Raw genomic sequence first — 116,581 nt, 5'->3', positions numbered from 1 at the left:
CCGAAGCTTTGAAGCAGTACTTGGCATCTCCTTCCTTGGAGGTCTCACTGTTTAAACATAACAGATTTTATAGCTTGTTGGTATGGTGAGGTCCAGCTTGTCTCCACTAGGTCATCTTCATGTGAATCCGGTGGTTATATGGTTTTGTTCTAGGGATATTTCATTTTTTTAATAACAGTTTTAGCTGACATTCATGGAGAGAATGAATCCTTAGAACTGTGCCACTAGTGAAAGGAAATCCTGTCTAGAGTATGTTTCTTTACAAAGCTGTGTCACACCATCCTTTGGGCCCTCTGCTGGAAAAGTAGAATCAAGTCTCAAATAATGCCTTTTAAATTGTATCCTCTAGTATTATAGATGTAGGACAGTACTGTATCATACCTCTGTGGATGTAAAATAGCTTGTACCTGCTTTATGATACGTAGTAGTGACCGTGCTTTATCAGAGCTGTTTTTAATGATGTTGCTCAGAATGTTTTCTTTCCAGATGATGACTGAGAAGCTAATTTAAAAAAAATGGTGCCAGGTACCACAAGAGTAACAGAACTGTGCTGTTTTCTCGGGTTTTGTTTTTTTACTTTTTTTTTTTAATGGAGTGTGCTGGATGTCTCTACAGTTTTGTTCAGATGACTGCAGAACCTGGAAAAGCTGTTGCTGCTGTTGCTGCATAACACACTGCTATTATTGGTCTTTTTATATAAATATAAATATATATATACAGAAAAAAAAACAAAAAAAAACCCAAAACTTTTCTCTCAAATACAACCTGAACACAACTATTAACGTTTTATAATTAAAAGCATAAAGTAAATCTAACATCCAGTCCAACACTGTCAGATAAGCAGAACATTCAGTTATCCATTCCAAGTTTAGAAAGTCTTAACATCCATATTGTATCTTGGCTAGCTTGTATACTATCTCATAAATATCAATGATATACATATATATATGTATTTATCTATACGTTTGTATATATGTATATATATATATATGTTGTGTATATATATATTCAGAATTAAACATCCTCACAAGCTGTGAGTCTATAATCACTCTTCAACCCCGTCAGAAATTTGTGGCCAAATATTTACACACATAGGAAGCCTAAAACACCTTCCTGAACTGAGAGGGTATAGAGTCCACTCTCCACCAGCACAGTCCCCTGTTAGCAACACGTGAGGGAAGACTTCTGCCTTCTGGCCCAAAATCAACTGACAGACTGTGGAAATGCAGATGAGGAAGGGCTGTTCACCCTGTCCTGGTTGGGCTTATCAGTCAACTATTCTGCATGACTTTTCCTTTTCTGGACAGTATTAGTGTGCAGATGAGACAGGCAGCTTTTTGCAGTGGCTGCCTATCCACAAAGTATGGCATCACCTGGAGGTTGAGATGTTCAAATTCTTCATTAATCCAGGGAAAGGGAACGGTTAGGAGCAGATATGTCTCAACAAAGGATAAATAATTTTAAATCTCAAATTTTGTGGATTTCTGACGTTTTTGAAGAACATCGATCTATATAAAGTAATCTGGACTGTTGTCTCCAAATCCTAAATATTATCTTGTAAGTATTCTGTCAAACTCAGAGCCATGAATTTGTTATTTGGCCCTTAAATCACAGGTGTAATCATCTGAGATCTTTGTGATGACATCAATAGAAGGACTAGCTCTAAAACTTGTACTTTTGCAATTTTTTGTCAAATAATTGTATACCAAATCACAGATATAATGGCAGCTTAGTTACCACCTGAGATTATGACTGTATAACTTAATCTATCTACTTCCTCCCAGTTAAATAACAACCATTTCTAAATTCCTCATAAAAACAACTTCAGAATAACCCCTTTCAGCCCCCCAATAGTCCAGGGAACTGGGACGCGGACTCTTCCATAACTTCTTCAAGCTGTACATGGGCGTTGAGATATCCTTGTGGGTAGGGGGTAGGAAGAATAAAGCACATGCTGTAGCATGTGTGTCCTGACTGGACCTGCCTGAAAGTCTTTGAGACCAGGAGTCCACGTAGGCACACTTCGCATCATACAACTCTCAAGACAATAGTTTACGATTCAGATAACGTTGTTTGATTCTCCTGAATCATTTTTTCAGGAGGTCTACCTCTATCAAATCAGATCAGTAGGACTCTGTGAGATTTCCAGAGCCTAAACCACACTTTGTAAAAGCACAAAGACAAAACATTTGTCCCAAAATACTGTGTTACTCAGTCTGTATCCAAAAAGCTTGAATCTTGTACTCTTTCCAGGACTAATGATATAACCATAAACCTCAAAGGCATACCCATTATGAAGATTAAACAATTTTTAACAAAGGAAGTAAGCTAAACAATGAGCCTGGTAGACTTTTGTACTCTATGATATCAGGAAATGAACCGAATAATCCGGTGGAGCCCACGTTAAGAGAATCTGAGCTTCCTCTTCTGGAATATATCAAAAGTAACCACACACCCTCGCTGGCGGTCATCACCCAGAGATATGGTCTTTAGCGGGGTAACTCATAAAACAGATTTAAAAATTTCTATCAGTTATAATACCAATAAGCCATGTATCAAACCATGACTTTGACTCAGGTTAGAGAGCTTAAGAGATGGACATATTTTAGGCCACAGATTTTTGTTTAACCTTAATGCAATGAATATATATCCATCTGTTCAGCTCTCTACCCAGAGCCACAGATTTTATTGAACCTTAATTACTGGTAAGTAACACAGTCCTCTAAGTGGATTCAGTGAGTAATTTTTCCCGATCTAAGGTTCGATCCATGCATGGAAAGCCCCATGTGATTCGCATGATCTCTGTACTCTCCTTTCAACAACCTTAAACATCTTTTATCAATTCCAATACCAAAATCCAATTTAAAATTCAGGACATTAGCCAAAATGTATCCATCTGTTCAGCTCTCTACCCAGAGCCACCGATGTTTAATTAACCTTCATATCTTCCACAATATATGTCTGTATCCACTCTGACCAGAGTTAAAGGTGTTTATCACAACTCTCTACTTAGATAGGGCAAAATTGTTCACTAACTCCAAGTACCAAACTATGGTGAAAATCCCCACGTGTTTCGGGCAATGTCTTTACTCTCTTCTTTGTAAAAATGAACCTATTCACCTGTTAATAAAATGGTCCTTACCAAGCAGCTTGTCTAACTAGGATTTCAACCCAGAATTCCTGTGGAGTCCACGTTAAAAGAAATATGAGCATCATGAAAGAATTTAGAAACAATGCTCTTTAAAGAGCAGCTTTACATCTCTAACTCTATGACTTGCCATTACTTATCACACAGCAGGGAATCTACAATGTCCCAGCGCAGGGTGCTTCTCTGTTTCTTTGTTTAAATTCCTAATATTGAGATATCACATGGCTTAATATGGCACTGCCCTCCTCTTCTTTTTTTTTTTTTGTTTTTTTCTTCTTTTTTTTTTTTTCAGAGCTGGGGATGGAACCCAGGGCCTTGAGTTTGCTAGGCAAGCGCTCTACCACTGAGCTAAATCCACAACCTGCCCTCCACTTCTTTAGAAATGAAAACTTTCAACTCTTTAGATTATTAGTGGACTGTTGCTCATTGGGTCCGTTCACAGTCTGTTCATGTAAAAGTATAAAATCTAAAAGACTGCGGTTTTCCTGATCAAGGTTCTGCACCTCAGTGCCCCAAGATATCTGATGGAAATCTTAATTATCAGCCAGGGAAACATCTTACCTGCTCTGCGCCATCCCATACAACACAGCCAAAGGCTTCTCTCTGAGCCTGGCAGCAATCTCTCTACCTATCAGTTGCCCAAGTCGGTTTCCCTGCCAGACACACACATCCCAACTCTGTGGCCACAGAGACCATGTGCCCCACACTTTCTTACACTTAAATCGCTACATGAAAGGACACACTGCACAACAACCTTTGGCCCAATTGATAAGATATAATTGACCCTCTAAACCTATAAAGCCCAATTTACATCCATCCCTTAAAAGTATTTGTCACAACCTGTAAATGTGCAGCAGGGAATCTTAAGGTTACCTACCATATAGTCCTGCACCGGCTTCTCTCCCTCTCACCCCCATCTCTTCCCCCTTTCCCTTCTGGTCTCCTCCTCTCCCTCCAAAGTTTTTCCCTGCCCATCCTTCCTTCTCATTCAATGACAAGCCTCCTTTTGCCTTGTAAATGTCTCACCTGTTACAACATCCCACATTTCACCATTTGGATCTAATTACAAATACATTTCTCTCAAATAAAACCTGAAGACAACTATTAACGTTTTGTAATTAAAAGCACAAAGTAAATGTAACCTCCAGTCCAACAGTGTCAGATAAGCAGAACATTCAGTTTTATCCATTCCAAGTTTAGAAAGTCTTAACATCCATATTGTATCTTGGCTAGCTTGTATACTATCTCATAAATCTCCAATGATATATAATATATATATATTCATATATATGTATATATATATGTTCAGAGTTAAACATCCTCATAAGCTATGAGCCTATAATCAGTCTTCAACCCTGTCAGAAATCTGAGAGTGACCAAATATCTACACACATTGGAATCCTACAACACCTTCCAATACTGAGAGGTTGTAGAGACCACTCTCCACCAGCACAATCCCTGTCAGCAACATGTGAGGGAAGACTTCAGCCTTCTGGCCCATAATCAACTGACAGACTGTTGAAATGCAGATGAGGAAGGGCTGTTCACCCTGTCTTGGTTGGGCTTATCAGTCAACTATTCTGCATGACTTGTCCTTTTCTGGACAGTATTAGTTTGCAGATGAAACAGGCAGCTTTGTCCAGTGGCTGCCTAGCCACAAACTATGACATCACCTGGAGGTCGAGATGTTCAAATTCTTCATTAAATCCAGGGAAAGGGAACGGTTAGGAGCAGATATGTCTCAACAAAGGATAAATAATTTTAAATCTCAAATTTTGTGGATTTCTGACGTTTTTGAAGAACATCGATCTATATAAAGTAATCTGGACTGTTGTCTCCAAATCCTAAATATTATCTTGAAAGTATTCTGTCAAACTCAGAGCCATGAATTTTTTATTTGGCCCTTAAATCACAGGTGTAATCATCTCAGATGTTTGTAATGACATCACTAGAAGGACTGGCTCTAAAACTTGTACCCTTCCATTTTTTTGTCAAATAAATTCTATACCAAAGCACAGGTATGATGTTAGCTTAATTAACAAATGAGATTATAACTGCATAACTCAATCTATATACTTCCTCCCAGTTAAATAACAACCATTTCTAAATTCCTCATAAAAACCACTTGAGAATAACCCCTTTCAGCCCCCCAAAAGTCCAGGGAATTGGGCCGCCGACTCCTCTGAAACTTCTTCAAGCTGTACATGTGCGTTGAGATATCCTTGTGGGTAGGGAGTAGGAAGAATGTAGCACATACTGTATCGTGTGTGTCCTGACTGGACCCGCCTGAAAGTCTTCGAGACCAGGGGTCCAAGTTGACACACTTCGCATTATTCAACTCTTAAGACAAATGTTTAGGATTCAGATAACTTTTTTGTTTGATTCTCCTGAATCATTTTTTCAGGAGGTCTACCTCTATCAAATCATATCTGTAGGACTCAGTGTGGTTTCAGAGTCTAACCACACTTTGTTAAAGCACAAAGACAAAACATTTCTCCCAAAATACTGTGTTCCTTAGTCTGTAACCAAAAAGCTTGTATCTTTTATCTCTCCCGGACTAATAATATAACCATAAAACTCAAAGGCACACCCATTATGATGATTAAACGACTTTTAACACACGACGTAAGCTAAACAATGAGCCTGATACACTTTTGTACTCTATGATATCAGGAAATGAACCGAATAATCTGGTGGAGCCCACGTTAAGAGAATCTGAGCTTCCTGTTCTGGAATATATCAAAAGTAACCACACACCCTCGCTGGCCGTCATCAACAAGAGATATGGTCTTTAGCGGGGTTACTCATAAAACAAATTTAAAAACTTCTATTAATTCTAATACTCAGAAGCAATGTATCAAACCAGGACATTGGCTCAGGGTTAACAGCTTAACACACGGATATATTTTTGGCTACAGATTGTTGTTTAAGCTTATTACCCTAAATATATATCCATCTGTAAAAGTCTCTTCACAGAACCACTGATTTTACTGAACCTTAAATCCTTGTAAGCAACATAATCCTCTACTTGGAGTCAGTGATTAATTTTTCTCTTTCTAAATTCAGATCCATGGATGAAAATCCCTTTGTGATTCGAATAATGTCTGTACTGTCTTTAAACAAACTTAAACACCTTCTATCTATTCTAATACCAAAAATCAACTTAAAATACAGGACTTGGGCCAACATGTATCCATCCATCTGTTCGGTCCTCTACCCAGTACCACAGATTTTTATTTAACCTTCATATCTTCAATTATATATACCTGTATTTACTCACCCTGGTCTTATTGTCATTAATCATAACTCTCTACTAGGAGTTAGTGAGCAATTTTTCCTCTCTAATTACAAAGCGATGAATGAAAATCCCCTCATGATTCGGGTAATGTCTTTACTCTCTTCTTTGTAAAAATGCACTTATTTAACTTTTAATAAAATTTTCATTAAGAAGCAGCTTGTCTAACTAGGATTTCAACCCGAACTTCCCATGGAGCCCATGTTAAAATGAATATGAGTATCCTGAAATACTTTCTAAACAACATTCTTTAAAAAGCAGCCTCTTATCTCTAACTCTATGACCTGCCATTACTTATCACACAGCAGGGAACCTACAGCCTGCCAGCCCAGGCTGCTTCTCTGTTTCTTTGTTTAGATTCCTAATCTTGAGATATCACATGGCTTAACATGGTGCTGGCCTCCTCTTCCATAGAAATTAAAACTATCTCTCAACTCTTTGGATTACTAGAGGACTCTTGCCCATCATGTTGGGTTGATGTCTGTTCTTGTAAACTTCACTTGCTCTAGGTCTGACACCACAGTGTCCCCAAGATATCTGCTGGAAATCTAAATTCTCATTCAGGGAAGCGTCTTACGCCTCTGCTCCATTCCATATACCACTGCCAAAGGCCTCCCTCTGAGCCTGGCAGCAATATCTCTACCTATCTATCCCAAGGCAGGTTTCCATGCCAGAAGCACACATCCCAACTCTCTGGCCATCCAGACCAGCTGCCACACACTTTCTTACACTTAAATTGCTACATGAAAGAACACAGAGCACAACAACCTTTGGCCCAATTTATAAGATATAATTGACCACCTAACAGTATAAAGCCAAATACACATCCATCCCTTAAAAAGATTTGTAACAACCTGTAAAGTTCCATCGTGGAATCTTAACCTCACCCACCATATTGTCCTGCTATGGCTTCTCTCCCTCTCACTCCTGTCTCTTCCCCCTTTCTTTTCCTGTCTCCTCCTCTCCCTTCAAACTTTCCCCCCCACCCTTCCTTTCTTCTTGTTCAATGACAGGCTTCCTTCTATCTTGTACCTGCGTCACCTGTGACAACATCCCACATTTCACCCTTTTGTCTAATTAAAAAAAAATGGTTCTCTCCAATATAAGCTGAGCAGAACTATTATCATTTTCTAACTAAAAGCATAAAATATATCTAACACCCAGTCCAACACTATCAGTTAAAGACAACATTCAGTTATCCATTCCAGATTAAGATAGGCTTAAAATCTATGTCATATCTTGGCTAGCTTGTATAATATCTTATAAGTATCCAATGAAAGATGCATATTCAGAGTTAAACTGCCTGATAAGCTATGAGACCATAATCAGTCTTCAACCCTGTCAGATGTATGAGAATGACCAAATATCTACACACATAGGAAGCCTAACATGCCTTCCAGAACTGAGAGGTTGTAAAGACCACTCTCCGCTAGCACAGTCACCTGTTAGCAACATGTGAGGGCAGGTCTCCAGCCTTCTGGCCCATAATCAACTGACAGACTGTTGAAATGCAGATGAGGAAGGGCTGTTCACCCTGTCTAGACAGGGCTTATCAGTCAACTATTCTGCATGATTTGCCCTTTTCTTGACAGTATTAGTCTGCAAATGAAACAGTGAGTTTTGTCTCGTTGCTGCCTAGCCACAAAATGTCGCCTCACCTGGAGGTAGGTAGACATGTTCAAATTCTTCATTAAATCTGCCACAGGGGAACTGTTAAGAGCAGATATGTCTTAACAAAGGATAAATAACTTTACATCTCAAATTTTGTGGATTTCTGACGTTTTTGCAAAACATCGATCTACATAAACTAATCTGACTTGTTGTCTTCAAATCTTAAATATTATCTTGAAAGTATTCTGACATACTCAGAGCCATGAATTTGTTATTTGGCCCTTAACTCACAGGTTTAATCAGCTCAGAAGTTTGTAATGACATCAATAGAAGACTGTCTCTATACCTTGTACTTTTAAACTTTTTCTGTCAAATAAATTCTGTACCAAAGCACAGATATGATTTTACCTTATACAGTGAATGAGATTATGCCTGTATAACTCAATCTAGCTACTTCCTTCCAGTTAAATTACAACCATTTCTAAATCCCTCATATAATCAACTTCAGAATAACCACTTTCAGCCCCCCCCAAAGTCCAGGGAATTGGGGCAATGACTCCTCCATAACTTCTTCAAGCTGTACATGGGCATTGAGATATCCTTGGGGGTAGAAGATAGGAAGATTGAAGCAATTGCTGGAGCAGATGGGTCCTGACTGGACCCAGCTGAAAGTCCTTGAGACCAGGAATCCAAGTAGGCTCACTCCTCAAAATACAACTCTCAAGACTCCCCACATTGTTCACCCCACTGCTCACCTTTTACAGATTTCCAAAGAGGTGACACATTTCATAAAGAATCATATTAACCAAGGCAAGTGTCCCTACAACAATACAGAAAAAAATTCAAAGAAGGCATTCTTAACTCTCATTCTTAACTCTTGAACTTGGGTAAAATAAAAAGCAAGTGGAAATGTTTATTGAAGACAAATATTTGGCAATTTTGCAAATAATTGATTGGTAATGCCTAAAGGTTGAATATGGAATTTAGTAAAATTGCTTCTTTTGATACTACATATAATAGCAGAAATCAATTGGCAATAGTATGAGATTAACAAGCAGGTAAATTTTAGCAGTGTTTGTTGAGGATGCTTCTAAAACTTGTCATACTTGCCAGTGGCACAATCTTGGTGGAAACCACTTAGGCAGGACATGTGTGAGCATCAAATCTCAAGGGCCATTTGAATACTCAGATGGATTTTATACGGTTGTTCTTTCAACTCTACATGTTCTGCACAAGACCAAGGCAACAAATTACTAAAAATATTTAATAGCCTCCTCTCCTCTCTTTTTCAGGCCCTTCTTGTTAGGTTGCACCTCTGTGTGCAAACTCTAAATTTACTATAAGGCGTATTGTCTGGAGACATTGAAGATTTGTGCCTCTGTAACAAAGTTGATTTTCAAATGGAGGTTTCCCAAAGAGCACAGAATAAGACAAAGACATTAAATAATCACTGCAAGACTTAGTTTAAAAAATAGAATGATGGCAAAGCAATCCTGATGGATTCTGGTGTAAGTGTGGGAGATGTAAGCATAGAGTGAGCAGGCAGAGAGCAAGAGAAGCCCACGGTGTTTGAGATGACTGAAGGAATACGCCATGGAACGTCTACAGAGTTCTTAGTTCTTGGAGTTTTTGTTCTGTTATGACGCTAAAAATATACAAGTATTGTGCTGGGTATTTTGGCACCTAATCCTTCTAAATTCCTTATAGACTAATAATATTCTGGCACAGGAGCACATTAAATGACATTACTCAATTGGTTCAAATAACGAGCACATTTTAAATGCTGACCAGCAAAAATCTTTTGCTAAGTATCCAAACATGTTGATCATAGCCCAAATATAGAGGTTGAAATTCTGTTGAGTTTGTGGCCTGGTAAAACTCTTTTTCAATATTGCCATGGAGCTTCAGTAGACTTACTTGATAAGCTGACACACTGGGTAATTACATGTGACAAATCAGCTCCCATCTGAAGTTCCACTTCCTTGGCAATGGCATCAGGCACCCCAGATTTATTGAGTACAACCATTGTTTCTATGACCATTGGAATCCTTAAAGCAGAGCCACATTTTAGGACGGAACTTCTCCAGAATGCCTTCTTTCTGCACAAGAGCAGTGTTGTAAGTTGCTTCACATACTCTTCCTATTGGGGTAACTGCATAACTCTTAACTTCCTCTATACAGTTGTTTAAGGTCGCACTGGTTGGATTGTGTGTAAGAAGAAATCTCATGTTCTTGTTTGTGACTTCTACAGGAGCAAGGCATTTCACTCAAGCCATATGAATGTAGTTTTTTAAAGAAACATGGAATAGGGATATGAAAGAATTAAAAAAATTGAATAAAAAATGATTCCAAACAAAAACCAAAACCAGAGAGAGAGAGAGAGAGAGAGAGAGAGAGAGAGAGAGAGAGAGAGAGAGAGAGAGAGAGAACAGGAAATCAAAGTAATTGTCCATTGGCACAAAAGACGTGGTATAGTGAGTGGTAGACAGAATGCATTCTATGACTAAATATTGGGTTAAAATGATTTTGTGAACTGTGTTGTAACATGTGTACTTTTCCATCTCACAAATAAGGTTTTGTCATTTGTCTTAGTGAAAATAACTGCTGCACAAAGAGAACTTAAAAAAAACACATTCCCCCAAACTTCAGTTTTTTTTTCCCCCCACTGTGGCATTTCAGGACAGGGCCTGCTGGGGGTATAGCTAGCCTAGGAGCTCTGTCTGTAGCTCCTGAAATTAAGCTCTACCTCTCTTTTCATCTTTTCAAATGTGTGTCCAGAGAAACATGCAACTTTCTAGGGGTAGGAATGGAATGCTGAAGTTGAATTTATAAAGGAGAGCGAGCAAGAGGGGGAGAGAGGGCGATTTTATTTGAATATCTGTCTTTCTGGGGGGAAAGCACAGGTTTGCAAAGTCAGTTTTTTTTTTATTAACTTGAGTATTTCTTTTTTTTTTAAAGATTTATTTATTTATTATATATAAGTACACTGTAGCTGTCTTCAGACACACCAGAAGAGGGCATCGGATTCCATTACAGATGGTTGTGAGCCACCATGTGGTTGCTGGGATTTGAACTCAGGACCTCTGGAAGAGCAGTCAGTGCTCTCAACCGCTGAGCCATATCTCCAGCCCTCTTTTTTTTCAAAATCATTTAATTTTATTTAAACTATTTATTTTTATTTTTAGTTTTTTGTATTAACTTGAGTATTTCTTATATACATTTCGGGTGTTATTCCCTTTCCCGGTTTCCGGGCAAACATCCCCCTCCCTCCTCCCATTCCTTATGGGTGTTCCCCTCCCCACCCTTCCCCCATTGCCACCCTCCCCCCAACAGTCTAGTTCACTGGGGGTTCAGTCTTAGCAGGACCCAGGGCTTCCCCTTCCACTGGTGCTCTTACTAGGATATTCATTGCTACCTATGAGGTCAGAGTCCAGGGTCAGTCCATGTATAGTCTTTAGGTAATGACTTAGTCCCTGGAAGCTCTGGTTGCTTGGCATAGTTGTTCATAAGGGGTCTCGAGCTCCTTCAAGCTCTTCGAGTTCTTTCTCTGATTCCTTCAACAGGGGTCCCGTTCTCAGTTCAGTGGTTTGCTGCTGGCATTCGCCTATGTATTTGCTGTATTCTGGCTGTGTTTCTCAGGAGAGATCTACATCCGGCTCCTGTCGGCCTGCACTTTTTTGCTTCATCCATCTTGTCTAATTGGATGGCTGTATATGTATGGGCCACATGAGGGGCAGGCTCTGAATGGGTGTTCCTTCAGTCTCTGTTTTAATCTTTGCCTCTCTATTCCCTGCCAAGGGTATTCTTGTTCCCCTTTTAAAGAAGGAGTGAAGCATTCACATTTTGATCATCAGTCTTGAGTTTCATTTGTTCTAGGCGTCTAGGGTAATTCAAGCATTTGGGCTAATAGCCACTTATCAATGAGTGCATACCATGTATGTCTTTCTGTGATTGGGTTAGCTCACTCAGGATGATATTTTCCAGTTCCAACCATTTGCCTACGAATTTCATAAAGTCATTGTTTTTGATAGCTGAGTAATATTCCATTGTGTAGATGTACCACATTTCTGTATCCATTCCTCTGTTGAAGGGCATCTGGGTTCTTTCCAGCTTCTGGCTATTATAAATAAGGCTGCGATGAACATAGTGGGGCACGTGTCTTTTTTTATATGTTGGGGCATCTTTTGGGTATATGCCCAAGAGAGGTATAGCTGGATCCTCAGGCAGTTCAATGTCCAATTTTCTGAGGAACCTCCAGACTGATTTCCAGAATGGTTGTACCAGTCTGGAACCCCACCAACAATAGAGGAGTGTTCCTCTTTCTCCACATCCTCTCCAGCATCTGCTGTCACCTGAGTTTTTGATCTTAGCCATTCTCACTGGTGTGAGGTGAAATCTCAGGGTTGTTTTGATTTGCATTTCCCTTATGACTAAAGATGTTGAACATTTCTTTAGGTGTTTCTGAGCCATTTGGCATTCCTCAGCTGTGAATTCTTTGTTTAGCTCTGAACCCCATTTTTTAATAGGGTTATTTGTCTCCCTTCGGTCTAACTTCTTGAGTTCTTTGTATATTTTGGATATAAGGCCAACTTGAGTATTTCTTATTTACATTTTGAGTGTTATTCCCTTTCCCGGTTTCCGGGCAAACATCCCCCTAATCCCTCCCCCTCCCCTTCTTTATGGGTGTTCCCCTCCTCATCCTCCCCTCATTGCCGCCCTCCCCCCAACAATCAGGTTCACTGGGGGTTCAGTCTTAGCAGGACCAAGGGCTTCCCCTTCCACTGGTGATCTTACTAGAATATTCATTGCTACCTATGAGGTCAGAGTCCAGGGTCAGTCCATGTATAGTCTTTAGGTAATGGCTTAGTCCCTGGAAGCTCTGGTTGCTTGGCATAGTTGTTCATAAGGGGTCTCGAGCTCCTTCAAGCTCTTCGAGTTCTTTCTCTGATTCCTTCAACAGGGGTCCCGTTCTCAGTTCAGTGGTTTGCTGCTGGCATTCGCCTATGTATTTGCTGTATTCTGGCTGTGTTTCTCAGGAGAGATCTACATCCGGCTCCTGTCGGCCTGCACTTTTTTGCTTCATCCATCTTGTCTAATTGGATGGCTGTATATGTATGGGCCACATGAGGGGCAGGCGCTGAATGGGTGTTCCTTCAGTCTCTGTTTTAATCTTTGCCTCTCTATTCCCTGCCAAGGGTATTCTTGTTCCCCTTTTAAAGAAGGAGTGAAGCATTCACATTTTGATCATCAGTCTTGAGTTTCATTTGTTCTAGGCGTCTAGGGTAATTCAAGCATTTGGGCTAATAGCCACTTATCAATGAGTGCACACCATGTGTGTTCTTCTGTGATTGGGTTACCTCACTCAGGATAATATTTTCCAGTTCCAACCATTTGCCTACGAATTTCATAAAGTCATTGTTTTTGATAGCTGAGTAATATTCCATTGTGTAGATGTACCACATTTTCTGTATCCATTCCTCTGTTGAAGGGCATCTGGGTTCTTTCCAGCTTCTGGCTATTATAAATAAGGCTGCTATGAACATAGTGGAGTACGTGTCTTTTTTATATGTTGGGGCATCTTTGGGGTATATGCCCAAGAGAGGTATAGCTGGATCCTCAGACAGTTCAATGTCCAATTTTCTGAGGAACCTCCAGACTGATTTCCAGAATGGTTGTACCAGTCTGGAACCCCACCAACAATGGAGGAGTGTTCCTCTTTCTCCACATCCTCTCCAGCATTTGCTGTCACCTGAGTTTTTGATCTTAGCCATTCTCACTGGTGTGAGGTGAAATCTCAGGGTTGTTTTGATTTGCATTTCCCTTATGACTAAAGATGTTGAACATTTCTTTAGGTGTTTCTGAGCCATTTGGCATTCCTCAGCTGTGAATTCTTTGTTTAGCTCTGAACCCCATTTTTTAATAGAGTTATTTGTCTCCCTTCGGTCTAACTTCTTGAGTTCTTTGTATATTTTGGATATAAGGCCTCTATCTGTTGTAGGATTGGTAAAGATCGTTTCCCAATCTGTTGGTTGCCGTTTTGTCCTAACCACAGTGTCCTTTGCCTTACAGAAGCTTTGCAGTTTTATGAGATCCCATTTGTTGATTCTTGATCTTAGAGCATAAGCCATTGGTGTTTTGTTCAGGAAATTTTTTCCAGTGCCCATGTGTTCCAGATGCTTCCCTAGTTTTTCTTCTATTAGTTTGAGTGTATCTGGGTTGATGTGGAGGTCCTTGATCCACTTGGACTTAAGCTTTGTACAGGGTGATACGCATGGATCGATCTGCATTCTTCTACATGTTGCCCTCCAGTTGAACCAGCACCATTTGCTGAAAATGCTATCTTTTTTCCATTGGATGGTTTTGGCTCCTTTGTCAAAAATCAAGTGCCCATAGGTGTGTGGGTTCATTTCTGGGTCTTCAATTCTGTTCCATTCGTCTATCTGTCTGTCTCTGTACCAATACCATGCAGTTTTTATCACTATTGCTCTGTAATACTGCTTGAGTTCAGGGATAGTGATTCCCCCTGAAGTCCTTTTATTGTTGAGGATAGCTTTAGCTATCCTGGGTTTTTTGTTATTCCAGATGAATTTGCAAATTGTTCTGTCTAACTCTTTGAAGAATTGGATTGGTATTTTGATGGGGATTGCATTGAATCTGTAGATCGCTTTTGGTAAAATGGCCATTTTTACTATATTAATCCTACCAATCCATGAGCATGGGAGATCTTTCCATCTTCTGAGGTCTTCTTCAATTTCTTTCTTCAGAGTCTTGAAGTTCTTATTGTACAGATCTTTTACTTGCTTGGTTAAAGTCACACCGAGGTACTTTATATTACTTGGGTCTACTATGAAGGGTGTCGTTTCCCTAATTTCTTTCTCGGCTTGTTTCTCTTTTGTGTAGAGGAAGGCTACTGATTTATTTGAGTTAATTTTATACCCAGACACTTTACTGAAGTTGTTTATCAGCTTTAGTAGTTCTCTGGTGGAACTTTTGGGATCACTTAAATATACTATCATGTAATCAGCAAATAGTGGTATTTTGACCTCTTCTTTTCCAATCTGTATCCCCTTGACCTCCTTTTGTTGTCTGATTGTTCTGGCTAGAACTTCAAGAACTATATTGAATAAGTAGGGAGAGAGTGGGCAGCCTTGTCTACTCCCTGATTTTAGTGGGATTGCTTCAAGTTTCTCTCCATTTAATGTTAGCAACTGGTTTGCTGTATATGGCTTTTACTATGTTTAGGTATGGGCCTTGAATTCCTATTCTTTCCAGGACTTTTATCATGAAGGGTTGTTGAATTTTGTCAAATGCTTTCTCAGCATCTAATGAAATGATCATGTGGTTTAGTTCTTTCAGTTTGTTTATATAATGGATCACGTTGATGGTTTTCCGTATATTAAACCATCCCTGCATGCCTGGGATGAAGCCTACTTGATCATGGTGGATGATTGTTTTGATGTGCTCTTGGATTCGGTTTGCAAGAATTTTTTTTTTTTATTATTAACTTGAGTATTTCTTATATACATTTCGAGTGTTATTCCCTTTCCCAGTTTCCGGGCAAACATCCCCCTCCCCCCTCCCCCTCCCCTTTCTTATCAGTGTTCCCCTCCCCACCCTCCCCCCATTGTCGCCCTCCCCCCAACAGTCTAGTTCACTGGGGGTTCAGTCTTAGCAGGACCCAGGGCTTCCCCTTCCACTGGGGTTTGCAAGAATTTTATTGAGTATTTTTGCGTCGATATTCATAAGGGAAATTGGTCTGAAGTTCTCTTTCTTTGTTGGGTCTTTGTGTGGTTTAGGTATAAGAGTAATTGTGGCTTCATAGAAGGAATTCGGTAGTGCTCCATCTGTTTCAATTTTGTGGAATAGTTTGGATAGTATTGGTATGAGGTCTTCTATGAAGGTCTGATAGAATTCTGCACTAAACCCGTCTGGACCTGGGCTCTTTTTGGTTGGGAGACCTTTAATGACTGCTTCTATTTCCTTAGGAGTTATGGGGTTGTTTAACTGGTTTATCTGTTCCTGATTTAACTTCGGTACCTGGTATCTGTCTAGGAAATTGTCCATTTCCTGCAGATTTTCAAGTTTTGTTGAATATAGGCTTTTATAGTAAGATCTGATGATTTTTTGAATTTCCTCTGAATCTGTAGTTATGTCTCCCTTTTCATTTCTGATTTTGTTAATTTGGACACACACTCTGTGTCCTCTCGTTAGTTTGGCTAAGGGTTTACGTATCTTGTTGATTTTCTCAAAGAACCAACTTTTGGTTCTGTTGATTCTTTCTATGGTCCTTTTTGTTTCTACTTGGTTGATTTCAGCTCTGAGTTTGATTATTTCCTGCCTTCTACTCCTCCTTGGTGTATTTGCTTCTTTTTGTTCTAGAGCTTTTTGGTGACATATGCTCTTTCCTGTTTCTTTCTACAGGCACTCAGCACTATGAGTTTGGGTATGTTGTATCTTCATTTTCATTAAATTCTAAGAAGTCTTTAATTTCTTTCTTTATTTCTTCCTTGACCAGGTTATTGTTGAGTAGAGCATTATTCAACTTCCATGTACATGTGGGCGTTCTTCCCTTATTGTTATTGAAGACCAGCTTTAGGTCATGGTGGTCTGATAGCACGCATGGGATTATTTCTATCTTTCTGTACCCGTTTTTTGACCAATTATATGGTCAATTTTGGAGAAAGTACCATGAGGAGCTGAGAAGAAGATATATCCTTTTGCTTTAGGATAGAATGTACTATAAATATCTGTTAAGTCCATTTGGCTCATGACTTGTCTTAGTCTGTCTACGTCTCTGTTTAATTTCTGTTTCCATGATCTGTCCATTGATAAGAGTGGGGTGTTGAAATCTCCTACTATTACTATGTGAGGTACAATGTGTGTTTTGAGCTTTAGTAAGGTTTCTTTTTCGTATGTAGGTGCCCTTGTATTTGGGGCATAGATATTTAGGATTGAGAGTTCATCTTGGTGGATTTTTCCTTTGATGAATATGAAGTGTCCTTCCTTATCTTTTTTGATGACTTTTAGTTGAAAATTGATTTTATTTGATATTAGAATGGCTACTCCAGCTGCTTCTTCCGACCATTTGCTTGGAAAGTTGTTTTCCAGCCTTTCACTCTGAGGTAGTGTCTGTCTTTGTCTCTGAGGTGTGTTTCCTGTAGGCAGCAGAATGCAGGGTCCTCATTGCGTATCCAGTTTGTTAATCTATGTCTTTTTATTGGGGAGTTGAGGCCATTGATGTTGAGAGATATTAAGGAATAGTGATTATTGCTTCCTCTTCTATTCATATTTGGATATGAGGATATGTTTGTGTGCTTTTCTTCTCTTTGTTTTGTTGCCATGACAATTAGTTTCTTGCTTCTTCTATGGTATAGCTTGCCTCCTTATGTTGGGCTTTACCATTTATTAGCCTTTGTAGTGCTGGATTTGTCGAAAGATATTGTGTAAATTTGGTTTTGTCATGGAATATCTTGGTTTCTCCATTTATGTTAATTGAGAGTTTTGCTGGATACAGTAACCTGGGCTGGCATTTGTGTTCTCTTAGGGTCTGTATGACATCTGTCCAGGATCTTCTGGCTTTTATAGTTTCTGGCAAAAAGTCTGGTGTGATTCTGATAGGTCTGCCTTTATATGTTACTTGACCATTTTCCCTTACTGTTTTTAATATTCTTTCTTTATTTTGTGCGTTTGGTGTTTTGACTATTATGTGACGGGAGGAGTTTCTTTTCTGGTCCAATCTATTTGGAGTTCTGTAGGCTTCTTGTATGCTTTTTGGTATCTCTTTCTTTAGGTTAGGGAAGTTTTCTTCTATGATTTTGTTGAAGATAATTACTGGTCCTTTGAGCTGGGAGTCTTCACTCTCTTCTATACCTATTAACCTTAGGTTTGATCTTTTCATTGAGTCCTGGATTTCCTGTATGTTTTGGACCAGTGTCTTTTTCCGCTGTACATTATCTTTGACAGTTGAGTCGATGATTTCTATGGAATCTTCTGCTCCTGAGATTCTCTCTTCCATCTCTTGTATTCTGTTGTTGAAGCTCGTATCTACAGCTCCTTGTCTCTTCTTTTGGTTTTCTATATCCAGAGTTGTTTCCATGTGTTCTTTCTTCATTGCTTCTATTTCCATTTTTAATTCCTTCAACTGTTTGATTGTGTTTTCCTGGAATTCTTTCAGGGATTTTTGTGACTCCTCTCTATGGGCTTCTACTTGTTTATTTATGTTTTCCTGGAATTCTTTTAGGGATTTTTGCGATTCCTCTCTGTAGGCTTCTACTTGTTCTCTAAGGGAGTTCTTCACGTCTTTCTTGAAGTCCTCCAGAATCATGATCAAATATGATTTTGACACTAGATCTTGCTTTTCTGGCGTGTTTGGATATTCCGTGTTTGCTTTGGTGGGAGAATTGGGCTCCGATGATGCCATGTAGTCTTGGTTTCTGTTGCTTGGGTTCCTGCGCTTGCCTCTTGCCATCAGATTATCTCTAGTGTTACTTTGTTCTGCTATTTCTGACAGTGGCTAGACTGTCCTATAAGCCTGTGTTTCAGGCGTGCTGTAGACCTGTTTTCCTGTTTTCTTTCAGCCAGTTATGGGGACAGAGTGTTCTGCTTTTGGGCGTGTAGTTTTTCCTATCTACAGGTCTTCAGCTGTTCCTGTGGGCCTGTGTCTTGAGTTCACCAGGCAGGTCGCTTGCAGCAGAAAAGTTGGTCTTACCTGTGGTCCCGAGGCTCAAGTTTGGTTGTGGGGGTGTTGCTCATGAGCTCTCCGCGGCGGTAGCAACCCGGAAGATCTGCACCGCCCTTTGCAGGAGCTTCCGTGCACCAGGGTTCCAGATGACATTTGGTGTTTTCCTCTGAATCAGTAATGTGTGCAGAGTGCAGTCTCTTCTGGTTTCCCAGGCGTGTCTACTTCTCTGAAGGTTTAGCTCTCCCTCCCACGGGATTTGGGTGCAGAGAACTGTTTATCTGGTCGGTCCCTTCAGGTTCTGGTGGTTTCTCAGACGCAGTGGACCTGCAAAGTCAGTTTTAAAAAAAGTACTGATTGTTTCTTGTGTTTGCCAACTCTTTTCAAATGTCTAAGGTGGGGGAACGAAGTGTTGAACTTTGGGAGAGGAGTTGTTTAGCTTCGTGTTTGAGTGTTCCAACAATAAGGACTAATGTAATAGTTTGTAATGGTCATCCAGTTTGCCAGATCACAGGTAGGATGGAGGCTGGGGAATGGTGTTGAGTTGAGCTTAGTGGTGCATCCACTCCTCCCTCTTTTGCAGATCATGGCAGGAGCACCCAGGGCCCACACCAAGGTTCTCCAGCTTCCTCTCGATGCTCTCCCCAATATAACCGCCTCTCCCTCCATCTTGCTCTTAAGCATCCTGGAGTCAGTTTCTGGAGGCAATGTTTAACAAACTCCCTTTTCCTTCTTACTTACCTTTCCTATGCAGGGCACCTATTCCCTGTGATGCTACAGACACTCTATTCACACTTGTGTGTGCTGTTAAAATAGTCAGTCTGGGGAGACTGTGAGCAGCAATTGTACCTGTCTGGAAGTGCATTCTTCTTGTGTCTGGTTTGGAAAGCCGAGCATCCTGTAGGAAGTTCCTTCATTGTTTACAAATCAGTACAGGTGATGCAGTCTAGGACTTTGCTTTTTTGTGTGTGTGTGAGGTGTAACCTAAAATTACCATTCATTAAGTCTTCTTTCTCATACTGACAGGGCTTTGTCCTGGGAAATGCTGCTAGAACACCCTTTATTCCCTTCCAGTGCTGCAGTGTGGACACTTGGAAACTTACCTGAAGCTCTCCATCCAGAAATTCAGTCTACCTGAGTGCACTCAGCTTACTTATTACCCTAGGTATTGGACATTTTTCCTGAATTTCTCTGTTTTCTCATTTGTGTCTTGTTTGTGTCAGTATGTACAACTTAGAGTACATTGTTGTAAAACTTTACTTCTTTTTATGATAAGAATCTGTTCATTTTTTAAAAGTTGGAATTCACTTTGAGTTAATTGCTATGTTGTCTCAGGTAGAAAAATACTAATTTTCAAAGATAATGTGTTCAAATATATACCTCCATTCCCTTAACCCCAATTGACAACTAATAAGCTATATAGGAAAGCAACCTCTTCTCCACAACCAATCAGTGTTAATAAGGGCTAATGACTACATATACCTATAAAGTCAAACACACAGTCTTCCATGGCTTTTGAAGTAGAAAGATAGGAGCTTTAGATATGGGTTTGAATCTGGCTGTATGACCTTCCCAAAGTTTTTCTTCATAGTTTGAATACATCATTTTCTATTAGTCCTTAAAAAGGCATTTACTAGGGCTAAGAATTTCCAGGTACTAGGTAAGTGTTTCCCATTGAATGATCTTATAGCAATGTACTAAATACGACCAGATATGCTAGAGAGAATGCCATGAGAAGAAAACTAATCACAAGAGACCTTAGGTAGTACCTACTTTCTACGAGTGAGCAGACACTGAATGTTATTATGATTCTTCTTTTCATTAGATTTTAAGGGATTGTAAATCGTATGGGCTTGGTTACTCTCAGCACTAGGTAGGCAGGGACAGGGGGTTCTCTGGTAGTTTGAAGCCAGCCTGATCTACATAGTGAGATACAGACCGATTACGGCCTGCATAATTAGACACCATCATAAATAAAGACCAAAATAAATCATAGGGTAAGTTAAACAGAATTTTGAATCACAAACAACCAATGTCAACTGAAACATTAGTGTGGATATTAATAGATATTTTAAAAATGTAATTTTCTCATACTTCAGAGTATGAGAAAAGTGATCAGTGGAAGGTTTTTTTTGTATCTCATCTCCTTGTAAACCACGCACAGATGCAAGTTTTAATTTCTAGTGTTATTTTCCATTGATTGTTGGATTAGTGCCCTCCCTGGTGTCATTATTTTGCTTGCTGTTCCTCACATTACAATCAGAATAATCTTTTGAAAAGAATATGGATTGAAACTCTTGTGTTCAAAATTCTCAAATAGCTTTGGGTTACATAAAGAATTGTATCTAAGCTCCTCCCTACCATCAGGGCAGCTGCCAACTTAACCTTACCCTCACCCATGACTCTTACTATTGGACTTCAGGGTGCTACCCAGGCAGATAGACTGGACACCTCTTCTGGCTGGTGGCAGTTGTTCTTGTCTTCTATTGCTGTTCTTTACTTGAGGGAGCTTCTCCTCTTTCCTGAAATAGGAGCAAATCTGTCTCTCACTGTTGTTTGACTCTTCTTTTTGGTATTAACTATTTTTTCTTTTACTCTTTTGTATTTGTTATCAGATACACTTCCCACTTGTTAATTATTCCCATTGCACTCTTTGACTCTCTCTTTCTAACTACAGGGTAGAGATCACTTTTGATTTGTTCATAAATTTATCCTTGGTACTTAGAACTGTGCCTGGTACCTAATAGGCTCTTTGTAAAAAATTCTAAGGGAATGCTATAGCTGATTTGACCTTTTGACATCTCAAGTCTAGATCCTGCCTGCTACCATTTACTGATTGCATGACCCTGGGCAGTTTAATGACTTCTGGTCTTCATTTTATTCAGCTGTCTAAGATGACTACAGTATTACCTACACCACAGCATTACAGTGAGTACTTGAGTCAATACATGTTAAAGATCTAAAGGTCTGAGTTTTCTATGCTTTGTGCAGAGGCCAGAGTCTATGTCAGTGTCTTCCAATTGCTCTCTACCTAATTTTTGAGTCAAAATTTCTCCCTGAACCTGGAGCTTCCCATTTTGGCTGGAATGGCTGCCTCCAAACATCTGTCTCTTGTCAGATAAAGTGTTGGGGTTAGAAAGAAATGTGCAGCACTGTACCAGAGTGAATGTAGATAAGGATCTGAACCTAGGTCCTCATGCTTGCAGAGCAGGGACTTATTGAGCATCTCCCTCCCCCTTAAAAATGAACAAAGAAACATATAAACAAATAATCCAAACTTTTAAAATAAAATTGTTTCTTCTCTCTCTTTCTTTCTTTCTTTCTTTCTTTCTTTCATTCTTTCTTTCTTTCTTTCTTTCTTTTTCTTTCTCTCTCCCTTCCTTCCTTCCTTCCTCTCTCTTTCTCTCTCTCTTTCTCTCTCTCTCCCTCCCTCCCTTCCTTCCTTCCTCTCTCTCTCTCTCTCTCTCTCTCTCTCTCTCTCTCTCTCTCTCTCCATTGGTGGCTGGGTTTTTCCTGAGCAGCCTATAGATCAGGCTGGTTTCAAAGTCAAGTGATCTGCCTACTTACCTCTGTCTCCACAGTCCTGGGGTTAAAGGTGTGTTACCATTGCTTGTCTTCTGACACCATTTTTTATTGTTGTCCAAAGATAAAATAGAATTCATTTTTATATTTTTAAGTGAAATTTTGTTGCCTAGCAAAATTTGTTTGACTTTCTAAGTAGTTTCTCGGTACATCTAGAATAAAATAAAAATGATTTGCTGAGAACGAGAAAGCTACAGATGCCTTTCCTAGGTTTTGCTTTGATGTTCAACTGGAAATACGACTGTGGTGATGACCGGGCTTCCTTTGCCCAGACAGGAAAATCCTAGAAGATCTCAGAGTAGTTTGTTTCTTGTAGAGTTCAGGAAGGAGAGGTGTCCTATTATCTTTACTGTGATGTTTTGTGCCATTTTGTACACGGAGTTTTTCGTACATGTTGTATTTTGGTTCTCAAGTTGGAGTGTATTTTTACTGAGCATTTGTCCTTGGCAAATGGCATTTTGTAATTCCTTTTATATATCAGTCTCAACCTTAAGTCATAGGATTGTAAGCCTTGTGCCTGACACTTAAAAATGAACATGAAACACTACTTGTTTTTTTAACATTTGTTCCAAAATTTAATAATAATTGGTAAATTCCTGTGTATGGCCTATGCTCCAGGACTCTTTGCTAAGTCATTTCCCATTTAATATTCCAAAGCACTATTTAAATCTGGTGAACTGAGAAAGGAGCAGGTTTGCAGAGATAACAGTACTTGGTTGGCTCACATGGTATAAAAGGAACCAGGATTTTTACTTCCCTTTGATTCATGGCCCAGGTCCTAACTCTTTTGTGAGCTACATTTTAAAAGGACAAAGTTTTGCATTTTTGCCATATATTTGTAAGTGTGTGTTCCCCCAAATTACTGGCAGTATTACATTATTTCTGCCTAAGAGGATGTTGTCTGATTCCTGGCAGCTGCATGACTGGTGTTTGCAGGATGCTGGGATTTGGACTCCAGGCCTCATGATCACACAGCAAGTTCTTTTACCCAGGAAACCATGTGTCTAGTCACCAGAGCTGTAGTTTATAAAGAGGTGAATATAGATTTAAACATCAACACTAAGAGAGGAGAAACACACATGCAAGCATGACAGGCATGAGAGGCAAGGCAGATGTGGGGAAGCGAGCTGTGTAAGCCAAAGACAGAAGTGAGCTGGGGCCAAGAACAGATGATTTGAAAAAGCTTTAATTAATTAATTAATTAATACATTAGTGTATTCTGTGTGCATATGTCTATATGTGTCAATGCACATATATGGAGGTCAGAGGACAATGAATGGGGAGGTCTTCCTCTGACCACATGGGATAGAACTTGGATCCTCATGGCTGATGACAAGTTGCTTAACCTCCTTTTGAAAATTACATTTTTTGACCCGCGGATCCCGGCCCGCAGCAGCTCTCTGCTCCCAGACCCGGTGAGAGAGAGACCCAACCGCCTGGTCAGGTGGGCACTCCTGAGGCTGCAGAGCAGAAGAGACCACCAACACTGCTCACCCCTGCCCACATCCCTGGCCCAAGAGGAAACTGTATAAGGCCTCTGGGCTCCCGTGGGGGAGGGCCCAGGAGCGGCAGGACACCTGCCTGAGACACCGCCGGAACCTGAAAGAAACAGACCGGATAAACAGTTCTCTGCACCCAAATCCCGTGGGAGGGAGAGCTAAACCTTCAGAGAGGCAGACAAGCCTGGGAAACCAGAAGAGACTGCTCCCTGCACACACATCTCGGACGCCAGAGGAAAAAGCCAAAGACCATCTGGAACCCTGGTGCACTGAAGCTCCCGGAAGGGGCGGCACAGGTCTTCCTGGTTGCTGCCGCTGCAGAGAGCCCCTGGGCAGCACCCCACGAGCGAACCTGAGCCTCGGGACCACAGGTAAGACCAAATTTTCTGCTGCAAGAAAGCTGCCTGGTGAGCTTGGGACACACGGAAGCAGAATTTCTCTAGGACCGGGCACATTCTGTGTTTACCGGAAGTCCCACACCCGCGGATCCTGGCCCGCAGCAGCTCTCTGCTCCCAGACCCGGTGAGAGAGAGACCCAACCGCCTGGTCAGGTGGGCACTCCTGAGGCTGCAGAGTGGAGGAGACCACCAACACTGCTCACCCCTGCCCACATCCCTGGCCCAAGAGGAAACTGTATAGGGCCTCTGGGCTCCCGTGGGGGAGGGCCCAGGAGCGGCAGGACACCTGCCTGAGACACCGCTGGCCCCTGAAGGAAACAGACCGGATAAACTGTTCTCTGCACCCAAATCCCGTGGGAGGGAGAGCTAAACCTTCAGAGAGGCAGACAAGCCTGGGAAACCAGAAGAGACTGCTCCCTGCACACACATCTCTGACGCCAGAGGAAAAAGCCAAAGACCATCTGGAACCCTGGTGCACTGAAGCTCCCGGAAGGGGCGGCACAGGTCTTCCTGGTTGCTGCCGCTGCAGAGAGCCTCTGGGCAGCACCCCACGAGCGAACTTGAGCCTCGGGACCACAGGTAAGACCAAATTTTCTGCTGCAAGAAAGCTGCCTGGTGAACTCAAGACACAGGCCCACAGGAACAGCTGAAGACCTGTACAGAGGAAAAACTACACGCCCGAAAGCAGAACACTCTGTCCCCATAACTGACTGAAAGAGAGGAAAACAGGTCTACAGCACTCCTGGCACACAGGCTTATAGGACAGTCTAGCCACTGTCAGAAATAGCAGAACAAAGTAACACTAGAGATAATCTGATGGCGAGAGGCAAGCGCAGGAACCCAAGCAACAGAAACCAAGACTACTTGGAATCATCGGAGCCCAATTCCCCCACCAAAACAAACATGGAATTTCCAAACACACCAGAAAAGCAAGATCTAGTTTCAAAATCATATTTGATCATGATGCTGGAGGAATTCAAGAAAGACATGAACACACTTAGGGAAACACAGGAAAACATTAATAAACAAGTAGAAGCCTACAGAGAGGAATCGCAAAAATCCCTGAAAGAATTCCAGGAAAACACAATCAAACAGTTGAAGGAATTAAAAATGGAAATAGAAGCAATCAAGAAAGAACACATGGAAACAACCCTGGATATAGAAAACCAAAAGAAGAGACAAGGAGCTGTAGATACAAGCTTCACCAACAGAATACAAGAGATGGAAGAGAGAATCTCAGGAGCAGAAGATTCCATAGAAATCATTGACTCAACTGTCAAAGATAATGTAAAGCGGAAAAAGCTACTGGTCCAAAACATACAGGAAATCCAGGACTCAATGAGAAGATCAAACCTAAGGATAATAGGTATAGAAGAGAGTGAAGACTCCCAGCTCAAAGGACCAGTAAATATCTTCAACAAAATCAGAGAAGAAAACTTCCCTAACCTAAAAAAAGAGATACCCATAGACATACAAGAAGCCTACAGAACTCCAAATAGATTGGACCAGAAAAGAAACACCTCCCGTCACATAATTGTCAAAACACCAAACGCACAAAATAAAGAAAGAATATTAAAAGCAGTAAGGGAAAAAAGTCAAGTAACATATAAAGGGAGACCTATCAGAATCACACCAGACTTCTCGCCAGAAACTATGAAGGCCAGAAGATCCTGGACTGATGTCATACAGACCCTAAGAGAACACAAATGCCAGCCCAGGTTACTGTATCCAGCAAAACTCTCAATTAACATTGATGGAGAAACCAAGATATTCCATGACAAAACCAAATTTACACAATATGTTTCTACAAATCCAGCACTACAAAGGATAATAAATGGTAAAGCCCAACATAAGGAGGCAAGCTATACCCTAGAAGAAGCAAGAAACTAATCGTCTTGGCAACAAAACAAAGAGAATGAAAGCACACAAACATAACCTCACATCCAAATATGAATATAAAGGGAAACAATAATCACTATTCCTTAATATCTCTCAATATCAATGGCCTCAACTCCCCAATAAAAAGACATAGATTAACAAACTGGATACGCAACGAGGACCCTGCATTCTGCTGCCTACAGGAAACACACCTCAGAGACAAAGACAGACACTACCTCAGAGTGAAAGGCTGGAAAACAACTTTCCAAGCAAATGGTCAGAAGAAGCAAGCTGGAGTAGCCATTCTAATATCAAATAAAATCAATTTCCAATTAAAAGTCATCAAAAAAGATAAGGAAGGACACTTCATATTCATCAAAGGAAAAATCCACCAAGATGAACTCTCAATCCTAAATATCTATGCCCCAAATACAAGGGCACCTACATACGAAAAAGAAACCTTACTAAAGCTCAAAACACACATTGCACCTCACACAATAATAGTGGGAGATTTCAACACCCCACTCTCATCAATGGACAGATCATGGAAACAGAAATTAAACAGTGATGTCGACAGACTAAGAGAAGTCATGAGCCAAATGGACTTAACGGATATTTATAGAACATTCTATCCTAAAGCAAAAGGATATACCTTCTTCTCAGCTCCTCATGGTACTTTCTCCAAAATTGACCATATAATTGGTCAAAAAACGGGCCTCAACAGGTACAGAAAGATAGAAATAATCCCATGCGTGCTATCGGACCACCACGGCCTAAAACTGGTCTTCAATAACAATAAGGGAAGAATGCCCACATATACGTGGAAATTGAACAATGCTCTACTCAATGATAACCTGGTCAAGGAAGAAATAAAGAAAGAAATTAAAAACTTTTTAGAATTTAATGAAAATGAAGATACAACATACTCAAACTTATGGGACACAATGAAAGCTGTGCTAAGAGGAAAACTCATAGCGCTGAGTGCCTGCAGAAAGAAACAGGAAAGAGCATATGTCAGCAGCTTGACAGCACACCTAAAAGCTCTAGAACAAAAAGAAGCAAATACACCCAGGAGGAGCAGAAGGCAGGAAATAATCAAACTCAGAGCTGAAATCAACCAAGTAGAAACAAAAAGGACCATAGAAAGAATCAACAGAACCAAAAGTTGGTTCTTTGAGAAAATCAACAAGATAGATAAACCCTTAGCCAGACTAACGAGAGGACACAGAGAGTACATCCAAATTAAGAAAATCAGAAATGAAAAGGGAGACATAACTACAGATTCAGAGGAAATTCAAAAAATCATCAGATCTTACTATAAAAACCTATATTCAACAAAATTTGAAAATCTTCAGGAAATGGACAATTTCCTAGACAGATACCAGGTATCGAAGTTAAATCAGGAACAGATAAACCAGTTAAACAACCCCATAACTCCTAAGGAAATAGAAGCAGTCATTAAAGGTCTCCCAACCAAAAAGAGTCCAGGTCCAGACGGGTTTAGTGCAGAATTCTATCAAACCTTCATAGAAGACCTCATACCAATATTATCCAAACTATTCCACAAAATTGAAACAGATGGAGCCCTACCGAATTCCTTCTATGAAGCCACAATTACTCTTATACCTAAACCACACAAAGACACAACAAAGAAAGAGAACTTCAGACCAATTTCCCTTATGAATATCGACGCAAAAATACTCAATAAAATTATGGCAAACCGAATTCAAGAGCACATCAAAACAATCATCCACCATGATCAAGTAGGCTTCATCCCAGGCATGCAGGGATGGTTTAATATACGGAAAACCATCAACGTGATCCATTATATAAACAAACTGAAAGAACAGAACCACATGATCATTTCATTAGATGCTGAGAAAGCATTTGACAAAATTCAACACCCCTTCATGATAAAAGTCCTGGAAAGAATAGGAATTCAAGGCCCATACCTAAACATAGTAAAAGCCATATACAGCAAACCAGTTGCTAACATTAAACTAAATGGAGAGAAACTTGAAGCAATCCCACTAAAATCAGGGAGTAGACAAGGCTGCCCACTCTCTCCCTACTTATTCAATATAGTTCTTGAAGTTCTAGCCAGAGCAATCAGACAACAAAAGGAGATCAAAGGGATACAGATCGGAAAAGAAGAGGTCAAAATATCACTATTTGCAGATGACATGATAGTATATTTAAGCGATCCCAAAAGTTCCACCAGAGAACTACTAAAGCTGATAAACAACTTCAGCAAAGTGGCTGGGTATAAAATTAACTCAAATAAATCAGTTGCCTTCCTCTATACAAAAGAGAAACAAGCTGAGAAAGAAATTAGGGAAACGACACCCTTCATAATAGACCCAAATAATATAAAGTACCTCGGTGTGACTTTAACCAAGCAAGTAAAAGATCTGTACAATAAGAACTTCAAGACACTGAGGAAAGAAATTGAAGAAGACCTCAGAAGATGGAAAGATCTCCCATGCTCATGGATTGGCAGGATTAATATGGTAAAAATGGCCATTTTACCAAAAGCAATCTACAGATTCAATGCAATCCCCATCAAAATACCAATCCAATTCTTCAAAGAGTTAGACAGAACAATTTGCAAATTCATCTGGAATAACAAAAAACCCAGGATAGCTAAAGCTATCCTCAACAATAAAAGGACTTCAGGGGGAATCACTATCCCTGAACTCAAGCAGTATTACAGAGCAATAGTGATAAAAACTGCATGGTATTGGTACAGAGACAGACAGATAGACCAATGGAATAGAATTGAAGACCCAGAAATGAACCCACACACCTATGGTCACTTGATTTTTGACAAAGGAGCCAAAACCATCCAATGGAAAAAAGATAGCATTTTCAGCAAATGGTGCTGGTTCAACTGGAGGGCAACATGTAGAAGAATGCAGATCGATCCATGCTTATCACCCTGTACAAAGCTTAAGTCCAAGTGGATAAAGGACCTTCACATCAAACCAGACACACTCAAACTAATAGAAGAAAAACTAGGGAAGCATCTGGAACACATGGGCACTGGAAAAAATTTCCTGAACAAAACACCAATGGCTTATGCTCTAAGATCAAGAATCGACAAATGGGATCTCATAAAACTGCAAAGCTTCTGTAAGGCAAAGGACACTGTGGTTAGGACAAAACGGCAACCAACAGATTGGGAAAAGATCTTTACCAATCCTACAACAGATAGAGGCCTTATATCCAAAATATACAAAGAACTCAAGAAGTTAGACCGCAGGGAAACAAATAACCCTATTAAAAATGGGGTTCAGAGCTAAACAAAGAATTCACAGCTGAGGAATGCCAAATGGCTGAGAAACACCTAAAGAAATGTTCAACATCTTTAGTCATAAGGGAAATGCAAATCAAAACAACCCTGAGATTTCACCTCACACCAGTGAGAATGGCTAAGATCAAAAACTCAGGTGACAGCAGATGCTGGCGAGGATGTGGAGAAAGAGGAACACTCCTCCATTGTTGGTGGGATTGCAGACTGGTAAAACCATTCTGGAAATCAGTCTGGAGGTTCCTCAGAAAATTGGACATTGAACTGCCTGAGGATCCAGCTATACCTCTCTTGGGCATATACCCAAAAGATGCCCCAACATATAAAAAAGACACGTGCTCCACTATGTTCATTGCAGCCTTATTTATAATAGCCAGAAGCTGGAAAGAACCCAGATGCCCTTCAACAGAGGAATGGATACAGAAAATGTGGTACATCTACACAATGGAATATTACTCAGCTATCAAAAACAACGAGTTTATGAAATTCGTAGGCAAATGGTTGGAACTGGAAAATATCATCCTGAGTGAGCTAACCCAATCACAGAAAGACATACATGGTATGCACTCATTGATAAGTGTCTATTAGCCCAAATGCTTGAATTACCCTAGATCCCTAGAACAAACGAAACTCAAGACGGATGATCAAAATGTGAATGCTTCACTCCTTCTTTAAATGAGGAAAAAGAATACCCTTGGTAGGGAACGGAGAGGCAAAGATTAAAACAGAGACTGAAGGAACACCCATTCAGAACCTGCCCCACATGTGGCCCATACATATATAGCCACCCAATTAGACAAGATGGATGAAGCAAAGAAGTGCAGACCGACAGGAGCCGGATGTAGATCGCTCCTGAGAGACACAGCCAGAATACAGCAAATACAGAGGCGAATGCCAGCAGCAAACCACTGAACTGAGAATAGGTCCCCCGTTGAAGGAATCAGAGAAAGAACTGGAAGAGCTTGAAGGGGCTTGAGACCCCATATGTACAACAATGTCAAGCAACCAGAGCTTCCAGGGACTAAGCCACTACCTAAGGACTATACATGGACTGACTCTGGACTCTGACCCCATAGGTAGCAATGAATATCCTAGTAAGAGCACCAGTGGATAGGGAAGCCCTGGGTCCTGCTAAGACTGAACCCCCAGTGAACTAGACTGGTGGGGGGAGGGCGGCAATGGGGGGAGGGTTGGGAGGGGAACACCCATAAGGAAGGAGAGGGGGGAGGGGGATGTTTGCCCGGAAACCGGGAAAGGGAATAACACTCGAAATGTATATAAGAAATACTCAAGTTAATAAAAAAAAACAAAAAAAAGAAAATTACATTTTTCCTAATTTTTTATTAGATATATTTCTTTACTTACATTTCAAATGTTACCTCCTTTCCGGGTTTCCTGTCCATAAGCCCTCCCATCCCCTCCCCCTCCCCCATACAGGTATTCTCCCGTGCATTCCCCTTACTGCCCCCCATATTCCTCTGCACTGAGGGTCCAACCCTGGCAGGACCGAGGGCTTCCCCTTCTACTGGTGCCCCAACAAAGCTATTCTCTGCTACACATGCAGTTGGAGACCTGAGTCAGTCCATGTATAGTGTTTCTGTAGTGGTTTTAGTCCCTGGAAGCTCTGGTTGGTTGGCATTGTTGTTCTTATGGGCTCGCAAGCACCTTCAACTCTTTCAATACTTCCTCTAATTCCCCCAAAGGGGGTCCTGTTCTCAGTTCAGTGGTTTGCTGCTAGCGTTAACCTCTGTACTGAACATGCTCTGGATGTGTATCTCAGGAGAGATCTATATCTGGTCCCTTTCAGCATGTATTTTCATTTTGCTTCATCAATCTTATTTAGTTTTGGTGGCTTTATATATATATATGGACCACATGTGGGGTGGGCTCTGAATGGCCGTTCCTTCAGTTGCTGCTCTAAACTTTGCTTCCATATCCCCTCCTATGGATATTTTTTCTCCTTTTAAGAAGGAGTGGGAACAGCTGCATTTTGGTCATCCTTCTACTTGAGCTTCCTGTGGTCTGTGGATTGCATCTTGGGTAGTTTGAGCTTTGGGGGTAATATCCACTTATCAATGAGTGCATACCAAGTGTGTTTTTCTATGATTGGGTTACCTCACTCAGGATGATATTTTCTAGTTCATTCCATTTGCCTATGAATTTCATGAAGTCATTGTTTTTGAAAGCTGAGTAGTACTCCACTGTGTAGATGTACCACATTTTTTTTTAATCCATTGCTCTGTTGAAGGTCATCTGGGTTCTTTCCAACTTCTGGCTATTATAAACAAGGTTGCAATGAACATAGTGGATCAGGTATCTTTGCTGTATTTTGGTGGAAAAATACATTTATTATTTGTGTGTGGGGGGCAGGAGTTGTGTGTGTGGATGTTGTAGAAATTATTTAATCCCAACCCAGGGTTTCTCCCCGCCCTCTGACCATTTTGTTCCCAGGTAAAAGACACCCACAAGCTTTATATTTACATTAAGCCTTAATCAGCACAGGAGTTGGGCATATAAGGATCCTCTGGCTGTTATGTCTGTTTCCCAGTCAAAAATCCCACTATATAATTTGCTGTGTTTCATCTCGGTTGCTCTTAACTCCAATTAACCAACTCACCTGATCCGTGGTGGCTTCCTACTCCCTTCACCTTCTTTCCCACTCGTGGTTCTTGTCTGATGCCAGAAGTCCTGGGATGCTGAACCCTACCTGTGTGTCTTCTGCCCAGCTGTTGACTGTTGGCATCTTTATTCACCTTTCAGAAATAATTTGGAGACAAGGTCACATAGCATCACTTGGGTCTACATGTGGACTCTATTGCCTCTGGCACAATCAGGCCTTGGGGGCCTGCAGGTACCATTACAATACAGAGCAACAGACCAAACCTCAAAACATGGAGGTCAGGGCCATCTGGTAAGAGTCAGGTTTCTGTATAGGTCCCAGGTATTGAACTGATTACATCAAACTTGGCCACACAAGAACCTTTACCCATTGAGCTATCTTCCTGGCTCATGAAAAACCTTTTACAGGCTAGTTTGGTCCTGTGGCTCTGCATATATGAGCTTGCATGTGTGGAGGCCAGAGGACAACCTTGGGTGTTACTCTTCAGGTGCCATCCGCCATTTTTATAAAATAGGACTTTTCATTGGCTTAGAATGGGACAGGTCACCTCGGTTTGCTAGCTACTGAGGACATGAAGACTCTGTCTCCCCAACACAAGTGTGTACCACCAAACCAGGTTTCTTTAACGTTGTTGTTCTTTTAATTGCCTTCTTTTGTTTGGACTAAAGTTTATCATCTGAGTTTCTGGTTCCCTGGCTTTCCCTGTGAGCAGGAGAAGACAAAAAATTGTCTGTGATTGATGTGTGTATTGTATATGATTGTACTTGAGTCTAGTGTAAAAGTGAACCAGAATGTTGCTTTCTGGCTTAGTCTTGCTTGGTCACACTCAAGGTTTAAGTGGAACTTGACACTATTTTACTTCACTGTAGAGAAGTGGCATGAGGGGACGGCTCCTAGTTTGCCAGCTGCAGGGCATCCTAGGATGGTCACTCTCAGCATACTGAGATACCAAGGAGGAGGCACACTTCCTGATGCAGAGGATCCTGGTGCTCTGTCTGCCAAGTAAGCTGTAAACCTGAGGACGTGGCCTTCATGATCATTGTCTCATGAGAAAGTAACTTTTTTTATAGCTTTTTAATTACACAGCAACACCTCTAACACATCTAAGAGTTGGACTGCTGACAGATTTCTCAGTCTGCAAGGAGTTTTGGGTCTCTTTGACCCAAGATATGCTATTGCTAGGAAAACAGCTTCTGGTGAGAACTAGAAACAGTGGGAAACTTTTATCCTGATTTGACTTTAAGAGAAGTTGAAACTGAATAAACTGTGCATTGGTGGACTGGACTGTGTACCCCCAGTGTCCAGGTTAATGCAACCCTCACTTGGGACCTCAATGTATCGGACTGCAGTGGTGAATTAATTAAACAGCTTTGGCTCCATAGTGTAGCCTTGGCACCTGCCAAAGAGTTCTATGAAAGACACATAGACGCACACACACAAACTGAATGTCTGGACATTTCTAATCCTCCTGACAGCTACCATACATCTCCATTCCATCCAGTATCCCAGGTTTAACACCTTTTAAATCCATGTTTTATCTTTGCTGCCCTGTTACTTTTGGGAAACACCCCACTCCCCAAATAGGGTCCTATTCCCTTCCACCTACATTGTAGGCTGCTATCTCTCCTGTAGCTCTTAGATCTGATCCTTCTAACTGGATCATATTGATTCTCTTCATCCTCCCCTCATTCCCAATCCCTTGCCTTGTCTTTCTGTCTTTCTGCCCAGCCATTGTCTACATGGAAATGCTTTATTATCAGTTGAAGCCTCAGGGATCCTTAGGTCTGGTAGGACAGTTTTTTTGGGAGCCAAAATAAAACAATTCCCAACACCAGATGTTGACACTTTACACATATATTCTTGATGATGAACTAAGCAACTATCTTTAAGAATATAGGAATTTTATCCTCAGTACCAGGGAGGGAAAACATAAAGAAGAATATTGTAGACATTTTGCCCATGGTCTCTGTTCATATGTTGGTGGCTAGAACTTAGTCACATGCATACTCTTGATTTGAGAGGCACCTAGGAACTGGAATTCATAGTTTCCAACTCTGTACTCTATTAAAGATGTAGGAAATGTGAAGGAGAGATAGAAAATAACAGTACAGACTCTCTCAAAATTCTCTTAGGCCTGTGGGTTTGTACTCCAGGTGCTCTGGAGGCCTGCTGTAACCAGAGACACATGAGAACCACCCTAAATAGAGACAGTACTACCTGACTCCCAGGAGACCAGCTGTCACCCAGCTCACAGACCTCTACATTCCTCCAATGAGGCCGATCCAGTCAGAGACACTCATGACAGTTAACACCAGAGATAAACAGTTGGGGAGAGGGAAACTCAAGACCATAAACAACAGAACCCAAGTCAAAATCTGCTGCTCACTCAGAGGACCTATCTGGTGCTTCACAATCATCTATAACAGGGTATCTGGTGTCCTCATCTGGCCAGAGAGAACTGCATGCAGAGGGACCGCAGACAAAAGTCAGCCAAAGAACAATTCACCACAATAAATAAAAGTGAATACATTTTTCTTTCAAAAAGGCATACAAATGTATGGTCGAGGCAAACAACACCCAAGAAAACACAAGAAATGAAATATTTCATAACAACCCTGCACGTTTACCCCCTAAAGTATATGAAGCCAACTGCACTCACAAATCTAAAGGAAACGCTCCCTTAGTCATTAGTAAAGAAAGTGAAGAAGGCACGACCAGCGTGCTGTGATTGTGTAGCGTCTCTGTGAACCCACTTTTCTTTCAGCTATTACGCATTTACTGTGTAAGGTCAAATATTTCAGTGAAAATTCCAGAAAGTAATGACAAACTGAACCTGCTACACAAATCTCAGTAAAAGTGCATGCCTGTTATGACTCTCTGTGCTAAAACCAGGAAAGTGAATCCCCTAGTGTAACCATGGACATTTAGCTTTAAATATCTTATGCTTTATTGCCTGTTTATAGGAAGACAAAAAGCAATAATATCAACTGCCCAAAGCAGTAAATTTTGCTTTAACGAACGAATTGTTCTGCATTCTCTGAATTGTTGCTGTGATAATATAGTAAAATAATGACTGTGTTACCCTAACAAAATAAACCAATTACAAAGCAAAATGTACTGTGGACTTAACTTCCCGCTTTCTGTACTTGCTTGCTTGAGTATATTCTGTGGGAGGCTTGTGACACCTGGGCCCTGTGCCTCATTTGCATGTCAGCCATTCTGCTTTCTCCATGGTCATTGTCACCTGTGTGGGTAGAATGATGAGGCTATGGGATGAGGAGAGTATCTACTTTGTGCTGGTGTTTCCCAGTGTTCCTCCAAGACAAACTCCATTTTTGTTGCCGTTTTGTTTTTTTGCTTTATATTTTCTCTTGGAGCATCCAAAACTCCAGGGGTCTGTGATTCCTGTATCCATGTCTTTCTTTCTGCCATGTGCTTCCCAGTGTAGTACTTTGCCCTCCTTACAGCATGGCCTTTGGAGGGTAAGCAGCTAAGGATTTTGTTGGTGGTTTTTTCCTGTTTTCTTTTGTGGCAGTTTGTCTGTCCTTCTCCATTGTGTTCTGGTTGGTCACTTGCTCTGCTCACTTTTGTACTCCAGCTTGCTGGTTTTGCCCACAAGAGATCCCTGTAGTTCCCGATGGCGTGTACTCCTAATACTTTCAGGGCTCTTGTGCTCTGCTCCGGCCAGTGTCTAAACCACACCAGGAAAGGGATGGACATTCATGGGGAAGGGCCACTCATTGTTACCAATGGCAGCTCTTCTTGATTTTGCTGTCTCTCCTCCCCATCAGCACGGGTGGAGTGTGGAAGACAGGAGTGCAGTTTAAGTGTTAAAGCATGTCTCTCCAGTGGCTATTTTTCTACCTGAAAATAGACATGATATCCGTGTGAATGTTTTACAATTCACTGTCCTTTCAGGTCATTTTATTATGACCCACACACCCTTCATATTGCTCTCACTCAGGATAGCCCTGCCTTGTGGCAATAACTAAATAAAATGATACACTCATACCTAGATCTTTGGAAATGTTAATGGAGTTGGTAACACCCCCTAACAGAATGAGGAATCCACTCATTCACTCTCACCCAGCCTCCTGCCAGCACAGCCATTTCCAGGCTGATCTGATACTATTTACATGATTTGGTATTTTTAATTTATGTTGAATGTTTAGGTAAGTAAAACTGCCACAGAAATGATGTATCTTAAAATCCTAGGCAGTTCTGTTCCTTCATATATATATATATATATATGTGTGTGTGTGTGTGTGTGTGTGTGTGTGTGTGTGTGTGTCTGTGTGTGTGTGTGTGTATCTCCATCCTAGCACTGATGATAGATTTTCAGTTAAACAGAACATTTAGTTATCTATTCCAGTTTAAGAAAGGATTAAAATATATGTTATATCCTGGCTAGCTTGTATACTCTCTGAAAACTATCCAATTTAATATGTATTTTCAAAGTATAACAGCCTGAGTCGGCTATGAGACTATAATCAGTCTTCAACCCCATCATAAATCTGTGAATGACTGACCAAATATCTATAAACAGAAGAAGCCTAACACGGCTTCCAGACCTGAGACAGGTTGTAGAGACAAATCTCCCCTAGCATAGTCTTCTGCTAGATACATGTGAGTGCAAGTCTTCAGCCTTCTGGCCTAGGATCAACTGACAGACCCTTGAGATGTAGAAATCTTGAAGGGCTGATAATTCTGGCTGGGCAAAGATTATCAGTCAACTCTTATGCATGTGTCCCATTTTGGACAGTGTTAGTCTGTAGATGAAATAGTCAGTTTCTGCCCAATGGCTACCTAGTCACAAAGTACTACCTCACCTAAAGGTAGTAATACTCAATTTCTTCATGAAATCCACCAAAGTGGAACTGTTAGGGGCAGATGTGTCTCAACAAAAGATAAATAACTTTAAATGTCATATTTTGTGGATTTCTGATGTTTTTGAAAGCCATCTATCTATATAAGATAATCTGGACTAGTGTCCATTGACTATTCTAATATATTATCTTGAAAGCACTCTATCAATAAACATGAGTTTGCTATTTAGCCCTTGACTCATATGTTTAATCAACTCAGAAGTTTATAATGACATCAATAGAAGGAATGGGTCCAAACCTCATACTTTTAAAATTTGGTAAAGAATAATTTCTATACTAAAGTAAAGATATGATTGTAGCTTAGTTATCAAATGAAATTGTGGCTTTACAAATCAATCTAGCTAATACCTCCCTGTTAAATTATGACCATTGTTAAATTCATCATAAAAACACCTCAGAATAACCACTTTCAGGTCCCCCAAAATCCAGGGGATCAGGGCAATGACACTTCAATAACTTCTTCAAGTTGTACATGGGCATTGAGACATCCTTGGCGGGGGGTGGTAGGGAAAAATGGAACAAATGCTGTAGCCTGAGGTGTCTGTCTTGATTGGACCCAGCTGAAAGTCCTAGAGAGGAGGAATCCAAGTAGGAATGTTCTCCAAAATATAATTCTCAAGACAAATGTTTAGAATTCAGACATATTTTTGCTCGATTCTCTCAAATTTAGTTCTTCAAGCAGTCTCCCTCTATCAAATCTAATCCTTATGACTCTGGAAGGTGTCCAGAGCCTAATCACCATTTTGAAAAAAAAAAAACAACCAAAACCTTTCTCGTAAAATACTGTGTTCCTTAGTCTGTAACCAGAAAAGTTTGTATCTTGCAGTTTCTCAGAGAGCAATAATATAACCAAAAAATTCAAAATCATGCCCATTATGAAGATTAAACTGTTTTAAAACAAGAAGTAAGCTAAACAATAGTGTGTGAGCCTGTTTAGGCTTCTCTAGTCTGTCAGATCAGGAAATGAACCCAAAGTTCCCATGGAGCCCACTTTAAGAGAATCCAAGCTTCCTGTTGCGGTAAATATCAAAAACAATCACGAACCCTCACCAGCTGTCATCATTGAGCCATATAGTCTTTAGCGGGATAATTTATAAAACCAATTAAACACCTTCTATCAATTCCAATACCAATAAGAAATAAGCAACTTGGGGCTGGAGAGAAGGCTCAGTGGTTAAGATCACTGGCTGCTCTTCCAGAGGTCCTGAGTTCAATTCCCAGCAACCACATGGTGGCTCACAACCATCTGTAATGGGATCCAATGCCTTCTTCTGGTGTGTCTGAAGACAGCTACAGTGTATTCATATAAAGAGAAAAGCAATAAATCTTAAAAGAAAAGAAATAAGCAACTTATCAAACCAGAACTTTAACCAAAATACATTGATCTGTCAACCTCTCTACCTGGAGCCTCAGATTTTTATTTTTTATTTTTTTATTTATTAATAATTTCCATAATACATGTTTGTATTCACTGTGCCTGGGGTTCAGACTTCTATTTTTTAATAACCATATTAACTTATAAATATCACAAGTCTCTACTTGGATTCAGTGAGTAGTTTTCCCTTTCTAAGTTTTGACTATGGCTGAAAATCTCTGGTGATTCAGTTACACTCTACTCTCTTCTTCTAAAAACAAACTTAATCTCTTTCCAATGACACCTGGAATTAGGAAGCAGTCAGCTTGTCTAACTAGGATTTTAACCCAAAATTCCTGTGGATCTCACATTAGAAAGAAAATGAGTATCTTGTAAGACTTATCAGTGTCCGTAATCAACACCTGCTAAGGAAGCAGGCAGCTTTCATTTTCTAGTTCTTATAGGAGCATCCCAGGTGACCTAGAGTCTGTGAGCAGACCCCCTTCTAGTCCTTTGTTTAAGGTTCCTGTGTTTGGGTTATCACGTGATTCAACATGGCACCGGCACGCTCTTACATAGAAAATAAAACTTTCTTTCAACTCTTTGGATTACAATTTTAATTTACAAGTGGATTCTTGCCCAACATGTCATTTTACCACCTGTTGCAGTATATATAATAAAGGCATTTCTTTTATCCTGCACTAGTGCTGGCACCATAGGGCCACATGGCATCTGTGGGATATTTTCATCTCTGTCAACAAAGCCTCTCACTTGCTAGGCTCCATCCCATATCACACTGTCAATTAAAGGTGAATAAAAATGTATAGATGAAAACCTTCATTGTGCATGCAGACTTCAAAGTTCTGGTCATGTACAAATAAAGAAAAGAACATTATAGGACAGTACAAAACTCTCATTGGTGTCCAAGAAAGGGTGGATAGGCCTCCTACTTACCTTGGGCCTATTTTACTCCATACATGGAGGGATACATCCATATTATTTTATGTTTGATATACCCCCTTCACTGTTTCTCAGGCTCAGAAATCAGTAGTTGGCTAAAATATCTAACCAATTCTTTTTCATTATCCAGGCCCTCTAGTTCTCCATAAAGGCTATTCATTGAACTACATCAGAGATCCATTGGACTTCTGACTCCCCCATCATCCCCCCAATTTCCATTTTCAGCCTTGTCATTGTGATACTACCTGCTTAAGGGGGTAGCCAAGGGTAATAAAATCAATTTGGAAAGGATTCACAGGATTTTCCCACTCTTACACCTGTGTGGTTAGGCAGCATTTTACCATGGCTTCTGCAGACCCTTGTCAAGAAGGCAGAAGCCCCAGATGACAGTGTCTAAGGGATTCCTTCAGGCACTTAAGAACCCATGAAAATAGAGGTTCCACTAGATCTGAGGCCTTTTCATTCCCTATCTATCCTTGTAGTCTTAGCTACATTATGAATAGAGGATCACAGTCCAACTCCCAACTAACTCGGGCCTGGACCTGGGAATTCAGGAAGGTAGATATTGGAGAAGTGATAGTTGATGAGACCACAGAGCAGCAAACGACAGTGCCTGTTGAACTTTGCTCACTGATGTCTCCTTTAATATTCTGGTTGTATGGGAGATTGTGAGGATGTGGGACTTTAACTTATTTTTTGTTTACTTATGCAAAGATAAGTTTATTAAGATAAAAAATACAATGAAACAGGGAAAAACATCCATGACACAAAGTAACATGGTATCTGTCAGGTGTGGCTGCTCATTTATAACCACAGCACTTGGCCTGATTGAATTCCAGGCAGCCTTGCTTAGCTCCATAGCGATTTCCAGTCCAGCATTTGCTAAAAACTAAAACCTGTGCCAATTAAAAAAAAAGCCACCGTCTAAGAACAAAATGACAACAATTTTCTTGAGCAACTAGGTTAATTACCATTATTTAGCATGGTTCCAAATTACTGGCCAAATGCACCACCTGGACTAACATCAACAAGCACTGTACGTTACTTATAGTTAGTGCCAAAGTAATGTTTGAGTTTCCCGAATACATGGTTTTTATAACCATTGTAAATTTGTTTTTTTTGTTTTTTTTGTTTTTTTTTTTTTTTTTTTTTTTTTTTTTGCAAGCAAACTCCATGTTGGTGTCACTGGCTTCACACACAACTTCTACTGACAGTAAAAGTTAATAGCAACCCCAGGTACCCGTATACCTTTACAGACTTGTAGACCCCCCCCCACCCTACCATTGTCCCTGCTTTGATAAATATACAAGCTTTATTGAAAAAAATAAAGCAAAAGTGTTGAAACCAATCAACTGTAACCTAGAAATTTGATCAACCTTTACTTAGCTTTCAAAGTCAAATAAAAAGGCAGGCCTTAATTTATTCCTGGTTCTAACCATATTGTTTCTATAATTATCATTTTCTCAAAATACACCAACTTCCAGTCAGTGTCTCGATTAATTCGAAGTCCAGCACTGACTGGAGGGGAGGCAAACCTGTCCCTTCAATGTCAAGCTCACTGAGGACAGCAGACACATCCTGAAGCAGCCTACAGTACTCACAGGTCTAGCTTTTCAGAACAGGTCCAGAGGGGAGAGCACTACGTTCTCCTCTGCCCTCCTTGGGGCAGCGCTCCTTTCTTCTTGACACCTACGGCAGGCCGCCTGGAATGCTTCTGGCCTCCCAAGCTTCCTTTCTTTTTCTCTACCTAACATGGCGGGCTGGTCTTTTTGCCCGATGCTCCTTGTTGGATTCTTTTTCTCTTGTCCATCTGGCTAATTATCCTCCTCTTGGCAAACTCCTCTTGGTCTTCTTCCCTCATGTGTTTGTTGGGCCCTGGTCACCTCCAGAGCAGGTTTCTTGCTGTTCATGACTTGAAGTAGCTCCAATTGTGTCTTTTCTGGGTTGTGAAGTCCCCCAAAAGGGCCTGAAACTTCCTCTTGCCAGAGCCCCAGGGGCTTTCTCCTTGGGAGGCACTCTCTGAAGCATCCCACCCAAGTGGTGGAGACCATAGCCACTTGCATGGCATGACCCAGGTCCTCCTCATTCTGGTGTCCCGTGGGTGCAGGTCGGCTGAGCTGGGCATCTGCATCTTGTGCGTGCGGGCCATGTTCTGCAGATGGTTCAGCTCCTTCATGGCCATGCGCTTTATTGGCCTGAATCATCTTGCAGAACTGGTCTTCCGTGGGGTCAGCACTCCCTGGCACTTCAATCAGCTACTCCTTGGTGTCATCCTGGCTGAGCTTGTAGCCACAACAGCATTGCCAATCACCTTTTCACACAGGATGTTGGCCCTCTTCTTGGGACAGATGCCCTAATGCACTGGAACTGCTGAAAGCATTAGAGCGGCAGTAGCTGGTGCAGAGGCTTCTCCTGGGCCAGGCCTGTGGCGGGCTCCTGCAAGCATGCTACCACCGCCTCGTCCACTTGCTCAGTCACCAGCTGCCACAGCTGGTTCATGAGAAGCTGCGTGTTTTCCCACGCCAGGGCCCGCAGCTCGTCCTCTCCCGAGGGCCAGGACTGGCGCATCACCATCAGGGGATTCCTGTCTGAAGCCAGTAGGTTGCCCAGGTCGAACTCCAGTTCCACCTCCTGGTGCACCAGGATGCACTGCAGTTTCTCTGCTTCCCCTGCTCGGCCTTGGCCAGCAGCTCCTGCACACTCTGCCCCTCCATGGCTCTTGCCTGAGGCTCAGATCTCTCACTTCTGAGGACTTTAACTTTAAGAATGGACAGAAAGTTTACAATTTGATGATTGCCCTGTACCTGAGGACCTATGTTGCCAGGACAATGGAGTTTTCATTGCACAAAATAGGATTTTAAGACAGAGATTTCATGAAAACACAAGGGTGAATGTAGTGAAACCCTGCTCCCTCTCAAGGCACACTCAGTGAAACAATAAACTCCAACTTGCATACATTTAAAGGTGCAGGGAAAGAATACTGGCCTTGGGAAACAGCAAAACTGTGAGAATTGGGCTATATGTCACATGAATGGACCCCGGTTTTTACATTTCAGGGAGAAGAATCTCCCTCACATAAGGTATTTAGATATTTGGGGGTTAACAAATATTTTCTACCCATACCTAGGCTTTAACCAACTCTCCCTATCCTCAGCAACTGAGTTGTAATGAAGTAGTGAACCAATTTCGTGAAGAACCGTGAAGCTCTGGAAAAAGAGTGTGCGAATGGATGTTCCCTGGCTCAAAAGTGAGTCTCTGGAAAAGGCAGTGCAGAAACTGGTCAGTCTGGGTAGAGGGAGTTAGCAAGTAAGCTATGGCATTTCCCTGTGACATCATCGGTAGTGTCTTCCCTGGAAATTCTCTTGTATCCAGGAGAACCCTAGAATCTTCTGTGATGTCACCAGTGTTGTGGTGACACCAACTGCCTGAGTGATATCCCTCCAGAGCCTAAGGGGTTCTGAAGCGGGCAAGTTCTCTAGGTTCCTCAGTATATTTAGGAGGGAGAATCATACACATGCAGAGACCAGACCAAGGCAGAAGGAGGCCAGCCTTCTATCACGTTGGAGAACAAGACAAGGAAATGGTCCTGGGGAAGACCCAGTGAATACTGGGCAGGGCTAGAGAACCTTCCTGGAGAAGGTTGGCTTGAACTGGTCCTTTTAGGTGTAGGACTTATGATTTTGAGCCTCAGTTTTGTTAATTGACTGTCCCAGACTCAACACTTTCTGATCAGTAGTTTGACAGAGAGCCAAGAATTGAGTCAAGCAGCTTTCCTTGAAGCCCTTTAATGTCATGGGTAGTGTCAAAGAATATCAGAATGAGCCCCTGTACGAATAACAAAGTGCCTCTCTCTCTCAAGATAGGCTTTTGAAGCTCTTCATTCTCAGCAATGTTCTGTAGGTTACATGGGTAATTGATGCCAAGAGGGATATTCTCCTGGTCATATATCACGGTCTCAGTTACTTCGTACTTGAACACACATGAATAGGGATTCAAGATGTTAAGCAGTTTAGACTCAAGGACTTACCTACCTCACATCAGACATTAGCTGAAAATGGCCTCCAATTCTTCTTGTTTAGGCCAACTTTTTCATTTCACTGCCAGGGGAATGGTCTTAGGAAGTGTGGTATATGTCTATAGTGGAATATGTCATCATATGGCTATGATGGTGGGGAACAGGGACATAGCTGAATTCAGCTTAAAGACAGCTTTCTTGTTCTGTCAGGGATTCACTGTGTCTCTATAACTGTTCATCCTCAGACTTCTGTTTTCGACTAAGCATAGTTTTTCCTGTCATTATGTCCTCCTATATGACAGTTTACTTGTGTTTATCTACTTACAGAGTTTGCTCAGAAGGCATCATCTCAACCGTCCACCAACCATGTTGAGGAGGAGAGAATGAAGCATTTGGAGGACCTGAAAATTGTTCTCCAGAAGATGCCAAACGAGAGAGATGAACGCCAGAGAATACTGGCATATTACCCTAGAAACAATTTAAATGACAGGTAATCACAATGCAAGTTCTTTATTAACTGACTTGATATGTCTGTTAATCCCATATTTCCTCAAATCACAGTAGGCTATAACTCCAGGGTGTCCTCATGGTCAAAATCATTTCTTCTTAAGCACAGAATGTGAAGTTCAGAAAGGAGTGAAATGGGGGCACAGGCTATTTTGATTCCTCCAAAAGTAAATCGTAGCCTGTGGCTTGAATCATAGTCTGGGAATAAGAGTAGTAGTGTGTGAGCTCTCATTGTGTGTTTTAAGATGCCTGGACAGGTGTTGGCTTGTGGAACTCTTTAGGTGCTGTGATTATGACTAATTATTGTTGTAATTGATATGGAGGTGCTTTGGGTTCAATAGGTCCTGTGAACAGGTGGAGGGGCCTAATCCCACTTGCTTCCTTTCAGTGTGTGACTGCATTGGCAACAGGTTATCATTGGTTTTCTCTGATTTTGTTCACTGTACTTTGAGATGATGCCACATTATTGTATTTATTCAGTATTCTAATTGTATTTGACTCTGTGAGTGTGTGTTTGTGTGTGTGTGTGTTGTGTGTGCATGTGTGAATGTGTTCATGTGTATCTCTAAGATCTGAGAATTCTATGGCCTTGGTTTGGCCTGAGAATTAGCCTGACTCAGTTTCCATGGCATGAAAGAGATGAGGCTGAGAGCCTCACTTTGAGCAGTACAATATTTGACCTCTGCTCACCTTGAAAGCACATTGGAATCATATATATATATATATTATATAGTTTTTATTAGACACATAGAAAGATTGTATACCTGTTGGCTCTATTCTCCTCTCTCAGTGGGTGTTCACCTACAAGTGACTTTTGAAAAAAAATGGACATATAAGCACACAGAGGAATTTTGTCCTCTTCTGGGACAAACTTGAGTCCTTGGTGTCAGGTTATGAGAAGTACCCTGACTATTCTGGAATGTTGCTCTTTTCTCGATTTGACCTGTCTCTATATTATGCTCCATGGCTACCAAGGACTTGGACTATAGTCTAAGACTATCTTTGGATCAGAGCCTTAAAAAGTGAAATGTACTTGGAGAAGTGGGAAAAATTTAGATTCTGTCTTGGGATTCACCATTTTATGTTTGTGCCTCAGCCTGAGGTACTCCATCCTACGAAGTGAGTCTATTCGGCTGAAGCACAATGCCAAGAGAGCACAGAATGAGAACAGGGAGTTTCTATGGAACAAATTGCACTGGAACAGTCCATTAAGGAAACAGCGAGGTTCCGTGTGGAAGCCAGTATGAAAAACCACGTAACAAGCAGCATCAGGTAGGATGAATGAAGCATCAAGGGGATGTTGTCCTGATATCTAACCATAAACCAAGTTAAACAAATTTAACCAATCTCCAACTTATCCAGACACTCTACTAGGTCTCATCCAGTCGTTCATTTCTTTGACTATTTACAAGACTTTCTGTTGTGTTAGCCTCATGCAAGAAACAGAAGAAATGAGAACCAAATCCTCCTGCTCAACTAGAAACTGCAGTTCCTTACAGGGGATTGGTTGATCACACATTGCACACTTACACTCCATTATGGAGGGTGTCTTGTGGTATCCTTCTTTGTAGTGCACAGAACTGATTAGAGTTCAGTTAAATTGCCAAAAGAATGGTTATCATTGTCCGTTTTGATGGGGTTTGTGTCCTTTCTCTCCTTTTCCCCAGACATTGAAGATGGTCTCTTTTGCCTGCCCAAATCATGGTTCACAGTGACAGAGCTTGAGAAGCACCTTGTCAGTCCTGCTCTATGTCAATGTTCTAGAGTTCTTTTCTGTGGCTTCTATCCTGGAGCTGACTGGATGAACAAGGATGTAGGAAAGGCTTCTCTCAGGGTGAGGGTTTGTGTGAGATAAGTGAGGATTTGACAGAAAAATTTCTCCAACACTCTCAACCTAGTGTGCTCAAGAAGTGCGCTCTCTATACAGTTTTATTTTTTTAAGGTATGGATAGCATTGTCTAAGCTCTCACTTGACACATTTCCTTTGCCTAATCTGTATTCAGCAACTAACTGTTCCTCCAGTTAGTTGCATGATGTCCTCCTCATTCCTTTCTGCTTCTCACTTTCTGTTCTCTGTCTCTGTCTCTCTGTCTCTGTTTGTCTGTCTGCCTGTCTGTCTGTCTGTCTGTCTCTCTCTGTGCATAAGTGTGGGGGTTGTTTGTGTGAATGTGAGTGTTTGTGTCTGTGATCACAGATATGCGTGAGCATGTTTATGGCTATGGTGCATATTTGTACATTGGGAGTTGCTTGTTTTAAGTATTTGTTATATGGGTGCTTATATATAGAAGTGTGTGTATATTTGTGTGTGGTTGTGCATGTGTGTGTGCATGTGGGAAGTCATGAACTAATGGTTTCTGAACACACACACACACACATATATATACATGTCTGTGTGTATCGATGTGTATAAGCCTATATGCACATATATAAACATGTAAAACATTATATATATATATACATACATACATATACACACACACACACACACACACACACACACACACACACATATATATATATATATATTCACTAAAACAAGAGGAAACAAAATTTTTCCAATCAGATTTTTAAACTGTTCTTAATGGGGTCTTGATTGCTATTGAAACTATTTATAGTGGGAAAGCTATTCATCATCACTGACATAACTTGGAGAAAAACACAGTAATGGGTTACAGGGATGTGAGGAGAAGCTGTGGTCTGAAAGCCATGTACCTGAGTGTCGAAACTGCTGACTGAGGCCTCCTCTGCCTTCTTTGCTCTTGGTGTATAGTAACACTGGAAGGTCATGTGGCTTGTTGTATCTTCTCAACATTCTTGTTATTTTAATCATTGCCTGCCACCACTTTCTTTCTAGATTGGTCTAAACTTGGCTCAATATAACTTGGCTTTGGAGTTTGGCCTGGAATTTGTTATTTGAAAGATTAATTTGCTTAGAGTTGAATCTGCAAGCAGAAGATGTCCAGGAGTTATGCTGAGGTGTAATCACATCTTTGCCTCAGACAGAACCTTAGGCTCAACATAGTCCAAAGCAGTCATCCTGTGTTGAGTGTGTGGCATTCTTAACCGATGTTATTCAAAATCATTTGATCTGAGTGAAAATCATCTTTAAGGAGGGTTTAGAAAAGTGATGACCCTCAAACATTGCTAGAGGTGTCAAATGGGTAGTCCTATGAGAAGCCATGTACAACTTTTCTGAAAGTTCAACCTTTTGACACAGCGATTCCATAACAAGAAGTAGGTGTCAACAGAGAAACTGTGGCACATTAGTGTTGTAGTGGTACACCTCAGAGCAGCCCTGAAGTAGAATTATCCAGGTGTCCTTCAGTCAGAAAGTAAAAATGTACAGTGTTGTCCAGCCCTTCCATGGACTGTTGCTGAGTTTGATTATACATCCAAGCATATGGCGTTGAGTAGGTCAGGCTTTTCTTACTGGAATTATATCTGACAGTATCCCATTACAAGTTTTACCTTGGATTGTGGTTATGGAGATTTCCTAGCTGTTTGTGCTGGTAGTTTGGTTCCCCTGTCAGTAGGGTATGGTAAAGGGACCTCATATTGAAAAATGCTACTCACTTTGCATCCAGTATGAAACAGTGAGGCAGAGCATAGAAAAGGCTGCCACCACCCAGTAGAGTATTGCCTGATATTAAGCCTACTGTGCACAACCTGGTGCACTTGCTAAGCAGGCTTGGCTAACAGGCCAACATGCCACATTTCTAACTTCTGATTTTCAGGGCAATTCACTTTATTGGCTGAGCTGTCTTTAGGCTATGCTCACTGTGTACTTACCTCATTCCAGGTTTTTGTTTTCTTATGCCACAATAGTAGACTGGATGACCTCTTATTATTACCATTAGATGGGAAACTAACCACATTCTGCAAAGTACTCTGGCTTGTATGTGTGAACAAATATATTTGAGTGTGTTAAAAATGTGTACGTCTTGGTGTCTTTCTGTCTGTCTGTCTGTCTGTTTGTATTCATGCATGACCCCACAGACAATATAATCTTCTAGTGACCAGGATGAGGAGAGAATGGAAGAAAATTTTTAGGACCCACTAGAGCAGAAAGAACTGGTCACTGAGCAAAAGGCCTTGGCTGAGAAGATGCAGCATATTTTCAGTGTCACTGAGATGATTTAAAAGCACAGGATGAAATATGAATATAACAGGAAGCAATAATCACTGTTCCTTAATATCTCTCAACATCAATGGCCTCAACTCCCCCAATAAAAAGACATAGATTAACAAACTGGATACGCAACGAGGACCCTGCATTCTGCTGCCTACAGGAAACACACCTCAGAGACAAAGACAGACACTACCTCAGAGTGAAAGGCTGGAAAACAACTTTCCAAGCAAATGGTCAGAAGAAGCAAGCTGGAGTAGCCATTCTAATATCAAATAAAATCAATTTTCAATTAAAAGTCATCAGAAAAGATAAGGAAGGACACTTCATATTCATCAAAGGAAAAATCCACCAAGATGAACTCTCAATCCTAAATATCTATGCCCCAAATACAAGGGCACCTACATACGTAAAAGAAACCTTACTAAAGCTCAAAACACACATTGCACCTCACACAATAATAGTGGGAGATTTCAACACCCCACTCTCATCAATGGACAGATCATGGAAACAGAAATTAAACAGAGACGTAGACAGATTAAGAGAAGTCATGAGCCAAATGGACTTAATGGATATTTATAGAACATTCTATCCTAAAGCAAAAGGATATACCTTCTTCTCAGCTCCTCATGGTACTTTCTCCAAAATTGACCATATAGTTGGTCAAAAAACGGGCCTCAACAGGTACAGAAAGATAGAAATAATCCCATGCGTGCTATCAGACCACCATGGCCTAAAACTGGTCTTCAGTAACAATAAGGGAAGAATGCCCACATATAGGTGGAAACTGAACAATGCTCTACTCAATGATAACGTAGTCAAGGAAGAAATAAAGAAAGAAATTAAAAAATTTTTAGAATTTAATGAAAATGAAGGTACAACATACCCAAACTTATGGGACACAATGAAAGCTGTGCTAAGAGGAAAACTCATAGCACTGTGTGCCTGCAGAAAGAAACAGGAAAGAGCATATGTCACCAGCTTGAGAGCACACCTAAAAGCTCTAGAGCAAAAAGAAGCAAATACACCCAGGAGGAGTAGAAGGCAGGAAATAATCAAACTCAGAGCTGAAATCAACCAAGTAGAAACAAAAAGGACCATAGAAAAAATCAACAGAACCAAAAGTTGGTTCTTTGAGAAAGTCAACAAGATAGATAAACCCTTAGCCAGACTAACGAGAGGAAACAGAGAGTGTGTCCAAATTAACAAAATCAGAAATGAAAAGGGAGACATAACTACAGATTCAGAGGAAATTCAAAAAATCATCAGATCTTACTATAAAAGCCTATATTCAACAAAACTTGAAAATCTACAGGAAATGGACAATTTCCTAGACAAATACCAGGTACCAAAGTTAAATCAGGAACAGATAAACCAGTTAAACAACCCCATAACTCCTAAGGAAATAGAAGCAGTCATTAAAGGTCTCCCAACCAAAAAGAGCCCAGGTCAAGACGGGTTTAGTGCAGAATTCTATCAAACCTTCATAGAAGACCTCATACCAATATTATCCAAACTATTCCACAAAATTGAAACAGATGGATCACTCCCAAATTCCTTCTATGAAGCCACAATTACTCTTATACCTAAACCACACAAAGACCGAACAAAGAAAGAGAACTTCAGACCAATTTCCCTTATGAATATCGACACAAAACTACTCAATAAAATTCTGGCAAAACGAATCCAAGAGCACATCAAAACAATCATCCACCATGACCAAGTAGGCTTCATCCCAGGCATGCAGGGATGGTTTAATATACGGAAAACCATCAACGTGATCCATTATATAAACAAACTGAAAGAACAAAACCACATGATCACTTCATTAGATGCTGAGAAAGCATTTGACAAAATTCAACACCCCTTCATGATAAAAGTCCTGGAAAGAATAGGAATTCAAGGCCCATACCTAAACATAGTAAAAGACATATACAGCAAACCAGTTGCTAACATTAAACTAAATGGAGAGAAACTTGAAGCAATCCCACTAAAATCACGGACTAGACAAGGCTGCCCACTCTCTCCCTACTTATTCAATATAGTTCTTGAAGTTCTAGCCAGAGCAATCAGACAACAAAAGGAGGTCAAGGGGATACAGATCGGAAAAGAAGAAGTCAAAATATCACTATTTGCAGATGATATGATAGTTTATTTAAGTGATCCCAAAAGTTCCACCAGAGAACTACTAAAGCTGATAAACAACTTCAGCAAAGTGGCTGGGTATAAAATTAACTCAAACAAATCTGTAGCCTTCCTCTACACAAAAGAGAAACAAGCCGAGAAAGAAATTAGGGGAAATGACACCCTTCATAATAGACCCAAATAATATAAAGTACCTCGGTGTGACTTTAACCAAGCAAGTAAAAGATCTGTACAATAAGAACTTCAAGACACTGAAGAAAGAAATTGAAGAAGACCTCAGAAGATGGAAAGATCTCCCATGCTCATGGATTGGCAGGATTAATATAGTAAAAATGGCCATTTTACCAAAAGTGATCTACAGATTCAATGCAATCCCCATCAAAATACCAATCCAATTCTTCAAAGAATTAGACAGAACAATTTGCAAATTCATCTGGAATAACAAAAAACCCAGGATAGCTAAAACTATCCTCAACAATAAAAGGACTTCAGGGGGAATCACTATCCCTGAACTCAAGTATTACAGAGCAATAGTGATAAAAACTGCATGGTATTGGTACAGAGACAGACAGATAGATCAATGGAATAGAATTGAAGACCCAGAAATGAACCCACACACCTATGGGCACTTGATTTTTGACAAAGGAGCCAAAACCATCCAATGGAAAAAAGATAGCATTTTCAGCAAATGGTGCTGGTTCAACTGGAGGTCAACATGTAGAAGAATGCAGATTGATCCATGCTTATCACCCTGTACAAAGCTTAAGTCCAAGTGGATCAAGGACCTCCACATCAAACCTGATACACTCAAACTAATAGAAGAAAAACTAGGGAAGCATCTGGAACACATGGGCACTGGAAAAAATTTCCTGAACAAAACACCAATGGCTTATGCTCTAAGATCAAGAATCGACAAATGGGATCTCATAAAACTGCAAAGCTTCTGTAAGGCAAAGGACACTGTGGTTAGGACAAATTGGCAACCAACAGATTGGGAAAAGATCTTTACCAATCCTACAACAGATAGAGGCCTTATATCCAAAATATACAAAGAACTGAAGAAGTTAGACCGCAGGGAGACAAATAACCCTATTAAAAATGGGGTTGAGAAGTAAACAAAGAATTCACAGCTGAGGAATGCCGAATGGCTGAGAAACACCTAAAGAAATGTTCAACATCTTTAGCCATAAGGGAAATGCAAATCAAAACAACCCTGAGATTTCACCTCACACCAGTGAGAATGGCTAAGATCAAAAACTCAGGGGACAGCAGATGCTGGCGAGGATGCGGAGAAAGAGGAACACTCCTCCATTGTTGGTGGGATTGCAGACTGGTACAACCATTCTGGAAATCAGTCTGGAGGTTCCTCAGAAAATTGGACATTGAACTGCCTGAGGATCCAGCTATACCTCTCTTGGGCATATACCCAAAAGATGCCCCAACATATAAAAAAGACACGTCCTCCACTATGTTCATCGCAGCCTTATTTATAATAGCCAGAAGCTGGAAAGAACCCAGATGCCCTTCAACAGAGGAATGGATACAGAAAATGTGGTACATCTACACAATGGAATATTACTCAGCTATCAAAAACAACGGCTTTATGAAATTTGTAGGCAAATGGTTGGACCTGGAAAATATCATCCTGAGTGAGCTAACCCAATCACAGAAAGACATACATGGTATGCACTCACTGATAAGTGTCTATTAGCCCAAATGCTTGAATTACCCTAGATGCCTAGAACAAATGAACCTCAAGACGGATGATCAAAATGTGAATGCTTCACTCCTTCTCTAAAAGGGAAACAAGAATACCCTTGGCAGGGAAGAGAGAGGCAAAGATTAAAACAGAGACTGAAGGAACACCCATTCAGAGCCTGCCCCACATGTGGCCCATACATATACAGCCACCCAATTAGACAAGATGGATGAAGCAAAGAAGTGCAGGCCGACAGGAGCCGGATGTAGATCGCTCCTGAGAGACACAGCCAGAATACAGCAAATACAGAGGCGAATGCCAGCAGCAAACCACTGAACTGAGAATAGGACCCCCATTGAAGGAATCAGAGAAAGAACTGGAAGAGCCTGAAGAGGCTCAAGACCCCATATGTACAACAATGCCAAGCAACCAGAGCTTCCAGGGACTAAGCCACTACCTAAAGACTATACATGGGCTGACCCTGGACTCTGACCTCATAGGTAGCAATGAATATCCTAGTAAGAGCACCAGTGGAAGGGGAAGCCCTGGGTCCTGCTAAGAGTGAACCCCCAGTGAACTAGACTGTTGGGGGGGAGGGTGGCAATGGGGGGAGGGTTGGGAGGGGAACACCCATAAGAAAGGGGAGGGGGGATGTTTGCCCGGAAACCAAAGAATTATTATTAAGTATTAAATAAATTTAAAAAAAACTTGTTAAAATTAAAAAAAAAAAGCACAGGATTGGAGGACCCAAGTAGATTCCCTGTACTTGTAAACTGTCTTTTTGGGTGTCTGTCTTTCTACATAGTTCTCAGCATCTGTCAGCTAAGAGTAGCTCAGAATATTATTCTGGTCCATTTTAAAAGAAATTTTGTCCACGAAGTGTATGCGATCCTTAGAGATTCTGGCTATTGTGTACCCATTCTTCCAGTCTGAGCTCTCTAGTATTATCTGAGCCCATTGCCTTTAGGTCTCCCCACAAATAATTTTACGATACCCATAAACGAAGGAGTGATATAGTTTATTTTCTGCATGAATATCTCCTTCAGAGTTCAATGCCTCCTCTTGGAAAGATTTCCAGGCAGCATATGCTTGCTGAATATAATATCACATCAGTGTGCATGTACTTCTTGAGATATTGTTTCTCTGGGTCTTTGCAGATATTGAGGTTGTAAGTGGAACTCAGACAGATTCCTGCACTGGAGGAATAATAGCAGCCTTCATTCCAGTGAGGGCCAGGCTTCCAAGGCCTTCCTATTGTTTTCTAGGTTGTTCACATCTCTCCTCAACTGACATTGAGACATTGCAACATGATATTAAAATATAATATATGGATGATTGGAATCATGTGCTGTTCACTGTTCGATTTTTAGCAGCTTTTAAAAGCTGAGAAAATATGCAAGACTGTGGGATCTCTTACCCTTCTCTCTTGGGCATGAGAGAATGACTTCAAATGAAAGATCATACTGTATTATCCTGCTGAATTGTGCTGCTGTGTATTGGATAACTGAAATGGCAGGTCCTCACCAGGCCTTTTCCACCCCTAGGTCTGCAACACTCCAGCAGAAACTTGCACAGGGCCCAGACCAGGACTACAGCTCTCAGAGACAGAACTGTCCACCAGGAACACTGAGGGTGCAAAGACTGACAACACCTCCCGCATCTCAGTTCTCATAACCATAACACTCTTGGGCTGCATTTGAAAGACCTTGAGATATCATATGGAACATGCCTAATGTTTAACCTTTTGAGAACTTGTCCATCAACAACCACCACCCCGAATGAGGCATGTCTACATTCATCTTGAAGAGATTTTTACCATTTTGCCTGCCATTCTGCTATGCTTGCAAGGCCAGCAACAGGCTGGAGGTATATGTTGCAAAATCTGCAGCCATTGAATGTTGATTAATTTACCTGCTGTATTTGGTTTTCAGTTTTTAGTTTGATTGTTTTATGCATTTGGTTTTTTTGTTTACACTTGAAGTTTTGTCATTTATTTGTTAACTTTAGTTTTTAAAATTAATATGCTATATTCCTAAGGCTATATTAATTGAACTCATTGACTCCCCACTTTAAAATGTTCTCGAATAAATTAATGTTTGCCTATAAATAAAAATGTGACCTCTAACCCTTCACTCATAAGACCCTTCTGAGTCATGTGTGGTTTTCCCTCCTGTAACAGCACAAGTATAAGGCAACAGTGGTTTTCTGCAAGTCTCATGCAGCTTAGGCTTCATCATCAGTTCACATCCAGCCATAGCTGCACAGGAAACCATGGTCTTGATGTTGATAGTGTGTCTTGCTCTGTGGATCCCACCTTCATGATGAAAAATATTCTTGCTGTATCCTTGTGTTCACAAATTTAGATTCCTTTATAATAACAAACAAAAGAGAAACGCAGAAGTGTTTCTGTAGTACGTTAGAGGAAATAAAAACATTCAGTATGGGAATATAAAAAAGAGATCAGGACACATAGAGTTTTATGCCTGTGGATTCCTTGAACTATAGCATCAGCTATGACTGCACAGTTAATGAATTCGACCAATTTTAGAGGAATGAATATTTTTACTATTTTTGTTGTTGGTTTGTTTGTTGTTATTCTTGATAATGATATATTTGTTGAGTTCATTTTGATGTATATCATAGCTTCTTTTGGGCAGAGGTCTTTCAGTTTTGAGTTTTTTTTTTTTTAAGTGGGAAGGAAAATGCTTGCAGATCAATGCCATAAGCGCCGGTGTACTCAGGATTTTCCTATTTATCGTTGGACGGGAAGTTCGACATCTCCGCTCGGCACACCGGACATGAGTTGGCATCAGGGCCTAAGGAGCTCCTGCTCTCTCCCCTTAATCTCTGTCTTTTGTCCTCTGGGCCACACCCTCCTTTCCCATTCTACTTTCTCAGTTTTGGCTTAGTTGTCTCCTCAGGGTTTTGTCACTTACCCCTCCCCATGCTGTCCCCTTCCTTTTCAGCTCCTCCTTCCTGTCCCCATCTATCACCCTCTGTGCTTCTGTCTCGTCTTGCCCTGTGTCTCCCTGACCCTGTGCTTTAACCCACCCTCCCTCATTGTTCTGATTAACACTGCAGAGACGCTTGGCAGACGTTCTTTTGGTCTGGAGGCTGAGAAAGGTGAAGCAGGGAGCCCCAAGCTGCCTCTGTCCCCTACCCACCTGAAATCTTGGGGTCTTAGGAGTGGGACAAGGATAAAAAGCACCCAAAGAAGGCTTTGGTTTTGCTTTTTGGTTTGTTCATTTTTTTGAGGAGAAGTCCCAGGAATGTAGGTTGCTTAAGATTTTAAGCCTCTTATTTTTGTAAGATGTGTAGTATTTGCTGTTTTTTGCTTTATTTTGACAATTCACGAAGAAACTGACCTCAGAAAGAGTGTTAGAGTTTGGCTGCTCTCCTATTACCCCAAGCCCCATCCCTGGGGAGCAGAATCTCCCAGACCAGAGAGATTTGGGGATGAGGAAGACCAGACATGAGCGCCAAACTGCTGTTCCAAGGATAGAAACAATCTAAGGGCTTCCTCCCCAGGGTTGTTTTGATTTGCATTTCCCTTACGACTAAAGATGTTGAACATTTCTTTAGGTGTTTCTCAGCCATTCGGCATTCCTCAGCTGTGAATTCTTTCTTTAGCTCTGAACCCCATTTTTTTTTATTAACTTGAGTATTTCTTATATACATTTCTAGTGTTATTCCCTTTCCCGGTTTCCGGGCAAACATCCCCCTCCCCCCTCCCCTTCCTTATGGGTGTTCCCCTCACCACCCTCCCCCCATTGCCGCCCTCCCCCCAACAGTCTAGTACAGGGGGTTTAGTCTTAGCAGGACACAGGGCTTCCCCTTCCACTGGTGCTCTTACTAGGATATTCATTGCTACCTATGAGGTCAGAGTCCAGGGTCAGTCCATGTATAGTCTTTAGGTAGTGGCTTAGTCCCTGGAAGCTCTGGTTGGTTGGCATTGTTGTACATATGGGGTCTCGAGCCCCTTCAAGCTCTTCCAGTTCTTTCTCTGATTCCTTCAACGGGGGTCCTATTCTCAGTTCAGTGGTTTGCTGCTGGCATTCGCCTCTATATTTGCTGTATTCTGGCTGTGTCTCTGAGGAGCGATCTACATCCGGCTCCTGTCGGTCTGCACTTCTTTGCTTCATCCATCTTGTCTAATTGGGTGGCTGTATATGTATGGGCCACATGTGGGGCAGGCTCTGAATGTGAACCCCATTTTTTAATAGAGTTATTTGTCTCCTTGCAGTCTAACTTCTTGATTTCTTTGTATATTTTGGATATAAGGCCTCTATCTGTTGTAGGATTGGTAAAGATCTTTTCCCAATCTGTTGGTTGCCGTTTTGTCCTAACCACAGTGTCCTTTGCCTTACAGAAGCTTTGCAGTTTTATGAGATCCCATTTGTCAATTCTTGATCTTAAAGCATAAGCCATTGGTGTTTTGTTCAGGAAATTTTTTCCAGTGCCCATGTGTTCCAGATGCTTCCCTAGTTTTTCTTCTATTAGTTTGAGTGTACCTGGTTTGATGTGGAGGTCCTTGATCCACTTGGACTTAAGCTTTGTACAGGGTGATAAGCATGGATCAATCTGCATTCTTCTACATGTTGACCTCCAGTTGAACCAGCACCATTTGCTGAAAATGCTATCTTTTTTCCATTGGATGGTTTTGGCTCCTTTGTCAAAAATCAAGTGACCATAGGTGTGTGGGTTCATTTCTGGGTCTTCAATTCTGTTCCATTGGTCTATCTGTCTGTCTCTGTACCAATACCATGCAGTTTTTATCACTATTGCTCTGTAATACTGCTTGAGTTCAGGGATAGTGATTCCCCTGGAAGTCCTTTTATTGTTGAGAATAGTTTTAGCTATCCTGGGTTTTTTGTTATTCCAGATGAATTTGCAAATTGTTCTGTCTAACTCTTTGAAGAATTGGATTGGTATTTTGATGGGGATTGCATTGAATCTGTAGATCGCTTTTGGTAAAATGGCCATTTTTACTATATTAATCCTGCCAATCCATGAGCATGGGAGATCTTTCCATCTTCTGAGGTCTTCTTCAATTTCTTTCTTCAGAGTCTTTAAGTTCGTATTGTACAGATCTTTTACTTGCTTGGTTAAAGTCACACCGAGGTACTTTATATTATTTGGGACTATTATGAACAGTGTCAATTCCCTAATTTCTTTCTCGGCTTGTTTCTCTTTTGTGTAGAGGAAGGCTACTGATTTATTTGAGTTAATTTTATACCCAGCCACTTTGCTGAAGTTGTTTATCAGCTTTAGTAGTTCTTTGGTGGAACTTTTGGGATCACTTAAATATACTATCATATCATCTGCAAATAGTGATATTTTGACTTCTTTTCCGGTCTATATCCCCTTGACCTCCTTTTATTGTCTGATTGCTCTGGCTAGAACTTCAAGAACTATATTGAATAAGTAGGGGGAGAGAAGGCAGCCTTGTCTAGTCCCTGATTTTAGTGGGATTGCTTCAAGTTTCTCTCCATTTAATGCTAGCAACTGGTTTGCTGTATATAGCTTTTACTATGTTTAGGTATGGGCCTTGAATTCCTATTCTTTCCAGGACTTTTATCATGAAGGGGTGTTGAATTTTGTCAAATGCTTTCTCAGCATCTAATGAAATGATCATGTGGTTTTGTTCTTTCAGTTTGTTTATATAATGGATCACGTTGATGGTTTTCCGTATATTAAACCATCCCTGCATGCCTGGGATGAAGCCTACTTGATCATGGTGGATGATTGTTTTGATGTGCTCTTGGATTCGGTTTGCCAGAATTTTATTGAGTATTTTTGCATTGATATTCATAAGGGAAATTGGTCTGAAGTTCTCTTTCTTTGTTGGGTCTTTGTGTGGTTTAGGTATAAGAGTAATTGTGGCTTCATAGAAGGAATTCGGTAGTGCTCCATCTGTTTCAATTTGGTGGAATAGTTTTGATAGTATTGGTATGAGGTCTTCTATGAAGGTTTGATAGAATTCTGCACCAAACCCGTCTGGACCTGGGCTCTTTTTGGTTGGGAGACCTTTAATGACTGCTTCTATTTCCTTAGGAGTTATGGGGTTGTTTAACTGGTTTATCTGTTCCTGATTTAACTTCGGTACCTGGTATCTGTCTAGGAAATTGTCCATTTCCTGTAGATTTTCAAGTTTTGTTGAATATAGGCTTTTATAGTAAGATCTGATGATTTTTTGAATTTCCTCTGAATCTGTAGTTATGTCTCCCTTTTCATTTCTGATTTTGTTAATTTGGACACACTCTCTGTTTCCTCTCGTTAGTCTGGCTAAGGGTTTGTCTATCTTGTTGATTTTCTAAAAGAACCAACTTTTGGTTCTGTTGATTCTTTCTATGGTCCTTTTTGTTTCTACTTGGTTGATTTCAGCTCTGAGTTTGATTATTTCCTGCCTTCTACTCCTCCTGGGTGTATTTGCTTCTTTTTGTTCTAGAGCTTTTAGGTGTGCTGTCAAGCTGGTGACATATGCTCTTTCCTGTTTCTTTCTGCAGGCACTCAGCACTATGAGTTTTCCTCTTAGCATAGCTTTCATTGTGTCCCATAAGTTTGGGTATGTTGTACCTTCATTTTCATTAAATTGTAAGAAGTCTTTAATTTCTTTCTTTATTTCTTCCTTGACCAGGTTATCATTGAGTAGAGCATTGTTCAATTTCCACGTATATGTGGGCATTCTTCCCTTATTGTCATTGAGGACCAGCTTTAGACCATGGTGGTCTGATAGCACGCATGGGATTATTTCTATCTTTCTGTACCTGTTGAGGCCCATTTTTTGACCAACTATATGGTCAATTTTGGCGAAAGTACCATGAGGAGCTGAGAAGAAGGTATTTCCTTTTGCTTTAGGATAGGATGTTCTATAAATATCTATTAAGTCCATTTGGGTCATGACTTCTCTTAGTGTGTCTACGTCTCTGTTTAATTTCTGTTTCCATGATCTGTCCATTGATGAGAGTGGGGTGTTGAAATCTCCTACTATTACTGTGTGAGGTGCAATGTGTGTTTTGAGCTTTAGTAAGGTTTCTTTTACGTATGTAGATGCCCTTATATTTGGGGCATAGGTATTTAGGATTGAGAGTTCATCTTGGTGGATTTTTCCTTTGATGAATATGAAGTGTCCTTCCTTATCTTTTTTGATGACTTTTAGTTGAAAATTGATTTTATTTGATATTAGAATGGCTACTCCAGCTTGCTTCTTCTGACCACTTGCTTGGAAAGTTGTTTTCCAGCCTTTCACTCTGAGGTAGTGTCTGTCTTTGTCTCTGAGGTGTGTTTCCTGTAGGCAGCAGAATGCAGGGTCCTCGTTGGGTACCCAGTTTGTTAATGTATGTCCTTTCATTGGGGAGTTGAGGCCATTGATGTTGAGAGATATTAAGGAACAGTGATTATTGCTTCCTGTTATATTCATATTTGGATGTGAGGTTATGTTTGTGTGCTTTTCTTCTCTTTGTTTTGTTGCCAAGACGATTAGTGTCTTGCTTCTTCTAGGGTATAGCTTGCCTCCTTATGTTGGGCTTTACCATTTATTATCCTTTGTAGTGCTGGATTTGTAGAAAGATATCATGTAAATTTGGTTTTGTCATGGAATATCTTGGTTTCTCCATCTGTGTTAATTGAGAGTTTTGCAGGATACAGTAACCTGGGCTGGCATTTGTGTTCTCTTAGGGTCTGTATGACATCTGTCCAGGATCTTCTGGCTTTCATAGTTTCTGGAGAAAAGTCTGGTGTGATTCTGATAGGTCTGCCTTTATATGTTACTTGACCTTTTTCCCTTACTGCTTTTAATATTCTTTCTTTATTTTGTGCGTTTGGTGTTTTGACTATTATGTGACGGGAGGTGTTTCTTTTCTGGTCCAATCTATTTGGAGTTCTTTAGGCTTCTTGTATGCCTATGGGTATCCTTTTTTTAGGTTAGGGAAGTTTTCTTCTCTGATTTTGTTGAAGATATTTACTGGTCCTTTGAGCTGGGAGTCTTCACTCTCTTCTATACCTATTATCCTTAGGTTTGATCTTCTCATTGAGTCCTGGATTTCCTGTATGTTTTGGACCAGTAGCTTTTTCTGCTTTACATTATCTTTGACAGTTGAGTCGATGATTTCTATGGGATCTTCAGCTCCTGAGATTCTCTCTTCCATCTCTTGTATTCTGTTGGTGAAGCTTGTATCTACAGCTCCTTGTCTCTTCTTTTGGTTTTCTATATCCAGTGTTGTTTCCATGTGTTCTTTCTTGATTGCTTCTATTTCCTTTTTTAATTCCTTCAACTGTTTGATTGTGTTTTCCTGGAATTCTTTCAGGGATTTTTGTGACTCCTTTCTATCTGCTTCTACTCGTTTATTTATGTTTTCCTGGAATTCTTTCAGGGATTTTTGCGATTCCTCTCTGTAGGCTTCTACTTGTTTATCAATGTTTTCCTGTGTTTCTCTAAGGGAGTTCTTCATGTCTTTCTTGAAGTCCTCCAGCATCATGATCAAATATGATTTTGACACTAGGTCTTGCTTTTCTGGTGTGTTTGGATATTCCGTGTTTGCTTTGGTGGGAGAATTGGGCTCCGGTGATGCCATGTAGTCTTGGTTTCTGTTGCTTGGGTTCCTGTGCTTGCCTCTCGCCATCAGATTATCTCTAGTGTTACTTTGTTCTGCTATTTCTGACAGTGGCTAGACTGTCCTATAAGCCTGTGTTTCAGGCGTGCTGTAGACCTGTTTTCCTGTTTTCTTTCAGCCAGTTATGGGGACAGAGTGTTCTGCTTTCGGGCGTGTAGTTTTTCCTCTGTACAGGTCTTCAGCTGTTCCTGTGGGCCTGTGTCTTGAGTTCACCAGGCAGATCACTTGCAGCAGAAAAGTTGGTCTTACCTGTGGTCCCGAGGCTCAAGTTTGCTCGTGTGGTGTTGCTTATGAGCTCTCTGCAGCAGCCGCAACCAGGAAGATCTGTGCCGCCCTTTCAGGGAGCTTCAGTGCACCAGGGTTCCAGATGGCGTTTGGTGTTTTCCTATGGAATCAGTAATGTGTGCAGAGTGCAGTCTCTTCTGGTTTCCCAGGTTGTCTGCCTCTCTGAAGGTTTAGCTCTCCCTCCCATGGGATTTAGGTGCAGAGAACTGTTTATCTGGTCGGTCCCTTCAGGTTCAGGCGGTGTCTCAGACGCAGGGGACCCGCTGCTGCTGTGCCCTTATCCAAGGGAACCCAGAAGCCGTATACAGTTTCCTCTTGGGCCAGGGATGTGGGCAAGGGTGGGCAGTGTTGGTGGTCTCTTCCGCTCTGCAGTCTCAGGAGTGCCCACCTGTCCAGGTGGTGAGGTCTCTCTTCCACGGGGTTTGGGAGCAGAGAGCTGCTGCGGGCAGGGATCCACAGGTCCAAGTGTCTTTTGGTAAACAGCTAGAAGATACTACCCCTGCAGAAATAGTGAAGTTATTGGCTGATCAATTGACATGATTAGATCCCAAACTTGGCTTCAAAGTATTTTCCACAGCTTGGGAGGGGCTATTTTTGCCATAATATTATGTGCATTATGTATTATGTTGCTTTATTTTTCCATGATTAAACCCCTACAAGGGCATTTAGCTATGTTATGGGAAGTGTTACTTTTGAAACAAAAGAAAGAAGAAGGAATTGTTGAGACATAGAGATGCAGCTCCCAGGCAGGATAAAGTAAGGACTGGTGACAGGTGCACATAGGGACTGAAATGCCGCCCTTGAGAAGAAAATGTTTTTCTCACTTGGCCTTAAACTATGTTCTGCTGTATCCTGTTTCTGTGGAAGCCGTTCTCATGGTAATGGTGAGTATATTTTGATAATAAGAAGAGGGGTGATTTATTATGTGAGTATTTTGAGAAGAAGCCTTTGTTTAGCTATATTTCTTGGTTTAGTCTTGCCTCAATTGTTCCTGGTATCCTGGGAATAATGATCTTTTGCTCTCTTGCCAGAATGAAAATTGAAATAATGCATATTCATATCTATATAAGGATTAATAAATCCTGCAACTTCATGCAGTTGCTTCTCCCTTTTCTCTGCATCCCCTGTGTCCTGGTGGTGTGCAACTGTACCCAGGGCCCCCAACACACTAGATATTGACACACCCTAATGGTGTTCAGCTGGATGGTGGCCAGCCCAGATGAGAATTGGAGGTCAGTGGCACCATGCATTTGGCCCATGATGTTTGAGGGATTGCAGAAGATAAGGGGAGGTCCACAAGTGATTTTACCTTCAAGAGAGTTGAGGGAAGATGGGCACTCAGAGGAAGGCTGAACCTAAGGTAGAGGGGGAGGGGCCACACTGCCATACCAGGACACATGTCTGGTTTTATCTCATTGCCAGGCACACACCTTGGTGCATGACAGTCTCTGTGAATGTCTTAACAAAGGAAGACAAGGTCATACTAGCCCCCAAACACACCTAGGCCAGCTGATGACATGTGACCAACGGACTAAAACCAGCCTCTCTTTCCCTCTTATGACACTTCCCTCACATGGCCCATCCCCAAACCACACAAAAGCTGCCACAGCTGCAGAATCAGATACCTTTCCAACTGCTCTTGTCCTGCTGGGTGGCAACTAGACTGTGGTGACTGCCAGGGGATGTTCGTGCCTGGTGACCCCCTAAAACAGCTGCAGGTGGACCATACAAGGAGAGACAGAAGTAGATGAGGAGGGGAACAATACAATGGAATGAGGACCTGTGATGGCTAGGGCAACTGGATCTTTAGATCTTTGGCTGGTAACAAAGATGTTTTATCCATATCAAGGCTTTAGCCAACTCTCCCTATCCTCAGCAACTGAGTTGTAATGAAGTAGTGAGAACCCTGAAGCTCTGGAAGGAGAGTGTGCGAATGGGTGCTCCCTGGCTCAAAAGTGAGCCTCTGGAAAAGGCACTGGAGAAACTGGTCAGTCTGGGTAGAGGTAGTTAGCAAGAAAGCTATGGCATTTCCAAGTGACATCACAGGTAGTGTCTTCCCTGGAAATTCTCTTGTATCCAGGAGAACACTAGAATCTTCTGTGATGTCACCAGTGTTGTGGTGACACCAACTACCTGTGCCTATCCCTTCAGTGCCTAATGGTTTCAGAAGCAGGCATGTTCTCAAGGCTGCTCAGTCTATTTCAGAGGGACAATCATATACGTGCAGAGACCAGACCAAGGCAGAAGGAGGCCAGACTTCTATCATGTTGGAGAATAAGACGAATGGAATGATCCTGGAGAAGGTGAAGTAAGTACTGGGTAGGGGAAGGGGAGCTTCTTCGAAGAAGTTGGCTTGTGTTGGTCCTTCCAGGAGTATGATGTATGATTTGGAGCCTCAGTCTTCCCAAATGGCTGACCCAGACTCAACAATTTCTGATCATTAGTTTGACAGACAGCCAAGAATTGATACATGTCAAGAGGCTCTCCTTGGAGCTTTTTAATGTCATGGGGAGTATCAAAGAATACCAGGATGAGCCTCTCTAAGAATAACCAAGTGGGGAGGAGAGATGGCTTGGTGGTTAAGAGCATTGACAGCTCTTCCAGAGGTCCTGAGTTCAAATCCCAGCAACCACATGGTGACTCACAACCATCTGTAATGGGATCTGATGCCTTCTTATGGTGTGTCTGAAGACAGCTACAGTGTATTTATATATAATAAATAAATAAATCTTTTTTTAAGAGTACAAGGAGTCCTTTATTATAGCCAGTGGCTGAGAGTAGGCAAGCTTCTCTGAAAGACTCTTGGTACTAAAGTCCAAGGGATACAGCATTTTTAAAAGGCAAAACCGACGGTGGCATCAGTGTTGAGGATTTGAATAACCTTTCAACATTTGTTTTGACAGAACATAGTAATTATTTGGGTCACAATGTAACAAATTATTTTCATTTATGTCCTTTATCAGATATTTTAGTTTATACAAACATTATTTATTTCAGTTAATACATCTGGACCATGGTCGGGGTCATGAAAAGTCCCAAGTGTGCTGCCAAGGCAGACATGGCTGTAGAGGGTTGTGAAATGTCTAAACATGTTGCCTCAGGCTTGGTATTCCATGTCTTTTGGTGTGGTAAGTCTCGGACATTTCTTCTTTGTGGTTATTGTTTTCTCTTATGAAGTTCTAGGTTGGGTGAACTTTTTTTTATCTTTATTAATTTGGGTATTTCTTATTTACATTTCTATTGTTATTCCCTTTCCTGATTTGAGGGCCAACATCTCCCTAAACCCTTGCCTTCCCTTCTCTATGGGTGTTCCCATCCCCATCCTCCCCCCATTACCACCCTCCCCCCAACAATCACGTTCACTTGGGGTTCACTCTTGGCAGGACCAAGGGCTTCCCCTTCCACTGGTGCTCTTACTAGGCTATTCATTGCTACCTATGCCCAGGTTCAGTCCATGTATAATCTTTGGGTAGTGGCTTAGTCCCTGGAAGCTCTGGTTGGTTGGCATTGTTGTTCATATGGGGTCTCAAGCCCCTTCAAACTCTTTCAGTCCTTTCTCTAATTCCTTCAAACGGGGTCCTGTTGTCAGTTCAGTGGTTTAATGATGGCATTTGACTATGTTTTTGCTGTATCTAGCTGTGTTTCTCAGGAGAGATCTACATCTGGTTCCTGTCGGCCTGCACTTCTTTGCTTCATCCATCTTATCTAGATTGGTGGCTTTATATGTATGGGCCACATGTGGGGCAGGATCTGAATGGTGTTCCTTCTGCCTCTGTTCTAAACTTTGCCTCCCTATTCCCTCCCAAGGGTATTCTTGTTCCCCTTTTAAAGAAGGAGTGAAGCATTCGCATTTTGGTCATCCTTCTTGAGTTTCATGTGTTCTGTGAATCTAGGGTAATCAAGCATTTGGGCTAATATCCACTGATCAATGAGTACATACCAGGTGTGTTTTACTGTGATTGGGTTACCTCACACAGGATGATATTTTCCAGTTCCATCCATTTGCCTATGAATTTCATAGTCATTGTTTTTGATAGCTGAGTAATATTCCATTGTGTAGATGTACCACATTTTCTGTATCCATTCCTCTGTTGAAGGGCATCTGGGTTCTTTCCAGCTTCTGGCTATTATAAATAAGGCTGCTATGAACATAGGGAGAATGTGTCTTTGTTAAATGTTGGGGCATCTTTTGGGTAATATGCCCAAGAGAGGTATAGCTGGGTCCTGAGGTAGTTCAATGTCCAATTTTCTGAGGAACCTCCAGACTGATTTCCAGAATGGTTGTACCAGTCTGGAATCCCACCAACAATAGAGGAGTGTTCCTCTTTCTCCACATCCTTGCCAGCATCTGCTGTTACCTGAGTTTTTGATCTTAGCCATTCTAACTGGTGTGAGGTGAAATCTCAGATTTGTTTTGATTTGCATTTCCCTTGTGACTAAAAATGTTGAACATTTCTTTAGGTGTTTCTCAGCCATTCAGAATTCCTCAGCTGTGAATTGTTTTTTAGCTCTGAACCCCATTTTTAATAGGGTTATTTGTCTCCCTGTGGTCTAACTTCTTGAGTTCTTTGTATATTTTTGATATAAGCCCTCTATCTGTTGTAGGATTGGTAAAGATCTTTTCCCAATCTGTTTGTTGGTTGCTGTTTTGTCCTAACAACAGTGTCCTTTGCCTTACAGAAGCTTTGCAGTTTTATGAAATCCCATTTGTCAATTCTTGATCTTAGAGCATAAGTCATTGGTGTTTTGTTCACGAAATTTTCTCCAGTGCCTATGTGTTCGAGTTGCTTCCCCACATTTTCTTCTATTAGTTTGAGTGTATCTAGTTTGATATGGAGGTCCTTGATCCACTTGGACTTAAGCTTTTTTCAGGGTGATTAGCATGGATTGATCTCCATTCTTCTACATGCTGACCTCCTGATGAACCAGCACCATTTGCTGAAAATGCTATCTTTTTGCCATTGGATGGTTTTGGCTCCTTTGTCAAAAATCAAGTGACCATAGGTGTGTGGGTTCATTTCTGGGTGTTCAATTCTATACCATTGGTCTATCTGTCTGTCTCTGTACCAATACCATGCAGTTTTTATCACTATTGCTCTGTCATACTGCTTGACTACAGGGATAGTGATTCCCCCGGAAATCCTTTTATTGTTGAGGATAGTTTTAGCTATCCTGGGTTTTTTGTTATTCCAGATGAATTTGCAAATTGTTCTGTCTAACTCTATGAAGAACTGGTTTGGCATTTTGATGGGGATTGCATTGAATCTGTAGATCGCTTTTGGTAAAATGGCCAATTTTACTATATTAATCCTGCCAATCCATGAGTATGGGAGATCTTTCCATCTTCTGAGGTCTTCTTCAATTTCTTTCTTCAGAGGCTTGAAGTTCTTATCATACAGATCTTTTACTTGCATGGTTAAAGTCACACCGAGGTACTTTATATTATTTGGGACTATTATGAACAGTGTCAATTCCCTAATTTCTTTCTTGGCTTGTTTCTCTTTTGTGTAGAGGAAAGCTACTGATTTATTTGAGTTAATTTTATACCCAGCCACTTTGCCGAAGGTGTTTATCAGGTTTAGTAGTTCTCTGGTGGAACTTTTGTGATCACTTACATATACTATCATATCATCTGCAAATAGTGATATTTTGACTTCTTCTTTTCCAATCTGTATCCCTTTGATCTCCTTTTGTTGTCTGATTGCTCTGGCTAGAACTTCAAGAACTATATTGAATAAGTAGGGAGAGAGTGGGCAGCCTTGTCTAGTCCCTGATTTTAGTGGGATTGCTTCAAGTTTCTCTCCATTTAGTTTAATGTTAGCAACTGGTTTGCTGTATATGTCTTTTACTATGTTTAGGTATGGGCCTTGAATTCCTATTCTTTCCAGGACTTTTATCATGAAGGGGTGTTGAATTTTGTCAAATGCTTTCTCAGCATCTAATGAAATGATCATGTGGTTTTGTTCTTTCTGTTTGTTTACATAATGGATCATGTTGATGGTTTTCCGTATACTAAACCATCCCTGCATGGCTGAGATAAAGCCTACTTGAACATGGTGGATGATTGTTTTGATGTGCTCTTGGATTCGGTTTGCCAGAATTTTATTGAGTATTTTTGCATCAATATTCATAAGGGAAATTGGTCTGAAGTTCTATTTCTTTGTGGGGTCTTTGTGTGGTTTAGGTATAAGAGTAATTGTGGCTTCATAGAAGGAATTCGGTAGCGCTCCTTGTGTTTCAATTTTGTGGAATAGTTTTGATAGTATTGGTATGAAGTCTTCTATGAAGGTCTGATAGAATTCTGTACTGAATCCATCTGTACTTGGGCTCTTTTTATTTGGGAGACCTTTAATGACTGCTTCTATTTCTTTAGGAGTTTTGGGGTTGTTTAAATGGTTTATCTGTTCCTGATTTAACTTTGGTACCTGGTATTTGTCTAGGAAATTGTCCATTTCCTGCAGATTTTCAAGTTTTGTTGAATATAGGCTTTTGTAGTAGGATCTGATGATTTTTTGAACTTCTGAATCTGTAGTTATGTCTCCCTTTTCATTTCTGATTTTGTTAATTTGGACACACTCTCTGTGTCCTCTCGTTAGTCTGGCTAAGGGTTTATCTATCTTGTTGAGTTTCTCCAAGAACCAACTTTTGGTTCTGTTGATTCTTTCTATGGTCCTTTCTGTTTCTACTTGGTTGATTTCAGTTCTGAGTTTGATTATTTCCTGCCTTCTACTCCTCCTGGGTGTATTTGCTTCTTTTTGTTCTAGAGCTTTTAGGTGTGCTGTCAAGCTGCTGATATATGCTCTCTCCTGTTTCTTTCTGCAGTCACTCAGAGCTATGGGTTTTCCTCTTAGCACAGCTTTCATTGTGTCCCATAAGTTTGGGTATGTTGTACCTTCATTTTCATTAAATTCTAAGAAGTCATTAATTTCTTTCTTTATTTCTTCCTTGACCAGGTTATCATTGAGTAGAACATTGTTCAATTTCCATGTATATGTGGGCGTTCTTCCCTTATTGTTGTTAAAGACCAGCTTTAGCCTGTGGTGGTCTGATAGAACACATCGGATTGTTTCTTACTTTCTGTATCTATTGAGGCCTGTTTTATGACCATTTATATGGTCAATTTTGGAGAAAGTTCCATGAGCTGGTGGGAAGGAGGTATATCCTTTTGTTTTAGGATAGAATGTTCTATAAATATCTTTTAAGTCATTTTGTTTCATGACTTCTCTTAGTCTGTCTATGTGTCTGTTTAATTTCTGTTTCCATGATCTTTCCATTGATGAGAGTGGGGTGTTGAAATCTCCTACTATTATTGTGTGAGGTGCAATGTGTGCTTTGAGCTTTATTATGGTTTCTTTTATATGTAGGTGCCCTTGTATTTGGAGCATAGATATTTAGGATTGAGAGTCCATCTTGGTGGATTTTTCCTTTGATTAATATGAAGTGTCCTTCCTTATCTTTTTTGATTACTTTTAGTTGAAAATCAATTTTTTCGATATTAGAATGACTACTCCACCTTGCTTCTTCAGACCATTTGCTTGGAAAAATGTTTTCCAGCCTTTCTTTCCAGTGTCTTTCTTTGTCTCTGTGGTGTGTTTCCTGAAGGTAGCAGAATTCAGGGTCCTCATTGCGTATCCAGTTTGTTAATCTATGTCTTTTTATTGGGGGAGTTGAGTCCATTGATGTTCAGAGATATTAAGGAATAGTGATTCTTGCTTCCTGTTATATTTGTATTTGGATGTGAGATTATGTTTGTGTGCTTTTCTTCTGTTTTGTTGCCAAGAAGATTAGTTTCTTGCTTTTTGTAGGGTGTAGCTTGCCTCCTTATGTTGGGCTTTACCATTTATTAGCCTTTGTAGGGCTGGATTTGTAGAAAGATATTGTGTAAATTTGGCTTTGTCATGGAATATCTTGGTTTCTCCATGTATGTTAATTGAGAGTTTTGCTGGATACAGCAACCTGGGGTGGCATTTGTACTCTCTTAGGGTCTGTATGAGATCTGTCCAGGATCTTCTGGCTTTCATAATCTCTGGTGAGAAGTCTGGTGTGATTCTGATAGGTCTGCCTTTATATGTTACTTGACCTTTTTCCCTTACTGCTTTTAATATTCTTTCTTTGTTTTGTGCATTTAGTGGTTTGACTTATGTGATGGGAAGAGTTTCTTTTCTGGTCCAATCTATTTGGAGTTCTGTAGGCTTCTTGTATGTTTATGGGCATCTCTTTCTTTAGGTTAGGGAAGTTTTCTTCTATGATTTTGTTGAAGATATTTACTGGTCCTATGAGCTGGGAGTCTTCACTCTCTTCTATACCTATTATCCTTAGGCTTGATCTTCTTATTGTGTCCTGGTTTTCCTGTATGTTTTGGACCAGTAGCTTTTTCTGTTTTTCATTACTTTGACAGTTTTGTTGATGATTTCTATGGAATCTTCTGCTCCAAAGATTCTCTCTTCTATTTCTTGTATTGTGTTGGTCATGCTTGTATATACGGCTCCTTGACTCTTCCTTTGGTTTTCTATATCCCGGTTTGTCTCCCTTTGTGATTTCCTTGTTGCTTCTATTTCCATTTTTAATTCCTTCACCTCTTTTATTTTGTTTTCCTGGAATTCTTTCAGAGATTTTTGTGATTCCTTCCTATAGGCTTCTACCTGTTTATTTATGTTTTCCTCCATTTCTCTAAGGGAGTTCCTTGTCTTTTTTCAAGTCCCCCATCATCATGATCAAATGTGATTTTAAATCTAGATCTTGCTTTTCTTGTGTGTTTGAATATTCAGTGTTTGCTTTGGTGGGAGAATTGGGCTCCCATGACGCCATGTAGTCTTGGTTTCTCTTGCTTGGGTTCCTGAGCTTGCCTCTCGCCATCAGGTTGTCTCTGGTGTTACCTTGTTCTGCTATTTCTGACAGTGGCTAGACCGTCCTATAGGCCTGTGTGTCAGGAGTGCTGTAGATCTGTTTTCCTGTTTTCTTTCAGTTATGGGAACAGAGTGTTCTGCTTTCGGGAGTGTAGTCCTTCCTGTCTACTGGTCTTCAGCTGTTCCTGTGGGCCTATTTCCTGAGTCTACCAGGCAGGTCGCTTGGTCTTACCTGTGGTCCTGCAGCTAAAGTCGCTTGTGGGGAGCTGCTTTTGAGCTCTCCATTAGGGCAGCAACCAGGAAGGCCTGCACTTTTCTGCAGAAATCCATCATAGTTGTGCCCTCTCTTTTTGGTTTGAGTTAATCCAGAGGAAGTCCAAGTTGAAAACCATGAATAACAATCATAATCATATTCTCTGCTTCAATAATATTTTTTTGGTTCTTTTTTTCAGAGCTGGGGATCTGTTGTTGTAAAAGTATAAAAATAAAACGGTAATTTTTGGTCTTTTACCCTGCTAGGTCCTACACCTCAGTGCCCCAGATATCTGTTAGATATCTTGGCGGAAACACAGCTAGATATCTTGGGGGAAAGCCCAGCCCCACACTTTCTTACATTCAAACCCTCACATAAAAGAACACACAACACAATAATCTTAGATCCAATTGGTAAGATATAATTGCCCACTTAAACATACAAAGCCCAGTACCATCTATTCCTTACACCTTTTATTTGCCAGGTCTCCAGCTTCTCCTTCTCCCAGGACGACTCCTTGCTTCTCCCCTCTCTCCATCTCCTGTCTCCTCTAACTTTTCTCCCAACTCATCCTTTCTCAGTTCCCCATCATGTCTTCAAACAGTCCCTTTCCCACTTTTTTCATTACTCACTCTCCCAACTATATCAACTCTTCCATGCTTTAGTTTCTCTTTCTCCCACAACGACTCCTAGCTTCTCCCCTCTCTCCATTTCCTGTCTCCTCTAACTTTTCTCAGTTCCCCATCGTGTGCTTAACCAGTCCCTTTCCCACCTATCTTCATTACTCCTCTCCCAACTCTCTCAACTGTTCAATCTTTTCCCCCCTCCTCAGGTTCTACTGGCTCAACTGTCACCAACTGTCTTCTCTCACCCTATTCTCTGAATCTAATCCCCCTCTCGCTCCTGACTCCTCCCTCTGCCCAAATCTAGCGCTCTTGCCTTTATTTTACAAATTCAGAGAGAACTCCAAGGCAAACCACAGCAGGGATCGAACCCAGGGCCTTGCGCTTCCTAGGCAAGCGCTCTACCACTGAGCTAAATCCCCAACCCCTTCAATAATATTCTTGAGCACTTGTTACACTGAAAGACCTAAAGATAGAAATGAGTATAATGGAAAGATACATCTAGTTTTGTCTAGACCTCATGGTCATGATGACTTTTAAGAGGCTCTTCATGACCATAGATTCTTCAAATATGGTTAAATAACTTATCTCTCATTTTTTGAGGGACAGCAAGAGGAGTAAGAAAACAATTTCAAAAAGTCTATTCTTTCCCTAAAAGTGTGGATTGAAATTCAAATATTTATAATCTATCTAATAGTATTTGTTCCGGAAAAGAAGATAAGAGAGGGTAAACTAGTAGTCTTTAAACAAAAAAATGGCCCAAAAGAGCAAACACATAGGACCTGACAGAGTTTTTGCCAAGACATTTGATTTTGGTCTTGAATTTCTCTAGATCACTTTTTGGTCATTCCATGTATTGTGAGATGGAAAATCCTTCCTCCCTTAAACAGGAGAAACCATGGAAGACCACTGTATGCTCTTGTTTGTAAAGAACAACAAGAAGCATCCAATTACTTTCAAAGAAAAGATGCTTTATTTTATGATTGAAAGTTTCTCCTAGTGTCAGAGAAGCAGGGTTAGAGGCAGCAGTACTAGGAAGCAGGAACAAGAAAGCTTCCATTTACTTAAGCCTTTGATGTTCCTCAGAACATCAATTTCAACAGAATTGTCTCTATGTAGAATTACTTCTGGCTAATTCATTGTTGTCTTTGCATTTTAAGTATTTTAATCCACAGTATTTTATTATATATTTTCAAACTATTGTTAGGGGAATTTTTCCCAGTATGTTTTTTACCAGCATAAAGGAAGACTAAGGACTTTTGTGTGTTCATATTGTATTCTACATTTAGGAATGTATTTATCAGTCTTAAGAGACTGTGATACATTTTTAGAGATTTTAAAATAGTATCATGTCATCTGTAAATGAGATTATTTTGACTTCTCCACTTTTTCATTTGTATTTCCAGGGTCTTCTTCATTTGTCATATTGTTCTAGGTAAGAGTACACATACTGTACTTCATAGGTGTGAAAACAGTGTATATTCTTGTCTTGTTCCTGACTGTAGTGGAACTGCTTTGAACTTTTCACTCTTTAGCATGATGCTAGCTTTGGGCTTGTTGTACCTTGCCTTTATTATATTGAACTATGTCCTGTATAGCTATAGCTTCTCCAAGATTTCTGTCATGAATGAATGTTGGATTTTGTTACAGGCCGATTTTTTTGCACCTAATAAGATGATAGTGTCTTTTGTGCCTTTGATCATTTATGTGTGTGTGTGTGTGTGTGTGTGTGTGTGTGTGTGTTAAATCAAACATGCATGTCTGGATTTAAGAAAGCTGACCTCGTCAAAGATTATTTTCTAAGATTGTCTTGAATCTGTTCACAAGTATTTTATTGAGAATATGTGTATATAGGTGGAAATGAGTCTGTAATACTCTCTCTTCTTCTCTTTCTCAGTCACTTCTGTGTAATTCTCTCTCTCTCTTTTACTTCCCATTTGTGTCTTTCTTCCCATGTCTCATTCTCTCTCTTTTTTTCTCTGTCAACTGTTGGATAATACCAGATACAAAATAGAATTTTAATCTATGCAATCCCTTTGTCTACTTTATGGAATAGTTTAAGAAACTTTAAATACTTTTTAAATGTCTAATCCAATTGTTAAACTGAATATGTGAGGTCCTATGATCTTTTAGGTGGGAGAGTTTAAATACCTACCTCTATGTCATTGGTTAATATGGCACTGTTTAAATTATGCACCTTGAGCTGATTTAATACTGGTTTATCAATTACATCCAGTTAATCATGAATATCTTAAAAGAATATTCTAGTTTGGGGAATGTAAATATTAAAAGACTTGTGTTTTTTTCCATGTCTCCTTTCTTCTCTTTAATTTTATTAATTCCACCCTTTCTTTTACCTAACTTGGCCAGAGGTTATGACAATCTTGTTAATATTTTCCAAGAACGAACTCTTCCTTTCATTCATTATATTTTTGTCATCATTTTATTGATTTCAGCCATGATGAGTTGGATATACATGTTATACCCCTTCCACAAGGCTCAAAGGCCATCCTAAAAGATGGGGCAAAGACACTGTAGGTGGCCAAATTGAGGGGGGATAAGATTAAAGAGTGTCTTCTGTATAAGAGGAGTGCTGCCCTCATGCACATAGCAGCTTGGTTCTCTGAACAGCTTCAAGTCAGTCAACAGTCGTCAATGCAGTGAAAAGTCCTGGGAGCTCCTACCCCTAACTGACATAATATAGACAGTTAGTGTCTTCTGTTGGAGGGTTGAACAATTTTTTGTAAGGGTTTATCATGGAGTTATTAAACAGTAATTTAATGTGGAAGATTACAAACATAGGTTTCAAAGAAATAGTGATGTGGACGGCATAAATAGGAGAATTATCATCAAAATAAATTGGTGGAAATTCCCAAACAATAAAATATTTAAAGTATATTCCTCAATATTATGTATATAGAGAATGTTTTATTGTATAGGGATGTTTCATTAAGTTACTTTAATGAACTCTATTAACTGCAACATGTCTGAGAATTCTGTGAATGCAATGCAAGAGCATTATCTAATTTGTCAATAATTTTTAAAAGGCCATTTACAGAAATAGTAAATATTTTTCCATGTACACATTCAACAATGGGCTTATATAATACATATTCAAAAATCTAAAACACTATATGTCAAGAAAAAAATTAAAATGGGTTACATATATAAGCATTATATTTGCAATTGAAGAAACTCAATAACCCTATGTAAGAGATAATGAATATCTGGTCCTTATGGAGACACATCTCTCTTGGAAACATAAATATATTATGTTATAAACATTATATATATGTATATATATACATATACACACATACATATACATGTATATATATATATGTATGTATTTGTTTACATTGCAAATGTCATCCCCCAAAATGGTCTTTGTTCCTTGAATCCCCCAAACCATTCTGATTCTCTTTTTTTTCTAAAACAGTGCTCCCCCATCTACATATCCACTTCTACTTTAGCCCTCTGTCATCTTCCTTCTCTGGGATATCGTGTTTCCACAGGAACAATTGCCTCCAGACCCAGAGATGGCAGATGAGACAGTTGTCTTCTCCATATACTCTGCTATCTATGTCGTAGAAGCCATGAACTGGCCCATGTATACTCTTTAGTTGGTGGTAAAGTTCCTGAGCCTCTGAAGGGTAAACTTAATTTATACTGTTGTTCTTCATATTGGGTTCCAATCCCCTCAGCTCCTTCAGGCACTACGCTAACTCTTCGTTTGTGGTCATCAGATTCAGTCAAATGGTTGGCTCTGAATATCTGCATCTGTCTCAGTCAGGTGCTTGCAGAGCCCCTCAGAGGATAGCCATAACAGGCTCTCATCTGTAAGCACATCTTGCCATTAGGAATAGTGCCAGAATTTGGAGTCTGTGGATGAAATGGTTGTCATGGCGTGTGGTCTCTGGATGGCCTTTCCTTCAGCCTCTGTTCCTTTTTTGTCTTCGCAGTATTTTAGACATGGCAATTATAGTTTAAAATTTTTGAGATATGTGGGCACCCCCATCCCTCCAATGTGGGGGCATGTCTAGGTACAGGAGGCAGTCTCTTTTGGTTCTACCTCCCTGCTGCTAGGTATTTTAGCAACATCATCCTAGTAGGTTTGCATCCCTGGCATCTGGGACTTACCAGTGGTTACCCAATTTCCACACCCACACTGATGCCTATTGTTATTGATTCCCCTTTTCCTCTGGATTTCTATCCTGTCTCCTCCCATACTTGCTTCTCCCCTTTGTCAACCCTTCTCTGCCTCTCATCCCTCTGTCTCCAATGATTATTTTGTTCCCTATTCGAAGTGGGTTTTAAGAATCCACAATTTGGCCTTCTACAGTGTTAACACTCATGTGATCAATGCTTTGTATAGTGGGCATTCTGTACTTTGGGGCTAACATCCACTTGTCACTAAGTACACGCCATGTTATGTTCCTTTTGATCTCTGTTACTTCACTATTTTCCGGTTCCATCCCTTTGCCTACAAAGTTCTTGCTGTCCTCATTTTTCATACCTGAGCAGCATTCCTTTGTATAAATATAGCACACTTTCTGTATTCATTCTTCAGTTGAGGTATAGCACAGTTGTTTTCAGCATATAGCTAATATAAGTAAGGCTGCTATGAACATATTCAAACACATGTCCTTGTTATATGTGGATCATGTTTGAATATATGCCCAGAAGTGAGTTGTATAGCTGGATTTTCAGGTAAAGCTATTTGCAATTTCCTGTAAACCCCCACGTTCATATCCAAAGTGGCTATACAGCTAATCCCACCAGCAATGGAGAAATGTTCCACATTCTCTACATCCTAGCCTGCTCTTCTACTGCCTAAGTTCTTTTGATCTTAGCCATTCTAATCGGTGTAATGTAGAATCTCAAGTTCGTTTGATTTGCCTTTTTCTGATAACTAAGGATGTTGAACATTTCTTGATGTGTTTCTCAGGGAATTGAGATCTCTCAGGTGAGAATTTTTGGTTTAGCTCTCTACCCCAGTTTAAAAGTTGGGTTATTTGTTTGTCTGGAAGCCTAACTTTTTGAGTTCTTTGTATATTTTGAGTTTTAGCACTCTCTCAGATGTAGAGTTGGTAAAACTCTTTTCGAAATCTATAGGTTGCTGTTTTGTCTTATTGACAGTGTCCTTTCCCTTAACGAAGTTTTTCAGTTTTATGAGATTTCATATATTGTTTGTTGATTTAGAGCCTGACCCTTTGGTATTGCGTTCTGAATATTTTCTCCTGTGCAAATGTGTTCTAAGCACTTTCCGGCACTTTCTCTTCTATTATATCTGCATATCTGATTTTATGTGGATGGCCTTGATCCACTTGGAGTAGAACTTTGTAGAAAGATAGAAATGAATCAATTTACACTCTGATACATAAAGACCACCAGTTAGGTTAGCATCATTTCTAAAATTGCTTTCTGTTTTTCTTTGAATCATTTTGGAATCTTTGTCAAAGTTCAAGTGATCATAGGTGTGTGGATTTTTTTAAGGGTCTTCAATTGTCTTCCACTCATTTACCTGTCTTTGTAACAAACCCCATGAAGTTTTTTTTTTTTCATTATTTCTCTGTAGTACATCTTGAGGTCAGGAATTGTGATTTGTGAGAAGTTCTTATATTGCTGAGAATTGTTTTGGCCATTCTTGTTTTTTCTGTGAAGAATTGAGCTGCAATTTTGATGGAGATTTTTAAATCTGTAGTTCGCTTTTGTTTGGATGAACTTCTTTGACTATGCTCCTTCTACTGATCCATGAACATGGGAAATCTTCCCATCTTTTGAGGTCTTCTTTGATTTCTTTCCTCAGAGACTTCAGTTTCTTGTCATATGGTTTTTCACTTGCTTGGTTCAAGTTATGCCAAAGTATTTTATATCATTTGCAAGTATTGTGAAATATGTTGTTTCTTTAATGTCTTTCTCTGCTCATTTATGCTTTGTGAAGAGAAAGACCACTGTTCAGTTTGAGTTAATATTATGCATAGTAAATTTGATGAAGTTTTTTTTTATCAAGTATAAGAATACTCTGGTAGGATATGTTGTTTGCTTATGTATAGTATCATATCATCTGCAAAGAGCAAAAAACTTAACTTATTCATGTCTGATTTGTATCTATTTGACCTCCTATGGTTTTCTAATTGCTCCAACTTGAACTTTGAATGCTCTATTTTGTAAACAGGAAAACAGTGGAGACCGCCTTGTCTTGTCCCAGTGGTTAGTGGGACTGCTGCATGTTTCTCTCCATTTAATTTGATGTTTGCTGTTGGTTTGCTGTATATTGCTTCTGTTATGTTTAGGTATGTGCCTTGTAACAGAATCATCTGAGATACCAGGCAGAGTGCTCTATCTTGCCTCTCTCAAAAAAGTGAAGATCAGTGAAGAAAAAGACTGGAGACCAAGGAAGCTTTTCAAATCTAGCTATGCAAGCATCCCTTACTGTTCATGAGTCCTATTTATACTTTCTCTAAACATAACGTGTTCTCCCCAGTGGCTGGCCTCACTAAAACATCACATGATTCTGATTAAGCAAAAACCATGTGGCTCTGCACTACATGATACATCCAGACAGTACTTCTTCAAGCTACCTTTAAGCAAAGTTGATGCAATTACCTTCTAAATGACAGAATCAGAGGGTGGTTAAAGCGAGTAATTTACTTAGAACATATTTTCCCAAGGATTTAAAATTTCTCCAGGTCTGTTTGATGAGACAGGAAGTGCTGACCTCATGCCCTCTTTTCAGAAGTTTTTCATGACCCAACTCTTACACTATGAACATGATCTCTTTCTATCTTTGATCCCAAACTATATTCTAAAGGGGTCTGGTATAAATTGGTGTAAGAGGTACATGCAATGTGCTACAGAGTGTGAGCTGAGAAAGTCCAACTTTGTTCACCAGAGCATACCTGTATTAGATACCAACTTAATGGAAGCATGGGTGCCCAGCAAAATAACCCTGACATTCTATAGATATGTCTAAGAGACAGGTTCATTGCATACCCTGGATACTAGGACTTACGGATATAGCAAAGCCTCTATACACCAACTCAAATGAGGGACTTTATCCCCTAATGAGGAATGAAGTGAACAAATGTGCTTAGGTCTTTTAACAGAGATGAATTTCGATATAGATCTAGAACTTCCAGATGCTTCTAAACAATTTGATCTGTTTGTTCATGAAACTAAAGGTCCTGCAAAGGGTGTTTAAACAAAACTCAGGGCCATGGAATTTCCCTGGATTATAAATGTCCTAAACTCCTGGAACCTATAACCCCAACCTGGCCCAGGTGTCTCAGAGCTATGGTGGCTGCCACTGTAAGTGAAAGAAGCAGACAAGTTGAGTCTGGTTTAGGATCTTAACGACTTGTGTCTTTCTTCATAGTCAGGGGAGTTCTGGCTTTTTAATGAATGTGTGAAACATAGCAGGTGCTTCTCCTGAACCATCCTGGAGTCCAGTTTGAGAAACCCACTGACATCAATCTTGTTCCTCTCTGGCCTCATTATGACTTAAGGGTAGTACTCATCCATGATTGTATGTGATAACAACCATGGTCCCAGACATCTTTCTATACCTAATGTGCATTCTCTCAACTGATGAAAAATTTGAGTCAATTTTTTTCTTACATGGGAGCATAATCGTTAACATAGAACCACATACATATGGGCTCCAGCAGCTACTGTAACTGAAATGGTTTGGACTCAAAACTTATATGCAGGTCTTCCTTCCCAAAGAGTAGAACTTATGACTCTGACTCAGATGGTCAGACTGTGAAAAGGAAAATCTATCATCATAGACCAGGGAAATCATTATGCATTTGTTACTGCACAGAGGTATGCTAAGATATAACCAGAAAGAGCTTCTGTGTATATCACTGAGTGTTCATAAAGCAATTGAAGTGATTCTATCCTGGCAAAAGAACTGCATCTCTAAAAGCTCCTGGACAAAAAGTAGAAAACACACCCCAGAAGAGCAGAATGGAGGAAATAATCAAACACAATGCTGAATTCATTGAGATAGAAACTCAGAGAAAGATACAAAGAGCCAACAAAACCAAGAGCTGGTTCTTTGAAAAACTCAATAAGATAGAGAAACCTTTAGACTAACTAACTAAAAGGCACAGCGATTGTATCCAAACTAACAAAATATGTAAGGGAAAGGGTAAAATAACGACAGAAAATGAGGAAATTCAAAACCCCATGTCTCAGTAGAAAAGCTTACACTCAACAGGACTGGGAAATCTAGAAAAAAACATGAAATTATAGACAGATATCAAGTATAAAGTTAAATCAATATGGAAGGAGAGTGTACAAAACATTTTTGAAGCTTTAAAAAGAGATGATTTCGATCCAATCCCAGAACTTCTATGTGTCCAAACATTTTCCTCCATAAGATCATGAAGGAAATGTTACTATAAAATGTGTGTAACCACTCACTGTAGTGACATGCAATCCCTGTGTAATGTACCTTTCTAATGAATGACCCCTACAGCATCAGACTGGCCCACTTGTCTAAGAGCTGTGGTTGCTACCACCACTAGAGAGGTTAACTCTGTGTCAGAAGCTTAAACTCATAGAACACCATGCAGTTGAGGCTCTCCACAAAGTAACAAAAGAACCTTGGATTTTTATTTAATGCGTGATACAGTAGCAGGTTCTATTCCTGAACCATCCTGGAGTCTGGATTGAAAACCCACTGCCATCAAACTTGCTACACTCTTACCTGATGTTGACCCAAACATGCTCATCAATGATTGTATGATGAAACCAACATGGTCTATATAATCTGTCTAGATGTATTGGATATCCTCCATCCTATGAAAGTTTCAAATGTAATGCTCTACATGGATGGTAACAACTTCATTAAACATGGAACCAGGTACAAATGGGCTTTGGAGGGCTACTGCAAATGAAATGATATGGACCCAAGAGTTAGAGCTAGAATACATGGTGAAAATGAATATCTGTCATTGCATGTGAGTAAAGTCACTATCCTTTTGTTGCTGCCCATAAGCATTGTATGATCTAAAGGGAAAGAGGTGTCCTCACAGCTTTCAGAAGGACATTAAAATCAAAGAGTAATTCTTAGCTTTCCTGGTGAATATTTGCATTTTTCTATGAGTTCCTTGGTTTTTCTGGGCTTAGGATAACATGTTTATGTCTGCATAGAGACTGGAGATTAACACGGCACTGATTTGTCTGCCCCAAACTGACCCTAAGAACAGCAGGATGTACTGATTCTGCTGACATACTATGACCCACTGTTGCCTGAGACTCCATGGTATAACCATGGGAAAATTGAGAATGTACAAAGAACAAAAGAAGAGTTTGAGCCCAAAAGTTGGTAGTGGACACCACAGGCAGGATTGCTGTGCCATAAAATATTGACTGGGCTCTGGTAACTAACCTTCACCAGGCTCCCGGTCTGGGGTCCACAATTCTGAGTTGCTCACATTTTAATATGTTGTAAGTAGACTTAATAGGCTGGTCATCTAAGCAATGTGTCAGGTCTGTAGTGAAGTGATACTTCTTTCAGAACTGGGCAGATATGAGGGGTTGAGGCTATGGTCAAGACTGGGAAACTAACTTCACTGATATCTACCAGATAGGGGAGGTTAAGAGTACATGATTGTTTTAAAAAAGTCTTTTCTGGGTGGGAAGATGTTTTCTCCTCCAGACTGAAAATGCTCAAAAAATAGCTACAAGTTCCTCCAGGTACTGTTTCAAGCATTTTACCACTCTCTCAAGATTGTTTCAGATAGTAGATGAACATTCATAGTCAAAACTGATTAATTAAAGGTATTGATAAATATATAGATGGGAAATTAATTGTGCATGCAGACTTCAGAGTTCTGGTCCCGTGAAAATAAGGAAAAGGACATTATAGGTTAAAGTACAAAACTCTCAGTGTTCAACAAAGGGTGCATAGGCCTCATACTTACCTTGGGCCTATTGTACCACATACAACCATATACTTTTATATTTGAAATACCTACTTCATTGTTTCTCAGGCTCACAGGTAAGGAGTTGGCCAAAATCAATAACCAATTATTTTTCATTATCCAGGCCCTCTAGTTCTCCATAAAGGCTATTCATTGAACTATCTCAGAGATCCATTTGATTTTGGAATTACCCAGCATCCCCCCAATTCCCATTTTGAGTCTTGTCATTGTGATACTACCTGCTCAAGGAGGTAGCCAAAGGTAATGAAATCAATTTGGAAAGGATTTCCACGATTTTCCCACTCTTACACTTGTGTGATTAGGCAGCATTTTACCATGGGTTCTGCAGACTCTTGTCATGAAGGCAGAAGCCCCAGATGAATGTGTCTAAGAAACTCCCTCAGACACTTAAGAACACATGGAAATTGAAGTTTCACTAGATCTGAGGTTTTTTCATTCCCTATTTATTTATGTTAGTCTTATCTATATTATGAATACGGAATCATGGTCCAACTCCCAACTAACTCAGGCCTGGACCTGGGAATTCAGGAAGGTAGATATTGGAGAAGTGATAGTTGATGAGACCACAGAGCAGTAAACGACAGTGCCTGTTGAACTTTGCTCACTGATGTCTACTTTAATTTTCTGGTTGTATGGGAGATTTGTGAGGATGTGGGACTTTAACTTATTTTTTTACTTATTCAAAGATAAGTTTATTAAGATAAAAAAGACATAAAACAGAAAACATCCCAGACAAAAATAAACATGGTATCTGTTGGTTGTGTCTGCTCATTTATAATCTCAGCACTTGTCCTGGGTGGTTCCAGGCAGCCTTTCTTGGCTCCATAGTGAATTCCACCCCACCCTTTGCTAAAATCTAAAACCCAAGCCAGTTAAACAAAAGCCATTGGCTACAAACAAAATGACAACCATTTTCTTGAGTAACAAGTTTACTTACCATTATTTAGTGTGGTTCCAAATTATATTCTTGGTGATTATAGTATCACTTGAGTGTTCATGTACTTCTTGAGATATTGTTTCTCTGGGTCTTTGCAGATATAGATGTTATCAAGTGGAACTCATGCACATTCCTGCACTTGAGGCATAACAGTAGCCATCAGTTCAGTGGTGTCCAGACTCCTGAGAAGGCCTTCCTATGTTTTTTTCTCCTGAACTGATGTTCAGACATTGCAACTTGATTTTTAAATTATAATACATATGGACAATTAAAGTAATGTGATGTTCACAGTCCAGTTTCTAGCAGTTTTTAACAGCTCAGAAAATATGTAGGACTTTGGGATTTATTGCCCTTTTCTCTTGGGTATGAGAGAATGACCTCAGCTGAAAAGTCATACTGGGTTATCCAGCTGAATAGTGCTGTTGTGGGTTGCATAACTGACATAACAGGTCCCCTCCAGGTCTTCTCCTCCCCTAGGTCTCAAATACTCCAGCAGAAGCTTGCACAGTGCACAGACCAGAACTACAGCTCTCAGAGACAGAACTGTCCAGCAGGAGCACCGAGTGTGCAAAGAATGTCAACAATCCCCCCATCTTAGTCCTGTTAACCATGACAATCTTGGGTTTCAGTTTGTTCCTTTACTTTGGTTTCCTATGTGTAACAAGGCCTTTATTTTGTCTACCATGCGGCCCAGCAAGGGTAATATTAGAGGTCTTCAGAAGAGTGCTGAGGGACATCAAGAACTGCTGAGCATCCAGGAGGAGTCTGAGAGTGACAATTTTTGCTAGTCTTGATGGGTCATCAAATATAATTTCATGGAGATCAGTTATGCAAATTGGAAAGTCCTTGAGGTAGCCCCTGTAGCGTGTCTCATGCTTAACCTTGGGAGGACTTGTCCATCAACAACCAACCACACCCTATGAGGCAGGTCTACATTCATCTTGAAGAGGTCATTACCATCTTGCCTACATTTTTGCTATGTTTGCAAGGCCAGCAACAGGCTGTAAGTGTATGTTGCAAAATATGCAGCAATTAAACGTTTTATTTGGGTCGAGGTTTGATTGCTTTATGAGTTTGGTTTTGTTTGTTTTCATTTGAAATTTTGTTATCTATTTGTTATCTTTTTTGTAATTAATTTGCTATATTCTTAAGGCCATATACATTGAACTCATTGACTCCCACTTTAAGATGTTGTTGAACAAATTTATGTATGCTTATAAATAAAAATGTGATCTCTAACCCTTCACTCATATGACCCTCCTGTATTCATGTGAGGTTCTCCATCCTGTAACTGCACACGTATCAGGCAACGGTGGTTTTCTGCAAGTCTCATGCAGCTTAGACTTCATCATCAGTTCACAGCAGCCAGAGCTGCCCAGGAAACTGTGCTCTTGATGTAAATAGTGTGGATACTCTGTGGATCCCAACTTCATGATGAAAAAGTATCCTTGCTGTATGTTTCTTTGTTCTCATAAATGTAGTTGCCCTTATAATGTACTACTGTGTGGATACTCATGTTGGACAAACGATGGAGAAACACAGTAGTATTTCTCTAATACATTTGAGAAAATAGAAACATTTTGTTAAGGAGTATAAATGAAATCAAGAAACACAGAGTTGTTTGCCTCTGGTTTTCTTGAAATATAGCATCAGCTACAAGTAGAAAACAAAGATAATGAATTCCAACACCCTTGGAGAGACAAATATTTTCATTATCATTGTTGATGGTGGTTTCTTTGTTGTTCTTCTTGATGATGATAATTTTGTGCCAAGGCCTTATCAATATGTTTGATAGATTCTTTTTTGGGGGCTATAGGGGGAGGTTTTTGTTTAGGTTTTTGCATTATTTCTTTTTTTCATCTTTATTGCATATTCAATCCTTTCTTTATCTATATTTAAATACTATCCCCCTTCCCCATTTCCACTCAGGAAATTCCCTATCCTATCCCCCTAACCTCTTTCTCCATGTGGGTGCTCCCCAACCATTCCACTCATACTCTCCCAACTCTGCTTGTTTGTTCGCATGCATTACTGCCAGAGGCCAGCAGAGGTCGCTGAATTGCTCCTGCAACTGAAATGACAGAGGATTGTAAATTGCCCTTTAGGTTCTCTGGGATTTAAATATATTTTAATAAAATTTATTTTATTAAATATGTTTTTATTTATTTACATTTCAAATGTTATCCCCTTTCCAGTTTCCCATCCATAAACTCCCATCCCATATCCCCTCCCCCTTCTTCTATGAGGTTGTTCTCCACCCAACCAGCCACCCCTTCCCACCTCCCTGCCCTGACATCCCCCTGCAGAGTGCAGCTTTGACAGGATCAAGTGCTTCACTTCCCATTAGTGTCGAACAAGGCCATCGTCTGCTATATATGCCCCTGAGGCATGGGTGTGCCATGTGTACTCTTTGGATGGTGGTTTATTCCCTGGGAACTCTGGTTAGTTGGTATTGTTGCCTTATTGGGATGTGAACCCTTTCAGCTCCTTCAGTCCTTTCTCTAACTCCTCCAATGGGGACCTGCTGTGTCAGCTCCAGTGGAGCCTGTCTGACAGGAAACAATCGTGGTCAGCAGGCCAGAGATATGTATTCCTCAGAAGCTGGTCTCCTGGAGACACTTTCTTCTCGACTTTCTGCCTAGCTGATTCAAATTGGTATGATCAGGAGCTACATTCTGGCTCTTTTGTTTCCTTTTCTACTAACAGGAACATCGAGACCTGATTTGGTCTTTATGGGTCATGCCTCTTTTGAAAACACTAGCAAAAATTAAGTAGAATCAGAATGAAACTCTTTTAAGAGATGTGATCAATAACTTACAACAGGAAGAATTAACTGTGGAAAATTCAGACCTCCTAGATAGTGAAAGAATTAAGGTGCTAGCTGTTAGAGGGAAAAGTACTGTCAATTATAAAAAATCCAAACACTTAGGAATTCCTATCGAGTAGTTACATGGAAGAAAACATCATTTAATTAGAGGAAGGTGGTGGGCCCCTCCTTTAGGTAAAGACAGCGTGAGTAGATACAGGACTACTGCGGAGCCATTGCCCTACACAGGGACATATGGTGAAGAAGGTAATAGATGGATTAATATTGATGGAAAGAGAGTACTATATTATTCTTTAAATTTTATAGAACACTTAGCCAGATCACGTCCCTGTGCTTGCCTATTATCAAAAGGAACTTTCCTATCTTTAAAAAGACAGTTACATGAATTTTGGCTAAGAGAGAGTAAAAGACTAAAGATTCCTTACAGCTAGCTGTCCTCTTGTTATCCAAGAGATGATATTTAGAGATTGAGGTAAATGAGGTATATGACCACCGTGTAGCACCAGTCTGATTCTCAGGAAAATTTATTTCCTGTCTCGCTTCCTGTTCTGAACTTCATGTAAACTGTTAAACTTTTTCTTGGTTATTGTTTGAGTGTATGGCAAGGGGCCAAAAAATCGCTCTTGTTCAAGCATTGTGTATAACCACAAAGCAGATTTCAGTAAAATTGCAGAAGATTCAAACCACCCTGAGTGTGTTGTGTCTGTCTGTCATTGCGCTGAACCTGTGCCTTCCTCAGTACCAGAGCCCTGCTTCTCCTTCGGTGTCCTCCGTCTGAGTGATCTGTGGCAGGGTCTCCTTCTCAGTTAAATGGTTAGCTATGAGAGTTTGCCTCTGTATTTGTCATGCTGTGGCATACCCTCTCAGAAGACATCGGTATTAGACTCCTGTCAGCATGCACCTCTTGGCATCCCCAATAGTGACTGGGTTTGGTGGATGTATGTATATACACTGGATCCCAATGTGGGGCAGCCTTTGGCTGGCCATTCCTTCAGTCTCTGATCCAAACTTTGTCTCCATATCCTCTCTGATGAATATTTTCCCCTTCTGTGAAGGACTGAAACATCTGCACTTTGATTGTCCTTCTTCTTGAGGTTTATGTGGTCTGTGAATTGTATCTCTGGTACTCTGAGCTTTTGGGTGAATATTCACTTATCAGTGAGTGCATACCACATGTGTTTTTTTGTGACTGAGTTACCTCACTTAGGAAGATATTTCCTAGTTCCATCCATTTGCCTATGAATTTCATGAAATCATTGTTTTTAAAAGCTGAGTAGTACTCCATTGTGTAGATGTACCAGATTTTCTGTATCCATTCTCTGTTCCTCCCATCTCCTTCATATTATAAATAAGGCTGCTATGAACATACTAATGCATGTGTCCTTGTTATATCTTGGAACATCTTTTGGGTATATGCCCAGGTGTGGTATAGCTGGGTACTCAGGAAGTACTATACTGAATTTTCCGAGGAAGCTCTAGACTTATTTCCAGAGTGCTTGTACCAGTTTGCAATCCCACAAACAATAGAGGAGTGTTCCTCTTTCTCTACATCCTGGCCACCATATGATGTCACCTGAGTTTGTGATCTTAGCCATTCTGACTGGTGTGAAGTGGAATCTCAGGGTTGTTTTGTTTGCATTTTCTGATGACTAAGGATGTTGAACGTTTCTTTAGGTGCTTCTCAGCTACTCAATATTTCTCAGGTGAAAATTCTTTGTTTAGCTCTTTACCCCATTTTTAATAGGATTATTCAGCTCTCTGGAGTCTAACCTTTTGAGTCTTTGAATATACTGGACATTAGCCCTCTATAGGATATAAGATTGTTAAAGAACTTTTCCCAATCTGTTGGTTACCATTTTGTCCTAATGACAGTGTCCTTTGCTTACAGAAGATTTGTAATTTTGTGAGGTCCCATTTGTTGATTCTTGATCTCAGAGCTTAAGGTATAAAGTGTTCTGTTTAGGAAAATTTCCCAAGTGCCCTTCACCAGTTTGTCTTCTGATAATTTGAGTGTATCTGGTTTGATGTGGAGGTCCTTGATCCACTTGGACTTGAGCTTTGTACAGAGTGATAAGAATAGTTCCATATGCTTTCTTCTACATACTGACCAACAGGTGAACCAGCACGATTTGTTGAAAATGCTATCTTTTTTTCACTGACTGGTTTTAGCTCCTTTGTATATCAAGTGACCATTTAGGTGTGGGTTTATTTCCAGGTCTTCAGTTCTATTCCATTGATGTACCTGGCTCCCTCTGTACCAATACCATACAGTTTTTTTTATCACTATTGCTATGTAATATACCTTAAGGTGAGGGATGGTGATTCCCTAGGAAGTTCTTTTATTGTTGAAGATAGCTTTTGCTCTCCTGCGTTTTTTTGTTCTTCCAAATGACTTTGCAACTTTCTCTTCCTATTCTATGAAGAAGTCTCTTAAGAAAAAAATTAAAGAAGATCTCAGAAGATGGAATGATCTCCAATGCACAAGGATTGGCAGGATTAATGTTGGCACTTTTGCCAAAGGCAGTCTACTGATTTAATGCAATCCCCTTCAAATAGTCAAACAGATGACTCATGCCTCCAGTCCCTGTCCTGAACTTTTGTTCTTCTTTGTGTAGTGAAGTAGTTGGACTTGATCACACCCAAACAAAGGGAGAAGTTTCTTGTGACCTGTAGGGACACACACAGGTGTAGTCATGCTAATGGTCTAAACTACCAGGCATCCATGTAGGGCATTAGTGGGTTCAGGCTCATGCCTCTGCCTGTCAACATTGTGTGGGTTGGAATAGATCTCTCACATCTCATCCTGGAAAGCAATGCAAATTGAGGCCCATCAGATGAAATGCAGAATCAAGGAACTCTCCTGGGCATGGAGCTCCTGAGTAAATCATGTTGATGAACAAACAAAGCAGAGTTAAGAGCAAGCTTCAGACTAGACTCCCGGCATAGAGCCTGAGGCAGAGAACACACACCTTTAGTCGAAATTGTTTTCTTTCCAGACTAGGAAGGGAGAGGGCTGGTTGATGCTGCTGTTTTTCAACAGTAGATCTCACATTGTATAGGAAGTGTTTCTTCTTGATGAATAAGTGATTCTTGTGACACTTCCCTGAATCATGTGACTTCAAAGACTATGTGTCAGGAACTTAATGCTTGGAGAAGGAATCCCATGGGTCTCTAGATTTCTGCTGTCAAATGTAGGTCAAACAAATCTACTCTATGAGTGACAGAGAGATATATACAGTGAACCTCATTGTAGATACAGAGCTACTTCTGTGTCATGTGAGTTTTCTCAGCAAGTACAGGAACTGGCCTCCAACTCTCCAAACCCGAGTTCCTTCTTTACCACACATGTGGTTTAACATGGTCGTCACATACTGTCCTCTGATTTTTATATTGTTGAAGGTGCAAGGACTTAGCCCACAGAAAGTAAGACATTTACTTAATTTTTCTTTCCTATGCTATTATCTTTATCTGATGTAATCTTGAACATGTATTAGTGTATGTTTAATTTGAGAGGACTTTGGCTATTTTAAATTTGTTGCCTGGAAGCTGTAGAAACTAAGAAGGCCTACACCAGACCATCTCATCTCATGAAAAGTGGGTTAAGGGAATGTGGCCATTGGGAATTTCTAATTGAACCTAGTCATTTTTTTGTTTTTGTTTTTTTTGTCATTTTTATTGGATTATTACGTTTAAATTTTATCTCTTTCCTGGTTTCCACTCTAGAAGCATTCTATCCCAACCCCTTCCCTGCATCTATGAGGGTGGTCCCTCACCCACCCACATATTTGTTCCCACCTATTCAACCTGATATTTCCTTACACTGGGGCATTGAGTCTTGACAGGACCAAGGCCCTGTCCTTTCACTGATAGAAGGTAATCCTCTGATACATATGTGGATGGAGCCATAGGTCCATCAGGATGTCCTCTAGGGATTGTAGTTTAGTCCCTGGGAGCTCTGGGAGTCTGCTTGGTTGATATTTTTGTTCTACTTATGGGATTGGAAACCCCTTCAGCTATTTCAGTTTTTTCTCTATCTCTTTCATTGGGACACCGATCTTAGTTCAATGTTTGGCTGTGAGCATCAGCTTCTGTATTTGTTAATCACTGACAGAGCCTCTCAGGAGACAGCTCTCTGGCTCCTGTCAGCATGCACTTCTTGGCCTCCACAATATTGTCTGGGTTTTGTGTCTGTATATGGGATGGATTCCACAGGTAGAGCAGTCTTTGGATGGCCTCTCCTTCAGTCTTTGTTCCACACATTGTCTCCATATGTCCTCCTCTGATGTTTTTGTCCCCCCCCAGAAGGTCTGAAGCACTTTGGTCTTCCTTCTTCCTGGGCTTCATGTGGTTTGTGAATTGTATATTGGATATGGTTTTGGGCTAATATCTGCTTATCATTGAGTGCATACCAATGTGTTCTTTTGTGATTGTGTTGCCTCACTCAATATATTTTCAATTTCCATCCATTTGCCTATGAATTTCATGACGTCATTGTTTTTAATGAGGTGAGACTGTTATGAGACAAGCAGTGCTCTAAGTGGTCCTCACTAGATATCTTGTGTAGTAGTCTGCAATCCCTCACAGAATTTATATGATGAACCTCTCTGTCCTCATAAAAGGGAATTATTAGAATGAAGACAGGGTATGAATCAGCTAATGTAACAGTGACTGATTATGAATGGAGGGTATAAGAAACCAGGGGCTACTCAGTGGGACAGGGGGCTGATGTGTCAACTTGTCCTCAGTACATTCTTGAATCCTGAATAAGGAGGCTCTAATTGGATTGAAAAATTGGACATGCCAGAAAGGTGAGTGCAAGCAGGCTACAAATAAAAGCTTCCTTTTTCTAGTTCTTAATTAGCCATCAAGAAAAAGAAATGGTCAAGATTATATCTGGATTAAATTTGTGGTTTAAAGGTTTTATTTCCTACCTCAAAGATCCAGACTGAATTAAGCAGAAATCCCTCACAACTGTGCCCCCTATATTTGGTTTGGGTTAATTCCAGATGAAGCCCAAGTTGAAAACCAAGAATAGCAATCATAATCATATCCTTTTGTTTAATAATATTCTTGAGCAATTGTTACACTGAAAGATCGAAAGAAAGAAATGACTAAAATGAAAAGATATATCTAGTTATCTCTAGACCTCATGGTCATGATAACTTCTAAGGGGCTCTTTATGACCATGGATTTCTCAAACATGACTGCATAACTTATCTCTCATTTTTGAGGGACATGGGAAGGAGTAAAAAACAATATAAAAAGTCTGTTCTTTCTCTGAAAGTTGAAATTGAAATTCAAATAATTATATTATTCCTAGTAGTTTTTGCTCATGAAGTGAATATAAGAAAGAGTAAATGAGTAGTTTTTAAGCAAAAATGAAAAAAAAAAGCCTAATACAGCAAACACATTGGTCTTGAACTTCTCCAGATCACCTCTCGGTCACTTCATGCATTTTGAGATGGATAAAACTTGCTCCCTTAAACAGGAGAAACCAGCAAAGGCCACTGTGTGCTTTTGTTTCTAAACAACAACTAGAAACATCTAATTACTTTCAAAGCCAAAATGCTTTATTTTATGATTTGAAGTTTCTCCTTGTTTCAGAGGAGCAGGGTTGGAGGCAGCAGTACTAGGAAGCAGGAACAAGAAAGCTTCCATTTATTTAAGCCTTTGAGGTTTTTCAGAATATCAGCTTCAATAGTCTTGTTTATATTTAGGATCACTTCTGGGTACTTCATAGTTGTTCTTATACATTTTAAATATTTTAATTCACAATAATTTATGATATATTTCAGACTAATGTAAGTGGAATTTTTCTAAGATTTTTTTCACATTATGCTTTTAATTGGTACAAAGAAAGGCTACTGACTTTTGTGTGTTCATATTGTATTCTGCATTTATGAATGTATTTATCAGTCTTAAGAGACTGTGTTATATATATTTTTAGAGTTGTTAAAATAGTATATCACCTTCAAATGAGAACATTTTGACTTCTCCCTTTTCCATTTGTATTCCTTTGATCTTCTTCTGTTGACTTACTGTTCTAGCTAAGAATACAAATATTGTGCTGAATAGGAAAAAAACAGTGCATATTCTTGTCTTGTTCATTATTGTCATGGAATTGCTTTGAATTTTTCTCTCCTTCACACAATTCTAGCTGGGGACTTGTTGTACATGGCCTTTATTATAATGAGATATGTCCTCAATGTGCACAGCTTCTCCGCTTCTCCAGGACTTTTGTCATAGATGAATGCTGGATTTTGTCAGAGGCCATTTTTTGCATCTAATAAGATGATTGTGTCTTTTGTGACTTTTAGTCATTTTATGTAGTAGAATGCATTTGTTGATTTTTCTATGTTAAATCTACCTTGTATGTCTGTGTTTAAGAAAACTTATCTGGTTGAAGATTATTTTTTAGTGTGATCTTGAAATTTTCACACAGATTTTAATCACAATACTTATGTATAGGTGGAAATTGGTCCGTAATACTGTCTCTTCTTCCCCCTCTCTCAATTGTAGGGTAAAACATGATTCATAAAAGAATTTTATTGTATGAAATCCTTCTTTTCTATTTTAGGGAATATTCTAAGAAACATGAAATGCACACTGAATGTCTGATCAAAGTGTAAAACTAAATACATGCCATCCTGTGATCCTTTAGGTTGGAAATTTTAAGTACTTGCCTCTGTGTTATTGATTAGTATGGTACTGTTTAAATTATACACGCAGTGTTGATTTAATATTGGTATATCATATACATCCAGTAAGCCATCAATACTTTAAAAGAATCTTCAAGTTTGGTGGAATATAAATTTAAAAAGGCTTGTGCTTTCTCCATGTCTACTTTCTTCTCTTTAGTTTTATTAATTCTAGTTTTTTCTTTCCTTTGCCTAACTTGACCAGAAGTTATGACAATTTTGTTAATGTTTTTGAAGAACCAACTCTTCCTTTAATTATTTATATTTCTGTTCTTCTTTTACTGATTTCAACCAAAATGAATTGAATATATATGTTATACGCCTTCCCCAAGGCTCAAAGTCTGTCATGAAAGATGGGGCAGAAAGACTGTAGGTGTCTGAATTTAGGAAGAATCCTGTCAGTAACTTCTGGATATGACAGGATTGCTGCCCTCATGACACATAGCAGCTGTGATTACCTGCACAGCTTCAAGACAGTCAACAGTCAAGAAAGCAGTAGGAAGGCCTAAGAGCTCCTACTCCTAACTGGCATACTATGAAGAGTTAGTGTCTGGTGGATGGTTGAACAATTTTCTGTAAGGGTTTATAATGGGTTGACTAAACAATAATTTAATGTAGAAGATATACAAATGTAGGATTCAAAGATATAGAGAGTGATATGTCTGGAAGAAATTGGAGGAATATCATCAAAATATATTGGTGGAAATTCTCAAACAATAAAAAATTTAAAGTATATTCATTAATATTATAGACCTAGAAAATGTTTTATTGTATAGGGATGTTTCATTAAGTGACTTTAAAGAACTCTACTAACTACAACATGTCTGCCAATTCTCTGAGTTTAATGAGGGAGCATTATCTAATTTGTCATTAATGAATTTTACAGTGCCTATTTACAAAATAGTACATATTTTTCCAGGGAAACATCCAACAGTGGGTTAATATGAAAATATATTTGAAAAATTAAATCACTATATATCAAAAATATTTAAAATGTGCTTTATATCTAAACATAACATTCATGATAGAAGAAACTCAAATGACTGAGAAATTCGTAAGAAATATTCATCATCCTTGTACTTGACAGAAATGAAAATCAAAATTACTCTGAGATCCCCTTTCACACTTGTCTGTATGACTAAGGTTAATAACACATGTGACAACTCACATTGACTGGGTTATAGAGCAAGGGGAACATTCATATTCTCCTGGTGGAAATGCAAACTTCTACAGGAACTTTGCAAATCAGTACGATGGTTCTTCAGGAAGGTGGGAATGGGTGTACCTCAAGATACAACTCCAGGGCATATATCCAAATGTTGATTCATCCTAGTATAGAGATGCTTGCTCAATCCATGTTCACTAAGCTCTATTATAATAGTCAGAATTTGGAAATATTCAAGGTGTCCTGTAGTGGATGAATGAAGAAAATGTGGTTCATTTAGATCAGTACTGCTTAACAGCTACAAAAGGCAAAAAGAAGACATGCAATTTGCAGGACAATGAATGGATCTAGCAAAAGTCTTTCTGGATGAGGTAATCCAGATTGAAAAAGACAAATGGGATACACATTCCCTTAAATGTGGATGTTAGCTTTTAACTCTCCAATCTGTGCAACTATATGTTCAGTGTATTGTAAGAGACTAGAGAAGTGGTAAAGACTGTTCTAATTTTGGGAAGTACAAATTTACTTAAGGATTGCTGAGGGACAGTGTCAGTAACAGGAATGTCAAATGTGCAGAGACAGGGAAGAGGGTGACAAGGGAGGGAATAGAGAGAGTGGCAGTTAAAAGTGAGGGCCACTTAAGGCAGTGTGTGGAAGCCTAATTGTGTAGAAACCCTAATCACTTTTTACATTTTTTATAAAAGTAACTAATGATTTATTATAGGTTCAGAGACAGAAGATAAAATATCGATTGGATTTGTCTATATGGAATTTCTATAATAAGTAAGTCACACACTTATGGATTTTAACTTTCAAGGAACCTATGTTACTGATAATGAATATCTAGTCCTTATAGAAACATCTGTTAAGATCTCTGTATATATTAGTCATTTTATTTGTTTACATTTCAAATGTCATCCCCATAATTAGTCGCTCCACCTTGAACCCCCATGCCATCCTGATCCTCTGTGTTTCTAAGAAGGTGTTCCTCCATCAACCTACCCACTTCCACTTCACCCCTCTAGCATCCCCCTTTTCTGGGACATCAAATTTCTACAGGAACAATTAGCCTCCCTTCCCAGAGAGGGCAGATGAGTCAGTTGTTGCTACACATCCTCTATATTTTATGTAGCAGGAGCCATGGCCTGGACCTTATATATACTCTTCGTTTTTTTAAAAAAAATTATTATATATTTCTTTTTTAGTTTTCCTTTTATTCTCTTTTTTCTCCATCTTTATTACATTGGGTATTTCTTATTTACATTTCAATTGTTATTCCCTTTCCTGGTTTCCAGGCAAACATCCCCCTAACCCCCCTCCCCTTCTAGATGGATGTTCCCCTCCCCACCCTCCCCCCATTACCGCCCTCCTCCCAAAAATCCCGTTCACTGGGGGTTCAGTCTTGGCAGGACCAAGGGCTTCCCCTTCCACTGGTGCCCTTACTAGGCTATTCATTGCTACCTATGAGGTTGGAGCCAAGGGTCAGTCCATGTATAGTCTTTGGGTAGTGACTTAGTCCCTGGAAGCTCTGGTTGGTTGGCATTGTTGTTCATATGGGGTCTCAAGCCCCTTCAAGCTCTTTCAGTCCTTTCTCTGAATCCTTTAACGAGGGTCCCGTTCTCAGTTCCATGGTTTGCTGCTGGCATTTGCCTATGTATTTGCCTTACTCTGTCTTTGTCTCTCAGGAGAGATATACATCCGGTTCCTGTCAGCCTGCACTTCTTTGCTTCATCCATCTTATGTAGTTTGGTGGCTGTATATGTTTGGGCCACATGTGGGGCAGGCTCTGAATGGGCGTTCCTTCAGTCTCTGTTCTAAACTTTGTCTCCCTATTCCCTCCCAAGGGTATTCTTGTTCCCTTTTTAAAGGAGCGAAGCATTCACATTTTGGTCATCCTTCTTGAGTTTCATGTGTTCTGTGCATTTAGGGTACTTAGAGCATTTGGGCTAATATCCACTTATCAATGAGTGCATACCATGTGTGTTTTTCTGTGATTGGGTTACCTCACTCAGGATGATATTTTCCAGTTCCATCCATTTGCCTCTGAATTTAATAAAGTCATTGTTTTTGATAGCTGAGTAATATTCCATTGTGTAGATGTACCCCATTTTTTGAATCCATTTCTCTGTTGAAGGGCATCTGAGCTCTTTCCAGCTTCTGGGTATTATAAATAAGGCTGCTATGAACATAGTGGAGCATGTGTCTTTGTTACATGTTGGGGCATCTTTTGGGTATTTGCCCAAGAGAGCTATAGCTGGGTCCTCAGGTAGTTCAATGTCCAATTTTCTGAGGAACCTCCAGACTGATTTCCAGAATGGTTGTACCAGTCTGCAATTCCACCAACAATGGAGTAGTGTTCCTCTTTCTCCACATCCTTGCCAGCATCTGCTGTCGCCGGAGTTTTTTATCTTAGCCATTCTGACTGGTATGAGCTGGAATCTCAGGGTTGTTTTGATTTGCATTTCCCTTATGACAAAGATGTTGAACATTTCTTTAGGTGTTTCTCAGCCATTCGGCATTCCTCAGCTGTGAATTATTTGTTCAGCTCTGAACCCCATTTTTTTTCATGTCAAGCCAGGAGAGGAAGAGAGGAAGAGAGAGGGAGAGAGAGGAAGAGAGAGGAAGAGAGAGGGAGAGAGAGGAAGAGAGAGGAAGAGAGACAGAGAGAGAGAGAGAGAGAGAGAGAGAGAGAGAGAGAGAGCCTGAACCCCATTTTTAATAGGTTCATTTGTCTCCCTGCAACCTAACTTCATGAGTTCTTTGTATATTTTGGATAAGAGCCCTCTATCAGTTGTAGGATTGGTAAAGATCTTTTCCCAATCTGTTAGTGGTCATTTTTTCCTAACAACAGTGTCCTTTGCCTTACAGAATTTTTGTAGTTTTATGAGATCCCATTTGTAGATTCTTGATCTTGGAGCATAAGCCATTGGTGTTTTGTTCAGGAAGATTTCTCCAGTGCCCAAGATTCTTCCCCACTTTTTCTTCTATTAGTTTGAGTGTATCTGGTTTGATGTGGAGGTCCTTGATCCACTTGGACTTGAGCTTTGTACAGGGTGATAAGCATGGATCGATATGCATTCTTCTACATGCTGACCTCCAGTTGAACCAGCACCATTTGTTGAAAATGCTATCTTTTGTCCTTTGGATGGTTTTGGCTCCTTTGTCAAAAATCAAGTGACCATAGGTGTGTGGGTTCATTTCTGGGTCTTCAATTCTATTCCACTGGTCTATCTCTCTGTCTCTGTACCAATATCATGCAGTTTTTATCACTATTGTTCTGTAATACTGCTTGAGTTCAGGGATAGTGATCCCCCCAGAAGTCCTCTTATTGTTGAGGATAGTTTTAGCTATCCTGGGTTTTTTGTTATTCCAGTTGAATTTGCAAATTGTTCTGTCTAACTCTGAAGAATTGGATTGGAATTTTGATGGGGATTGCATTGAATCTGTAGATAGTTTTTGGTAAATTTGCCATTTTTATAGTAATCCTGCCAATCCATGAACATGGTAGATCTTTCCATCTTCTTCAATTTCTTTCTTCAGAGGCTTGAAGTTCTTATCATACAGATCTTTCACTTGCTTGGTTAAAGTCACACTGAAATATTTTATATTATTTGGGATTATTATGAAGGGTGTTGTTTCCCTAATTTCTTTGTCGGCTTGTTTCTCTTTTGTGTACAAGGAGGCTACTGATTTATTTGAGTTAATTTTATACCCAGCCACTTTGTTGAAGGTGTTTATCACGTTTAGTAATTCTCTGGTGGAACTTTTGGGATCACTTAATTATACTATCATATCATCTGCAAATAGTGATATTTTGACTTCTTCCTTTCCAATTTGTATCCCTTTGATCTCCTTTTGTTCTCTGATTGCTCTGGCTAGAACTTCAAGAACTATATTGAATAAGTAGGGAGAGAATGGGCAGCCTTGTCTAGTCCCTAATTTTAGTGGGATTGCTTCAAGTTTCTCTCCATTTAGTTTAATATTAGCTTCTGGTTTGCAGTATATGGTTTTTACTATGCTTATGTATGGGCCTTGAATTCCTGTTTTTTCCAGGAGTTTTATCACAAAGGGGTGTTGAATTTTGTCAAATGCTTTCTCAGCATCTAATGAAATGATCATGTGGTTTAGTTCTTTCAGTTTGTTTATAGTGGATTACATTGATGGTTTTCCGTATATTAAACCATACCTGCATCCCTGGAATGAAGCCTACTTGATCATGATGGATGATTGTTTTGATGTGCTCTTGGATTCGGTTTGCCAGAATTTTATTGAGTATTTTTGCGTCGATATTCATAAGGGAAATTGGTTTGAAGTTCTCTTTCTTTGTTGGGTCTTTGTGTGGTTTAGGTATAAAGAGTAATTGTGGCTTCATAGAAGTAATTTGGTAGTGCTCCATCTGTTTCAATTTTGTGGAATAGTTTGGATAGTATTGGTATGAGGTCTTCTACGAAGGTCTGATAGAATTCTGCACTAAACCCGTCTGGACCTGGGCTCTTTTTGGTTGGGAGACCTTTAATGACTGCTTCTATTTCGTTAGGAGTTCTGGGGTTGTTTAAATGGTTTATCTGTTCCCGATTTAATTTTGGTGCCTGGTATCTGTCTAGGAAATTGTCCATTTCCTGCAGATTTTCAAGTTTTGTTGAATATAGGCTTTTGTAGTAGGATCTGATGATATTTTGAATTTCCTCTGATTCTGTTGTTATGTCTCCCTTTTCATTTCTGATTTTGTTTATTTGGACACAGTCTCTGTGTCCTCTGGTTAGTCTGGCTAAGGGTTTATCTATCTTGTTGATTTTCTCAAAGAACCAGTTGTTGGTTCTGTTGTTGTATAGTCCTTTTTGTTTCTACTTGGTTGATTTCAGCTCTGAGTTTGATTATTTCCTGCCTTCTACTCCTCCTTGGTGTATTTGCTTCTTTTTGTTCTAGAGCTTTTAGGTGTGCTGTCAAGCTGCTGACATATTCTCTCTCCTGTTTCTTTCTGCAGGCATTCAGAGCTATGAGTTTACCTCTTAGTACAGCTTTCATTGTGTCCCATAAGTTTGGGTATGTTGTACCTTTATTTTCATTAAATTCTAAGAAGTCTTTAATTTCTTTATTTCTTCCTTGACCAGGTTATCATTGAGTAGAGCATTGTTCAACTTCCATGTACATGTGTGTGTTCTTTCCTTATTATTATCGAAGACCAGCTTTAGCCCGTGGTGGTCTGATAGGACACATGGGATTATTTATATCTTTCTGTATCTGTTGAGGTCTGTTTTATGACCAATTATATGGTCATTTTTATAGAAAGTACCATGAGGTTGTGAGAGGAAGGTATTACCCTTTTGTTTTAGGATAGAATATTCTATAAATATCTGTTAAATCCATTTGGTTCATGACTTCTCTTAGTCTGTCTAAGTCTCTGCTTAATTTTTGTTTCCATGATCTGTCCATTGATGAGAGTGGGGTGTGAGCTGAGTAGTAAGACAGACGAAAGCAGCAGTGAAAAGTAGGCTTGCTAAGTGCTGGGATTAGGCTAACCCATTCATTGGCTACTCATTTGCTTTCTTCCATGAGCCTGCCAGTACCTGGGAACTAAACACAGGTCCTTTGGAAGAGCATTAGAGAATGAAAACACTGAACTATCTTTGCAGCCCCTCTTTGGAAGGTTCTTGTCATCCACCCACATCTTCAACAGAGATGGCAGCTTACCCATGGTGTTGAAACTAAGCTCCAGGTCCTCAAAGCAGCAGATGGTCTTCTTGGTTGATGTCTTTCCAAAGAGATCATCCAAGAGGAGCCCCAGGAGCCCTTTAAGTTTTTCTCCACTCCAGTTCCTGCCTAGCCCTCAGGCTGAAGTTTTTCCAGGCTGACTTAGGGCACTGGGGCCATTCCAACCTGGAGGACCAGTAGGTCATTCCTATACAGAACTCACATGGCAAGGTAGTAGTAGGGATGGGGTGGTATGGGGAGATATCTTGCATTTCTGAGCCTGGCCCTACTTCTGAGCCTGGGTCAAATGGGTGGACTTTGGAAGCTTAGTCAGGTCTGATGGTCTATCCAGGTCTCCTAATCTATCACCCCCACAACCCAGTTGGGGCAAGAAGATGAAATTCTAAAGTGAAGCTAGGCTCTGATAGAAGGGGTACTATTTTTAAAACTCTTGTAAATCTAAAATCATCTGAACATAATGAGTTAAGAAAAAATAAAGAAATAAAAGACAGATGTAAGTAGTTTCTTTTCAATGAAGTGAAAGTAAATCATTGTTTTCAATTTGACTGAATTTAAAGGTACCCAGGAAACTGAAGCACATCTGTGAGGATTTTTCCAGAGAGTGTTAGCTGAGAGGGAAAGACATCTTCTGAACATGAGCGGCACCATCCCATGGGCTAGGACTCAGATAGAATAAAAAAGCAGGAGAGTCAGCCAAGTGCTGACTTTCCTATTTTCTTGAACACCAGATAACCATATCTGCTCTGCTATGATGCCCAAACCTTCGAAAATTGTGAACCAAAACAATTCCTCTCCTTAAATTATTCCTATTAGGTATTTTGATCACAGTGTTAAAAACTAACTCATACAAATGGATAAGGATTATTATTATTATTATTATGAGGCTTTAATTATGTCATCTAACTTCACAATCTTCTAGAAATTTTTTTTACCTAAACAGTCTCCATCCACTGACTATGGACTATACTCATTGGCTCATTCTCCCAACCCCTTTGCTGGGGCTTAAATCCAGGGACTCAAGTATCCTAGGCATATAGGAGTAGGTCATGAGATTGGATTATAAAAGCATGGCTTCCATCTTATTATTTTAATTTTTAATTTCAATTATGTGTATATGTATATATCTGAGTGTGGATTTATGAATGTTGAATGCAGTGTCCATGTGCCCAGAAGACAGCATCAGATACCCTCGGGCTGGCATTATAGGCAGCTGTAAGCTTCCTAACATGGTTCCTGGAGAAAGAATTTCGATTGTTTGCAAAAACACTATATGCTCTTAAAACCTACATTTTAAGGATCTATGTCCTGCTCCCGCACCTCCAGCTTAGTTTTGGGCTCTCTTCTTAAATGGTGAACCCATAGGAAGACCAGCACTCTCAACTAATCTACACCCTGGAGATCTCTCAGACACTGAGTCACCAACCAGGCAGCATACACCAGCTGATATGAGGCCCACACCCCACATATACAGCAGGGGACTGCCAGGTCTGGCCTCAGTGAGAGAAAAAGCATCTAACCCTGGACTTAAGGCTCCGGGGAAGGGGGAGGTTTGGTGGGGTGGGGTTAGGGGTGGGGACATCCTCTTGGAGACAGGGGAGGAGGACGAGGAAGTGTCAGAGGATGGACCAGGAGGGAGTAAAAAAAAGATTAAGGAATAATAATAAAAATAAATGGGCGAACGCATAAGATATGAAGGATGGGGAGACAAGTGGGAATTGGGGACGTGATGCGAAATTCACAATCAATAAAAAGTTTCAAAAAAAGCTCACCCCAAGCACAAAGTCTCTTTGACTATGGATCAGGATGTAGAACTCTCAGCTACTGCTCCAGCGCCATGCAGGACTGCGATGATCATGAATTAACCCTCTAAACCAGTCCTCACCCTTCCCAATGCTGCACCCTCTAACACAGTTCTTCATGTTACGGTGACCACCAACCATAAAATTATTTTCTTTGCTACTTCATTACTATGATTTGACCACAGTTGTTTGATCCCCAAAGGTATCATGACCCACAGGTTGAGAATCACTGCTTTAAACTGTAAGCAAGCTGCCCAATTAAATGCTTTCTTTTCTAAGAGTTGCCTTGGTCGTGGTGCCTCTTCAGAGCAATAGAACCATAACTATGACAATATTATAACAGCTAATGCTTATTAAATGATTAAAAATTGCATATAAAAACTGTAAAAGTGTTCTTTCTACTGGTTCTCATTTGCTTTGCAAAGATAATTCTTATTTCTTATTTATTTGCTAGTGACTTCTATCTTTGTCTCTATGTATATGTAATGTTGTTTGTGTGATTTTTTTATGTAGAAATTTGGCTGATATACACTCATCTATTTATTTCATTTTATTTTTTCCCAGTTCCAAAGTCTTTATCGTTTTAGAAAAGATGATCCATCCAGTCAGTGGGATGAAGAGCCGTGTCCCAGAGCCCCATCAGTAGTGCTGAAGAGGACTCTGGTTTCTCCATGTCTACCTGTACACACAGTCATGAGGACCAGACTTCTAGTCAATCAGTCTCTCGGGCTTAAACTATAGATCGATCTCTTTCTTAGCACTCTCCACTGAATCACTGCCATGAATGATGTTCTTGCCAACCAGAATGCAGAAATCCCCACAAATGGTGCCTGGTTTCGAAACAGCTGGATCGGTTTGCCCCCGCATCACCTGTTTTCACCACATTGAGCCCCTCCCACACCACTGCCGCTATAGGCCCTGAGTTCATGTACTTCTCTAGCCTAGAGAAGAAAGGACGGTTTTCAGGCCAGTGTACTGCTGCTTCAGGTGTTCTTCAGAAGCCCGAAGGAAGTTCATGGCGGCCAGGCAGAACCCCTCCTTCTGGAATCCTTTGATGATCTCGCTCATCAGGTGGCGCTGCACCCCATCTGGCTTGATGGCAAGGAAGATAAGCTCGAAGTTGGTCACAGTCCGAAAGCTGGTGGGTGGGCTGGTGCCTGCTATGAGCAATGGAAGCAAAAAGACTAGAACGACCACCAGCCAGCGTGGGGAGAGGGCACTGATCTATTTATTTTATTGTTTTGAAGTAGAGTCCCTTTTGCCCAACTTGAATCTTGGGTTTCAGTGACTCTTCTCTTTCAATGTTCTGAGTGTTGCGATTTCTGCAGGCATGAGCCTCCATACTTCTTATTAAGTACTTTATTAATAAAATAAAACTCTATTATTAAATGTAACAATATATACCTTCAACTTTTCTATACTCCGTAACTGGAATGATTGGACTAAAAGATATACGTTTTTATAATATTGATAGATATCCCCAAGTTTTAGACTTTTAGTAGTGTCTTGTATTTTTTTAAGGATGAGAAAGTATAATATGCTGTAGAAAGGAAACCTGTTAAAGCAGGAGAGAAGAGAAGAACAGTGTTATTTATTAGCTCAAGAAATGGGGAACTCCTGTACCAGTAATTCGGATGTAGGAGAATGTTGGGTACATTTTGGGTATTAATCAAATGATCTCTTTATCTAGAATTTTCAAAGGTTATCACGATACATAACTGAAGTACTCTGTAAACTGTCGAGTCAACTATTTGACCAATATTAGTTGATACGAGTTACTCAAATTTCTTCGGTTGTCCAGGCCCGTTTCTTGTCCAATAATCCAATTCAGGCTGTCATACAACTTTTGTTCTTTGAGTTACTTATTCTTGAAGAAATTAATATTTTTGAAGTTTTTTCGCTTTAATATTCATTTATAACTTTTCTAGGAACCTGGAACAAAAGTTAATAAAGTTGTCTTATTTTAAACTAGAAGTACAAATCGAGGTGTTTTGTCCTAAGCTAAGACCCGTAGCTTCTCCACAGACGCCAAGATAAGTTTCTTGTGATTGGGCAGCGTGCGTCCGCCGTGACGCCGGAAGGCCGAGTGATTGGTCCGCAGAGTCCACTGCAGCTTTTCTCTGTTGCGTAAGGCTTTCGGTTACTTCTCTTTCTCTAAGCGAGCGTTCTTTGTTGGTGACCGGAGTTGCTAGTCCAGAAGGAACAGACTGAGTGAGCGAGGTAACTAAGTGCACAGGCGTCGGCGGGAGGAAGCGGCGGGCCTAGACATGGGTGGGGACAGGGGTTTGCGCGCCTTGGGCGAGCTACTTTGCCTCCGGGCTGCTGGATTCCAGTTTCTCCCGTGCGTCTCAAACTCCCTTCGAGACTCCGAGCGTCCCTCATCAGTACCGCCCTCCTCATCTGCCCTACCCAGCTCCGTCTTCCACGCTGCCCCGCCTCCTCAGCCCGCCCTTCTCCCGCTCCATTCTCCAGGCTGCTCCTCTTCAGCCCGTCCCTCCTCAGCCCCTCCTTCCTCACTGCTCCGCCTCCTCAGCTCCGCCTGTCTTACGGCTCCGTCCTTTTCCACCCTGGCCTTTTAGCTTTGATTTATTTAGCCTCCTGACCCTGCCCGTTTGTCCCATAAGCTCCGCCTTCCTGGAAGCTTAGCCCCGCCCTTCTCTGGTCCATCTGCTCAGCCCCGCCCTCCTCACTGTGCTACTTTCTTTCTTTCTTTTTTTTTTTTTTTTGGTTCTTTTTTTCGGAGCTGGGGACCGAACCCAGGGCCTTGCGCTTCCTAGGTAAGTGCTCTACCACTGAGCTAAATCCCCAGCCCCGTCCTACTTTCTTTTAACACTCTTGCAAGCCTTTCACTGGCCCTGCCCAGCTCACTTCACTGCTGCTCCCACCCTCTTCACGATCCTCCAGCTCTTCAAGTTTACTATCCCCACTTGAGGTTTACCATCTGCTCTGCGCATGCATGCCACTTTTGTCTGCCAGTGTGCTGGCCTCCTTGCCTCTCAGCAGCCCAGCCTCCATAGTACACTCCACTCTGGCCCTGTTTCACCCATTGCACAGCACTGATATCTCTGGGACGGAGTTGTGGCCCTCTGGCACATCCCTGACAAGGAGCTTTCAAAAGTTTTCTTCCTTTCCTTGTCCTCTTGATTGTTTGTTGTTCAGCCCCCACAGAGATCCTGACTGTGTGGGAGAGAGGTACATTGTAATAGTGTAAATACCACGTGCTAAGTTTCTTCTGAAGGCAGCCCAGTGTTGGGATGCTTAGAGGAAGGACGTTTTGTTTTTGTTTTTGATTAGTCATTCCTGCTGGATTCTTAAACAGACTTCTAAAGCACTGAATGGAATCTTTCCTCAAAATACCTGGGTCCTAGGTGCTCTTTAAACATCTGACTCTTACTTGAATTTTGTTGCGGAGACTTGCTTTAGCTGGTCAGATTTGGTCCAGCTTGAGACCATTTATCTAGGCTCTTAGTGAGGCAAGGAGTGAATGACTTAGTTTCAATGGTATACCTACCCTTGGTAGTCAGCCCCTTTTGAGGTTTTCCCTGAGGACTTTCCCCTGATTTGTTAGCTAGCAGTCTTAAAACTAAAAGTGGGTATGAATAAAAACCTTGAGCAGTAAATTCCTCTTACCCAGTCCACACAGGTAGACAGTAATGTACCTCTAAGGCTTCTGGAATCACACATCTGTGGGCCTGTTAACAGCTCCAGTGTTTGTGACAGAACTCAGCAAAGAATGTGCCTTATCCAAGTCTTCGTTTTGCCTGCTCTAGCAAAAGCCTGGTAAACTATGGCATAGATCCAGGGTTGGGGTTTGCTGAGATTCTGCTTATGAAGGCACCTTCAGAGTCGTATAACGTTGTGGGGAGTCAGTCAGTCCAAGTTATGTCTTCTTTGCTCCAGCCAGATACATTGCTCTCTTCTAGGCGCCATGACAACCCTGGATGACAAGTTGCTGGGGGAGAAATTGCAGTACTACTACAGCACCAGTGAGGATGAGGACAGTGACCATGAAGACAAAGACAGAGGCAGGGGAGCCCCAGCCAGTAGTTCCACGCCTGCGGAGGCTGAGCTGGCAGGCGAAGGCATTTCAGTCAATACAGGTACTGAAGGCTCTGAGCTCTGGAAATGGGCTGGAAAAGTGGCCTTTGAAGTGTATATCTGTTAGAAGTCCTGCTCTCCTTTCTCCAACTCCAGTCCCACTTTCCTTCCAGAGATAACATGGTGTAGTCCTTCATTGTGCTTGCTTCTGCCCTTTCTCTGTGCAATGCAAATCTGTATGCATATCAGCAATGGAAGGGAACTTGCTGGAGCGTGTTTGACAACCCGTAAATCGTGTATATGAGTATACTGATTAATATATGATTAATTCCTAGAAATGTCGTTTTTACACTGTTAGTTTTCTTAAGTTAAAGTCTGTTTTATTGTTGTATGTATATGCATGGCCTATATGCTTGGTTACAATGCTTGGATACCAGTATGGAGAGAAGAGGACTTTTTGGAGTGGGTTCTCTCACCTTCACAGTTAAATTCCAGGGATTTATCTACTTCAGGTCTCCAGGCTTATACTGTAGGATCCCTGTGTGGTGAGTCATCTCAGTGGTTCTTATACTACTGTGTATTGTTTTTAGTTTGTAACTTTCTACTTCTGGGGATTGGCCGAGGGCTTTGTTCATGCTTTGCAAGTGCTCTACCACAGTCCACAGCCCAACCCACTGTAACATCCTAATATTGTCAGATTGCTTAGGTTGAGGTAATGCTTGTAGTTCAGCCAGCAACAGTATTTTTTCATTTAGTTTCTCTCCTACTATGTTTAACAGGTTTTGAAATTTTTGCCACCTTTTTAGAGATAGTGTCTCATGTCGTTCAAGCTGGCCTTGAACTCCTAATCTCAAATGATCCTCCATCCTCAGTTTCTTCAGTAGGGATTCCTGGCATGCATCACTATGCCTAGCTTATTATTATTTTTGGAGTATCTTTTATGTCAAGATATGTAGAACTGTCTGATCTTACCCCTTCTTGCCTTTGGGTGCTGGGGATCAAATCTACGGCTTTGTGAATGCTTGCTTAGTACTCTTGCAGCTGAACTGTATTCATAGCCCTTGGGTTTTGGAGGGAGGATCTTACTGTAACTCAGGCTGAACATGTGATCTTCCAGTGTGGAATGCTGATGTTGCAGATGTGGGCTACCAGGACCTCTCTGTGTCAAATTCCCTTCTTTCTACATGTTTCTTCTTTACCTTCGAGTAGATGAATCATAACTTGTAGGATGTTGAGCATTAGGTTGGCCATTTAATTCCTGCAAAGTGCGCTGCAGTAGACCTCCTTGTGCCCCACGTAAGGCTATACAGAGGCCCTTGCTAACTGTGTCATAGATACAGCAGGCTCCATGCCAATGTGAATCCTGTCACAGATGTCAGCCGCCCAAAGCCCCTGGTCTGTTCTCAGTTATGCTTGTCCTATTCAGGTCCAAAAGGGGTGATCAATGACTGGCGCCGCTTCAAGCAGTTGGAGACAGAGCAGAGGGAGGAGCAGTGCCGGGAGATGGAGCGGCTGATCAAAAGCTGTCTATGAGCTGCCGGTCCCATCTGGATGAAGAGGAGGAGCAGCAGAAACAGAAGGACCTCCAGGAGAAAATCAGTGGGAAGGTAATGGCTTCTTCAAGGCTTCCCTGGCTGCTGGAAATGGGCTTGGTGATTCAGGAAGGGAGGAAAGTAGATTTGGCTCCTGAGGTGCATTGAAATGCAGGGCAAAACTGGGAGCCCTGCCATAACTTGGGGTGCATCTGGGTTTGCTCTCAACTCAGCTATACATTGTTACGGCAAAGTCTCTTCCTGAGCCTATGCTTTTATTTGCTAGATGAGGTCATAACCTTTATCTTTCTGGCGTTCTGGAGCATATATTAGTTTCCTAATTACGTTCATGATTATTTTGTGGAGATAGTAAATAGAATAGACATTCAGGGAGATACTTGAGCCCAGGTCCCTGACACCTTCTTACCTTATCAGCATTAAAGGTCTCTCTTGTTCCTTCTGACTATGGAAGAAGTGTTCCTGAGTGCCTCAGATCAGTTAGCAGTGGCTTAAAGCTGTCAGGCACTGGGGCCAGAAGAAGGGCTCAGTGGGGAAAGGAGTTTGTTAGACAAGCCTGGTGACTTGAGTTCAGTCCCCAGAACCCATGTAAAGGAGGGAGGAGAGAACTAGCTCCACTGTTGTCTTCTGACCTCCATCTGCATGGAGAGCAGGCACACAGCATAACAGCAAGTTGACATTTAAAAATATCAGCCAACATGAGGGTGCAGATAAAACTGAGTCAATCACTTTGACTGGGGAATAATTTCAGGGCATAAAACCTAGACAAAGGCCATGTCAGCTAAAAGACGCAGTCAAATCAGCCAAATGGGAGAGTCTCAAGTTAGAGCAATGGGAAGAAGATTGGTAAAGAGAATTCAGAAGGATGCTGGTTATGACACTTCTGATCCAGTGTTGTGTGGCCCCTGCTTACCACCTCTAGTCTTACAGGGTTAGTCAGAGATGTTTTGCTGCCCCAGGCCAGGAGAAAGAAGATCTGTCAGGGAAGCTGGCTATAGCATAGTGTGCCTGCTGCTCATAGCTGTTGAGCAGAGACACCAGAATGAAGCAGCAGTCATGTGACCACAGGTCAGTTGTAAGAGATTCTGTCCCTGTCCTCTTAGGCCACCTATAGTAGACTAGAACTGGAAACTGTCTGTCTGACAGAAATGAGGCTGGAGGAAGGTCAGTATGATCTATGTATATCAATTTGTAAAAATGTTTGGAAGCATCAGGAAATAGTTATAAATTATTATTTTTTTCTCTTTTGAAACAGAGTCTCACTGTGCTGGCCTAGAACTCACTGTGTAGACCAGGCTGTAGATCATAAAGATCTGTCTGTCCCTGCCTTCTGATTGCTGGGATTAAAGGGGTAGAGAGCTACCATGCTCAGTCATTATAAAGGAGTTAACATTGCCTAGAGACAAAAGCAGGTTATGAGACACCCATAGCTGCTGCTGCACAAGTAAGACAGCTACAGTCAGCTAACTGGCAATAAAAAAGCTGAGCCTGGTAGTATATGTCTAATTCCACTACATGGGAGGCTAAGACAGGCTCAGGATTGTTTGTTCAAAGCCAGCCTGGAATACATAGTGAGAACCAGGCTAGCCTGTTCTACATAGGGAAACCTTGTTTCAAAATTGAAAAAAAAAATTGGGCTGGAGAGCTGGCTCAATGGTTAAGAACACATGTTCTTGCAGAGGACCTGGGTTTGATCCCCCAGCACCCACAAAGTGGTCCACAAACATCCGTGACTCCGGTTCCAGGAGATCTGATCTCCAAAGGCACCAAGCACTCATTTGGTGCACATAAATATATGCAGCAAAACACACATAAAATGAATAAACCTTAAAGTGCAATTTATCACTCGTCATGTGTCATGTGGATTGAGCTGTGTTTTTTGGAAGTTCCTTAATTGTGTTGTCTTTTCAAAAAGGTAAGAGTGACTAGAACTTAGTCTAGACTGACAGGAATGCTCAGAGGGGACGTGGTACTATGTGGTGCTGCTGTATTGGAATGAGAAGCAAAATGGTATTGAAGTTTCAAACTTGAGTTTCTAAAATCTAGTTTAAGGGGCTAGAGAGATGGCTTAGTGGATAAGAATAGACACTGCTCTTAGAGACCCCAGTGTGGTTCTCAGAACTCAAAAGATGACTTCCAACTGCTCCTGGGAATCTGACACCCTCTTTTGAACTATGTAGGCACATGCATACCTCCCCACACACATACATATATACACATAATTAAAAGATAAAAAGAGATCTTTAAAAGTTCTAGTTTGAATCCTAGTCTTGTACTTTATACTTGAGTATACTTTATACTTTTGTGCAAATCATGTAAAATCTTTGGGTTAATACCTACATTTACAAAATGGAGTTATTAAAGTTCTTCCAATGAGATTAACTCAAGAATTCAGTCATAGGTGACTTCAATCATGATGGCCAAGGGCATAAGCACCACATGGTAGGAGAGAACTAACTCCTGCAAGTTGTCCTCTAACTTCCACAGGAGCAGCATGGTATGAGCATGCTCCCTTCCCCTGAAAGTCAAAGTAATGAAAACATTTCAATCTGGAAAGAAGATTCAGCTGTTAAAAGTACCTGTTTTTATAGATGATCCAGGGTTGGTTCCCAGCACCTGTGTGGTGGCTCACGACCTTTGTAACTGCAGTTCCTGGGGAGCCAGTGCCCCCTTCTGACCTCCACAGGCTCCAGCATGCACCTGGTGCACATAAAATACACCTCTATCCATACAAATTTTAAGAGAGATGATATAATATGAATAAGACACTAGTGTGAAGCCTCATGTTTCTAAGTACTGGGTACATATCTACATCAATGACATATGTTCCGTGTCTGTCTTGGTTCTCCATGTCTGCTGGTTTTCCTGCAGATGACTCTGAAGGAGTGTGGTATGATGGACAAGAATTTGGATGATGAAGAGTTTCTGCAGCAGTATCGGAAGCAGAGGATGGAAGAATTACGGCAGCAGTTTCATAAAGGGCCTCAATTCAAGCAAGTGCTTGAGATCCCCAGTGGAGAAGGATTTTTACATATGATTGATAAAGAACAGAAAAGCACCCTTATCATGGTTCATATTTATGAAGATGGTGTCCCAGGGACTGAAGCCATGAATGGCTGCATGATCTGCCTTGCCGCAGAGTACCCCACTGTCAAATTCTGCCGAGTGAGGAGCTTGGTTATTGGGGCCAGCAATCGTTTTACCCGGAATGCCCTTCCTGCTCTGCTCATCTACAAGGCGGGTGAATTGATTGGCAATTTTGTTCGTGTCACTGACCAGCTGGGCGAAGATTTCTTTGCTGTAGACCTTGAAGCTTTCCTGCAGGAATTTGGATTGCTCCCAGAAAAGGTCTTGGTGCTGACATCTGTGCGAAACTCTGCCACCTGTCACAGTGAAGACAGCGATCTAGAAATAGATTGAACTGATAATCTAGTTCTGTAGCTGTCTCATTGTTTGGGCTAGAGGACACATGTCTGTATTTATTTCTGTCCTTCCTGTCTTCTGGCTTTACAGCTGTTCTTTGTAGTCTGGTTTAGTATGTGGAAAGTCAAGAAACTCAGATTAAATCAGAATCCTGACTCACTTTGTGGCTAGCAGTAAAGCGATTTCTAATTATATAAACAGGAAGCTGGGTTCTTGAGCTGTTTACATCTCTAGCGTGACATCTCTGAAATTGTTTCCAGTCAATATTGACATGGCACCCTTGAAGGCAATGTCTTGAAAATTGTCTTCTGATGACCTCAGAATTCCACCAGGTCTGAGAGTAGAATTCCCTAGTGAGTGTGTTCTGTGCAGTGTAAACAGTGCATTTCCATAATCACTTGATTGCAAATCATGTTTACTTGCAATCAGACTCATAGCTGTACTTATTTTCTCCAGATCCTTCTCTACCAGGGTCCATACAAGGTTGGGAATATAGCTCAGTGGTGAACTCTTAACCTAGCATACACATAGCTCCAAAGTATCTGATTCCCACCCAGCACTGTCAAAACTAAAGGTTCCAGATGGTGCCTGATGCTGTAGTTAGCAGTGGTCTCTGCTGTGGGAGTCACTGGTCCAGTCCAGCATAATGAAGTATGAACAGGAAGGGATGTTTTCTTGCTGACTGCTGTCATGATGTTGGGAAGCAGGCATCCTATTGACTGACACTGGTGTGTATAGAGCTTGAAAACCTCAGTAGGAGGACCTTTCTGTATCCTGCTCATCAGCATCTGTTCTGTTATTTAGCAAGGTAATGCTTTGTTTAACCTCAACTTTTTAAAAAGCTTTTTTTGCCTATTAGAAAAAAATTCATATTTGCTAGAGGAAAATTGGCCAAAATACAGATGCAAAAATGGTTTAAAAATATAATTCTGCCACCTGAATACTGTATGTTTTGGTACCATTCATATATAGGGTTTTTTTTTTTTATGTATTCATAGGCTTTGGTTTGTCTTTAAATGACATTGGGATCATTCTGAGCATACTGTCAGATAGTGTGATCAGTTCCTAACATCAGAAGTTTTTCATGCTATTAAAAACTCTTCTGTAATGTTTTAATAGCTGTTGATATTCCATTGATTTGCTGAAATCTGCTTGGTGTTTGGATTTTAGAAAGATAGCAAACTTTTTATTATAAATTTTCTATTTTAAAACATGTTTATCATAGAACATATAATAAAAATTAAGTTAAAAAGATATTTAAAAGCCATAAAATTTTACTACTGATAATTACTGTCACCATTTTTACAGATCTCTTTCTAGCTTTATGTGTATGTGTGTATTTATAAAAGTCATCATCATTCAAGTTTGATTACTCTTTATATGTTTAGTATCGGGAAAAGAAATGAATCTGGAAGTAAGTATTAGCTTTAGTTCACATGTGAGTTTTTTGGTTGCTCAGAAGCTAGCAGGAAATGAATCCTGTTGGAGTTAATCAACAAAAACAGTATCATTTTCTGACTAAGGAGCTCATTGTAGAAGTGAAGACAATCATAGGAGCAGAGACAACTGATGTCAATATTCTAGTTTTTTTTCCAGTTTTTTTCCCCATTCTTAATAACATTGATAGTTACTGAATTCTGTGTTCTACTTTACGTAACAGTACATATTAAAATACTTTGGTATATTGTAAAAGTTCTGAATAAATCAGTTGCTTTATAATTCACCATCTAAATAAACTATACCATATTGACTCAGCCCGTATATCAGATGTTTAAATTCCCAGCATTTTGCTAAAGCGTTTAACATCTTTGTGATTTGCACTGTGTTTTGCATCATTCATAGTATAGATGTCTAGAAGAGTCACTGAAAAAATTGGCAGAAACACTTAAAAATTTTTTTCTTCACAAAATAATTTTGATAATTTCATACACAGATATAATACATTTTGATTATATTTACCATACTGCTCTCTTGACATCCACTCCTGCTGATCTTCCTTCTCCCAAATAGTTCTTATTTCACTTTGAGGTCTTTTTGAGTTTGGATGGTCCACTGAGTTTAGTTACAGTTGCTTACAGGAACATGAGTAAGGGATTATATTGACTGGATCTGGGCAACTTACGAGCGGCTACACTACTAAAGGAAATGTCTCCCCTGTCCTCAGCAACCATTAACGGCCAATAGCTCCTTAGGAAGGGGTGAGGCCTCATGAGCCCTTCTTCCATCCATGACATAATTATTCTATCATATATATATATATATATATATATATATATATATATATATATATATATAGACACACATATACACACATACACACACATATATACATTAAACAATATTTTGACCGTATATATATATATATACACACACACACATATACACACACACACATATATATATTAAACAATATTTTGACCGTATTCTTACATTATCTTCTCTTAGTCCCTTCACCCTCCCACTGAACCCCTTTGCAGTGAATCCCCTTTTCTCATGTTCTCTCTCTGTGTGTTTCTCTCTGTCTCTCTGTCTCTGTCTCTCTCGTTTGTGTTAATAGGCTCAGTCTTCTTCAGGTAGTCAACTGCTGTGATGTCATGTCCAATAGTGTACAGAAGATAATAGTTTACAGCACTCCTAACCATCTTCTAGCTCTTAGGTTTTTTTTTTTCTGCACTGTTTCCTGAGCCTTGGAGGGGTTGATATGGATGTCCTATTTAGGGTAAACATTCAACAGACGTATTCTCAGCATTTTGACAAATTACAAGTCTGCATCAACCACTGTTTACTGTAGATAGGAGTTTCTCTGATGAAAGCTGAAAGCAGGAACCTATGCATATAAACAGATAGGCAGTCTGGTAGCCTGGTTATTTAGCAGAGCAACAGTAGCAGGGCATGTGGTATCCCAGTCATGGACTCTTGACAATGTTTACAGCACCTGGTTTAAATTTCTGTGGAGTTGAAACTCAACAAGAAAGTGTTTTGTCTCCTTGGTAAAAATCATGCCACTATTCCACCAGTGGGCACATCAGTGGTATTATAGCTTGCAAGGCTCATGGCTGGTGAGACCTTTGATGACTTTTCTCCTCCAGCTTTGTACATTCTGGCTCTATGAAAGCTAACTAACAGAAAGGATGATCAATTTCAGCTTGATTTCCCCATGAGTTGCAACCAAAGTGTGGTGGCTTCAGTTTTCTCTCCAACTAATAGAATGTTGAAAGCCCAATCTTGTGTGGGTCTTGTCCAGCTAATCCCAGTTACCATAAGTCCCTAAGTCTAATGTGCCATATCATGTCAGGAAGACAGTGTTCCACACCCTTTCCCCTTCATTTAACTCATTCTTTCTGACTCCCTATCCATTCTGTTCCCTGAGCTTTGGAGGAAGTGTAGATGCCCTATCAGGTTGACCAAAGAACAGTCAGTCCTTTTCCTCAGCCCTTTGAATAGCTGTGAATCTCTGCAGAAATGGATGCCCACTGCAAAAAAAGGAGCTTCTCTGGTTAAGACTGACAGCAGCACAGAGTTAAACATGAGTACAAACACCAATATTTGAAGGTTGGGGGAAAAAGGGTTCATTTCAGCTTTCATTTTATAATCCATCTCTAAGGGAAGTCAGGGCAGGAACTCAAGGCAGGGACCTGGAGGCAGGAGCTGAAGTAGGAACCCTGCTTACTGGTTTTCTCTCCATGACTTGCCCAGCCTGCTTTCTTATGCAACTCAGGACCACCTGCCTAAGGATGGCACCACCCACTCTGGCTGGGCCCACCTACATCAATCATTTCCCCTATTAACTAATTTTGGTTTTGTTTAGTGTCCCGTAGATCTTAATTGGGGATGCCTATGTGATCCTGAATTAGGGACAAACTACTGGAGCCTGATGGACGCACCAATAAATAGACAACATGTCTTCCCCTCTACTGGACTCTTTCTGTCGCATGAAGAGTAGCAGCATGTGGTACAGCCCCAGGATGTCTGTATGAAGAGCTAACAGTTGGTAAATGGCTGTGGAGAGACAGAGAATCAGTTTTCTCCAAGGGCAGGATCCTGTCTAGGTTTTTCAAGTGGTCAGACCTTGACATATGTACGTTCAAGCAATGCTAAATGCACTCAGATGTTGTGTATGTATGTGTACATACATACACATATATGTCAGTGTGCAATAATAACAACTAAAGAAGAAGTCATGAACTTTGGAGTGGTGGTGGGGACAACCACGGTGATGATGACGATGACCATAACAGAAGTTAGATGGATAAAAGGGTAAAAGTGATATAGTTGCAGTGCAGATGTGTAAAGTTCTTAAAAAAAAATAAAAAGGAGAAATGAAGGTGAAAAGAGTCCTGGAAGGTGTTGGAGGAGGGGTTTGGGGGTGGATATGTTAAAGATACATTGCATACATTCATAAAAATTTTAAAGGATGGCCAAAATGTGGATGCTCCCACTCCTCCTTAAAAGGGGAAAAAATATCCATAGGAGGGGATATGGAATCAGCGACTCAAGGAAAGGCCATTCAGAGCCTGCCCCACATGTGTCCCCCCCCCCTCTATATATATATATATAGCCACCAAAACTAGATAAGATTGATGAAGCTAAAAATGCATGCTGAAAGGGACCAGATCTCTCCTGAGAGACACATCCAGAGCATGTCCAATACAGAGGTCAATGCTAGCAGCAAACCACTGAACTGAGAACAGGACCTCCTTGGGGGAAAATTAGAGGAGGGATTGAAAGAGTTGAAGGAGTTTGCAACCCCATAAGAGCAACAATGCCAACCAACCAGAGCTTCCAGAGACTAAACCACTACCCAAAGACTATACATGGACTGACCCAGGGCTCCAACTGCATGTGTAGCAGAGAACAGCCTTGTTGGGGCACCCAGTGCGGGGGAATATGGGGGAAGGGAGTAAGGGGGATGGATGGGGAGAATACCTCTATGGGGGAGGGGGAGAAGATGGGGGGTCTTGTGGACAGGAAACGGGGAAAGGGAATAACATTTGAAATGTAAGTAAAGAAATATATCTAATGAAAAAGCATCAGATGTCAGACCCTATAATTTAATAAATTGGAAAATACAAAAAAAAAAAATTAAAGAAAAAAATCCAAATCTTGCCAAGTCACATGGAAGTGCTGGTTATAACTAACCATAGCCACATGGTGGCAGTAGAGGAGTGGGGGTAAGTGGCTCAGCTGCTGCCTGATAACCAGCACAGCAGACTGGAATCTCGGAGGCTTGACTAATGTGAGAATAGCACCAGAGAATTTGATCCTAGAGACAAGAGCAAGAAAACACTGACCTCACACACTTTAGATGGTGAGTGAAAATAAAATGTTATTTGATGAATACAACATGCACACACTTATCTGTATACATGTTAAATTCTGGTGAGTGAAGGGTGAGGAGGAGAAACAGGCCCAAAAGGAGGAGGGAATGATGTCCCATCAGCAGTGATGTCTGACATCAGACATGCAGCTCCCTACACAAGAGCTGCACGATATTTAGGTGAAATCCAGTCCCATGACTCATTAGCCTGCATTGGTGAGTGTGCACAAATGTACTGAGACTCTGTCTGGTCAGTGTGTGAGAACTTTATATGGATTATAGTAAATAATTCTCACAACAATTTCTGAGTGATATTGTTCCAACTGTCTTTGTTAAGCAGTTGTCCCGAGGTTGATGGACTAGTAAAAAGTAAAGTCAAGAGTTAAAAAGAGGGGCTGGGGATTTAGCTCAGTGGTAGAGCGCTTACCTAGGAAGCACAAGGCCCTGGGTTCGGTCCCCAGCTCCGAAAAAAAGAACCAAAAAAAAAAAAAAAGAGTTAAATAGAGGAACCAAGACATATATACCGGAAAACACCATTACAAAGCCCGATGCTTTGTACACTAACTTAAAAACAAACTGAAAGGCTTAACTCATAGTTTTCCTGTGGCGATGCTGGAGATTAAACTCAGGGTTCTCTGCCTGCCAGGCAGATGATCTCCCACCAAGTTATACCACTGGCCCCACAGATTTCATTAGAAGGGAAAAGGCAACTTGTTTCAGAGGTTCTTCTTCTCCATGTCTAAATCTCATTCTAGAAGTTCAGGGCAGTTCTGTGACAAGAGACCTTAAAGGAGAGGAGCTAAGTCATAGGGTGTGGAAGGTGAAGCTGAGGACATTTTGCAAAGGAGTTAATGACTTCTAGCTTTTCCTTGTTATTCTCTAAAGGGGGGGGGAGTAAAAGAAAACCCAGTGAAGAGCCTCCCTACCTAACCTAGTTAGGTTTTTATTGCTGAGATAAACACCATGACCAAAAGCAGTTTGGGGAGGGAGGAGTTTATGTCAGTCTGCCATGAAGGGAGGTCAGGACAGGGAACTCAAGCCAGGGTCCAGGAGGCAGGAACTGAAGCAGAGGCCGTGGAGGAAGCTGCCTGCTCTACAGGGTTTCTCTGCCATGTTTTCTTCTGCCACCCAGGTTTACCCGGGGGTTGGCACCTTCCACAGTAGGCTGGGTCCTCCCACATCAATTATTAATCAAGAAAATGTCCCACAGGCTAATGTAATGGAGGCGTTTTCTCAACTGATGCTCCCTCTTCCTGCATGACTGTAGCTTGTGTCAAGTCAGCACACGATTTTACTGACTGTTTCCCTCCTCTTCTTCCATTGGTTAGTAAGAATCCCTCTAGGGCTTTTCCTGAATGCCCACCCATGCCCTACCTTCTAAGAAGGGAAGAGAGGAAAAGTGCTGTGTAAGATGAAGGTTCGCCTGTGAAATAGCTTCAGAGTCTTGCTGAAGTTCAAGATGGCCCTTGTCGACATTCAGATCTGTGAAGCTGTGTGCAGAAACATTCTATGTGATTGCAAGTCCACATGTGCACATGAGGGTGCGGGCATGCAGGTGTGTGTAGATTCTGTTTGGTTTCTACAAATACACAGGCTTGAACTATGGACCCAGAGTGTTTACTTATGTACAAATTAGCAGATGAGCATTGATACAAGAGCCAAGATCCCATATAATAGTGCATACATTGGTCACATATAATCAAATGGTAGCATTTAGAATTTATTTAACTTTTAGATAGTGGCAACATTGGCTGCCTGTTCTTTGCAAGCCCTCTAATGTGGGTCTGTTTGTGCACACACAGTAAAAACCAATGTTTTCTTTGATCACACAATCACTCTCTCTTGCACAGCTCTCAGCTCCCACAGCCTTTTCTCTTGTTACATATACTGCATTTGCACAGGCCCTCAGTAGATCAGAGATGTGTCACCATAGAAGGGCATGTTTTCATCTAACTGCCTAAGTGTCATTTTGTCCCTAATGACACTACTGTGTAGCTGCCATGATGGAAAAAAATCACAGCTTCATAAACACCTTCAAACTCATGCATAGTATCTGCATGCAACCATCCTCAGGAAGACAGAGTTCCACGAAATGAAACTTATTTTTTGTCCCCCAAGGGTACCATGTGCCTTTCTCACATCGCAGGATCGAGTGGTAGCAGGAGTCAGAGCTTGTCCGGGGAGGACCTACAGAGGAAGTGACTGACCACACTTTGGGCTCAAGACCTTGGGAGCACCTTAGTCTCCATTTGAAAGCAACATCCACATTCCTCAGGCGTGTATTCCTGGAGCAGGGAGCTCCTTTTCTCTGAGACTAGTTACCCTTCCTCTTATGAGGCCAATTTGATGAGGGTCAGGGTGATTGGTGCTGCCCCCAACTCAGAATGCTTTCAGGAACACTGTGTATGGTGGTGGTGCTGCTTCTTAGTTCCAGTTTTATAAAAGCATAATAATAATAATAATTAATAATTAATACTACTACTACTACTAATAATAATAATAAATAAAAATAGAGTCAGGCTGACCTGTGGAATACAAGCTAAGTAACCAGAGAGTGCAGGAGTTTTACAGGCAGCTTTCAGGACCAATCCTCCTGCCAACTGTACCAGGGCCAGGTGCTTCTTCGAGTGTTATAGGAGTGCATGTGTAGGGATGGTGCTTCAGGCAGCTGTGGAAACATATGCCTCTTCCTATGTGTTTGTGTGTATGCATGTGTGTGTATACAATTGCTAATCTGTATGATAGAAATACAGAAGAGTCTTTCTTTGTGCGTGAATGTTTCCAGTAATAGATTTGTTGTATAGTGTGTGTGTGTGTGTGTGTGTGTGA

The 116,581-nt window shown here is 40.5% G+C and overlaps 1 protein-coding gene, 1 long non-coding RNA gene and 3 pseudogenes across 3 annotated transcripts; 1 reads left to right on the top strand and 4 right to left on the bottom strand.

Annotated features, from left to right (window-relative positions):
• Positions 1-9,316: 9,316 nt before the first annotated feature.
• Positions 9,317-21,132, bottom strand: LOC134486216 (protein tyrosine phosphatase type IVA 1-like). The gene is made up of 2 exons (XM_063285141.1): positions 21,123-21,132; positions 9,317-10,320 (listed from the first exon to the last, which is right to left on the bottom strand). The coding sequence occupies exons 1-2, from the start codon at positions 21,130-21,132 to the stop codon at positions 10,064-10,066; spliced, it is 267 nt and encodes an 88-aa protein (XP_063141211.1). The 3' UTR covers positions 9,317-10,063.
• A 14,231-nt stretch (positions 21,133-35,363) lies between these two features.
• On the bottom strand, positions 35,364-42,641 carry LOC134486086 (uncharacterized). The gene is made up of 2 exons (XR_010064774.1): positions 42,343-42,641; positions 35,364-35,883 (listed from the first exon to the last, which is right to left on the bottom strand). It is a non-coding gene; the product is annotated as an uncharacterized LOC134486086 (long non-coding RNA).
• On the bottom strand, positions 40,646-42,349 carry Rrs1-ps10 (ribosome biogenesis regulator 1 homolog, pseudogene 10; annotated as a pseudogene).
• A 30-nt stretch (positions 42,642-42,671) lies between the features above and the next one.
• Positions 42,672-110,189, top strand: Pdcl1-ps1 (phosducin-like 1, pseudogene 1; annotated as a pseudogene). The gene is made up of 10 exons (XR_010064769.1): positions 42,672-42,858; positions 43,562-43,724; positions 44,838-45,013; positions 53,256-53,577; positions 62,814-62,916; positions 92,638-92,696; positions 99,989-100,565; positions 103,348-103,524; positions 104,889-105,069; positions 107,884-110,189. The product of XR_010064769.1 is annotated as a phosducin-like 1, pseudogene 1 (transcript).
• On the bottom strand, positions 100,133-101,824 carry Nme2-ps6 (NME/NM23 nucleoside diphosphate kinase 2, pseudogene 6; annotated as a pseudogene).
• Positions 110,190-116,581: the final 6,392 nt, after the last annotated feature.

Source organism: Rattus norvegicus, chromosome 3 (assembly GCF_036323735.1).
Source record: "Rattus norvegicus strain BN/NHsdMcwi chromosome 3, GRCr8, whole genome shotgun sequence".
Classification (NCBI taxonomy): Eukaryota; Metazoa; Chordata; class Mammalia; order Rodentia; family Muridae; genus Rattus; species Rattus norvegicus.
This window is presented reverse-complemented; position numbering and strand designations above follow the sequence as displayed.